At 41.5% G+C, this 142,223-nt stretch overlaps 9 protein-coding genes and 1 long non-coding RNA gene across 16 annotated transcripts in view; 3 read left to right on the top strand and 7 right to left on the bottom strand.

The window, feature by feature from the left end:
* txn2 (thioredoxin 2) overlaps positions 1-753 on the bottom strand; it is an 8,495-nt gene extending 7,742 nt beyond the window's left edge. Inside the window, exons 1-3 of the mRNA XM_042394185.1 lie at positions 668-753; positions 473-477; positions 260-378 (exon numbers count right to left, since the gene is read on the bottom strand). Coding sequence (XP_042250119.1) covers positions 260-378; positions 473-477; positions 668-738 — 195 coding nt within the window. The 5' untranslated portion in view covers positions 739-753. The remainder of the gene's footprint in view (positions 1-259; positions 379-472; positions 478-667) is intronic.
* An 11,965-nt stretch (positions 754-12,718) lies between these two features.
* Positions 12,719-20,802, top strand: si:ch211-106h11.3 (CCN family member 1). The gene is made up of 5 exons (XM_042393085.1): positions 12,719-12,959; positions 14,834-15,047; positions 15,667-16,104; positions 16,593-16,771; positions 18,270-20,802. Exons 1-5 carry the CDS (start codon positions 12,909-12,911, stop codon positions 18,573-18,575), a joined length of 1,188 nt encoding a protein of 395 aa, XP_042249019.1. The 5' UTR covers positions 12,719-12,908; the 3' UTR covers positions 18,576-20,802.
* Positions 20,803-21,415: 613 nt separating this feature from the next.
* ddx39ab (DEAD (Asp-Glu-Ala-Asp) box polypeptide 39Ab) lies at positions 21,416-27,472 on the bottom strand. 2 transcript variants are annotated; one of them, XM_042393082.1, is made up of 10 exons: positions 27,367-27,472; positions 26,011-26,227; positions 25,379-25,506; positions 24,492-24,768; positions 24,081-24,199; positions 23,858-23,989; positions 23,502-23,611; positions 23,162-23,306; positions 22,581-22,728; positions 21,416-22,152 (listed from the first exon to the last, which is right to left on the bottom strand). In XM_042393082.1, exons 2-10 carry the CDS (start codon positions 26,216-26,218, stop codon positions 22,136-22,138), a joined length of 1,284 nt encoding a protein of 427 aa, XP_042249016.1. In that variant the 5' UTR covers positions 26,219-26,227; positions 27,367-27,472; the 3' UTR covers positions 21,416-22,135. The 2 variants fall into 2 exon arrangements, with proteins under 2 accessions (XP_042249016.1, XP_042249017.1); XM_042393083.1 differs by lacking the exons at positions 26,011-26,227; positions 27,367-27,472 and adding an exon at positions 25,836-25,840.
* Positions 27,473-28,174: 702 nt separating this feature from the next.
* Positions 28,175-34,221, bottom strand: si:ch211-106h11.1 (volume-regulated anion channel subunit LRRC8D). Its single transcript, XM_042393468.1, has 7 exons — positions 34,141-34,221; positions 33,157-33,534; positions 32,187-32,530; positions 31,940-32,093; positions 31,492-31,742; positions 29,837-30,214; positions 28,175-29,692 (listed from the first exon to the last, which is right to left on the bottom strand). The coding sequence occupies exons 2-7, from the start codon at positions 33,505-33,507 to the stop codon at positions 28,576-28,578; spliced, it is 2,595 nt and encodes an 864-aa protein (XP_042249402.1). The 5' UTR covers positions 33,508-33,534; positions 34,141-34,221; the 3' UTR covers positions 28,175-28,575.
* Positions 34,222-45,605: 11,384 nt separating this feature from the next.
* Positions 45,606-48,942, top strand: LOC121884696 (zinc finger protein Gfi-1b-like). Its single transcript, XM_042393654.1, has 6 exons — positions 45,606-45,673; positions 46,506-46,774; positions 47,079-47,248; positions 48,162-48,296; positions 48,411-48,576; positions 48,661-48,942. The coding sequence occupies exons 2-6, from the start codon at positions 46,519-46,521 to the stop codon at positions 48,855-48,857; spliced, it is 924 nt and encodes a 307-aa protein (XP_042249588.1). The 5' UTR covers positions 45,606-45,673; positions 46,506-46,518; the 3' UTR covers positions 48,858-48,942.
* Positions 48,943-50,087: 1,145 nt separating this feature from the next.
* Positions 50,088-61,863, bottom strand: engl (endoglin, like). 2 transcript variants are annotated; one of them, XM_042391679.1, is made up of 17 exons: positions 61,475-61,863; positions 60,184-60,304; positions 59,648-59,817; positions 58,819-58,956; positions 58,360-58,534; positions 57,820-57,991; positions 57,510-57,654; positions 56,840-57,032; positions 56,468-56,637; positions 55,876-56,031; positions 55,091-55,183; positions 54,761-54,940; positions 54,062-54,586; positions 53,319-53,463; positions 53,144-53,245; positions 51,622-51,736; positions 50,088-50,611 (listed from the first exon to the last, which is right to left on the bottom strand). In XM_042391679.1, the coding sequence occupies exons 2-16, from the start codon at positions 60,251-60,253 to the stop codon at positions 51,624-51,626; spliced, it is 2,547 nt and encodes an 848-aa protein (XP_042247613.1). In that variant the 5' UTR covers positions 60,254-60,304; positions 61,475-61,863; the 3' UTR covers positions 50,088-50,611; positions 51,622-51,623. The 2 variants fall into 2 exon arrangements, with proteins under 2 accessions (XP_042247613.1, XP_042247612.1); XM_042391678.1 differs by having other exon boundaries at positions 54,761-55,006; positions 61,475-61,862.
* On the top strand, positions 52,273-54,687 carry LOC121883428. The gene is made up of 3 exons (XR_006092219.1): positions 52,273-52,365; positions 53,158-53,276; positions 54,455-54,687. It is a non-coding gene; the product is annotated as an uncharacterized LOC121883428 (long non-coding RNA).
* Positions 61,864-64,319: 2,456 nt separating the features above from the next.
* pkn1b (protein kinase N1b) lies at positions 64,320-98,624 on the bottom strand. Of its 5 annotated transcripts, none has more exons than XM_042393680.1 (23): positions 98,162-98,624; positions 85,326-85,388; positions 78,959-79,259; positions 77,561-77,706; positions 77,238-77,358; positions 75,764-75,909; positions 74,882-75,095; positions 74,503-74,697; positions 74,153-74,262; positions 72,951-73,094; positions 72,534-72,609; positions 71,533-71,674; positions 71,184-71,271; positions 70,079-70,170; positions 69,584-69,656; positions 68,165-68,256; positions 67,853-68,029; positions 67,608-67,670; positions 67,439-67,515; positions 67,110-67,252; positions 65,854-65,961; positions 65,606-65,686; positions 64,320-65,506 (listed from the first exon to the last, which is right to left on the bottom strand). In XM_042393680.1, exons 2-23 carry the CDS (start codon positions 85,326-85,328, stop codon positions 65,303-65,305), a joined length of 2,796 nt encoding a protein of 931 aa, XP_042249614.1. In that variant the 5' UTR covers positions 85,329-85,388; positions 98,162-98,624; the 3' UTR covers positions 64,320-65,302. The 5 variants fall into 5 exon arrangements, with proteins under 5 accessions (XP_042249614.1, XP_042249615.1, XP_042249613.1 ...); XM_042393681.1 differs by having other exon boundaries at positions 85,326-85,385; XM_042393679.1 differs by lacking the exon at positions 85,326-85,388.
* Positions 98,625-102,006: 3,382 nt separating this feature from the next.
* Positions 102,007-106,293, bottom strand: LOC121883867 (putative uncharacterized protein DDB_G0271606). Its single transcript, XM_042392328.1, has 2 exons — positions 105,250-106,293; positions 102,007-102,108 (listed from the first exon to the last, which is right to left on the bottom strand). Exon 1 carries the CDS (start codon positions 106,291-106,293, stop codon positions 105,280-105,282), a length of 1,014 nt encoding a protein of 337 aa, XP_042248262.1. The 3' UTR covers positions 102,007-102,108; positions 105,250-105,279.
* Positions 106,294-108,502: 2,209 nt separating this feature from the next.
* Positions 108,503-137,633, bottom strand: wu:fb95e10 (cell surface glycoprotein 1). The gene is made up of 6 exons (XM_042392631.1): positions 137,349-137,633; positions 122,107-122,802; positions 121,438-121,516; positions 113,050-113,270; positions 109,632-112,820; positions 108,503-108,954 (listed from the first exon to the last, which is right to left on the bottom strand). Exons 2-6 carry the CDS (start codon positions 122,708-122,710, stop codon positions 108,941-108,943), a joined length of 4,107 nt encoding a protein of 1,368 aa, XP_042248565.1. The 5' UTR covers positions 122,711-122,802; positions 137,349-137,633; the 3' UTR covers positions 108,503-108,940.
* Positions 137,634-142,223: the final 4,590 nt, after the last annotated feature.

Genomic DNA, 142,223 nt, shown 5'->3' with positions numbered 1-142,223 from the left:
CATTCCCCGCCGGCTTGGTCGGAGGTGTTGTCAGTCTCTTGTGTTGGCAGCTCGTTTCGTCCATTAACCTACGTTACGTATGACTTTGCCCTCTTCGTCCTCCTCCTCCTCCTCCTCCTCCTAACCTTACCAACGCCGCCTCCTCTCGCCGTGAAACACACAAACTGTCAAGCCGGAGCCCACAGTCCGGCGACACATTCACATATGATACATACATTACAGATAAATTAACACAATACCAGACATTTTCAGTGTTTACCTTGCCGTTAAGCTGTAGTTGCACTTGGCCTCGCGGACCAACGAAGTGCTTCCGCTGTAGCGCCGCAGATGATAAGCTGCTTTTTATCCAGGCTGCTGTACTGTGAGCAGCCCCATCGCCTGGCAGAGTAGAGAAGCACATGGCGGTTTGTTAAAGAGATAGTTCGTATTTTTTTAAGCGGGGTTGTAATTATGAGGTACTTCAATGTATTACCTGCACTAGATTTGGGTCGGCAGCCCCCAATTTGGAGAAGCAGACAGGAGTAACTGCATGTAAGCTAAGCAATGTACTACTGTGGACGGGGACAGCAGCAAAATGTATTTTAGCCACCTAAATAAAGGCTCACCTAAAAAAACAACAACATCAGTTTAAGGTTACGCTATATTTAGAGTATTTTCATCGCTTTACCTTGCCGTCACACAGCCCTTTTCTTTGGCACTACATTTTCTCAACCGTAGAACTTCCATATTCCTACGCATGGCGCGCACTGTGCAGCTGATCTGATCCTCTCCTCTCAAAAACATGTTTTTCTTCTTGTTCCCTCAGCTTCACTGTGCAGAATGATGTACCAGAAAGCTTTTTTTTCACATTCATCTGCTGAAAGTGGAAAGTTCCTCTGAGCTCATTGAAAATCTGATTTTTGAAGGGGTGGGCTTGCGAGCATGATTTGTGACATCTAAAATAGTTTGGAAGCCAGTCCTGGTCCAATATTCAACTTGGCTTCAACCTTCCATTACACAAACACTGAGAATAGACTTTACAGTGAATTAGGAGACATCTTGTGTCCAGCAGATAAACTTCTGAAATGAAATATATTTCCATATTCAGAGATTCTGGAATTTTTAATGAGGGGGAAGAAGTAGGTGTAATGTTAAGGATTTTAACAAGACGTTCTTGTTTGTTTGTTTTTTGTGTGTGGAAAAACCATGTTGGACACAAAATATTATTCAAAGTAGAGTATTTCATATACATCTTAAAATGTCACTTTAAAGGATAGGTTCATTATGCCTCAAATCTGTCTTAAAATAACAGTCAAGTGCCCAAATGAACATTGACACAGGTTTAACTTGCTGTAATCATTCCTTCTCTTCATATTGACCAGTAGAAGATCCCCTTTATTAGGTTCAAATAAACTTTTACATACATTTTTGCACAGATGGAAGACTGGATTTTTTCCCCCATCACTTATACTGAAAGTGAATTAGGATGGAATCTCTTAATGAGCAAGAAAAATGATTACAGCAAGAAAAACATGTGTCAGTGTTCATTTGGGCACCTGACTGTTGTTTTAGGACAGACTTGAAAAACTGTGAACCTGTCCTTTAACTTTAAATTCATCCTTGAAAACAATTTGGACATGTAGTATTGTCAGTGGTGGAAAGTAGCTAAGCACATTTACTCAAGTACTGTACTTAAGTTCAGTTTTGAGGTACCTCATTTGTAGTATTTTACTTGAGTATTTCCATTTTATGCTACTTTATACTTCCACTGCACTACATTTCAGAGGAAAACTGTACCTTTTATGCCGCTACATTTAGCCTATTTGACAGCTGTAGTTACTTCTCAGATTAAGATTTTACATTAAAAAAAAAACAAAAAACAAATGTGATAAGTGGCCATCAGCCTTTTTGGCTTGTGACCCTTTACAAAAAGAACTGGGTCTGATTGGGGATGCTTCCACCAAAGAGACAGCAATGGACTATTTTGGATTGGAATAGCATAAATGAAAATCTAAGCAGGAACTTCCCATTTAATATCATGTGTCTTCAAGTAATGATGACCCATGTAATTTTTAACACTTTTTTTTTTAGTTATGATGTTAGACATTCAGTTAAATGTCAAATCAGTTGGACTTTACATGGGTTCCCTTTGCCCATGTGCCACCAATGATTTCAGTGTAACTCATAGTGGAGTGTTGATTGAATAATGAGGGAGATGCCGAATGACTGCAAAATAAAGTGCAGCTTGTGTCCACACAGATTGTGATCTTTGTTATTTGACTCAGGGGTATGTGGCATTGGTCCATACTGTCCCTATGAAAATAAACATTAAATAAATAAGATATTTTATGAATATATTTTGATAGTTCATGCAGTTAAAGCAATAGTTTGACATTTTGGTAAATACGCTTATTTGCTTTCTTGCTGAGAGTTAGATGAGAAGCTCCTCTCATGTCTGTACAGTAAATATGAAGCTACCTGCAATAGCCAGTTAGCTTAGCATAAGGACTTGAAAAAGGGAGAAAAACCTAGCCTGGCTATATCTGGACATAACAAAATCTGCCTTCTAGCACCTCAAAAGCTCACTTATTAACATGTTATGTCACGTTTGTTTAATCTGTACAAAAAACGAAATGCATGTAACAACAGTAGGCTATTTACAGATTGTACAAAGAAGATACTGTATAGGCCAAGAAATAGTCTGGCACATAGTTGCTTATATAACCACCAGTTTCTGTTTTTAGACTTCAGTTTTTGTATAGATTAAACAAATGAGATAGATTAATTAGTGAGTTTTAGAGGTGCTGGTAGGCAGATTTTGTAACCTTTGTACCAAGCCAGGCCAACTGTTTCTTTTTTATGCTAAACTAAGCTAGGTTTTGTTTATGCCATCATTCATATGCACAATAAATTAGTTGAGAGTGGATCCAATCTTCTTCAGTAAATGAATAACATCTGCTCTCTCCTCACTATTAGTTCATGATTTATTGAGATGGAATAGCATGGTCGATGCACTGTGCCTTTCATGTCCAAGAGGGCATCAGGATAAAAGAGAGAGAAGGTGGGTGGGTGGGTTGTTTGGAATAGAGATGGGTGTCATCCAAGGCTCAAAGTCAGATAGACTGAAATACACGCTGGACAAGGAGGATCACGGATGGAAAAGTTCCATGTTCCAAGTTGTTGTGGTAAACCATGTCTAGGACCAGATGAAGAACAAAGGAGAACAGAGAAAACGCTGTGGTTCTTTGACTTACCTGTACATTTCTACAAAGAGGCATGGACATTTGCCCTGACCACCACCAAACATCCTTTTGTAAGGTTAGAGTCAGTCTCCTTTTGTGTTGTATGGCTGATACATACACAAAGATTCTAGTTTCTACTCTCTAGTTTCCATTTGGGCATTTTTATCATTTCTTAGAGAAGTAAAGTTGTAAAGAAGATTGCTTTGGTGACTTCAGTGCATCCTCCCTTTGGACTCTTGTGAATCTGTGGACAGAAATGATTTTGAATGGGGAGAGTGAGCCATCTATTCCTCTACAGGAGGAAATCTGAGTGGCAGCTGTGAAGCACATCCCAAATAATAGGATGGATAAAAGCACTCAGGGGAAAGTTGGAGTTTTGAGACATCCTCCCAGTCTTCGACCTCCACCGCTGTTTCGCAGCATCGGACCACCCGGGCTTTCTGCCAGCCTGCCCCCACACCGACGACTCCGTTCTATATTCTGCAGGTCCAGAGCTGTGCTGCCTGCAAACACACACACTATTGAAGCCTCGGATACACACACCTTTACGGACATACAGACAGGCGACCATGCTCGTACGATTATGTGTCCACTGGGTTGCAGTGATGTACACTCAGAAAGTATTCAGTCCAGCACTGTGTTGACTGCTCTGCAGCCTGAAGTGGACTCATATTTACACAGGAGAGCTGTGTTTAAGTCAAGTGTTTTTGCAGACTCATGGTCTCTACTCTCAGCAAGCCGTCAGGCACAAAGCAGACAGCAGGACAGACAGCTGTTTTCTCACCTCTGTCCATCGCAGAGAGTCACTGGCAGAAACAAAGGCAGACAGGGCAGATTGGTGACTCCACTTCAGACATCAGAGGATGCTGTGATCACAGAACGGCAGCAGCAGAAGAGGAGAAGGAGGAGCTATAAGGTGGACTGTGCAGGCAAACAGAAATATTTAGTGCCATCACTCACTGAGAAAGAAGAAGATGTGAGGCTCTGCGAGTGGTTGCAAAGTCTGGGCATTGCAGATAACAAGGAGAAGCACTCCATCACTACAAACAACCAGCAGCGGCTATTTGTATCTAGGTGCAGCAGGGGGGTGACGGGCCACAGAGAGCCAGACACAGCGGCAAGCCACAGGAGAGACAGACGCCCCCATTTCCTACCTCCCATCTGTCAGTCAGAGACCCTCCTACATGTGCCCCTCCTGCTTCCCAAAAACTCCCCCCCACCCTCACCTTGTACTTACCCAAATGCCCCCATCCGCTCCCTACCTGTACCACCGTTGCAGCCACTCACGTCAAGGAGGAAGTGAGATGCTGTCGACCAGCCAAAGAAGGAAGACCACTGACTTCCTCAGGTCTAGAGGTTCTGGCTGTGTTTCAGATTTATGTTATGTTCTGTTTTCTCTGGCTCTCATTTCGAAGATAAAACATCTGTTATCTAATACATTCATTCATTCCATCTTGATTGTTCCCTTGTACATGCATTTAATCTACTTTTAATTACATTAAACAAGAAATGTACAGTCTAATGCCATCAGGTGCAGTATCTGTGCAACACACTGTGCAGCTTTTAAGAGTAGTTGCTCAATCTATTTGCATTATTATATCAATTGTTCATATTTTGTAGTCCTAGAGTATACATAGAGGAAGGCAAATAGCACAAACACCTTGTATTATTATCATGTTGCATGAAATTACTTAACAAGACCCACTTGTTATTTCAGTGTTTAGAGATGTTTATTTGAGTCACTTGGTTGTGTTTGTCCTACCCTGTTTTTTCATGTCATGTCCTCATTTCTCCAGCAGAGGGAGCTGTCCAGTGAGCAGACAGGAGGTGTGTGTGTGGGGGGTGCTTATTAGACTGTGGCCGTTGGGGCCTGAACAGAGCAGTACTCTGTGTCCTGGCTGAGGTGGGATCTGTGTGTCAGGACCAGAACACACAAGCCTCAGTCCCTCTTACCGCTCGCCCCTCCTGCACATGTTTACCCTCGAACGCAGCCCAAACTGTTTGTGAGTGGGGCTCTTTTTTTAAGGCAGCTCACCCCCCAGCCCTCTTTCCGCCAAATAAACATTGCACCGGAAATTGCAGGGATATCTGGGATTTTTGAGGGGTCCCAGTGGAAAGGAGGAGAGGGCTAGAACAAGGGTGCTCTCTGTGACACCTTGGAGTTGAGGGGAGGGCAAAGGCGCAGGAGAGAGAGGGGAGGGGGTCCAGGGAGGAGGGCGTGACCTTCCCTTGGGTGGTTGGCGGGGTGGGCAGCATCAGTAAGATGCATATCCACTGACGAACAGGTACAGGTGACCCAGTTTCCTTTGACCCCATCAGGAGCGCCGGGACCCGGAGTGCGTGCTAAGGCCGACCTCGCTCGTCACCGAAAGAACTGACCTGGCCTAAAGGTCAAGAGGAAGTGATACTCTGTGACGCAGAGCAAACTGTACTGCGTGTCTCCTAACAGATAACGACTTCTCAGGATTGCTGTAACTGTTGCACCTGATCACTCTCCTCTTGTGGCCTTTAATTCTCTCTGCTCTGCATCCTTACTTGTTTCCTGGCTGCACAAGCCTGCAGTTGGGAATACAACAGCCATTGATGAAGCTGAGGTTTCATAACAGCCCCTGACAAAGCACACATGAATGGAAGGGTGTGTGTTCATTGCGTACACAGAACGCTCCCTCCCCGCCTTTGTGTGTGAGTTTTGTCCCAGCTCACTCCCTATAAAGCCCAACGTCTTTATTCGATAATAACAGCATACCCGGTGGAAAAGCACACAGCATAAAGCCTGTTGTTGGGCAGATTGTGCCAAGAAGATGATTACAGTTGATGACCTTGTATTTATTTCAATTAGTGTGAAACTGTATCCTCAGTGATTTTTTAGTCTCCTCACGTTCTTCTGCTGGTCTGTCATCTTTTTTTAAATGTTGTGATTCCTCTCTTTCTGTCTGCGCTTACCCCTGGCCTGTAATTGACATATTCTGACTGTCTGTTCCTTATGTACACCATGTCTTGATTATAGTCAATTAGACTAAATGCAATATACATATGTATACCAGAAAACAAGGAATACAAATAGAAGTTCAAATGAATGCCTCTCTCTTCTTTCATTAAGGGTTTGAGGGTATGAATGTTTTAAAACACAGAGTTATAGGCTGTATTTACATGAACGTGAATATGTGGCCACATGACAGTGCAAATTTGTGGGCATGAAATAAAGCAAATGTGTATCAGCATCGGTATGTGTTGACTGAAATGTGTTTCGAGGGATGCATGTGTGTAGATGTAGACACATGCCTAGGATGACACACCTGACAGCTGTATGAGTGTGTGTGTGTGTGTGTGTATGCCCTCCCTGTCTCCTCTTCCCAGCTCCAGTCTTATGCCGATCTATGTCTGAGTGTTTGGGAAGTCAACAGTAGAGTTCCTGTTCTTGGTTTAAAAATAACTTTGGGACTTAAATTCCTTGCCCCCCTCCTCTCATCCTTCCTTACCGGCACTCTCCTAAACTCTCTCTATTTGCTTGTTTTTCTTTCCCCTTTCTTCTCTGTTTTGGAACAGGCTGCATAGCTGTCCATGCTGCACACACACACACACACACACACACACACACACACACACACACACACACGCTAAGATAATGACAATGATAAATTATATATGAGTGATAACAGAACAAATTTATTACTATCCACAACTTTTTTATTGCTTTTTTAAAATAAAAAACCCCCACATTTTTATTGCAATTTTCAGAAAGAACAGTTGTCAAGGCACAAGCCCAGACAACAATAAAACATACAGTACAGTATAATATTGCAATGTGTCAGTGAACTCACTCCTTGATCCTAGAGATGAACATGGTAGATAAAAAAAAACAACATAAACATATTAATAACAATAACAGTGGTTTAAAAAAACCCCCATAGGATACAGCAGAAAAAGGAAGGTAAAAAATAAGCAGCCATGCTAGCGGCTCTGTGAGGCTGCACTTGGTATTTAACTCAAAGCACCACTATACCTAAAGTCAGCATGCTAACATGCTCACATGTGACAATGCTAACATGTTGATATTAAGCTGATATAATATTTATCATGCTCACCAACTTAGTATAGCATGTTAGCATCCTTACATCTGCTATTCAGTATTAATAACAAAGTAGCACTAAATACAAAGAACAGCTAAGGGCGATGGGAGCGTTATTAGTTTTGCAGGTATTTGATCATGAACCAAAATACTGGACACATTAAAAGTTTGACCTGATAATGGTGTTAGTAAAACAGCACAGCCTAAACTACAGTCAAAAAGTCATCCAATTCCATTATGGTAATAATAAAAAAAAGCTTCAGATTTTTCAAAACTTATCAAGCTTATTTTTTGTAAAAAAAAAGTGTACTATATTTCTTCTGAAGCAAGACAACAAGTCATCCCATGAACTACATTGTTTGGCTTCCAACAATTAAATATTCCAACAATTAAATATTGATTAAAGAACTTTTACTTCTTGAGGTCACCGAGCCCTCAGGATAAACATTTAAAGGACAAAGTTTGGGGCTAAGAGGAACCAAATCTACCGATAACTGAAAAATCTTCTCCCAAAAGCAAATTATCTTTGGACACTCCCACTGGCAGTGAAAGACAGACCCCATGTGCAATGTATCTATAATGCATAAGTTTGAAATGTTAGGGTTAAGATAATGCACCATGTTTGGAGTAATACACTGCTGGATACTGCTTATCCACTTAAACTGTAATAATGTCAAATTCACTGTTTGACTTTAGGCCAATGAACAAGCCTCTGACCATTCTTCCTGTTATAGGTTCTCTTGCAAATCATTTCTCTGAGCCTGCAGGATATTGTTCGAGGACTCTTGTATACTTTAAGGGACTGTCCAAAAATTATTGGGGTGGTGAAAGGAGCTGTACCTTATGTTTCACTTTGTAAAAAGTAATGCCCTGCTCAGGGTTATTACGGTCATGTTTTCTTTTAACCCTCTTCATAGAAATAAGATGCAACACCCTCCCCTCAAAATGGTACAACTTGTATAATCCTGTACCCCAATTTAAACATTATTATCTTATCATATTATATTTTAATGGAATGTTAACTGTGTGCCACCTATGTACACCCTACTCTACCTTCAGCCAAAAGAAAAAAAACTTGCGATGCCCTCACACTTTTTTGACCCCCTCACCAGTTCCTTATAACTTTTGTACGGTCCCTTACATAGTGTTTACATATAAATACACCTGTTCCCTTGCATTTAAGGAGTCCAGAGTGATATTTTCTCACGTGGACAGAGGAGGAAGCTTCAGGCTGTAACATTACTTTGGCATAATAAAGCTTTGAAGCTGAAGATGTGTTAAAAAAATTTGTTAGTAGTCCATGTGCAGCTTTAACTTCCTCAAATGACATAAATCCAGTCTCATTAAAGATCAGACACCTTGGCCAAATGGATCCTGTATCCGCTGTACCTGGCCAAAAATCAAAAATCTTAATATTTATGTGTGTTTAGAGGCTGTACCATATAAAGAGTAAGAGTTGTGTCCCCATCTGAGAGGAGTGTCGCGGCAGGTGTGGCAGGGGCTCTCCTGAACAAACACCCCACACCTGTCTTCCTCTCCCCCTCCTCTCTGCTTCCCTCATGTATAAACACACTGTTTTTCAAAGCTTTCCTTACGGTAAGACCACCACTTTTCTGCTTGGCTCACGATGTTGTGCTCCTTGTGGTGAACAACTGGATGTGAAAAGTGAGCCGCTTTTGTTCCACTGACCTCACACTGCTATCATGTTCTTCCTCTTGTCTCATTGCCTAATACAGTATTTCCCTGGCTCCATGCATGTACCTTAAATCACTCTCTCTTTCCTTTTTTACTCCCAGTCTATCATCTCTGTCTTCTTTTGAATTTCCACTGGCTTGTTTTTGAACTTTTCGATCTGTTTCTCACCTGCTATTGCTCACCTTTTCCCCCTCTCTCTCCTCTATCATTCCTTTGACTTTTTAATAGGAGTGACAGGGAGGTTTTCCAGTGAACTCTTAAAGCAGACTTGTGTCACTTTAACCATTACGAGTTGACGCTCACTGTCAGCTTAGAATGTAAAGGTCAGCACACAGGGCAAAAGTTCCCAGTGGCAGTGTCTAGTATCCCCAAGAGCAAATGAATGCCTCTACTTTGGTGTGTTGGAAATTCTGCATGTTTGTTTATTATGTCTAGGATGGAAGCCACTCAGACCAAAGGGGAAAGGAATCACTCTTTGATGAGTAAATGGAACTTTAATATGAATACAACAAATACATTTTTCTCCCTCTGTGTGTGTGTGTGTGTGTGTGTGTGTGTGTGTGTCGTGAGAGGGTGGGTGCGCACACACACACACACACACGCACACACACACACACACACACACACGCACGCACACGCACACACACACACACACACACACACAGAGAGCTTCAGCGAATCCAGTGGTTTTTCTTCCTTCATTTTCTCCATACGTGCTGGGCTTGTTTACGCGGGCCTGTTACATCACCCCACTGACAGAGAGAGATGGATTGTGTGGGAAGAGGATGGAGGTTTGGTGAATACATAATTTTGCTCTCTGTGTAGGCCTCTGTGTGTGTGTATCTGTGGGTGTATGAGCACATACTGTATGTTTATGATGGTGTGTATTAAAGGACCAGTGTGTAAGATTTAATGGCATCTAGCGGAACGGACTTGGCAGAATTGGAATATAATATTCATAAGTATGTTTTAATTAGTGTATAATCACCTGGAAATGAGAACTGTTGCGTTTTCGTTACCTTAGAATGAGCCCTTTATATCTACATAGGGAGCACGTCCACTGTTGCACCGCCATGTTTCTACAGTAGCCCAGAACGGACAAACCAAACACTGGCTCTGGAGAAGGCCTTTCACATTTTTCGCAGGTTTTCAGACACCATAGGTTTTCCTACACACTTGGAAGGGGGAGGCAGAGGGGTATTCAGTTCATTGTAATGTGTAACCTCACTGCTAGATGCCACTAGATCTGACACACTGGTCCTTTAACCCCAGTTTGTGCCTTTTATGTATTATCATTACGTTTGAGTCACAGCATCCACTTTTCTCAAAAATAAACACCAGGTAATTTTTGAGAAACCCAGAAGGTCATCTAAAACCTCTCTGTGCTGTTCTGAAGGTATTTTCAAAATCCTAAAAGACTCTCTGAACAATCTGAATGAAAAAATGTTCTGCCTTCTACACCATAAAACATATTTTCTACTTGTTTCTCAAGTCACTGTATTTCCTATCTACCTGGAAAATTACTCTCTTTGTACAACACAAGAAAGTATCAATGCTTTATTTTGTCTGAAAATATGATTTTTTTTGGTTCATTTTATACAAACTGAGCAGAGACATATGTCTTTTTTTTGTATTTTTGACTTTGTTTGCAGTAGGAAACAGTCGCAACAAGGGACACAGGTCAAAAATCTTTCTTTTATTGTGCAGACTAAATACTTTTTCATCCAGATGGTTATAAGAGTCTTCGAGGATTCTGGAAATAGTGTTGTTAAATGACATTCTGTAAAAGTTTTTAATTTTAAGCAAGTTTAACTTGAAAAAATATTTTGCAGGTGCATTGAAAATGTGAATTAAATAAGCTAAACTTTAATAATTTGTTCAAAGTCATCTCAAGAGTTGTTAAAATGTAAAAACTTAATTAAATTTTATTGAACTTGAGAAAACAAATTGAACAAACTCAGAACATTAAGTTCATTCAACAAATCACGTTAACACGTAACAGTAAGATTTGCCTTTTTAATTTACATTCTCAATTAATTGTCAATTGCCACAAAGGTCTTGGAGATACATTTATCACCAGTTAGTACAGAGACAACTTGTTACACTGCTTCTAGTACTCCTGTTTATTGGAGGTGGGTGGGGGGAGAGGATGAATGGACACTGTGCAACATGGTTAGCATTGTTTTACTATCATTACTATCAGAAGAAACAACCAGGACTCAGCTCAATATGTATTATGCACAGTGTTTTAAACCCCAAAACAATGCTTACTGGGGAGTCTGACAATATGCTAACTGTGTTTCTTTAAAAACTTAATTTGATATATTTAGTGAACTCAACTCATCATTTCAAGTCACAAGTTCTGAAGTAGAAATTGAAAACTGTATGATTTTTAATTTTACAGAGTGGGGTTTCAATGATTGCCAAGTATCTATTTTTTAGGAAAATCAAATGCTGAGCTCTGTGACTTGAATGTAATGGTAAAAACATGAGAGGCACAAACTGGTGCTTGCGGAGTGAACTGCTGATATGCAAAAGTTTAGTGTGCTCGCAATATGCAATTGTGTGCATGTTTGTGTAGCACAATCCTGCTGAACGCATCACTCTACATGTGACCATTTGGTAAGTGCAGGGGGTGATTTATAGAGGATGAAGGGGGATGATATCTTCCCTGTTGGCACAAACGACTGCAGGCATCCCTCTGCTTAATGATACATTTTATGGAAACTGCAAGGGAAAACAACAATTTAGCCACCCACAATCCCTCTCAGTGAATTTCAACAAGCAGCCCACTGCGTCACTGGTGAACAGTTTAATGTACTGGTGTGCCTGCGAGTGCATAGATGTGGAATATATATTTAACCCTCTCACATAAAGTATCAGTGTGTATCACTGCGGTGTTAGCCACCAGCTCGGGTACTGTATATGACTGGTTTCCTGTATGCATGTCTGCGGGGATGACAGGAAGATTACCCGGGCAGTCCCCACCTCCGTTCTGCACTCTTCAATAAAAACCCTAAACCAAATGAACTAAATTCTTGTCTGTTTACATGGGTAACTGTATGTGAGTGTGTGTGTGTGTGTGTGTTTTAGAGAGAGAGAGAGAGTGGGAGGTGGCCTGGGAACCTCTGAGTAGGTAAAAGGGATGTGGGGGCTAAAGACAGGATATGGAGGAAGGAAAGGAGAATGATGAATTGCACGGGAGATTATCATAATCATTTTCAACATCACTATCACTCAATCATGTAGTTGTACCCAGCTCCACTCTGCTCTCCTTGTGCATGTACTTTATCTCTGCAACTCTTGTCTGAAAGTGTTTTTATAAAGTGCGGGAAGGAAATTCCTAGCTGTTTTCCATGGCTGCCCCCAGTATTAATGTAGCTCAGACTAGCAGCTGAGTATATTTATTTTACTTTTCACAAAGCAGCAGCCGGACAGAGGTATGCGTGTGAAAAGGACTTTAAAGCATCAAAAATATTATTTTCGCTCAAACATAAATAAATAAACACCCAAAAGCCAGGTCCTCTTTGGAATGTAGTAATTCTGAATTTTTATGAATGACTGCATTCATGCTTGGCCCCGCCCCCCACCTGAACCTCAGCTCTCCGTGTTGGAGCTTCACGCCCCGCCCTCCGCGCGCCCTGTTGGGATACCTTGGCCTCGCGCCTGCGTCCTAATTGGTTAAAGGAGGTCCGGGGTGGGCGTGGCTGCCATAAAAAGCAGGGGGCACATATAAAAACAAGCCTCAAACTTTGATCGATGAAAATTTACAAGTGATGGAAGACATTTGAGGATCATTGTGCTAGACGGATTTAATCTTTGTGGACAAAACCCATTGTTCCTGAGGATTTATTTTTCTGAGATATAAATCACTATTTTTTTTTAAAACAATTTATCTTCCTCTATGTGAACTAGCTGGCAGCATGGGGATACTGCTATTATTTGCTGTCCTGCAAGTGGTGACAGTCGGTTTGGTGAGTGTATGAAGTTTATTTTGCTTCATGTAAACACTGAGGAATAAAGACTCACGTGCCTGTACTGTAAGTGCGACTCCAGCAGATTTGAGCTGCTGTCGTCTGGTAACATTAATATGTAGCTCAGTCTTCCATCCATCTTATTGCTGTCTGATGAAATCAGCTCCTCGCCAGTTCATAACAATGTGGCCACTATACACTTACCTTCTGCCTTCATCACTCAATGTTTTATTGTATTGTATGTGCGGAGAATCTGCCCTAACATGTGCTGGTTCCCAAAGTCGGGTTTTGGGACCACCTGAGGACCTCGAGGAGTGTTTCAGGGGGTCCTAAGTAAAATAAAGGAAAATTAAGGATAAAAGTGATTTAAACTTTCACACACTCTATTTTCTCTGGTGTAAGAAGTATTCTAATTTTTAAGTAAAAGTAGCAATACTGCAATATAAAAACACTTCAATGGCACTTAGCACGTAAGTATTATTAGCAATAAGTGTCAAAAGTAAAAGAAGTCAGTGTTATACATTACATATATTTTTTATTATTGGATTATTAGTACTGATGTATTAACGTGTAATTAGCATTTTACTGTTGTAGTTCATCAAAGTGGAGCAATTTTAGCTATTTTAAATACTGTTGGGTAGTTTAATCAATAACATCATGTTTTAGCATCTCATCATGTATTTTGTATGTTAAATCTAAATCTGCAAAGTATCTAAAACTGTCAAATAAATGTAATGGAGTAAAAAGTACAATATTTCCCCCTGAACTGCAGTATAGTAGCATGAAATGGAAATACTCAGGTAAAGTAGCTCAAATTTGTACTTAAGTACTTGAGTAAATTTACTTAGTTACATTCCACTGCTGCCTATTTCTACCTCCCTATTCACAGCTTAGACACTCATTTCAATCTAAATAAAAAGATGCAACAACAAAAATATGTCCAGGTGGCGCCCACTTGGAACAAACTTGTGTTTATTAGGTCTGTCAGGTTTTGGGAAACTTTTTGACAATTCACCCTTTTACCAACGATGTCCACATGACACTACAGTAATATTACCCTACAGTTATACCAATGGGGATAAAAATACTCTTCAGGTCAATATGAACTGACTGCTGACTATAAATATCTACAGGAATATTTTGTGATGTTCTGTCAGGGGATGTTTCAAGTGCTGCGCTATATCCAACTATAATGCTAAAAATGGAAAGTTATTGTCACTGAATTGTGTAATGTCACACCCAGCCTTCATACCCACCTGAGACCCCCAACAGTAGGTGAAATCAGAGAGGGAGAATTGCTCCGTGGTTGTATTTAATCTGCAGTGGCACACTGGGACCTGGCCTGGGTTGAGAGAGTGGCAGAGTCAGGAAGGGATCCCTTTGGGTGATCTGACTGTGGACAGTTAGACAGTTCCCTGTGATCTCAATACCTGCTGGGAATTGTTGGAGTGGCTCTGCTGTATGTGTGTGTGTGTGTGTGTGTATGTATGTGTAGAAAGAGTGGGGGGGGGTGGGTGGGAGGGATGAGAAACAAAAGATGTAGGAGCAGGGAGGTGGGGTTTTTTTGGGGGTCAGAGAACGTCTCTTTCATCCCTGCTTGCCCGGCGAATGCCAAGCGGAAGGCGACAGAGGGTTACAGATATCCCTGTGGGGCTTGGGACAGTGCTGGGTATTCAGCGAATGTTAAAGCCACACACACTTTGAGGAATTTCTGTGATCTGTGTAACATGAGTCAAACTATTGTCCTGCTTGGTTCCAATGTGACTCCTCCTCACACGGAAACTGTACTGTATGAATTTTTTTTTTCTCATATTCAGGTTAGTGCACACTAAGCAGTCTCAGCCATGACTGTACTGTATGTCCCCCACCTGTAGGTGACTGCAGGCTGTCCAGTGGTATGCGAGTGCCCGGCAGGTCCCCCATCCTGTCCCCCAGGGGTCAGTTCAGTCCCGGATGGCTGCGGCTGCTGCAAGGTGTGCGCCGCCCAGCTCAACCAGGACTGTCACGAAGGGCGGCCCTGCGACCACCATAAAGGCCTGGAGTGCAACTATGGCAATGATGTCGGCCGTACCCATGGCATCTGCAGGGGTATGTACTGTAGCGGAGGAGCAGTGGGGAGGCCGAAAGAGAGCAGGGGACAGACTGGGTACAGAGTTTGGGGTTTAGCTCGGGGTTGAGTGAGGGAATGTGTAACTTCAGGGTGGGGAATTAGGCTTCCGAGCCAAACGGCTGGAGTTTCTCTTTGATAGGGGCTTGAGGTTTGAAGCCTGTGCCACGTTTCAAAAACAGAGCACCTTCAGGAGCTGCGACTGAAAACTGGCCAAGTCCAGGATTTATATAAGTAGTTCAGTGTGTACACAAACAGCCCCATGAAACACACAAACATGCACGCACACACAGAGGTATTTTTATATGTGTGTTTATTTGGGGGTGTTTCTATATAAAGGGGGGTATCCGGGGTGTTGTATGGGGAGTCCCACTGAGGGAGCGAAGGGGAAGGACTGTAAACAAGTCAAAATTCCCTTCTGGTCTAAGAATAGAGCTTGCTTCATAAATCTGGAGATAGTGTTTCAGTCCCTCTCTCTTCTTATGCAGATTAAAGGTGCATTTACATATGAGCCTCTTCTTGTTTATTCGTTCTTCTTGATGCTTCAGAGTTTCCTTTAGATCAATATTTTAACTAACTTGTGTTCTTCCTTCCCCTCAGCGAAGGCAGAAGGCCGCTCCTGCGAATACAACGGAAGGATTTATCAAAATGGCGAGAATTTCCGTGCTGGTTGCAAGCACCAGTGCACCTGCATCGATGGAGCGGTGGGCTGCGTGCCCCTATGCCCCAGCCATGTGCCCCTGGCTTCCCCTTCCTGTCCCACCCCACAGCTGGTCAAGGTGCCAGGCCAGTGCTGCCTCAGCATCGACTGCCACAAGGGAACCACCGTTGTGCCCCCAGCGCACCGGCGACCCCAACCTCCAGCTTACCCGCCTTATCCCTTCATTCCGTACCCGGCCTACCCTTACCCAAAGCCATATCCAAAACCTTACCGGAAGCTGTACCCCTACAAACCCAAAAAGGAGGACACCCTGGGCAACGAGCTGGTGGAGGTGGGGCGCAAGTGGGACAAGCCACGTGGACACAAGCACCTGGCGGGTAAGAGAAGGTGCCACGATGTCGCCTCAGAGTGCCGTCTGTTTCCTCTACGCAGTAAAGCATCATGTTTACGTTTTAGCCATTTTAGCCCCCTGACACACAAACGGCCCCACTGTGAGCCTTTCCCTCTGCATCTGCACTTGTGTGTGTGTGTGTGTGTGTCAGCATTTATGTGAGGCTTGTTTTCCACTGGCTCCTTGCACACCAGAGGTGCTCTCCCTCGTACACACAGCTCTCACACAGCACATACCTCTGTCACCCAGCTTTCCCCTCTCTGTAATCACCCTCTCTATGCGTCAGTGTTGCCTGTTCAGTGAATGAGGCTAGTGTGCTTTGCATCTCTCGGTGCCTCTCCTTTTCCCTCTCTCTCCCACTGGCCCTTTCCCCCCTAATTTTACTTTTGCTAAACTCTTTCTCCGACTCTCCATGTTTTGCACGATCCGTTGTTGTTCTCCCTCACACGTCCTCTCTTTCGTTCTCTCTCTTAGCGTGGAGGCAGGTGGGAGATCAGTGTGTGGTTCAGACCACCTCCTGGTCCCAGTGTTCTCGGAGCTGCGGGATGGGCGTTTCCTCTCGTGTTACCAATGACAATGCCCGGTGTAAGCTGATCAAGGAGACGCGTCTGTGCAACATTCGGCCCTGCAGCTCCATGTCTATCCCTGTCAAGGTGAGGAATGTGTTTGTGGTGCTTTTAAGATTCTCATAAAGGGGATAAAAGCAGAGCTTCCTCTAATGGCCCACAACCATGCAGTCCAGCCACCATGCTAAATAGATTTAGGAAAGGATTGCTCTCCAGGGGTCAGATTGGTATTAATATCATGGCATGTATACAGCGCCCTGCCCCAGAATCGTTCTGTAGCTGGAACCCTTTCCATCTATTCATGGTTCTGTTGCTGTGTGGGCAACATCCCCAGCAGGATGAAGACAAAGCTGGGGTTAGTAACTTGGGCTGAGTTAACATAAAAACATACATGTAGTGTGTATTTTGAAGGCTGATCCCATGTTTTAAATCAAATATTAAAGCACCTATGCAGCTGTTAACAAAAAATATAACACCACTTTTCAATATGATGATAATATTTGGGCATTAGTGAGTAGTTTAAAATAGTAATACTGCAAATCTAATCTGGTTGTGAGTCTTCTCTGATTTTTCACTGACTCCCGGGGGAACCTCAAAAAGTAACAACAAACAACTGCATCATTTTATCAGATTTGTTTTCATCCCATAATTATAATTAGCTTGGTAAAAATGTATCTTGTTTCTACCCATGCAGACCATGTGTCTACATGGTACCAATTTTGCCCTATTTTGCAATTTAAATTTCATTGTAAGAATATTGGTCGGCCCTCAAATCTTTCATACTCCTAAAAATAAAACATGAAATATCCAAATAGTTAAAAGAAGCCTTTTAATGTCTGGTCAGAATCTCTGAGGTGGGGCTGTACTGAGGGGGTTTTGACTCATGACCTCGCTATTTCTAAATTAATTAATTTCTAAATTGAATTGTTGAAAATCATGTCAGCTGTCCTTTATACGTAACACAACAGAAATACATTTACACAGGCTTCAATCCCAGAACTTTTCAGAGATGTGACAGTGAAACAAACTCCCTCCTCAATTTGTCTGCGGGGGTTGTGGGTTTTGGAGCACTCCCACACTGAACCTGCGACACTGTGGCTGTCAGCTGCACTCAGTGGCTCTTTGCTGTGTGATTTAAAGAGCACTCGATTCACCCACTCTGTTGCTCTCTCGCATTTCAAACACAACACCCTCAGGAACATTCTGCCTTCCGCCATCAGCCACTCATGAGGCTGATGGGTTGTTATGCACCTGTTTCACTGTGCTTTCCTAGTGTTTGCAGAGCTGTTGTGGGTGTTAATGTGCATCAGTGTCAATCCTTAACTATTGTTGTCATGCTCCTCTCTCCGGCACTCATCTGTTACTCTGACTTTTATTTTGTTTTTCCCTGTCTCTGTACTCAACTGCATTAACTCTGTTTTTCATGTCTCTGTGCCTGGATAATGAGTTATTTCACGTTGCTGTGATCCTAAAAAGCTTTCACAGGAAAGCAGCGTTCAGCCTGCTCTACATCTCTGCTTAGTGTGTAGCATCGAGGCCGCCAAAGAAAAGATTTTTATTTTCTCTCGTCTTTCTCCCTCCACAGAAAGGAAGGAAGTGCTCTCGTACCCATAAGGCCCCTGAGCCACACCGTCTGTCCTACGCTGGCTGCAGGAGCACTCGCCTGTACAGGCCCAACTATTGTGGTGTGTGTAGGGATGGCCGCTGCTGCTCACCCCGTCGCACACGCACCGCCAGCGTGACCTTCGCCTGCCCTGATGGCGAACGCTTCAACAGGTCCGTGATGTTCATCCAGTCCTGCAAGTGCAGTGACGAGTGCAACCACCTCAATGAGGCCGCCATGCCTCCGCAGCGATGGCTCTACGGAGACACACACAAGTTCATCGACTAGTGGTATCATCCCCCCAAACTACATTCCTTCACAAAAAAAAGACTTTTCCTTCCCCCCCTAGCAATCCCCATTATAGAATAGCTGTCCGTAGTGTATCTATGAGTAGACGCAAGCGAGGTGCACACGTCAAAACATCTTTTTTGGAAAATGATTTGGGGAGGAATGGGGAGAAGAAGAATGAATCAGTTGGGCGCATCTCCAACTTGGAAAGAGCAAAGTGACCAGCCCCTGCTTTAGAGTAGATAAAAAGTTGATTCTGGACCGGCCAGACTTCTTCAGACTGCGACAAAATCTTTATGGAAAACGTGGATTTTATCAGCCACCATGTTGCTGCCACGCACCAAATGTCCCTTGAACTCTGAGACTTTCGTTGGGGATGATGGAGCAAAAGCTGCCACACATAAGCCTAACTGTTGGTGACTTCTTTTACTGAGCAACATGTCTGACTAGCTTATAGACAGCTGGTCTGATGTTTCTTTGGAGCCAGATATCAAACCAGTCTGTGCACTCCGATATCTGAGTATTAATAAACCAAATGAAGACTCATGGAGAGGACTTGACAGAAAAGACTGGGATGGTGATAGCAGAAGATGGAGGAGCATCTCAGATGCTCTGAGCTCGTGTCTTTTTATGGTATTTATTCATTGGTATTTATTGTTGAGAAAGACATGATGACAAAGTGGCCTGCCACCAGGGAAGGCGGCGCTGCTATGTTTGGAGCATCAGCGTGGCTGAACGGGGATCTGAGAGGGACAAAACAGCTGAGAGCTGTCAGCCATGGGAGGGAGAGGAGAGCTCCCACAGATCTGGGGCTTGACCCCAGGGTCACATCAGAGGTCACCTTGGTCAGAAAGCCATATCTAATGATGGATGATGAAGGCTACAGAAGAAGAGGCGGTATGTACTGGAAAAAGTCAGAGTTGAACCTGATGGGTTGAGGCTTTGTACGCATTAGTGGGGAATATGTCAAAGGTTGTTTACACAGCTGGACTCATCCCCTGCGTTGCCTCCACAAGAAACTGAGACATTTAGCAAGCACCAGAAGAACAAGCCTGGGATTCTGGCGTCAAGAAGTCGACCGCCTAATTCTGTGCAAATTACGATCCTGACTCTGAGGGGCAGTGAGAGAAAATCAGCCACTTACTGCTATGCTATAAAAATAAAATTTGAAAACTGCGTGTACTGAGGCAAACATGTAATTTGTGACTGGCGGGTGGAACCGCTCTGCTGCCCAATCTGGCCTGTAATCGAGCAGCAAACCGATGCAGGCAAGCTCACTGAAACAAAACAATAACTCATGCTTCTTCGTGTTAAAGTAGTGTCTATTTCTGAAAAATGCTGTGGAAGGCTGTGTTGTCGGTAGACATCACTGTCAGGGACAGAGAAGAGCTTTATGGCCCTGCAGAGGACGGGGCCAAGGCTGCCAGAGGTCAACAAGAACCTGTTTCCAAGGACAGGTTTGAAGGAGGGGAGGACCCTTAAGAATCCAAGCATCGTACTTAACCGGGACGTGGGTTTACGTTCATGCACCTTACGACAGCTGTCAATCATGACCTAATCTTTTATCTCATGCCAATGTAATACAGAGGGATGAAGAAGTCATTTCAAACTGATTTTCATCTTAACCAAATAAATATTTTACACTGGTGATTCTGAATTATTGAAGCACCAATTTATTATTTCAAAGTTTGTTTTTCTGTTGTGCCATAAAATAGTGGCTTAGATGCTTTTGCAGTTTTCTATGAAACTGCAAAATATTTGCATTTTCTACCATCTCTTGGCTACAATAGGCTTTCTTAGTTAAGAGATTCTGCTGCCTCGAAACCTTACAACCGTGTTAGGAGGTTTTAAACTTTACAGGTGAAAATTGTTTGATAAATGTTTGCCATGTTGCCATTGCTATTTGGCTATGTAGATGCTGTGGTTTTGGTACTGTTTGTCTAGTTTTGTTAAAAGGACACTATAGAGCAGCTATGTACAGATGCGTTGTTACCTTCTTTTGTAGTTGTATCTGCTGTATAAGGGCCAATCCTTTTACTGAGTTATACTGAAGTAGTCCATGTATAGTTTAGCACTGAACGAGGCAAGGTTCAGATCCTTTATGAGCAGTAAGTGCCAATTTGAAAGCATGATGATTGTATGTCTAAAAGTGTACATTAACACCATCTGTAATAATAAAGTCGTGCTTTTTAATAGTATATTTAAAAAAAAAAAAAAAAAAGGAATTCACAAAGATGTTAAAACCAATTTAACATGTTTTTCCACAACTACTTCTATTAAAAACCGGTTGGCCAACACACATTTGATTAGGGTTTGGATGAGTTTGTCATTTTAAAGTTTTGAATAAAGACATTTTCACTCCTACACTTGGTGTTGAGCACTTATCAAAGTGATTATTTCCTTATCATGTAGATAAATGACCCAATCTTAAGTCCACAGACATGCTAGCAGCCTTGTAAAACTGTACTTTGGCACAGCAGTGCTTGAACTAAATGTTATCAGCATGTTCACAAGCCATTTATCAGGTATAAGGTTTTGTCATTGTCACCATCTGAGTTTAGCGTGTTAACATGCTAATATTCACAAATTAGCACTACACAAAGTACAGCTGAGGCTGATGGCAATGTCACCAGTTTTGCAGCTATTTGGTCATAAACCAAAGTACTGGACTAATTAAAGTTTTTACACAATGATAGTGCTAGATGTAAAGTCAGGGGATCACACACAAACACATTAGAAACTTGTTCTCTGGGAGCCATGAAGGTCTGTATATTAATTTCATGGCAATTCATCCAATGGTTGGTTGCTTGAAGTGCAATATTCATTGACTTTTCCATACAAAGTTTTTGCTCATTTAATGGACACACATACAATTAATGTCATGTTTTTGTGTAGTTGTGTTTTACTTCAAAAACAAGATACCAACAGATACATGTTAAGCATCAATTATTTTATACAATGCGCTGATGACATACTTGTATCAAAACTTGCAAATTCACTACTAGGACTCTACTTGGTGACGTCATTTATTGGAGGCATTCAATTGGAAATTCAAACAAAGAGCTGCCATGTGATCTAAAATCCTGTCTTTACTTAAATGTCACTACATGACTACTTGATTACTTTGTAAAGATCAACTCTTCTGCATTGGGGGAAAAACAAAAACACAAAAACGTCCTATACAAAAACTAGTTTGAACATTTAAAAAAGGCTAAAAATCACTTTTACATGTTCCTCAGAACTACGTCTCTGAACGTTTCCCTGAAGCTCTGCTGGAGACTGAAATCAATGAAAATGGGGTAGAGACAATAGCCTCACAAGAGATCACAATAGTGAAATGGCATTTTATAAAAAGTTTTAATTTCATTGAGCAAAAACAGACAGTAAAAGACAAATTAAAATCAACCATAATACCCCCCGTCCCCAAAACTGACAATAAAAATAAATGTTTGGTGAACAAAGGGAACGAGCAGAGCTTTCAAATTAACAGTGAAGTACGTCTATTTCCAACTATAAGACACAAGATCCATGGAAAGAAGACTTCTGCTTGGCTGGAGTACTCATCTGGACTGCTCAACTAGAGGGGGACAGAGGAGGAGAGACATGAGTCCATGTAAAAGATCACGATGAGCAACAGCTGAGCATACCAACTTATCACCAGCAGGTTAAACATGTAAGGGGGCAGTTTCCATTTGTCAAGAGCTGCACAGTTACATAGCAGCACCAACTGTTGTCTTGAGTTGCCAAAATGACCGTATGGGTTTATTACACCAGCTGATTATCTTGTATGGTAATCCAGAACTGGCAAGATGTCACTGGCTTCAAGGGCCCAGCAAAACACAAAACAACAACAATTAAGATAATATGTTGTTTTGATAGTAAAGTGCTTTGAATCCATTTAAAGCCGCAAATTACAATCATTCCAACAGGTCAGCCCATCAGGCTAACTTTATTAAGATCTTCAAGCAACACTACATTTCAACAGGCATTTGGAAATAGACTTACTGTAAGAGGAGATGTCAATCTCATCTGGCAGCTCAGCCACATTGACCTCAAAGCGGTCTTGCACGTCGTTCAGAATCTTGGCATCGGTCTCGTCAGACACAAAGGTTATAGCCAGGCCTTTGGTCCCAAACCTACCAGCACGGGCAACCTGACCAGGGCAGAGAAGGCATGAGTGAGTGAAATCTAAAAACACATGTACTAACATTTAATATAGTACACAATGACCAGCGTGCCACCATACTTCTTTAAACCAATAAGCCTTTTTCACAGTAGACATCTCAACTTGTAATTGTAGGAAAAGCACAGCTGTTGCTAATACCACTAATGATGGACTCTGTTGTATTCAAGCGTCCCAGTAACTTATGACAGTGTGACAGTGAGCCAGCATGCACAATACCAGGACCCTGAAAATGAAGCAGCTAAATGGAATCCAGTCACCATTAACCTCATTAACACCTGTGCAGTGGTTTCCTAATGTGACATGTCAAAATATCTGCTGTGAAAAAGGACTATATCCCAGGACAGTCATATATTAAAAGAGAAAAACTAGAGCAGTCATCCCCCTCCTCTGTAGTTCTCACCCTGTGCAAATAGGTGTCAGAATCTTCTGGCATGTCGTAGTTGAAGACGATATTGACTCGCTCAATGTCCATCCCTCGGCCAAAGAGGTTGGTGGCCACCAAGATCCGCCTTTGGAAGTCCTTGAATTGCTGATAGCGAGACAGTCTGGGGGGGAGAGCCAGAGAGAGGATTATCAACACAGCTGCTGTGGTCATTACTGAACTGCATTCCCTTTGAAGGCAATGATGTGTTGAGTTAACTGATAAAACCTCAAGCTCCATAAACATACTTCAGAGCTCAATAGAGCATATTCTATGAGAGTAGGTATGCAAGAGGAAGATGTCTGTATGTGAGGTTTACCTCTCCTCCTGAGCCATTCCCCTGTGGATGGCAATGGCAGGGAAATTTTGTTCCACCAGAAGCTGGGACAGAGCGATGCAGCGCTGAACTGACTTGACAAAGATCACCACCTAGAGGCAAAGCAAAGACATTAAAATACAGCTGCAGAGGCAGTATGGGCCAGCAACCTCAAGCTCTTCTGAAGGGAGTCCTTCAGATCGCAAATTAGAAGTTTCTAATTACAGTTTTAAATAATTTGAACGTCTTAAACAGATCGACATTAAGTTAGATGACAGACACCAAAAACTGCAAATAATTCAACATACCACGTCCAACAGGGACAGTAATAACACCATGAAATAGCTCCATCAGTTTACCTGGTTGAACTCCAACACGTCAAGCAGGTCAAAGAGCTTGCGGTTCTTCTCGCTGTCCTTCAGCTTGCAGTAGTACTGTTGCAGGCCGTGGAGTGTGAGTTTGGTCTCGTCGTCCACAAATACTTCCATGGGCTGTACAGGGGATGACAGAGGGTTAGCCAGGCAGTTTCTAGTTAGAGTAGAAAGAATTTAAAGCAACAAAACAATTTAATTGTTCACTTACATCCTGCATGAATTTGCGGCAGACTGGTCGGATCTCTTTACTCAATGTTGCGCTGAACATCATGACCTGCTTCTCATGAGGTGTGATCCTGAAGATGTCCTGTACGTCACGTCTCATGTCTGTCACACAACAAGAGTTCAGAGACAGAAAAGGTCAGCAAAAAAGATGTTTCCTTCCTTTCCTTAACTAAATTTTTCGTCCAGGTACTGGAAATGCCAAGTTTCCTTACTTTTCTATATAGCTAAAAATATTAGTCAATTAATCAGTTCTATTTAGTTGCAGAGGTACAAATAACTATTGATAGATTCATTTTATATATGTTGTTTGGAGGATAGAAGCCTTCACCAAATACATCAAAGTATGTTAGAATTAAAACTGAGGAGAAAAGTCAGCTAACACATGACAACACACCTAGCTGCTCCAACATTTTGTCACACTCATCCAGGACAAAATGCTTGACGTTCTTCAGAGTGAGGGTCTTGTTCCGAATGAGAGCGAGGATGCGGCCCGGCGTTCCGACGACGATGTGAGGGCAGTTCTTCTTCAAGACTTCCTCGTCCTTCTTGATAGCCAGGCCACCGAAGAACACTGCTGCTTTTACCGTGGGCATGTACTTGGAGAAACGCTCGTACTCTTTACTGATCTGGAAGGCCAGCTCTCGTGTGTGGCACATGACTAATACAGACACCTGTGGAGCAGACAAATGCAACGTGGAGTCAGACACTTTAGATTTCAACAATTTATTGCATCTTGATATGGTTTGAAGTAGCCAAAACACTACATTTTGATCCAACTGCAAGAAATGCATGCAGGCACAAAATAATGCAAGCTGCAGGTTGTAAGCAATATACTGAAACTTCCAAAGGTTTGTGTACCTCTACATAAATAATACAGTATTGTGTAGTTTGCAATTTGTTGTAATTATTTTAATGAACAGCAATTATAACATGACTATTATTTGTGAAGGCCACTCGCATTTCATCACTGTTTACAAGATGCTTTTACTAAACAGTTAAATTAGTGGTAAATTACCCACCTTGAGCCTAATTTAACTTTTGTCGAAGCTTTTAATCGCCATCATTTATCTTGCTAGTGAGGTTGAATGCCTAAAATATACTTACTTCCTTCCTTTAACTTAGCCTAACCCTTTATTTTATATGCAACTTAGTATGGAAAGAACTTGGGCTTGTCCTTGATTGTAAGCCCAAGACCATCAGACAGCTCAATTTTTGTTTAATTTCTGACAATGCTTACTCAATTCAATGCATAGACCTTGTGTGTCGAGTTTATGTACTAACCTGTCCATCAACAGGTTCAATCTGTTGCAGTGTGGCCAGCACAAACACAGCTGTCTTGCCCATACCAGATTTGGCTTGGCAAAGGATGTCCATGCCCAGGATGGCTTGTGGGATGCACTCATGCTGGACTGAATTAAAAGAAAACAAAAAACACAAAGATTCAAGCAAGTGCATTCATGTTATTGGCAGTAGAGCAATTATTTGAAGCTATTGTTCAGAGCATGTGGAATGTGACAGTCAGGCTAGTATTTAACAGGACACGCAAAACCAGTCCACCTCCTGCCACACTGTTACTGTGTCTCACTGCAGTGGCTATGTCTTCTAAAGTGAGACAGAGTATGCACTTATAGCTCTGTCTTCTTAACTCAATCTGGCATACACGTTAAAAAAAAAAAGAAACACAGATGGAACAAGTAGAATTCCTATATCCAGTGTCTAAGAGTAAGCATATTAAGACCTTCAGACTGCTGCAGTGATATGAATTGCCCAAGTTGGCTGCTAAGTTGTGTAGAAGAAGGACACAGTATTTATTAACATATTCAACCTAATAAAATTATCCAGAAACTACCCTACTGTTTGCCATATGTAGCGCATGTACAGTCAACCAGTGAGGAAAACCAAACGGCTCTCACCTTCAGACGGATGCTCGAAACCACAGTCGATGATGGCACGGAGCAGCTCTGGTTTAAGCAGAAAATCTCTGAAGCCAGAGCTGTGGATGGAAACGTAGGAACCCTTCACCTCCTTCTTGCCTGCGGGGGCTGCGCTCTCAGGGGCTCCTTGAGGCTCCTCATCTTCTTCATAATCGAGCAGCTCATTATCAACGTCGTTCTCGGCCATTGTGTCTGTCTAGAAGAGAGGAAACACAAAGTTAGGTTATCCATTTGTTTCTGTGTCTTTGAAAGGCTCATCATGGCAGCAATCCCCCCTTACTAGTCAGAGTTCCGAGTTTAAAGACAGACTTTTATTTTATTATTTATTACATTGTCCATCACATCTGTTGTATTTCAGATTGATATTTTGCGTATGTGCTGCTGTTATCAAATGTATATACCTTGTGTAGATTATTCAGGTATCAATATATATCATATATATTGGTTGTTGTAACATTTTAATTTCCTTTTGGTATCTATCTATCGTATGTATTTATGTCTGGGGGCCTTTTAACTAAGCCCACCTGTTGTTGCCACTCTTTGTGCCAGGTCTCACCACACGTTTTCAGTACGTTTAGATACCGTGTTAGTGCAAAAATGAGAAGGGCTCCATGTTATCATATCAAGATGGATTCGAGATTTGACTTCATATAAAGTGTTACTTGCGCTGATATAAAGCCTACACTGTACATTCACAGTGCTGTGTGCTCTCCACAACCCCATTATAAACTGTGAGGCCAGTGGGAGCGAAAGACCGGCGAATTTAGCATAAATCGAAAGCGCACATATTACATAGACTCAAAATAGAAGTCAGTACATTGTAAACAAAAAGTAACACATACAATATCATAGACATAACATAGATTAAACCTATACTTGGAGCTTAGTCGGCACTGTCGGATTAATTATTCACGTTAGCTTCAGAGCCGTTTACTACACTGGAAAGCCATTGTGTTGCATAACCATTGCTAACGTGGCAAGCTAACCTGCTATTCCGCTAACAAACCAGCCGAATTATGCGAATAAAACAAACAGATAACATATACATAATTAGAAAGAATGGGTTAAGGACGGGGAAATCACAAGGGTACTCATTTAGTGAGTATTATCAGAAGGTTTGTTGCGTTGTCTAGGCTATCTAACGTTAATGCTATGCTACAAAACGCTAGCTAGCTCAATAGCTCCCTCAAGCAAACAATGAAGGATGCTAGTTCATTCTATGGCGGCTACTTTATAACTTTGGCACTATAAATAACAATTACGACTACCTAGACGCAAATCAAAGTCTTAAAAACTCTCTCAATCTTAAAACTCAAATTGATATTGTATTCTTACCGTTTCGGTGTTAGCTACGAGTCCAATAGATCAACACCGCATGGAGAGGCCTCAGTTGGTTTACGAGTAGCCGGAAGTCCCGCCTCCGTTGAAATGCGCTCACGTCATTGGTAGATTTGGAGGACCAAAGGCCAAGAGGGCCAGTGATTGGACAAAAGGTATGCCGCAGTCCACCGCAGTTCAAAGACGCGGGATACATCAGTGTGAGACTCTTTGTATGGAAGCCCATGAAGGACAAGAAAAAAAGAATACATAAATAATTAAATGTGCACAGGAATTAAAAGATAAATGTTTCCCCCCCCAAAAAAATCAAATAATTGGACACACTTTAATGATACTCCATATTCTTGCAACCTGTACCAATATTATTCCATTTGAAGCGATCTTTTCAGCTCAGATGGACAAGCCTTTCTTTCTTTTTTTTATTCTATAAATTTATAAAATTTTATACTTTATACAACTTTATTTATAAAATCTGGTACCCATCCTTGGACTGCATGGGCAAAGACTGGTTTCCACGCTGAGGGATGTAGCCTGTAAAAAGGACTTGTATATGTAGAAACCAATGTATCTAGTGTATGTTACTGGCAAAAAAGGTACCTATACACTGTTCATATGTTTAGAGACAACTTGGTAATGTAACTGTGACAAGAAGAATGACAAACAGCTACTTACTTAAACTTATTTGAATTAATTATTTTATTAGTGTTGTTTTTATTTTATACACAGTTTCTTCCTTCTTTCGAATAAATTTATTTTCTTCTTCAGCCGTGCAAGAAATATTACCTTTATAAATATTTTGTCCACTTCCTGTTACATACATTGCAGTGAACAGAATTATATCCCCATATCTGTTATTCAACTGTGTTTTAGCCCATTCAGTTCAAATAATTTATATGTTGTTATATGAATTGATATGCATTTGGTTTGTACATTCTTACCTTTTGACAAGCCACTGATTGACACTGATTTAAATGTGGTAAGAAAATCAATGTGCAGTATGTTTATTATGTGGTCTAAAATGTAAATGCAACAATACTCTTATGGTTGTTAAAGAGTCACATTAAAAGTACAAACAGTAAAACTACATTCTTAAAGAATAGCCAAAAGCATAACTCCTATTAAAAATAGAAACATTAAAATATCAGTATTATCAGTAAATAATGGTATTAGTGTAGGATACTGCTAGCAGCCAGAGGGTCATTAGTCTTATATCTGTGATTCCAGAGCAGAGGAGAAGCTCCATTGTGTTGGCGAGAAGTATGGGAAACTGTCTGACTCTGGCCGGGAATGCCCCTCTGTGTGGGAGGGGGGGCAAGAATGGCTCAGAAAGTCCCTCACCTGGGGAGGCAAAGACAGAAACAGCCAGTCTTCCACCAGAAGACCACCTCCATGCAGCCCTGAGCAGCAGCCCAATTCAGCAGGCAGTTCCTCCAGACTGTTACTGCGCAAGTCCAACTTGCACAGCTGACTTAAAGCTGCAATCCCTCTTGGTAATGAACTTAGAGAGTTGTGAGCCACATTTAGGATGCGCAGCTCTGAACAGCTACTGAATAGTTCAGGGGGCAGACTCTCTAGTCTGTTCCCACTGAGGTCCAGCTCTGTAAGCAGCTGCAGTGCCTTTACCTCAGCAGGCAGCTCCTCTAGCAGGTTGCCAGCAAGCAGGAGCCTACGAAGGCGGCGAAGAGTGAAGAGCGCTGGGGTAAGGTTCTGGATCTGGTTGTTGGACAGGTCTAGCAGCTCCAGGCCTCGAAGCACACCAACACTGGCTGGCAGTGCCAGAACACGGTTATAAGCAAGTCTGAGGCAAGAAAGACGTCGCAGATGAGCCAAACTGAGCAGTTCCTCCAGAGTTCTCAGGTTATTATGCTGCAGGTCAAGTGTCCGCAGGTTGGTCAGAGCCAGCAAGGCAGAGGGCAATCGCTCTAGCTGGCAGTCCTGCAGCTGCAGCTCTGTCAGGTCGAACATCCGCTTCAGGCCTGTCATTACAAGCAGCCTGGTGCCTTCATTGTAGATCTCCAGCCTCACCAAGCTGTTGGCCACCTCACACAGCTCCCCGGGGATTCGCTGTAACATTCCTCGAATCACCAGCACACGGAGGTGACGTAATTGGCGGAGGCTCCCCAGTGCCCAGCTGCGACCCACCCCACCTTCACTGCTTAGGCGACCAGAGAGGTGGAGCTCATGCAGGTTGCGGAGGGAGAGGACCCAGCTGGGGATCTCTGACGCCTGAGTGAAGGTGAGGTGGAGTACTTCTAGACGTTCTTGGAGGACTCCAAGTGCACTAGGATCCACAGCTGCTGTACAGTGGTAGAGATGGAGCTCCCTGTTGTAGGAATAACCAATTAAAAGACTAATTATATTTTGTTTTTTTATTATAACAAAATATCTAGGAACTGGAAATAACATTTAATTCAATGGGCATTTTTTAAAATGTGTAAAAGTCTGGCTTCACCACTGTACAACTCACCTGAGTGAGGTCATGTTGGATACCTGCACAGTAAACCTGGCATCTGTGATGAGCTCAAGTTTGAGGACCTGAAGTTGGCTGAGGGTGAAGAGGGCTGGAGGAAGGCGTGGGAGGGCCACCAGCTGCAGTCTGGAGCAGCCTTTTGCGTCCACACTAGTCATAGCACGCAGCTTCTCCTCCCCCCAGCGCCTCTCCAAGCTTTCCTCCAGCAGCCTGCTCTCACTGACAGGGGACAAAAAAACAGACAGACGCCGGGCCAGCAAAGGGTCATACTGGTCTAACATATGTAAAAGAAAGGCCAGGTCATTTCTAAGGTCAGGGACATCTCTCAGGGAGCACAACTCCTTCAGTGAGTGGAAGGAATACTGCCGTAGAGAGCTAAAGAGGGCACAGACCAAAAAAACAGAATGAGAAATATATCACACAGAATATATTGCAGCCCAGAACACAGAATTACACTCTAATCCTATTATAAGACCTTTGGCATGCTCAACCTCATGGGCATTATTCTGTTTAAAGGCCCTTAAAACAATAACAGCCTGTCTAGTCAAGAAATCTCAACTAATTATTAACCAACCTTTTCACATTTAGACTAGTTTATCTTGTTTAAACAACCAGATAAAATTATACACCCATAAGCCTATTCAACCCTATAACACTTGTATGTGCACATTCCCTCTCTCTTACTGTACATTTTGTATGTTTCTAGCCCATTGTTTACACTTAACGTCACTGCCGACAAGTTTCAAAAGCTCAACATTCACTTCAGTAAAGTATGAAACTCAATGTCAAGGAGTTGAAACTTATTTGAGATTAGTAATCCATGGAACATAATGATTTTGTTATGTTATGGATATGGAGTAGTATGTAGTATGGAATGGAAACCAAAGGTAGGAAAACAAATTGTAATTGTAATGTAAGGTATTCATGAGGTTTGTGGTAAATGGGCTAAAATATTGGTATGGTTCTTAGATAACAATTAAAGCTGCATTAATTGATATTTTTGGCCATATTAACAAACTCAATAAAGTTTATATGGTGAACATCTTAGCAAACAATTACTACACAAAAATTAATTTATTTGTCCAGCTGACACAGAGCAACATTGGCATTTGTTTGAAGTCGTGTTTCTTGCCACTCTAGAAATGTAAGTCCAGTATTCACTCTCCTTTTAGCTCTCCACTAACTCCTGAAAGAAATATCTGGCTCATTAGGTGCTAAATGCTCCACTTTTACCAGTTGGTTGCTAAATTGGTCTTTCTGCTGTTGGGTTCTGAGCAGGTAGTGTGCAGTGGGTTTGTCAGGACTTTCTTGCTGAAAATGGCTGGAAATGATGTTGATATGAGCGGAGACACTGAATTAAAATAGCAAAGTTGCAGGCCGTAAAACTAACACAATGAGCTGAAAAATGCTAAAAAAAAACTCCATATAGCTGAGGGGAATGGCAGAATCAGGTGATAAATCTCTGTGAGTTCGTCACTACAAGCAATACCTTTCACATTACACATGGTCATTTTTTCCATTGTTGACATAAAAATATTAAGTGGTGCGGTTTTAAAGTTTATATCAAGATACACTGTTTTTAATGCATTGTCACAGCACCAACACATTTATCCTGCTCATTATACACAAATGCACTCTTTGTGAGTCCTGACCTGTGCAAAATCCAACTGAGGGTGTATAAGTTGAGCATGCCATACAGCCCCAGTAAGGTCAAGTAGGCCACCAGCAGTTTGCGTAGAAGGGAGGAGAGCACATGGATACACTCAAAGGTAGTGTAGCCCACCAGGGCCTGCTCCTCAGGGTAACAGGTGTGGGTGAAGGAGAAGGAGCTGAGAAGAGGTATGGTGTAACTCACAATCAGCGTTACCATCAGCAATTTGAAAATCGTCTGAGCCAAGTAGACCTGCATAGATGAAAGAGGGCATGATGAATAATTTGACAACGTTCGATAAAAAAAAAATCCCTGTAATGTCACATCATAACACATTTTCATCTTTGAATAAGAAAATGTGAAAAGGAAAGGTCTCATCAATTAACCTAACAAACAAAGTAGATGATTTGATATATACAGCACATCTTTGGGGCTAGAGGATCTCTAACCTTATAGATGACAGCTGAGCTTTCGCAGTGAGATCGAAATTTCCTGACCCTTTCGAACAGTGCCCTGGCCTGTTCTCCATCACTTTTATCCAAACTGATTCCCTGCCTGGGACTGTCAACCATGAGTGAGGGCTTGGGAGAAGGGAAGTGCACCCTGGAGCCGAGGGATGTAGATGACATAGTGGAGTTACAGGAGAGTGTGGAAGGGCACGGGGAGGGAGGGGCGGCAGAGGATGTACTATCTGACCTCTTTAAAAGCGGGCTGTCCGTGCCCGAGTCTATGCTTGAACATCTTGTGCGGGTCACTGGTGATGAGGATGAAGTTGAAGAGGTAGGAGGTTGAGGTGGGTGCCTCTCCTCCATCACCTCCTTCTCTTGGATGTTTTCCTGCTGGGCAGCATGGGACAGGGCCTGAGATGTCCAGGGTGACTCACTGCACTTTGCCAAGATTGCCAGGAAGTGCTCTATGCGGGCAGAGGTGTGGGGAAAATGGAGCCAGAAGGAGCCGCTGGCTACCAGCACTAGAGACTGCAGCAAGGCTATGTAGGGAAAGAAGCGGGAGCACAAAGGCAAAGCCTCATGGTAGCACACCTAGAAAGACAGACAGATGGATAGACACTTAAAACTGCAATCACAGATTTTTTGTTCACTTGGGGGCAGTGAAATAAGCTACAAACACAACATTGTGGTGAATGTATTAGCGAAAAGTTGCCTTTTTATACATGCTGCAAAAATTACAACATTATCATTCATTTGGAGTCATGCTTCTGGCCACCCAGCAAATGTCAGTCCAATATTCAGTCTACTTTTAATGCGGTTTTTGGTCTCCACCAAATCCTGGGAAAAATATTTGTTTTCTTAGCTGCTAAATCCTCCACTATATTCACCAGCTAGTTGCTAACTGTCTGTTATTTGGTGCTGTGTAGAGCTTTTTTGCCGAAAACATTTGCCTGCTGCAGCCAAAAACAATGCTAACTATAGAGCTATGAGAGTGAGTCAAACTAGAAAAGTTGAAGGCCGTAAAACCAAAACAGCGAGCTGAAAGTCGCTCCATAAAGCTGAGGGGAACTGCAGGGTCAGGTGGTTTAATATGAGCGAATACCTGATTTAAGAGATTTGACAGACAATATTATTATATTATTATTATATATAATTTTATTGGTTTCACCTGTTCTGTTGCATCATTTAAGAAGCAAGTTAAGCTAGTATTACAGTACCTGGCTAATGTAAACATACTGCTGGTAGACCAGGTGCGTGCGTCGACCCCGAGCTGTAGAATGAAGATTTGGGCTGATGTTGCGTGGAATTTGCGTTGGGGGCTTTGAAGATGGAATCAGTGCCACATCACTGCTAGTTGAGGACCTGTGATCACTAGTATTTGCAGTGACAAGAGGATCCAAGGGAATGCACACCACTCGGTCCCTGGACAGCTGCTCAGTACAGGCCAGAACAGATGCCATCAGCATCAGGACCACCAAGTAGTCCATGAAGACCTCCCACCATGGCTTCAACAATTTAGACCTGCTTTGATGCTGGTTCAGAGGCGCCAGCTCCGACAGGGAAAACATGGCGACCTCTGGGTCATACAGGGATGACTGCAAAAGTAATTGTGAGATGGTGAAGAAAGGTTTAGGCTACACACATAAACTAATGTTGTGACAGTAGAGGGTCAACAATGGAAGAAATATTTGATTTGCTGACCAAATACTGGTAGGTGCCATGTCACAATTACAATTTGTAACCCTATTTAAATATTATGGAGTTTCCACTTGTGGTAAGAGCTATCAAAATATGTGACCTATGGAGTCACCAGTTTTAAACAGAAATCAAATTACAGTATAACCACAGCCTGATCCAGGAAGATCCTGATCAGGTCACAGAATAAGAGGTAGCTGGTAAAGAATAAATAACAGTTTCAAGTGGACTAGAAAAGCTTGGTGTTTTAATAGAAATTCAATAAATTATGTAATTTAAAATCTTAACATTACAAGATGAAGCTTTAAATAAGTCCATTTCAGCCTTTAAAGATCTTTTGATCAATGGTTGCACGTTACTAGTAAACCAATTCAAAATAGTACAAACACCATCTGACAAAATGTCCATTGTAGGCAACATCTACTTAGTCTACTTCTTGGCAAAAGAACATGTTCAGCACTTAACAATTAAGTAATTTTTACAGCCAACGATCAACTTTCACCTACCTGGGTAAATAAGTTGTTTTCCTGTTTTCTCTGTTTCTCTTCTGATCAGCTCACAGCCGCCTTACAGAAACTTCATTCCGGTGCTGTCCGGTTCTGCCGTGAAAAACTCTTGAAACTTACAACAAACTCCTCCTCAGCTGGCCGACACACAGCTTTTCAACGGTTGCCATGGCAGCAGAGGATGTGTGGTTGAAAAATCTAATTCAGCACTAGAAGCCCGTTCATGACCCACCGGGGGCATGCCTGCACCCTTTAACTCCTTCAGAACTAACTTACTCTGAGCAAAACATCAGAGGAAATCACAAGAAAAAAGTATTATCAGAAAAATGTACTTAGATATCAATAGTAGATATACTTGCTATTCATTCAGAATGATCCTTTTAAGAATTTCAATGTTGCAGCTGCTTGAGGTGGAGCTTATTTTACTTTCTTTGTTTACTGCTGGGTAGTTTAATCTATAACATGGTATCATATTTTATAAGATGATCATGGGTTTTGTGTGTAAAATCCTAATATGGATTAACATAAATACTAACTACAGTAAATAGTAAATGAAATGGAGCAAAAAATACACAAGTGCCTTCTGAAATGTGGTTACATAAAAGTATAAAGTAGCATAAAATGGAAACTCTTAACCTCAAGTAAAGTACCTTGAAGTTGTAAATAAGTTCTACAGTTCATTAGTAAATGTATTTTCCTCCACTCAGTCAGTCACACTCCATGATCTGCTAGCTGAAGGTGTCTAGCATTTTTTCACGTTTAAAATCAACTTCTATCAGTTACTTGGATAAAAGACTTTAAACCAACATTAACAGATTTTTGATATTTGCTGCTTAATTTAGTTTGGATCCCATTGCTCTCACCTCTTTCCTGTACAAGCTACACCACTATTGGGTACCCTACAGAGAGAAACTACAACACTGTATCCAGCAATATCCAGCAGGGGCTGCTGAAGTTACTGTGCTGTGAGTTACACAGCTGCACTTGACACCGGAGGCCTACTCCAGTTGATGTTGCAGCTCTCATCGCAGGCCTGCATTGTTTAAACCCAGACACGTTATCTGTTAATGTTGTTTGTTATAGACTGATGTTTGCTACTGTAGAGAAACCAGATTTGTTTTCTACAGAAGGTACTGACTCTGATGGCCAAGGAAAGTTCTTGCGTGTGTGTGTGTGTGTGTGTGTGTGTGTATATATACACACAGGAGGGTCATATAAGTATACATGTAACTCAGTGTGTTGTTTCTTTGTATTCGGGCCAAGAAGAATCTGGAGCAAAGGCGCAAACTGACACTGTACCACAACGTGATCTACTATACACAGCTGGTTCACTGTGTCTGCAAGTGTGAAAATGAATGTATGTGTTTGTGATTGAGTGGGTTGGGGGGTGACAAACGGTATGTGTGAGTGAGATTCTCATTTACTGATGCCACAGCGAAAAATCACCAGATAAAGTGTGAAGGTGTAGTTGAGGGACACCTACAGAGCAGTATTTAACACCAGATAAACAGCTTCAGAAAACAGCACAGTGTGTTAGTGACAGCCTGACTGTATTCAGTGTTGTTTGTTGTGAGGCTGTTTGTGTGTCTCTGAATCTTTAAGTGTGTGCGTATGAAATCATTCACATGGCTTCCAAGTGTCCTGATTAGACCAGTGTAGCCTTTTGTCCTCATTTCCCTGTTAACATCTAACCAAAGGGAGGCATACTGTACATAGTATTATACCTACGCTCAAATGAAGTAGAATTATTTTAATCTTCATTGCATATCTGTGCACATCTCACCATCTTTACTACTAACCTGATAGGATAATTTGTCATTTAATGATAATACTGATAAGTGTTAAACTTAGTTTTTTACTCCTGTTCGATAACCATAGTCATGTGTGTGCATGTTTACACCATTATGTATGAAACATTTTTTTAGGTGTAAAAAGTCAAGTCAAACTGTTATGTAACTCACTCAATCTCACTCTTTTATCTCCACAAGGGGGAGCTGCTTGGCATCATCAGACCACATGCCATCTGGCGCCACCCACTGGAAAGAAATGTAACTATAATGGTCCAGTGAAGTAGCCAGAGGTCTCAAATGCACAACTCAGGCTTCGTTCACATCACAGGCCTTAATGCTTAATTCAGATTTTTAGTCAGATCTGATCTTTTTGTGTTGATAGTTCACATTCATGTATGTAAGTCACATGTATCCAAAAACTGTTGAGGTCCTAAACTGTCACACATGTGTACAAGAATAACAATGATAATGTCATCTGTGCAAAAGTCAAATCATAAAAGTGGATGACATGGCTGTGGTAGTGTACATGTCCAGGAATATATGTTGTGGAGAAGCTTGTCTGTAAATGTCCAACAAATTTGAAACTTCATCATCTCTCTGTTGACCCCCATCATTGTTGTTGCTCTCTTCCATGTTTATTTTTACAGGACTGTGGGGCTCTGACACTGAGTGATGACTACAGGCAATATGCACGGAGAGGTGAGACATTATATAAACCGCATGAATTCTGATCTGACAATTCTGACAGCAGTCACATAGCCAGAGATCAGATATGAATCAGATCTAGGACCACATATACAAGTGGCCCAGATCTGATGTGAAAAAAATTGATTGATTTGGTTTGTTCACACTTCCGTGAAAAAAATTGTGCCACTTTTAGCATGTGATGTGAACATCGCCTCAGAGACAGGCAAAGTGAGGTTTGCTGTGTTAATGGTTCAATTTGTTTGTTAAAAAAGAGGTTTGTATTTTAATCATCTTATTTATCTTGTTACAATACTTACTTGCTATATGTATGTTGAAAGTTAACAAACCGAGTGGGCATCCTTGTCCTTTTACTGGTGTTTTGTACAATGCAACTACCGGGATGTAAGCATGGAAACAGTGGCCATGGAAATACAAAGCCTATTGTGCAAGTCTATTAATTGACAATCTGGCAGGGAACTGAAGGGGACAGGGTTATATACTGGGGAGTTAATTGTGAGCAGGTATGCAGGTGTGTGTGGAGGGTTAGGCCCTGAAATATTAGGGTTAGGAAACATGATGATGTTCAAAAATAAGTTTTGACCTTGGAAACGGCAGTTGAGAAAACAACATTTAGTCCATTTAATTTTGTAATCTTTAAGAGCACATTTATGTCCACCATCTTATGCGAAACTAACTTTGGTTTTTGTATCTGTTTCTGGGAAATATGTCTTTAAAATTAGACAGCGGGGCTGTGGTGTGGTAAGCTAAACATTACAAGGGGCAGATATCCTATCAACACCCTTTCAGAGTTCTGCTGCAAAAAGGCCTGCGGCTTCACACCTCGTCACTTACTATACACACACACACACACAAACACCCCCCCCACACACACACTCACATTCACACAGCCATGCCCTTCAGCAGGCATGTTATGGGTGGGGTTGTGTTATGTGACAAGGTTCACACGTCCATGCCTTGAAAAAACATCACAAGATTGCTAAAGACCTCAGCACAACAAATAGTTACAATATTCAAACCTGCAATAACTGATTTTTTGGCCACTTGGGGGCAGTGTAAACAAGTTGTGAAAACAACATCGAGCTTTTATGGTGAACTTGTTAAAGTTACACATCTAGCACCTACAAAGCAACTTTATCATTAATTTGGAGTCATGCTTCTGGCCACCTGGCAAATGTCAGTCCAATGTTCACTCTCTTTTAGCTGTGTTTTTGTTCTCTACCAACTCCTCGGGGATGATGTAGCTGATAAATGCTCGACTATGTTCACCAGCTAGTTGCTAACTGTGTCTATCTGCTATGAGAGGGGTGAGAGTAAACTAAAACAGGTTTTTTGGGGGGCTTAGTTAGTTTTGCTTTGCGTTTAGTTGTAGTTAGTGTCCATCTTGTTTACCCTTTGTGTGTTATTTGATTGGACCAAGTCACTCTATATATGTTCCCTCATGTGTCATTGTGTTAGGTGTGTTTGTTCAGTTAACACCTTATTTAGTTGTTACATTGAGTATTATTGTATTTTGTTGACCTCTTTCATAGGCCTAGTTATCAAATTCTTGGTTAATAATGTTTTCGCATTTTTTTATGTAAATCTACAACTCCTGTATCCTCATTGCCTCACTGCTTGGTCCCTAACATCCTACCACAAAGATGTTGAGGTAAATTGCAGAGTTAGTTGTTCATGGTAAAAAGTAATCTATACTGAATGTGTTTTGAATCTTGTACAAACACTGTTTCCAGATATTGCTGACTTTGATGATCCTTTGACTCCACTGGGGCCACTATGATGTCGGTATTTTTGGTTTTTGGTGAAATGTCTCAACAAATATTGGATATATTCCATGAAATTTGGTACAGACATTCATTTTCCCCACGAAATAAATTGTAATAACTATGGTAATGACTTTGCATCCTGGTCCATCATCGCGCACATGAAAATCTTTATTTTTTAAATTTTTACTACCTTTTCTTTACCTTGCATTATGACCAAATACCAACAAAACTAATGACATTCAGCTTCAGCTGTACTTTGTGTTTTGTGCTGATTGGCAAATGTTAGCTAACATGCTAAAGTAAGATGGTGAACATGTTAAACATACTAAACATGCCTACTAAACAAGCATGTTAGCATTATCACTTTGACCATGTTAGCATGCTGATATTAGCATTTAGTTCAAAACACTGCTGTGCCTTACAGCCTCACAGACCTGCTATCATGGCAGTAAAGTGTAAAAGTACTATTTATTATTATAGTTATTCTAAATGAGGGCATCTGTCTTGACATCAAGGTGAATATTGAAGGCTCCAACGATTACAGTATGTAATTAAATACCAGTATATATTTATGTACTCATTTGATTTGTGGTTATGTAGGCTTTCTGTATGTATACCACCACCAGTTTTGAAGATGTACATGAATGGGTACTTTCAGGCACTGGCTGCCTTGGGTACCATGTCATCTTGCAGTTCTCACACCCCCTTACCTTGCTGTAACCCTGCATTGTCAGAGTGATACAAATTTCATCAGAGAGTTAGCTGCATGTGTGGGAGTGGGGATGCCCACTTGCTGACTGAATTTTAGAAGTTGTCATCATCAATATCACACCATCACCATCATTTACATTATTCTCCTTACATGGTGATGTGACAGTTGTAGTTGAGCATATTTATGCAACAAATGTATTTTCATAGACACCATGGGAAAAGCGCTTAAGCACATCAACAAAATGCTTTGCTTCAGTTACTTCTTTGATGGAAAACCACAATTTGGTTTTAATCTGAATCTGTGATGTTTTCAATCTGACAGCAATTGATTGAAAGGAGTAGGAGGATGTGATAAGCCGTAACATAGAAAGAAAAATACCTCAGCAAAATATTTGTTTCCTGTTCAGTGGGAGGCTCAGGGCTGCTTGAGAGTGTTGCAGGTTTACTTTTGTACATGACCCTGTGACATAGTGTGATATTAAGAGAGACAATCCACTGTTCCTATGGTTATAGTAAATATACAATATACAATATATGTTTATACATCCTTTATATTATATATAGGATCACACACACACACACACACACACACACACACACACACAAATATACATGTTATTCAATTTTGCCATCACCACTTCCTCTGTTTTGTTATACATTGTTTACTTTTCTTAAATCTAATTATTACTAAATTAAGCACGCATTTAGCATATCTATTTCCATACAGAATAGTAACATTAACATTAAATGTCAAAACCTCTGTAAGCTCACTTCTGATTTCCTGTCCCTCATCTAAAAAGGAAAAGAAACCCCTGTACTGTCCGTATCTTTCATTCTACTGCTGCCAACCAAAGTGAGAGAAAGTTGAAAAGGTTTGAGGAAATGAGTGTCAGTGGGTGGGTGGGGGTGAACTAGTGAACAGAAAGATAGAGAAGCTGTTGGCCGTGAGAAAGTGGCACAGTGCTTCTTTCGTCAAATCCCCTGACTGAAACCACTGTAGGCCACCAGCCGCAGCAGCTACACAGATAAACACCAAAAAGCTGAGACTGTGACCTGACCCTGAGACTATCCTGAGAATGTAGTGTTTCTCTTTCTGTACTCATTTTGGATGACAACTCATTTGATGTAATGATGTCATTTAATATATTTCAAAACTCCTCATAGTCACAGGCACATTGAGAAAGTACATGGATAGGTACTTAATAAGATTCTCATACAAACATCAGTCACCTAGATGTTACATATATGACATCTCATATTTGTTGTGGAGTTTTTAGGACCGTCTAAATGTAATTTTATATAAAACATTTTAACACATTGTACACCACTATTGTGCTTCTACATTGTGATGGTATCTATATACACATGTGCATATGCTATCTCAGTTGCTGCCATGTTAAAACCACTTTACATAGAGATCTGTGATGAGTTATATGAGGATGGACGAAAATCTTGCACAGCTTTTCTTAAATTTTCTCTCTGTTACAGTTTTTATTTTGAATCATGCTTTTACTTTTCTACTTTACCTGGCAATATCTTCTTGCATTACTAGTCAGTTCAACATGGACTTAAAGAGTAAATATATCTTGATGTGTAAAATTTGTGGAGTGCCCCTTGAAAGAGCTAGGGTCATTAAACACCTGTGTAGTCTATTGTTAGCAAAAATCTTTTATTTGAAAGTCAACTGTTAATTGCTGTTTTGATAACTGATATAAAACTGAAACTGAAAATATTTTTGGTGGATTTCTTAAAAATTTTAAAACCAAAGGGAAATATTCTCAGTTAGAATTAGCGTGGGTGCATGAGTATTTTCAACATATCCGGTAAACTGTATCACACATGTATCACATTCCTCCTACATACTTACCATACAATAGTAAGATACATAACATTGTAAATGAACATCAAAAACAATGCAATAGGAAAATGAACTTTTGACTAGATTTGTACTCTCTTCTTCCCTCCCTCCTCCCCAAGGTTCAGGTTCCTAGAAAGGCAGTTTTCTACCACCACCATGGGAACAAGAAGTCCATGAACCCCCCAAAACACATGAGACATAAACCCACTGAACCCACCAGCCCATCTCAGCTCCCTGCATTCCTCTCGTCTGCTTTCGCTGACAGCCCCTGGGAGAAGGTTGCAAGCCCCCCACCACATCAACCACAGTGCTCTGACATGCCTCTCTTCATGCACATCAAGGCAAAACTCAGCTCCATCATATGCTGTTCGCACCAGGAGTCAAATGAGATGTGTGCAGAAATACAGCCACATTGAGAGATGCTTTGGTCTCAGTTCATATACAGCCCTTGATGACTTGATTTCAATCTGAGGTCATATTATTCAGACCTGAATGTTTTAATGGTTTCAGCAGAGAAGCATTTGATTAATAGATCTTTCTCATGAGTGAGGAAAACTGTTTTTTTTCAGTGTTTCTTGACACTATGGTGCTATTGCTTTGTCAAAAAATGGTAGCTTTATTAATCAAATAAAGGGTTGTATGGATTTCTGTATTTGATGATGTTGTGTTGCTGCTTTACAGTGTCTGTAACTGGGTAGATAAAATATTTTAAGTAGAAATTCCCTTTTTTAATTTTGATTTTTCCATTAGAGTAGTGTAACTATGTATTATTAATGTAGGATATTTACTTTTATGGCTGCAATCACTCCAGTCAGGGACGGTGTCAGTTTATTCCAGCTAGAGAGGTTGTCTTGTGTGATTTTCAGCAATACTGTGAAATTCAAAGGAAGTATATCTAGATTATATAAGATGTATGAATTTGTACTTTTTCTAAGTGATTTTGATAGGAATAGTCTGAACCGTACCATCCAAACAAGGCTCATATGTTTAAAAACTGGTAGTATTTCAGATTTTGACCAATGGAGAGCAACCAAAGATACAGCCCAAGTTATATACTGCAGCAGATCACAGCCCTGACTAAGCAAACTTTGGGGTTTGTTAGCTAAAGGAGTATGTCATCTGCATATAGACTCATATAGACCCAACCAGATATGTCTTTTTCCTGATTAATGGAGCCTGCAAGTGCTATGGAATGTGTTCCTCAGCCTTGGCACTGATTCTACAAGTCTCTGAACTCTACTGGAAGCATGCACACTATTCTTCCAAAAGATATTCCCTCATTTGGTGTTTAGATGATGGTGGTGGAGAGTGCTGTCTAACACGTCAGTCCAAAATCTCCCATAGGTGTTCAATTGGGTTGAGATATTGTGACAGCGAAGGCCATAACATATGATTCACATCATTTTCATACTCAAAAAACCATTCAGTGACCCCTCGTGCCCTGTGAAGTGGGGTATTGTCATCCTGGAAGAGACCACTCCTATCAGGATAGAAATGTTTCATCATAGGATAAAGGTGATCACTCAGAACAACTTTGTATTGATTTGCAGTGACACTTCCCTCTTAGGGGACAAGTGGACCCAAACCGTGCCAGCAAAATGCCCCCCAAAGCATAACAGAGCCACTGGATCCCCTCACTGTAGTGGTCAAGCATTCAGACCTGTAATGGTTTTTCCTTTAATTTGTCACCCATCTGTATCTGTTATAAAGAAAATTAACAACAGATATAGGTTTGCATTGTGTGTGTATGATTCAGTGAGCTGTGAGTTTTGTTGATTTCTGAAAAGGTTTTTGTTTCTATTTTTATCTGTGTCTTCAATTTGAGTGATTAATGTGTTCACTTTGTTCTGCTTTGGTTAATGTTCTTGTTTTTGTTAACTGCCTTGAAGTATGAGTAACTTTTTATGGTTGTTTTCCAAGTCCAAGTTCAAGTATCTTATTTGTCATTGTATAAAACAACGAAACAACAGAGCTTCTCCCTGAGCCACGTAGTGCAAAATATAAGATAAAAGATGTAATCAAATAGAATAGAATAGAATAAAATAGATACTAAGAATGAAATAGATATTAAATAGATAGTCAACACTTATTTACACAATAAAATTGTATAAAATAGTTATCAGGAATAAAATAAACATAAAAATAGTCAGCACATATTTACACACACAGTAATCAGTAATATTTTCCGTGCAAATTCTTCAGGTGCAAAGTAATGCATGTGGTGTTAACATGATTCAGAGTTCAGAGTTCTTGTCTGGGGTTGTGTAGGGAAGTAGTGGGTGGGAGATGGATTGAAACAGGACGGAACGGTACCAGAGGGGTGTGGGCTGGAAAGTTTTGTTTAGCGGCCTGACTACTTGTGGGAAAAAACTGTTCATCATTCTGGTAGTCCTTGCTTGGATAGACCTGTATCTTCTTCCTAAGGGCAGTACATCAAATAAGAGATGAGCTGGATGTGATTGGTCTCTGATGATGCTGTGAGATTGGCGAAGGCTGTAGATGGTGGTGATGTCTTGTTTTCTGATGGGTTCAGTGCAGCTGGACTTTATCTCTTTTTCTGGTTTTTATATTTCTTTATTTTCCCGGTTCTATTTTGGGATGAAATGTTTATAATTCTTCTGGTGTTGGACACAATATCTTATAATATATGTAATATATAATATAATATCTAATTAACTTATTCCGTTCTGATCACAAATTTGGCGTTAGGACACAAACGGTTTGGTTTATTTATTGAAACTGTAGATTTGAGTCTGATTCATACTGTGTATACACCCACTGAGCACTGTGTTAGGAACATCTGTGCAATCTAATGCTATCCAATACAAAAGCTCTGCCATAAATTCTGCTTTTACAAAGCTTATACATTTTCAGTATGTGTTGACAAAAAGGGGATATTTCTGTTTATCATAGCAGTCATACTGGGTGGTGGTGGTGTAGTGGTTTCTAATAGCGTTTCTAATATTTAGTCAACCACATTAACATACATGAGGAGGGCAAAATATTAGGAGCACTTTTCAATAACACATATATAGATCATTTGTAACTGGTGATGAAAATTAAAAATGGTACAGTATATATTTGTAAATAGATTAGGGGCTGCTAAAACACTTACTACTGATATAAATTATATTTGTGATGACCATTTAACAAATCATTTACAAATAATGACCTAATCTAAGAAATAATTTACTGATCATTTGTAAAGATTTAAAAGCACACTAGAATGAGTGATTCCAACTGTAAATAGTTTTGAACTATCCAAAATTACCCAAGTCAAATATTACTTATTGGTTGACAGTTTTAGTGTCCCTGTCTGCTTTCTTTCTGTATTGTTTTGTGAACCTGCAGTGTTGAAAATGCAGTATAAGGCAAAACACCATGCAAACAAGATGCTGCACACAGTGGTTTACATATGGGTATTTATTTTACTGCAGTTTAGTAATCAGTGTTGGTTGATTAGGATGGGAGCACTGTAATTTCCATGCTTTTATGGATGAATGAATTGAACCTTTGAATTGGCTTGTTTTCTGTTGGACAGATAGATGCTGGCTAGAATAGTTTGCTGCAGCTAATGCTGTAAATGTGGTAAATGTGTTCAGGGGGAGGATGCTTCATGTCTTGTTAGGAAGAAGAAGCAGGAACTTTGCAAGTGGTATTCACAAGTCACACAACTAGGATGACTCAGTAGGTCTTTACGGTATTGTACGATTTAACACTTTTTTCTTTTGGCTTGAGTGTTCAAGTTTACACTCTGCTCATGGTAGATCATAGCATACTTCACACTTCTCAATATTTGCAAATATTTGGAAGTTAATGTGTAGTAAATGTAAATGTTTTCAGCACATATATGATTATGCATTCATAGTTTGTAATGGATATTTCTAACAATTTATAACAGATTAACAACAGTAATTAACAAATGTATATAAATGTTGTGTTAACATTAGTATATCATTTATTAGGGCGTATATTGATTGTTATTGTGATACCTGAAAAGTGTTATGGTATCTAAATGATGATCTTCCTTCCTGAGGAAAAGGTTAGTAAGTTAGGCTGTAATTCAGTGATTACAAAAAAAAAAAAATCTCCCCTTGCTCACAGATGGAAGTGTGTGGGATGGCTGGGTACCACAAGACCACATACACATGAACAGACAGGTGGAAGTGGAGGGTAAGGGCATTTTAGTGCTAAAGGTTCACATGTTCACATGAGAATGATGAGATATTCAAACTTTCCAAAGGATGCTCAATCTATTTATGAGTCCACCCACAGTAACAGTCATAATAGTGGGGAATCCATCCAGTGAGCATATTGGTGTCACAGTAAACAAGATTACACATTCATGTGCAGTCGAACAAACTTTTCACACACAGATAGTGTCATGTTATTACAGACACGCTTGTCAAGATGTGGCATCAACAATCGAGAGTGTAATAGAAAAGAGTAAGATATGCTCAAAGTTACTCTTTTTAAAAGTAATACTTTTTGATTATTTTGTAATTTTGTAGATCACTCCAATGGACTTTTGTTGGCGTTTTTTTTCTTCTTATGCCTCCTGCCCCACAATCCTCTGCAGCCTTTCAAAATCAAATCAAATCTCTTTGTGTCATCAGTTGATGGGTGTTACAAAGAGAAAAGAGGACGTTACCAACAGTGAAGACACAACAAACTCCCTCAACCTTCAACTGCGCAATACAGAGGTAAGATCAACAATTCTGCTGGAATCTCATTGTTATGGTGTCAAGGTTATATCTCATATATATTATCATTTATGTTTCAATAGCTCATGTACTTACATAACAACATAACAAAGTCAACCTACTGGCACTTTTCTACTTCCTCTGTGCAACAGTCAGCTAGTGAAAGATATTATTTTACAGAATTATGTAATCAGGAGGTTACTAAATAAATGATCTTTATCACAGTGGCTGATAAAAAAATCTACATGAAGGGTTATGGAAAAAATATGAAACAAGCTGCGCAATATTAGTCAGCCGTAATTTTCTCGAGTTGTCTCTTACTTTTTCTTTCGGGCTTTCCCGAAAGATAATAATGTTAAAATAACCTATTTTCAAAGCAGTTTCAAGCAGTTATTTGTAAAATATCTCGTGTCTAGAAATATGAAGCCACTCACAACATAGTCAACTTGATACATTGAGCACTTAAATACTCTTGTTAAATTCTGGTAATCTGAACATCAAATTCTTAAATTTAAAATCATTCTGCTGTCATTCTAAATGTCAAAATAGAGGGTATTATCATTAAAATGGAGGTATAAAAAGTGGTAGTACAGTGTCAGTTTAGAAGTTATCTGACAACATCACAGCAGGGTTATCCTCAGTGAGAGCCCTGGCACTTTTTGCAGGTGGCAGGCTGTATTTGTTAAGGAAACCTCAAGCTTTGGCATTGTAACTGAACATGCACCAACAGGTGCGCGACATCTGAGTGTGTGCAGCTCTAAAAGTGACATGAAAGATCTGACTTTTCAGTCTCCTGTGGGTCTTTATTCTGCATCATTTTTACCTCCCTCAGTCACCCTTCTGCCATGCCACGATCGTTCCTCGTCAAGTCTAAAAGGACTCATCTGCTTGGCCAATCTAAGGACTCCTTTAGACAACACTCCAAGTCCCAAACAGATGCTGACCAGCCTGTTACGCAGGGCAGGACGGAGCCTGAAGATGCTGTGCAGCCTTTGACCGCCACATTTGGAGTCAAAGACTTTCTGGCTGAAGCCCACTCACTGTGGGATAGCTTGGCAGTTCGGTCTCACAGTGCCCCCACAGATCATCCTTGGGCTTCAGGTACCCAACACTTTCTTTGTTTTTGTGACACTGAAATAGTTTTTAGAGTATACAGGATGTGTTTTTGGATGGCAACACTGTTAATTAAGGTGAATATTGTTGATCTCACTGATTTTGTCATAAAGTGGAAGATGATTACAAGAGGAGGCTCTGCATTATTTGAGACAGTGTTCAGGATTCAGTTTTGTGCACTTAGTGTACTCAGAACAAGCAAGTATCCTACAAAAAGCTAGAAATTACTCAGTAATTCTCCGTAAACTAAAGACATTCCCACCATCCTTATCCTTTCATTTTCTAACAAAAGCCACTGTGGAGAACAGAGACGCTCCTCTACAGGCCTCGCCTTGGTCGACAGACAGATACCAGGCATCTGAAAGAGAGAGGGAACTGGAGAGACTGGTCTTCATATTACTCAACCACACATCGCACACTGACCTCAAATCCCCCGTCAGCCAGTGCCCGCTTTGTGAAAAGGTAGGAGGCCTCTGGATTTTGAGATTTCCATGTGACCCTTATGCTCTCTGTTCTTATCAGTCGTTGTAATGAAAGTGTGAATAAAAGTACTTGCAAGGCAACAGGTCAGAGAGGAAAGCAGCAGTGGTTTACTGTGTGAAATAAAATCTGTGAGATCAGTCTGTGCTGTACAGAAGGAGTAGGATTGCAATTTTTCTTGCAACTGGGGGGATATTGTGAACAACAAAGAAATCTAAAATAAATCGCTGTTTATGGGTAGAAAAATTTGCTAGTTATTACATTCATTTGTATGCATTTAACAAAAATTGAGATAACCAGGTTGGTAAAAAATATATATTTGTGATGTATCTTCACAGATTATGATTTTGTTAATGTTATTCAAGCAAATGTCTTTCTATTGACACTATGCCTTGCCTAAAACCTTTTTTCAAGAATGTTTCCACTCAAATACCTGACTTACAGGTTTAATTAAAAGATAAAATGAATTAAACTGCCCCCTCTCTCTTCACTAGAACCTTATTCATACCAGATTTCTGAGGCTGATACTGACATTGATATTTGGATTGTTTTAAAAACGCTATAACTACATATCAGCCAATATTCATTTAACACTTAACATCCCTTAAATCTAGTTATTAAAGGACTGTGACTACAATGTGTTGAAAAATAGTAATCTTAGGTGATATAATAATAGTTATGTAAAAATAAAAACTGTTGAAAACTAAACTTGTGGATAAACTATGTAATGGTATCACTGTTCATAAAAAACCTCAAATGTACATATGTTGTCTTTGTTACTTATCAGCTGACACATATACCGATAATAAGCTAAAATCGGCTGATTTATATCAGTCCATCTCTGCTGTTATGTCATCCTTCTCTTTTTCTCTTGCTGACACTCTGTCTCCCTCAGTCTCTTTCAGAAGTCTTAATATCAAGAGGTGGTCTGCTGCCTCATATTTACAACACCCTCTCTGTCCCATTGACAAGATCATCCACAGTCACAGACATGCCCAGTATGCCCTTTGGTTTCAGAGCAAGAGCTAAGGTACAGTGCACAATGAGAAAATATTTACAAGAGAAATAACTTTAGCATTTTCAGTGCAAACACATGACTCTGTCTGCTATTTGACCATGTGTGCATGTGTTCTTACACATCCAGGAGCGTAGCTTTGGCTGCAAGGTGTGCGGAAAGGTGTTCAAGCGCTCGTCCACCCTGTCCACTCACCTCCTCATCCACTCAGACACGCGGCCTTACCCGTGCCAGTACTGCGGCAAACGATTCCACCAGAAGTCAGACATGAAGAAACACACCTTCATACACACAGGTGAGTGAGCACTGCAACAGGAAATGAACTATACTCTTGAAAATGCTCCCACTCATACTCTGCACTCTTTTGGTGTCCCCTCAGGTGAGAAACCACACGTGTGCAAGGTGTGCGGTAAAGGATTTAGCCAAAGCTCCAACCTCATTACCCACAGCCGAAAGCACAACAGCTTCAGGCCGTTCAGCTGCCCCCGCTGTCAGCACAGCTTCCAGCACAGGCTTGACCTGCAGCGCCACCAAGAGACTCAGTGTGTCTATGGAAACATGTACGCTAAAAACTGAGTCCAGGAAGTGATGAAGTCATATCAAAACTGGGTGAAATGGCACTTGTAAATAATTCTCATTCAGTCATTCACATGCATCATTAAAAGTGGAAGATTTATGTCAATAAAAGTTAGTTGATTTGTGTAGAAAGCATTATTTCATCCTCTTGGTTTGTGTTTTTTTTTTAGTTTGAAAAGCCTTGTTGTTAGTTTTGTGTGTTAAGCAGGAACTTAGGCAGCATCCAAACACACTGCCTATGACCTCTAAAACATGATGATGATCTTTCAGGAAATTCACCACCAAAACGTATTCACAAATAATAATGGGGTTATTTTTCCAAGATGTGCTGCTGGGCCACAGTGTTCTTGGAGTAACATCATCCAATCACATTGTGTAATTTTCTGAAACTACTTTCCTCCAAAAGTTGTGCATGCGTGTGTGTGTGTGTGTATGTGTGTGTGTGATTGTCCCATTAGTGAATGAAGTGGGCATCTGCTCCCTACAGAGATGACTGATGATGATCCATTCACATGATGCACTTCAACATCTGCATGTAATAGGAGGTTTATGTTTAAAATATTTTCTAAAAATAGAGTTAAAAAAGAAGTGAATGTTCAGTACTGTTTCTACAAGACAATTAAAGATACTCTGATTTAAAGCCGCACTAATCAAAATCTTTTTATCAACAATGGATCGAATAACTACATGTAATGTAAAAAGGGTCGCTTGTCCTTAGAGTCCTGAGCTCTATGTAGTGTTTTAGCATCATTTCACACAATGTAGAGGTTTTGTGGCCAACAACTTTACTGCTTTGGTTCACCGCTCTCATCAACCAGCAGTCTCCAGCTGCAGCCGGCAGCTATTTTTAAAGAAAACGCTTTGGTAAACCCAAAGTACACAACCTGCTCACAGACAAAACACAGCGGCGCATTTATTTCCCTCAGAAGTTGATAGAAACCAAACTAGAGCTAGAAGGAGAGTGAATATTGGACTTACATTCATCAGGTGGCCAGAAACACAACTCTAAATAATTTTGCTCTGTATCTGCTGGATAAATTACGTTTGCCACTTTGTTGTATTTACAGTGCTCCACTTCCCCCAAGTGGCCCAAAAATCTATTATTACTGCTTTAAACATAAAAATAAACACATTTTACAGCACTGTATGTTTGACTTACTCACAACACATTGACCTCCTTTTCTTATTTGGGTTGCGTGTGATTTGAGAGTGAAAAAAGGGAAGTCAAAATGGATTTTAGCTCATTTAATACATCTTAATTATTTGCCACATGAACACAAAAGAATTCACATACAGTACAAGATGTAGTTTTGATATCCAGCTGATATTCACAGTTACAAAATTTCAATTCATCTTTGACCTTGTGCTCCTTTTCTAAAGGCGAGGAGGATGTGGTTTTTGTTTGAGTCACTGCAACCAAGTTTAGATCCTGTTGAGTCCAGATAAAGGCATCTGCATGTGATGATTTGCTGTCAGTTTTGAAATGACTTGATGTAGAATGGCTTGCAGCATTGAACAAACAATGTTTCACTTTGAATCAAACATCTGATTTTTTCACAATGCTGCGATGAGTGCTACTGTATTCACATGGTTTCAGCCCTCTCGCATCTCGGCTGCACAGTGATGAGCGACACTCACTACTGAACTGCACAAACACGGCTCAGTACACACACAGGCAGCTGTGCTCTCTCACAAACAACTTGTTTGAACTTCTGTCCCAGTTCTCCTTTTCTCAGATTTTGCAGGAGGAAATCCTGAGAAAGAGATAAAAGAATAAAACTGTTCAGACCTATCTGGCATATCAGAGTTACAATCTGCAGGTGCTCGCCTAATGCTGACATATTTTCTGGAATTGTCAGTACTTTTAGCCACTAAAGTTTATTTTAAATACACAGCTTTGACATTATAGGTTCACTCATGATTAAGTAACAGCTGGAGTAAACTGTTCACTTCTATTCTGTAAGCCTATGAACATGTGTTTAGATTGAACAAAGGGGATAGTGACAGATACTTATGATTTACTGACAATGATAAAAATGACAGTAGCTTCACATTAATTTGTCTGTGTAGTATGCTACAGTGTATTTTAAAGTATTTTATTGAATCATTTTGCTGGAAGAACCAGCAGAATTTGCAACTAAATATTAAAGCTGAAGAGGAAGGAAAATTAATACATAATACTAAAACAAATACATAAAATACATAAAATTATTTTATACATAAGTAACATTATAATAACAAATACACAGTTATGCCACATAAATATAGGTATGTTATATAAATGATGGTAAATGATTTGTGTTGATAACATGTCTCTCTATCACCTTTTTCGCATTTTTTCACAGATTTTGATGCAACATAAGGCAAATGTCAGAGTTAAAAAGAGGCCAAATTGATGAAACTGATTAATTCGACAAACTATCATCAACACAGAAACAGGTTAAAAAGAAAACCACAGTATAGCATCAGAATTATAGCTTCAACTTAAAGTGTGCATTGTGAGTATTACAAATATCAAATTTGTCTGAAATCCAGTCAGAGGTCTTTGACGATATATTCTCCCTCACATAGGTGCACAAAGAGTAGTCTCAAAACACCCAAAGTCATAATGCTCTCTTTGGCATCAACAGTCACATAAAACCCCCCTGATATTTTAACGGAAATCCAAAGTGCACATCAACATGAGTACACCCAAAGTGGAAACAGGTGAATAAGTAGCACATTTAGTCATCCTCCTTAAATGACCTTCCTCATCAGGTCTTACCTCTACAGCGAGCTGGTGGACTGATTAGACGGTGAAGGTGGATTCCAGATGCTGTGGCCTCCATGAGTCTGGTCTGTTAAATGACCTTCTCCTCCAAGTGATGCTGGGCGTGCCCCTTCAAATAATACATATATATTTATAATCACATTATAGTGCCTACAAAAGGCTATCATCATCTGTGATCATAACTGGTGGTTTCTGTGACATTTTCATTCTGCCTGTCATGTATTTTGCCTTGGATTTACTGTTGAAACAACACTTTCTGATTAAAGGGATGTTCCTGGCACAGAATTCACTTCTGGGAATTTGTAATTATTTTTTACTAGAGCGGTGTCCACCCCGAGAGTGAGTCAAATTCATTTATGTGCTTGCAAACTGAAAGTGTCCTGATCCTCTCAGTATCAAAGTTTGCGTAATCTTGAGGATCATTCTTAATGCTGCTCCTCCCCACTTGAGGAACTTTGTTAAACTCAGCTCAGAAAAAATGGTTGAGGGTCGGGGATTTGGGGATAATTATGTTTGTATACTCTTATTGACTACCATGGTATTTTGTTCTCTTTTAATGTATAATTTTCTTTCTATTTATTTACCTGCCCAGGTACTACAGGTGGAAAATAGCAATTTGCTAAAACCTGGTACATTACATCTCTCCTTGTTTTATATAAGGTTAATCTACTTTGTACATTATCCCTTGTTCAAATAAGGAAATTCAAAATTCAAAAGGACAGGATGTCTTTGAGAGAAGTAAGAAACTCTACTTCCATGTCTTGTCACTGTCAACCTCTCCAAAATATGATTTGTAGCCTAGCTTAAAACAAAGAAATGTTTTCACAATTATACCCCAAATCCTAAAAAACAATATTATCTTTTGAAACTAAAATGTTATGTGACTAGTAAGATTATTTGACTTTATAAATATCTAAACAGTTCTTTCTTAGAAATAGTAAATAATCCAATCTAAAAGTTAACAGCCACGTTAGCGGCTCTGTGAGGTTGTACTATGGAACAGCAATGCTTTGAGCTAAATGCTAACATCAGCATGCTAACATGCTCAAAATGGCAATGCTAATATGCTGAATATTAGCAGCATATTATAATATGCTGCTAATATGTTAAAAGTTGGAGAACGTGGTATAATGTTCACCACGTTCTCCATCTTAGTTTTGACTGTTAGCTTGCTAACGTTTGCTAATTAGCCCTAAACACAAAGTAAAGCTAATGTTGATGGGAATGACAGTTTTGCAAGCATTTGGTCATTAACCAAAGTATCTGACAAATGTAAATGTTGACCTGATGGCTCTAGATAGAAAACTAAAGGATGACCAAAGTTATTAGGATTCATAAGTATCAAAAAGTGTTAATAGTGTCACTATTGTGTTACATTAATCAGTGATCAACAGTAGTGAAACAGATATTTATCGGTATGGTCATGATATTTTAATTTGTCAAGTTTGTATTTTTAAGATGATTATATATTTGACACCCTAACTTTACTGTGACAGAAGGAAGCTGATCTCATTACCTGTATAATTGTAGATGCACCACAGCCCCCCCATCAAGCCAACACCCATCACAAAGGCTGCAAAGACAATTCCCATCACTGGTCCTGTCTGCACCACAGAGCCTAGAGACAGCGTTCATGAGGGATTGTGATGGTAGGTTAAACACTGAAAAATGATGAAATAAATGATACTCACTGCTATGCTCTTGATTTGGACTGGACAGTGGAGACACGCTCAGTCTCTTGGTTCTTTGTCCCATGGGGGGCCTCAGTGATTTGGGTGCCAGTGAACTAATACGCTGGGTGACCACCATGGGCCTGGACAGGTTTCTGATCTCACACTGAGATGGGAATACAGGAGTAGGCCTGTACTTTAGTTAAGCTATTACCACCTTGCAGTACTATAATACATGATAGTGTTACAAAGCACATATTATGATCTAAAGACAGAGGACAGGATAAATTAAAGGTTTACTGGTAAGTTTGCACAAATTTGCCCTTCAACCACAAATTCTGTAACCTTTGCACACTGCTGAGCACATTTTTTGTTTTTTTCAATAGATTTCTTACCCCTCAGTCTGTAACCCATTACAGCGAACATTTTGCTGTATTAACCAAAGTTGCTTTAAATGTAGCCAGTGGAGTTTCTCACCAAAACATTGTGTGTATCCTTGAGGCCAAATAACCTGCTAAGTGTATTTTCTACCTCATAAAACATTTGCAGAGCTGATTTTTGCAAGAAAAGGTTACATCCATGTTAGCATGCTAGCAGTTTCTTGTTGCTTGCCTTTGTTGGCACATTACTGCCACCGACTGTCAAACAGTGCATGAGATACTAACAAACAGGGACCCATTTTTTAAAATTGTTGTTGTTGGTGGATACTTGGAACTGCATTTGTCTTGTGAAACGTAGCCGCAGTGTAATAATTGTTTCTGTACCTGATGTCTGGGTGACCTGGATACGAGTGGAGGGATACGTAAGCCACCCTGACAGTCATTCTGTACGGCTTCTGTCATGAGCTCCCCTCTTGTGGAGTCAGAGTTACAAAGGCGAAGGCTGCAGTGGAGGAACTGCATGGAGTCATTATAAATGGGCCGCAGGATGAAACTAAATCTCAAGGACTGCATCTCCTCCTCCACTCCCATACTTGTGCTACTCTTTTTCGTTCTTGCTGGTGCTTCTCTCCCTCTACCCATTTTGCGGCGACGTGAGACACTTTCATCTTTGTCATCAATCTCCTTGTCTTTTCCCTCTCTCTCTTCCTTTTCCTCCTCCAGTTCATCATCAACCTCAGCCTCTTCCTCCTCTCCCCCTTTTGTTTTTACATCTAGGGTCAGTGAGGGGTCTGAGGAACAGCCGTCCCTGATGACAGTCCAGAAAGGAGACTTTTTTGGGTCTGACAGGGGGGAGACCACACATGACTTCACCTCCACAACATCTGTAAAGGGCCCTTTTGCAGAAATCTGTAGAATTGAGAACGAAACAGTGATGACGAAGACAAATTGTACTTACATTTTTGGACAAGATGTTGTAAATGAACAGAATTAAATGATGCACCATGTCAGTTTTCACTCTATTTCATCAACAATGATTTCAAATAAGCACAGAAAAAAATGACAGACAAGACACACACAGACCTCAAAGTAGACACGGTGGTTTGCAGTGATGACACAAGGGCCAATCCGCTTCTGATCGTAGCTGTCAGTAACGAAAAGTTTCAAAATGAGAACAGGCCCAGTTCTGTGTTTGGGTGTCAGGGTGTGGCTCAGTCCTGGATCCGGCCCCGGACCTTCGGGTGCCCAAGGGACCAGCCCTGTCTGAGGAGTGTTTACATTGTCATTATCATCAGAAGCAGGGCTGGAGACTGCAGCCAAACAGCTGAACTAAAAAGAGAAAGAGGAGATTACGCATTAAAAATACTGAAAGAATAATGGAGAACATTTTGACCAAAATGAAAACAGACACACAGATATCTCATGTATGCCGAGTGGAGTTTTTGTCTTTTTGTCTGTGCCATTGAGTGCCGGGATGGTCCGAGGCTTGTCTCTCCATAATAACACCTGGTCAGACAGGAGGGAGAAGATGGAAACAAGGTTGTTATAGTCAACAAGATAGATATATGTTTTGGATTTTTTTTTTTACATTTTTCATTGTGTTACAACACATACGCCTCTGTTGTTTGTCTCCTTTTTTCCACTATTCTGAAGTCAGCATGCATAATCCTTCCTTCCAATTTCCTGCCTCTGAACTGAGACTTTCTCTCTCTTAATTTGCCTTTGTGCAGCTTCCCAATTTTAGGCGTTGTTTTGGTCACTATGACCTAGGTCATGAATCTCACCGGGACAACTTCCACTAACCATGTTTTCAAGTGTCCATTATGCACAGCGTGTTTTTGTTTTCACTGCTCCCAGAGAGACTTTGACCTTATTTAGATTTCAGATGTTTTTCCCTCTTTTCTCTTAAGGCATCACTCATTCTCTCCCTCTCAAACAAACTAACTAATTTTCTCTGCCTCTGCTTCTGTCAGATTTTGTGAATTATATCAACAATTATGGCAGAAACCTTAAAAATCCCCCAGAACTCAATCAAAATTGAATGAAAAAAAAGGATAAAGATAACATGGACTATTTTGAAAATGTACGTTGTTATATGAGCAATTAACAAATTATTATCTATTTAATTAATTTAAAATTACACAGACACAACATATTTCTATATTTTAATCCCATTCTGTCCAAATTTCTTATCTCACCTTGTTTTTGTACTGCACCCCTTTGGGATGTCCCAAGAGCAGTCCCTCAGTCCCACAGGAAATGACTGGGAACACCAACAGGAAATGGCTCCCATTGGACTGAGCCTGGCACGTTGGGTCTCGCAGAGTCACGGCAGCCACTGGGACAGACAAGCTCTGAGGAAGAGAACTGGTTTGAGACAGTGCAACTTCCAAATTGAATCATTTCTCTCTATAACTAGAAGAATGAACACATCACAATAACTACTAATGCTAGAAATAACTGTTTAAAAACTAAAAATGGGCAGATACAGCAGGCTGCGTATCAAAATAATGCTATTTCAGCACATGAAATCACACTGACGCCTTGAATTTAGCAAAGAGGATATTGTATTTCTGTGAACACACTAATTAAAACATACTTATGAATATTACATTCCATTTCTGCCAAGTCTGTTCCGCTAGATGCGACTAAATTCTACACACTGCAGCATTAAGTTGCAGTAGCTAGTAGTATGCACTGAATGTACAGTACGTGTTGTATTTCTTTCGTGCGTCTGACTTTGTAAGTTGCTCACATATAAGACCACATCTAATACTGAGGTATAAAGACCTGCAGGATGTGTCGGTCCACGGTCATACTGAGGCGTCCGTCATCACACTGCACTGTGAAACTCTCTCGGCCTCCTCCTACTCTGGCTCTACTGTTCAGCCACTCTCTCAGCCTGCGCTCCTCAGCCCAGTTAGGCCTCCCAACCAGAGGATTCATCATTGCAAACATGTCTGAAGAGACATTAAATACTCCTTTATTCAACACATACATGCATTGATGAAAATACTCTGCTTTCAATTCTCATTCTCCAGAAGACCAAAGAACATTTACAGAGGGGAATTTAAAAATAACAAGGGTGGGTTATAAAGTTAAATGGAAATGTTCAGTTCACTCACACAGTGATGGAAACAAGAGACACACAGGGGTCCTGACCTGTCCCGCCCCCAGCCAGCTGGATCACAAAGCGATTGGCCAGGTCAGCCTCAGTGTATGAGGTCACCTTGGTGTAGCCGCTCTCACTGGCCCAGACAAGAAGGTCAGGTATGGTGGACAGGTCGTAGTTCAGTGTACTGGAAAGGCTCAGGTCAGGCTCAGGTGGGTAGGGTGGGGATACACTGTTGGAGGACTATGAAGAGAAGGAGAAGACACATAATGTACATAGACATAAATACATAATCAAAATACAATCAAGTAAGAGACATAAATTAAATCACAGACATAAAATAAATTCTACATTTTTCTCATTGTCAACAAAAACCAATGATGTGTTAATAAATCTCTCATCCCTTTCTGACTTCCCTACCTTCCCTCCTGACAGATATATTTTCATTTTTAGAAAAGGCTCAGTAAAACAGCTGGAAACTGTGCTTTTCAGCAACTTTAATTAAAACAGGAGTGTACAACATAGCTGTGTGGCACAGATGAATAAGATATATCACCAATATTTGATAGTAGGATCAATTCATTATTGGTTTTGGTTGTTTCATGGGATTTATATAGAATAATACCAGCCTTATCCTTTCAGGGCAATTTGCTGCATCTTTAAAAACAACTCTCAAGCAGACATATAAATCACATGACATATTAAAATACAAATCCTTACATGAACAGAGACATGACCCCGGACACCGTGAGCAATAATGGCCCAGTTGACTGGCACCGAGCTGCTGAGAATCAACACAACCTTCTGTGTCTTCCAACTGGCTATCGGGGGCACAAGAGAGACTATCACCTCCACCTGCAGAGAGCTGGACGAAACAGAGAGAGAGAACAAGGTTTGCATGTTTCAGTGAATCCTATATCAGGTCATAACTTATCTTTGTGTCTGAAACTTATCATAGTGTCTGAAACTTATCTTAGTGTCTGAAAAATAAGAATCAGTCTATGCTGTAGCTGAAGCTGCATGTTCTCACCCACAGAGCCCTGAGCCCGCTGAATGGAGCTTGATCACATGGACTTCAGGGCTGATCCCACCTGCATCCGCGTGGGCGCAGCCCTGCACTTCCTGTGGCTGCAGGTCAGAGGTCATGTAGTTGTTAGAGAGGAACATGGACTGCAGCTGGCACACAGCGGGCAGGGTTGGATCTGAAATATGGAGACAAGAGTGTCATTTGAAAGGGAAGTTAGATCCTCAGATCTCAGCCTAATGTTCTGGTGAGAACACAGAGGGGAGATGAGAGATAAGTTGTATGACCTGAATTCTAAGCGTACGGAGAGTACCAATCTAGTACACAGATGTTTAGGTTAAACATGTTACCCACAATGAAGGATATTATTTCAGTGTCAGTTTTATTTTCACAGTTATTTTTTTACTTTTTGCTTTTTTACTATTAATATGCTGATAAGATGAGAGCTGTAAGAAATTGTCTCTTAAAATGATACACGTTTAAGCTGTTTTGTAAAGCTTATATTCAAATAATTGATAATATGACAGTGGTTTCTCGGTGGCTCACCCTCTCCCAGTCGGACATAGACTCGATTGCCATGCGTTGTGTGTGTCAGAGAGGACAGGTTGCCGTGGTGTTTCAGAGCCCAGCGGTGCAGCGCACGTGGTCGGAAAGGTAGTGAATGTACGGGTTGTACAAGCAGACGCAGAGAGTGGGACTCTACACTGGAGTTACCGGACACCTTAAGGATAAGGGCAAATTAGAAAAATTGTGGGGAAAGAAATGTAGTCATATCATACAGATGGAATGAGCAGATTTTGAATGTCATGAAAACAAAACAAAACAAAGAAAAAAAACACTTTTTGTCTGTGCTGCTTGATATAGCTGTATCAGTTTATGTTGTTTCTGTCTTACAGAAACACACAAAGCTGGATCCAAACATTTCTTTGTCCAGGTTGTAAATGTATTCCACAATATAACATCCCAAAGACAGCATTTTACACTGAACCGCACACTCTGACTGACCTGCACCAGTACTGGGAGGTCGGGGGACAGTCTCTCTGCCTCCAGCCACCAGTTGACTGGGAGCTTGGAGCTGAGCAGCAAGTGGAGGGCTCTGAGAGGTGAAGGGGACAGAGACAAGGGCTTCAGCAACACCGTCACCTGTAGACAGAAGAGGAAAGGAATGCCATGTAGTTGTAGCTGTAAAACCAGCACTATGCCATTGTGAAATTCTAATTTCATGTTTGTTTAGTAAGAATAACAGCAGAGAGGATGTATTTTAGTTTTGTTATGTTCCCTTGTATGGAGTCCCGAAACTGACAAAATGTGTTAATCGATTATATTGTTAGTTAAATAATTTAAATGTAGTGTTAATTTATTTTGCCTTTCTATTTATCTTTTACAAGCTCAAACATTTCTTTATGACCCCCTAGTTGTCCTTTTTTCAGCAATCTGAAAAGATTGGTGCTCACTGTGTTTAGTCATTGGTGATTTCACTTAAGCTAGCTAACCACAGTCCTCTCATTGCTCCACCGATTGTTACACACACACAAAAACCCTGGACATACACGGACATACATCTCATTATCATATCATCATCACATTTTGAATTGTCTGAACATTTTACTGCATTTTGTCAGTTTTGGGGCTCTGTACTCTTATTTTACTCTGTACTCTGTACTTTGAAAGTTTAAAACACATGCTTAGAAACATTTAAAATTTAATATTTAGATGATCATGAAGTGTGACAAACTTTGAGACACTATTCATTCTGTTCCTCAAAAGTCTGTGATATTCCTTTCTATGTTGATCACTTTTGAAACTTGAAACTTGAAACTTTTTGAAATGTTACCTTGTTGTTGGGGCTGTTTGTTACTCTCCCCACTGCAATGACATGAGTCTCCTTGTTGCCACTTTCTCTGGCAGCACAGCCCAGACCAACCTCAAACCTCTCCAGCAGACCCTGAACAGGGTGTAGCGCCTCCACTGGTGCCACGGAGCATTGCAACTCTTCACTTTGAGCTGAGGGGGAAGAGCAGATGCATGACTATAAAATGTGAAAAAAAATGAAACCTAAAATAATGGCACAGGGAGGTAATCAGTGTTCCTTGATGTCAAAGAACAAATAACATGAGTTATGAAAGAGGTCAGTTGTTAAATCCCTGTCTGAGGCAACTGGAAAGTTTCCCAGAAGAAATCCGATTTCTCCCACAAAACTATGTAGACTAACAATTTTCACTTTCATTCTGACAGTTCAGTTAAAAATCTCTGACTTGTGGGTGCTTGAGCAGAGAAGATATAACATTTGATTCTGTAACAATACAATCATCATTTTAAAAATAAATGGGTGCAGTGTTGACAAGTCCAGCTGAGTCCTGATGTTCTTACCTGCCATTGTCCTCCAGAGCAGAAGGAGACAGAAAACAGTCCATCCAATCCCTGGCAGTGAAGGCATCATGAAAGTTTCAACACTACACTGATTTAATGTGTTGGCCCCTCTTGCAACTTCCTAGTGAACAAAAACATGATGATGCATCATTCATCATTAGAGCTGCAACGAGTAATAGATAATTTAGTTGAGCGATAGAAAATATGTAACAATTGTGATAATCTATTGTTTTTAGTCCTTTTTCAAGCAAAAACAGCAAATATTCTCTGGGTCCAGCCTCTCAAATATGAGGATTTGAGAATAATCATTTATCATATATGATTATAAAACTGAATACATTGGTTTATATATATATATATATATATATATATATATATATATATATATATATATAGATGACAGATGAAACCAGCAAGTTCAACACACTACTTAGAGCTGTGGGAAAGTATAATGTGCATTTTTCCAATATCTTCTAACATTTCTGCCCATTTTTGTCAGGAAAAGAAAAAAAATTAAGTTAGTCATGATAAAAGCAAATACTCATGTCAAAATTTTGACCAAATGAAAATGAGATAGTACGTCAAAATCATGAAACACAGTCAAAATCTTGAATCTTAATAAGTCAAATTCGCAAATTTGTGAGATTGAAAAGTGAAACTTTTGAGATAAGTCAGAATTTTCAGTTAGTGTGTCAAAATTTTGTCTTACTGTCAAAATTCATCGTTTTTGATTTTAGCATGACTAACTTTTTATCTGCTTTCTTCTTTTATTGGCAAGAATAGGTTTCCATAGCTTGGCAATTTATCTTCATGCAGTTTCTGTCTTGTTTTTAGCAAATGTATGTCTGTTTGTCAAAATTAAAGACAAGAAAAAAAGTACCCACTCTGCTGTGAGCCTCCTGAGAATCCACAGAAGCTCACGTGAGCAACAAGCAATAAATCAAACAGCAGCATACTAAATCTGAGATCTGGTGTCACCCAAGACGAAGGAAAATCATGTTAAATATGCAGAACAGCACAAGTCGATGACACCTACTTAAACAAACAATCTTAAAACATATTTAGATGATGCATAAGGTGACAAAACGTGATTTTCCAACATTAAAAAAAATCTAAAGAAAATTTCTCATGCTTAGATCATATTAATATATCTGTATTATTCCTTAAATGATTTAGCAGCGAGCCTGTGTTATATTTATCATGTCTAAAGTTCATTTCAGGTTACTTAAAACTCTTTCTCCTCACCAAACATTTTATGAACTAAACACGTCCAAGCAAAAGTTGAACTCACCTGCGGCGCTACACGGAGGGACAGGCGGTCTGCTGATCCAGCTGTTGCTTCAGGCTCCACTGGAAGGGCTGGATTCACAACTCAACACACGCCTCCCTCATTTCCTAAACACACAACCACGCAGTCACACACACCCTCCACATCTTGAAGCAGGCAAAAAATACTCAACTCTCAGCTGCGTGTCGCATCTTTTATCCAGCTGAGGTGCGACTTGTGAGAAATATTTCTCATGGGAAATTCATTTTACAACCGTGTGGGCCTGGGGGGGGGGAGAAGTTGTTGTAAAGACACAATTAAAGGGGCAATGGGAGGGACTGCGGGATGGTGTGACAGAGTGGAGAGAGAGATGGCGAGGAGAAGAATAAAAGGCTCTGAAAACGTCTCCAATCGTAGAAGGCAACAGGAAGGAGGGTTGGAGGGAGAGAAGGAGGGAAGAGGAGGAGGAGGGTGGACCTCAGGAGTTTGACTGGCAGGTGAAATGTTTGGGAGATGCAAGGAGGTGAGAAAACAGGGGCAGCACACACACTTATTATGTCTTCTCTGACTCTCTGAGACATTCATGACAGGGATCATAATTTCCATATTCCTGCCTTTGAGTTTAGATGTTGCATTTTTTTCATTTTAGTTGAAAATGCAGCAGACATTCTCCTTTCGGTCTACAAAGTCTTTCATTTCCAAAATAAAACAGCACTATGAGAAATACATTAGGACAGTGCTTGGTTTTTTTTTTTTTTTTTTTTTTTGTATCATCTATTTATATGAAAACCCATTTAAGTCACATTTGTATGTGTCTGGATGGGGGGCCTTTTCAAATCATGCTCTTTTTATTTTTCTAAAACTTTCTATAAGTTGACAAAACAGTGTAGTGTAGAGTTTGACAAACATCAGCATTTAGCAGGCAGAGAGGGTCTAATGCTATCAAGTTGCATTGTGGGATGTGTAGGATCAGCGTTTTTGGAGCTCTACCTATACTACAGACTAAAAGTCAGGATATCGTGGCCTTTTTTGCTTTGATTTGATGATTATTTTTAAAATCTGTCTCTCCTAAGTCCCTCAACTTTATGTTAGTGCCATACTAAATCACTGGAGTGCCCCTTTAATATTCATTTGTCGCTCACACAAGAGATATTCCAGTGTAGTTTTGGTTGCTGTACATGGGTGCATGAGTGTACACTGAATTAAATAATAATAGTTATCATTATGTGCTCAAGTTCAAAATATAAAAAATAAACAATGCTTTCAGATGATTTTCAGTAATGTTACGCACGCGTGTGTGTGTGTGTGTGTGTGTGTGTGTGTGTGTGTGTGTTGGGCTCCTTTCATGTGTCCAATTTCATTCCCATTAATAATAACAGGAATGTTTTAATGATGAACATTTCAGGATACATTCATAATAACAGCTGCGCCCCTGCTTCATGTTCATTCACAAGTACCATCTAACTACCAAACCATTGTTACACTGAGATGGAAAATATTTTACAAAACCGCTGCAAAGCTAGCAGGACATTTTTGGTCCTCATATTGCATTTAATCATTTTGTCTGAGCAATCCATCTGAGCATTTTTGAGTTCAGACAACTGATGTTGACATCAGCCAGTGCGGCTTAAAGGCTGAATTCACGGTCTGTGTGACCCTTAGACAACATTACATGAACAGCTGTCTGCTTTTCTCTCAGTTACTGATGAAACTTTATCATCTATATATGTCTTCAGTCAAAACTCAAATAGCATCTAAGGAACATTTGGTTTCCAGGGTTTGAACTTCTAGACATACATATCTGCTGTAAACACCTGTCACCATAATATTTCATGGAAAACTACATTTTTCCAACAGTTCTTCACATCTTCCTCCCTGAACATCAATAAGACACAATAACACATTATATTAGCCTCTGGTTGGAAGAAAAATCTTTTCTTCTTCTCTGAGCTGCTCTGTGAGAAGATGCTGTTCTCTTGTCCTCTGACACAATGGTTGTCCTCATTGCTGATCTATTCTTGAATTCAATGATGTCTCTGACATTTTGCGCTGAGCTCCGACCCAGAAATTGCCACAAGAAGCTGCTAATGGTTGCAAAAGCACGAGATCAGAGCAGAATCCCATCATCATGTAACATAAACGCCGGGATCTCAATTTTCACATATTGTACTTGCATATAAATCTACTACCTGTACTCCAATTTTCTGAAACCATATTTATATAATTGTGCACACAGACTAAAAAACATTTTTAAAATGAAGAAAACTGCCTGCTGAATATATATTCTAATTGTGTTGCCACATAAATACAAACAAGATCTACAGCGTGCTGGTGCCTCTTGAGACTTACTGTAGCCACAGCAGTGCTTTGTGCTAAATGCTAACATCAGCATATGTATTGTACAAGTTTTGGCCAAATTTTAACCTGATGATGGTGCTAGCATGGCTAATAAGTACAATGAGAAACTGCAGAGAGGATTTGGAGTCATAGCGAGTCTATAATTTCGTCATCCTGTCAGTCTATGCTGTATTTCTGTAATTTTGCTTTCTTGATCTATTCTGTACACAACATCTATTGCATGTGTGTTCGTCCTGGGAGAGGGATCCTTCCTCTGTTGCTCTTCCATTTGTTTCTTCCATTTGTTCCCCATTAAAGTTTTTTTTGAGAGTTTTTCCTTATTCAAATGGAGGGTCTGAGGACAGAGGGTGTTGTATTGCTGTAAAGATTTGAAAGCCCCCTGAGGCAAATTTGTTATTTGTGATATTGGGATAAACAAATAAAAACTGACTTTACTTGACTTTTCCACAGACACTACTGATCACTTCATGGGAAAAACAAAGTGCCAATGAATCATCAATGCTTCTGTGTTTCATTAACATCTTTACTGAGTCACAGTTCCAACACATTTCACCAGCAAATGACAGAGGAGAAAACACAGATGGGGGGAAAAAAACAAACTATAAATCACAAAAAAGAACAAAATCCTTAAAAGACTTTCGTCATTGAAAAATGATTGTAGTTAAAAATCTGTGTGGTACCTAAAGACAGTGGGAAGAGAAGACGATGAAGGCAAGGCATTTTTATTTATAGACGAAGAGGTGTGCTATGTAAGACCGAGCACAGACACACAAACAGCACCTGACTCCCTCCCTCTCTGTTAAGCCCCCCTTCCTGCTCTGCCTTTCTTTGACACAATCAACAGGCAGCAGCTATGCTCAAACATGAGCCGAATTTTCTCTTTCCTCTGGCTCCCCCGAGTGTTCATGTAGAGGCGGTGCATGATTTGCAGCTGACGTGGATACATTCACAGGGACACCGTACACAGCGAAACACACACTTAGCAGCAACAAACAGCAGAGATAAAGGGACAAGAGACTGGAGCAAGAGCAGGAAGAAAAGAGACAAACTGCTTCCTGTCAGAGTAATCAGTTTTCACCCTTTGACTCTGCGATTCTTAGGCTCTCTGAGCACTTCAGTGCAATCGCTGACTCTTTTATATGCCTCACTCTGTTGCCAGGCAGAACACACAGCAGGATCCATCATCTCATTTTACATTTGTTACATAATCTGGATTATCTTCCGTTATCATCACAACTTCCTCCTCCTCCTCCCCTCCTCCTTTAAAAACCACTCCAGATAGTCTAGAGGTCAGCAGATCTGTGACACTGCGTATGTGTGCGGCATGCGATCAGATTCTACTGATCCCTGATCACACATGCTCGGCCCAGCCAGTCCTTCATCCCATCTCAGACACGCAGAGTTCCTGAGGTCAGCTGTCACTTCTCGGCCTCCGTTCAGAGTCTGTGGCTGGCAGTGGGCAGCTAATAATCTTTTGACCCCTGACCCCAGGCCCTAGCAGAGGTCAGAGACGTAGTCAAAATCCTTGAAGTAGTCCTGTTCCTTGCGGGAGAGGGTGCGGCGCTCGCGTGGCGGAGTCAGGGCGGGAGGCTCGGCTGTGAACTCCACGTCAAAGTTGCTGACGTCTTCTTTTCCTCCGATGCTCGGGACGAACGGTGGAGGGGACTTCCTCTGGAGGAGTGCCTCCCAGTCCACACCCTAAACCACATTTACATTCAGTTTAGAAGTAGAATGAAGTTCCCTTATCAGCATCATTACAAACAACCTCCAGCAGGAATAATGAGAAAAGAAACTCACTCTGAAGAAAGGTTGTTTTTTCACATCTTCAGCATCCTTTTCTCCAGAGCCCAGACGTCTTTCAGGATTCCTTCTCAACAACTACGGACCAACCGAAAAACAACAAAAAGTCAAAAAGTGATAAATGGGTAGTCATATATAAAGCTTACATCTACATGTTTCTAACTTTTCGAGCAAAAAGGCAAAATAAAAAATAGAATAGAGTTTGAGTTAGTCAGGAAGTGCCACAGGAGAATTATCAGTCTCACCCGTCTCATGATGCCGATAGCCTCGGTGGAGAGGAAGCGCGGGTAGCGTACTTCATCGTTCACTATGCTGTCGAAAACCTCCTCCTCATCGTCACCTGGGAACGGAGACTGAAAGAAACAGATGTGCATTATTTTTCATTGCATTACATGTTAGACCCACCCGATACAGGCTGAAAACCCACCTTTTCAGACGACACCGCTGCTAGATGTGACGGTATCTACTGAGGTTGATTGCAATTATTGTAATTTTGGACAGAAGTGTATGTAACGTAATGTATAATGTTGAATTCATTTTCCACAATGTTTGGTTTGACTGCCTCAAAACCTTCTATTACTCATCATCACCTTCGTCTCTCTCTTATGACTGAAGTGAATTTTGAAGGTGAAAAACTAGTGATCATAGTTTTCACTTCAGTCTAATCATGAAACCAGCTGATTTTATGCATTCAATTAGACAAATAGATATGGACAAATACTGTATGTACATGTACCAATATTAAACCTGTAATAACTGTTTGTTTATTTGCCACTTGGGGGCAGAAACAAATTGTAAACACAACACTGTCATATTATCAGCTTTTTCATTGGGATGGTGAACTGGTGAGCAAACAGCTGAAAAGAATGCTACGAGAGCAGTGGGAGTGAAACCAAAACCAAAGAAATGAGCTGAGAGATGCTACAGGTAATCATGTGACTTATTGTTAATGTTCAAATATTGATTATAGCCAGCATGAAAGCACTATTTTAAAATATCGCACATCTTTTGAATGTTAACTGATAGAATTACTGTAAACAAATGAGACAAGACGACTATACATCTGTATTATTAGTGCCAGTGTTTCTGTAATTATTATAATTTCTTTATTATTTCCCATAAAGCCCATTCTAAAGACAATGCTGTCCATCTCCCCTTCCCAAACATTCTTCTACATCCTCGTTTTCTTTCTCTCTTAACAGCATTAGATAAACATGGTGAGTGGATTTTCTTTCCATCAGCCCCTCAATCCACTTTTCACTCTAAAAACTTTGGGCTCCATGTCTCTTACTGTGGGTCAATAGTTCCTGTTTTAAGCCAGAAAGCAACTTCCCTTAGTGCCTTAAATTAGCCTGGGTATTGTCTGAAATCTGAGCATGCAGAGGCTGCCATTGTGGCGATTATCTTGTCAGTAACAACACTTATGTCTCAAGACACAGATTAAAATGCGTTTTAGCATCTTTGATAGATATAGTAATTCAAAAAAAGTGTGTATTCTCACCTCTCCGACCAACATCTCATAGATGAGCACTCCGAGCCCCCACCAGTCGACTGCTCTGGTGTATGATGTGTCCGTCAGCACCTCCGGGGCCAGAAACTCAGGGGTCCCACAGAACGTACTGGTCCGGTCCCCAAAACCCATCCCTTAGTAAGAGAAGATAAGAGAGAAAAACTTGATTTGAGGCGCGAAGACAGAATTATGGGAGTGGGAGTGAGGAGAAACATTTAATTGATTAAGAAGTAAATTGTACAACGTAAGAAAAGTCCATTTTCCTTTATGTATGAAACTTTTCCTCATTAGGTGTTGTAGAGTGCCAGTATGTCACTCACCTTCTTTACAGAGCCCAAAGTCTGCTATCTTTACAAAACCGTCAGTATCGAGCAGCAGGTTGTCCAATTTCAGATCCCTGAGAAACAAAAGGAAAGGCATTTAAAGCAAATAATGAGTATGTATCCTCTTGTATGTGCTGTTTGTGGAGGGAAAAGACAAGAGACTCACCGATACACAATCTTCTGGTCATGAAGGAACTGCAGACCCAAAACCACACAAGCTGAGTAGAACCTTTGGGACAGATGAATGGACAGAGAGACAGAGAGATTTGAACATACACACTGCTACATATTCATGCTTCATACATTAATGCATTTGAGATATTGTGGACAGACACACAGAGCATAGAGCTTTCCATGTAGGCACAAACTTCATGTTTCTTGTCTTTAACACACACACACAGTAGAACTCACACAGCGCGTGGCTCAGAAAAGACGTCGGCATGTATGTGCATCATGAGGTCTCCTCCTGCTGTGTACTCCATGACAAAACACACATGTTCTGGCGTCTGGAAACATGCAAACAGGTTGACCAGGAAGGGGTGGTGGGAGCCGTTGACGGTCTCAAAGATCCGCTTCTCACACATCAGACTGGAGGCAGACAGATAGGGTGCGTATGAGACAGTAATTACTGTGCAAGGTGTAATTATGAGGTGAATGAGCTTCTGTCGTGCAGCAGAGACTTTGGTTAAGGTCACCGGGTGCTGTGTCGTGAGATAAAATTACCTTTCCACTTCATCCCGCGCGACTATGTCTCCCTTCTTCAGGGCTTTGATGGCATACAGGGTGCCTGTCCTTTTGTACTCAGAAAGCAATACCTGAAGAGTCCAACAAAAGCTTCATTAATATTAATAAGGCTGACAAAATTCTATATTTTAGAATTATTATCAACAAATCTCATGAGAAAACCAAAACCAAAACAATGTGTTAGTCCATCTCTCAATAATTTTCCACTTCCCTAGCTTGTTTGTGACACAACCCCATTTGTTCCGACTAAAACCCATTAGTTCCTCCTCTTTAAAAACAGCTCACAGATACATAGTTTCATTAAAGGCTTAGTAATTCACTAAAACAGCTGGGCACTGTAGTTTTTTAGCAAACTCAAACTGAAGTAAACAGTGAATTTGTCAGGGACCACTTTCAACTGCAGATTAACAGACATTTCATGCACTAGTATGTATTTACAGCAGTACGACAATGTCTATGGTATTGAGTAAAAATGAAGTACAGTGTGTGTGTTCATGGCAATAAAAGAACACATGGCACAAATGATTGTCAGGCTTTGGCTGGACAGATACTGTTCATACTTGTTTGTAGGATCAATTCATTGTTGGTTTTTGTCTTTTCATTGGATTTGTTTAAATAGAAAACAGAACTGAAAACAGATTATTAGATGCAAACATGAATTTTAACAACTGGGCATTTCCACTGTGTCAGTTGGCAAGGTATTATATAATAGAGGAAAGGAGTGTTCAGCAATATGAGACTACATAATGTAATAAAGTCATTTCCACAAAATAAAATTTAATCATTATCATGCATTAATTGTTTTTCTGGTCACTTGAGGGCAGAGCACATCCAGCAGATACAAACTAACATTAACATTTATTTGGAGTCATGTTTCTGGCCGCCAAGTGAATGTAAATCCAATATAAGCTCTGTTTTGGTCTCCACCAACTCCTGAGGGAAATATCTGGCTCTTTAGCTGCTAAATGCTCCACTATATTCACCAGTTAGTCACTAACTTTGTCTGTCTGCTGCTTGATGCTGACCAGTGAGTTTATCTGAGCATTTTCACTGAAAAAACTGCCTGCCGCTGCTGGAGACGATGGAAGCAGACTGAATCAAAACAGAAACTCTATGGGCTGTAAAACCAAAACAATGAGCTAAAAGACACTAAAATGCTCCATAGGGCAGAGGGGAACTGTAAAGTCAGGTGATGATTCTCTGTGGGTTTATCACTACTAGCAACACATTATACGTTGTCATTTGTACTAGTGTTAATATAAATATATTGATTGATGCAGCTTTAAATATTTTGAAAAATATTAAACTAGAAAAATAAGAGGTCAGATATCAAAACAGGAAGACATTAAATATTAGAACATAGGGGTTTTGTTCATTTTACAAAGATAAACAAAGTACCTTCCCAAAGTGCCCCCTGCCGAGAACTGCTATCAGCTTGAAGTCCTGCAGGCACAGAGGGCCTCTGCTGGGTCTGACAGAGAGATTAGAGGCAGATTATAGGCAGTGCATGCAACACAACATAACGTGACGTCATCTTCATACTTAAATCTGCCTCATACACTCAACAACACTGGAAAAACACGTACCCGACATGCCAAACTTTATAGCATCCATACAGTATTGTGCTATGAAAACTGCTCAGTGTGTGACTCTTTGTATTTCTCATTCAAGGGCGACATATGCTGTAATCCACATTAATGATGACTTGGCTTTACTGCTGGGTGTTAAAAAAAGAGGTTACAACACAGCACCATATTGTGTGTGGGGGTGTGTTTTTGGTGTCAAGCTGTGTTGGCCATATTGTAAAAAGATATGCTCAGGTAGGGCTTGTATCTGTGTGTGTGTATGTGTGTGTGTGTGAGAGAGAGAGAGAGGTTTTGTGTGTTTCTGCACCTGCGTAAAGAGTTCTGGGACAGCGTTCTGGTTGGCTGCTCATGAACAGCTACATCCGGCGTAGACGGGGGCTCAATCACTGGTGTCTGTTCCTGTGAAACGCCACAGAGACAAAGCAGGAGAAGAAGAAGAAGAAGAAAAAGAGGAGGGGAGTGAGAACATAAGTAGAATGATGACATGTAGCGGTAGGGAATAGCATGAAAAGAGAGAGAAATGGGGACAAAATGATTGCTAACATCTGTAACGACCTTCAGTCAACACAGACAAACAGACCGACAGTCATTGCCCCGTTGCCAGATCCCCTGCTGGCCGACAGCCTCGCCCCTACCCTCTTCCTGTCCTCTCCACTCCTTCTTCACTGCTAATTAGTCCTCTAAAAAACATCAGAGTAATTAATCCCATAATACTTCAATCCTGTTGAACATACCATCTGCCACAGGCCCTCTCCCCCTCTAACTATCTCTGTACTCGTCTAATTCTTTGTCTGTCTGCCACTCTGCTCTCTAAAATTCAAATTTGCTTCATTGGCATGACCATAAAGAAGCACAGTATTGCCAAAGCATGTTGCACAAAGCCCATAATGTTACTGTTATGATTGAAAGAGTAAGACAAAAAAGTAAAATATATATATATATGTAAGCATATAAATAAATACATATTTCTTCTTCCATCTCCTTTCTCTCTCTCTCTACAGTAATTCCTCTCTTCATAGTTTTCTTCTTGCTCCCCTCTCGCACACATTATGGCCCTGTGCAGATTGTGTTTTTCACACTGAGAAACTAACACGGATTCGGCCTTGATCAAATTAAAGCTCCCCTCCATCCAATTTAGTCTCATTAAAGCTGTCTCCCTGAGTTTGCAGTTCTCCATTTCTCTAATTATTCATCCTCTCCTTTCTCCGGCCCCTGCTATGCCCATATTAGATTTCACTGCAGCACACAGTGCAGCGGCCTATGACTGGAGCACTGTTTCCAAGCCAAAGGCTGCAGGTAGAAGTGAGCAAAATAGTAACATGATAGTGTAAAGATGCCCGTCGTTCCCCTGTCTGAAAATCCTCTGTCTGGTTCCCTTCCTCTTTGGCCCTCTCTCTCTCTCACTCACTCACCGGAGTCGGTGCATCCACCACATCTCTCCTGATCTCAGCTTTGGTGGGAGTGTCGCCGTCCAGATTCAGCTTTTCCACTGAGATTTCTCTGCAACGAATGAACATGCACACACACACACACACACACACACACACACACACACACACACACACACACACACACAAATGAAAATGAAATGAAATTAAATGGCTAATATAAGAAAAATTAGAATCAATCACTTTTGGCACCAAACTTGAGCAAGTGTGTTACAGTGGTTCAATGCTGTTCTCAGTGCTTTAGAGGAGACTTTTCAGGACCAATTGTTATGATTTAAAAAATAATTTTGCTTCAGGCACACTGGTTACATACCCGGGGCTGTGTGTGAGTGTGTTGCTTGAGAAACTGGGTGTGTAAGCAGGTGTGTTGCCTCCAGTGGGGATGGCGTTCCTCAGCAGGCGGACCCAGGTAGCAATGTCCACGTTCATCTGACGAGCACGCAGGAAGGCTTTGCCTGAAACAAACACAGTGGAATACAACTGGATCAATGAAAAGGGAAAACAATAATACAGTGGGTACTGCCGCTATGTCTCTTTTCTATCTGTACTGAGGAAAAAGAAATAAAGGTTATAAATGAATAAATGGTTGCTGGTAAGACATTGTCCAGAATTGTCTTTATCCTTTAAACAAAGTGATGCAACACTCCTCAGAATGGGTAAAACCGCTGTGGAAAAAAATAATTTCCTCTTTTAGGATATTGTTCAATTATTGGAGACTCACAGGCTGGAAATGACTCAGAATATCAAACAAAGATTAGAGGAAAAAAAGATGACTTTTGCCTGACCTCAAGGTTGGGACAGCTCATCTATATAATACTAGTGTTTTTGCTTTGTTTTTTACAGAACATTCATTTGGCAGAGGCATTTCTGGAGTAAATTGGGTTACAGTGTCCCACTCAAGGACACGTTGACATGAGGACACAAGGCGGCTGGTATTGAACCACCAACAAAACCCTGTTCTATCACTGCAGCCACACATTTATGAACATGTTTATGAATTTTTTTTTGTCGACTGAAGTGTTGCTACTTCTAACAAGTAGATGGTGTAGCAGAGCATCTATGTGAAAGCCAAGTGATTTGATTTAAAAATTGAGTCATTTTTGAATACAATCCATTCACTTTCAACAGTTTCTAAGGTTTTCTCAAATCCACCAATTCAAGTGAATTGAATGAGAGCAGAAGGAGGCCTGCTGACACTCAGGGCTCTTGGCTTTCACTGAAGTCACATTTTATATTGTGAAGTTTTTATTTCTTAAAAGTGAAGGCATCCTCCATGTTTCAGTTCAGAGGCTGTGTGCGTACACTTGAACATACCGTGCTGTTTAGAGAAGACTTTCTTCTGCCTCTGGAGTCTTCGGCCTCTCTCTATTATTGGGTTGAAGAAAGTCACCTGAAACAAAAACAGTGTGTTAAAGCAACAAACTGCAGCTGCAGTAAGTGTATATCTAAGATAAAAAAAGACCTACTGGGTCTTTGTCGTATCTGTGTGTGTCAGTTTGTCTGCACACAAATATCGACGCCAAGCAGCTGCGTAGGCTGATATTTATTAGATTTTATATGCACCAGGCTGTGAATGACTATCAAGCAACACTACAACAAATATAATAAAAATGTCACATGCCATATTTATATGGCTGATAAATGCAGGTCGTGTTATATGACCTGTCTCTGTGTGTGTGTGTGTGTGTGTGTGTGTGTGTGTGTGTGTGTGTGTGTGTGTGTGTCCTGTACCTCAGCCAGCAGCAGCCCCTGTGGCTCCAGTTCCAGCTGAACTCGGTGTCTTTGGTTGTCCAGGAACTCTTCCAGCTTCAGGTACTTCAGAGCGCACAGGGAGCGGTAATCTCTCCAGTACACCGCTATCTCCATCTCCCTGGACTAATCATAAAAAAATAACACACAAAGGATGTAAATATGAAGAATGATTGATCTCTGGTCACTATTTTTCTAGATTTGAAAACTCTAAGTTTGCAATTTGGTTTCAGGATTACAGTTCCAGACACAGACTCTAAGCTAGAAGACCCTCTTGTTGTTATAGCTACTGTATATCGAGGGCGTATTATTGTCAGTTTTTACTTTACCTTTTTACCTTAAAAAAATATGAATTTAGTCAATAACCATTTGTGACTCAAGCAGCACAGAGTTAAAAGTTATAATCCTCATGAAATCAACCCTCATTTTTATACTGTTTATTCTGCAGTTTTTCAGCAATGGTCATTCAATGTATTTACATCCTGTAATTACTTCTCTATATACTGTGGGTATAGAGAGGTTTACAGTAGTTTCTGATTGTTAGTGACGGGGTCCGCCATTTCTGCGTGGGATTCAAACTGCCTGTTACTGTGTGTATTTTATTTCACTGATATCAGCCTTACTGTTCACCCTCATATAGCTGCATCAGAGCTGTATTAAGTTACTGCTAATGCAAAGTAAACACTACTGCTGCTGCTTCACATTAAACTGACAAAACACATGGTGGATTGTATTGTGAAGCAGTCACAGGAAACACAATGCATTTGTTACTGGTTAGCGCTGACAGTGATCGTTCATCAATAAATAGTCTACAAGATAAGACAAAGGTTATTTTCTGCATTTTTTGACAGTGGATCGGTTTTAAATATTGCAGGGACTAACGGAACAAGAACGAGCCGGAAACGTACATGCTCTGTGTGAAGCATGACATTAGATCGCTCATAACATGATGGAAAAAGGTAGCTTCTCAAAGAGTGTTGGCTGCCCCCAGGATTCTGGGAACTGTAGTATTAAACTGCACTCACTGCTACCAAAAGTAACCACAGGTGTTGCTAAATCAACCCGGACTGAAATCTTAAGATCACAACTTCAGCCATTTCCCATATTTTTACACATTTGCAGGGCCTATGGTGCATAATCCTTTGCAAAACGTAATGTAACATGCTGAGTGTGCTGTGTCTTACTCTCTCCAGCTCCACAGTGAAGCTCTGGTCCCAGGCCTGCTCTCCAACTGTTCTCCAAACTGTCTGACCCATCACCGTGTTCTCCAGCTTCAGCACCGCACTCACTTCAGCTGTTATACACACAAACACAGAGGCATTGCTTTTTCCAGTAAACACACTATTTTCAATTTTACCATGAAAGAGAGATGGATGAGGGAGAGGAAACAGGGATTTTTAAAAATCCTATAGACAGTTGAGATCTGAATTGCCCAAAAGGGTTCAACTTAATATCAAGAATGTGCTCCTTTATGCTTAAAGGTTCATGTTAGGTGAATAAAACTTTTGTTCAAAATAAGAAGGGAAGCACTTACAGGAGAGCTCATCGTTCTTGCCGGGGATCTTAAGGCTCATGCTGCTGCTGCTGCGGCTGTAGAGGCCACTCAATTTGAAGGAGGAGCGTCCGTCTCCTGTAGAGTAAGAGGGAAGAACCATTGGGGTCCCTCTGTTTCGCCCTGGGACAACCTCCAGCAGGCCCACACAGCCCAGAAGACGCACCTCAAGAGTACCTGGAGAGAGACAAAAAAGTCATTATTTAAAATTAACTTGATTTATAAAGATCAGTGCTTGAAAATTGTCCCCTTTGAAAAGATAAAACAAACTAGAAATCAAAACCAAATATCTAATTTAATTCAATATTCTAGGTAATAAAACGACTGTGATCAAAACAGAGACTGTGTCTTCTATGTCTACCTGTGAGTGGCGACGGTTTGCTCAGAGTGCTGTACTGGTTATGGACGTAGGGTGTGCTGTGGCGGGAGCTGAAAGCCGAGGAGGATGCCAACACCAGCTCCTCTTTGATGAGGCAGACCTTGGGATGATCCTCGGGGAGCTCCAGCAGCCTCTGCTCCAGAGAGCACTTGAGCAGGTCCAGACGTTGGGATGACTCGCTCAGACCACACTGTGCCTGCAGATCACAGAGTGCAACATTTCACAGGACTGTCAGAGTTCACAAGCTTCTTTGCACCAGTCTCATCCCCAAACAGCCAAGTGGAGACAGAAGATCATTATAGATAGTATTTCTCCTGGGTGTTTTTTTTATTTATTCTTCCATATAAAATGTATTTATCTTGGTGGTATGTTGTTGCAGAACCAATACTAACAGTGACAATAAAAATATAATCCAGAATAATCCAGAAAAAATGAATGATGTGTGGTATGTAAATATGTACACACTTTAACATATAAATAGATTGTTAAAGTGGGAACAATGGGGAAAAATAATGAAAAACATCTATGTTTTTTTACTTACACACCAAGAATTGATGGCTTCTGAATTGATAACTTAAAGGAAGTTGTACGTGTTTGGAAATATAATTATTTGTTTTCTTGCTAAGAGTTAGAAGAGATTTATCATTTTCATGTCTGAATAAATATAAAGCTACAGCCAGCAGCTTATGGTATCATTATCAAAATGTAAATAATATAACATTAGAAATTGATGAAAGAAAGTATGTAATTTATGTACTTCAATCACACATAACATTTTACAAGCATTTATCAGAGCACAGCTGGTACTACACTGGAACAGGTGATGATGTTTTAATCCAAGTCATCTCCTCTCTGTTCTCTCACCTCAGCTATGGCCTTTTTGTCTTGGACCTTTCCTGCACCCAGCAGTCGCAGCATGTTCTTGGCGCCCTCAGCCATGGCGTGCTCCACGCGGTAGTGATGCCACAGCTCCTCCACACGCAGCTCCACCCCACACATGTCAGGCTTACCTAGGACACAGTGTCAGGTTTAGTAAACAACATATGAACAACAGGGGTGCACAGCAACATGCAGAGATGACATAAGTTACATATATGTGACTGTGTGGCACAGTAAGAGATTTCATTTTAACTGTCAAGTGTTTATTACATGTTTTTTTGTTGAGAGGAAAATTAACTGGGTAGAATACAAATAAACTCTTTTTTACAGGAGTGTGTGTGTGAGAGTCCTGTGCAGGGGAATACCAGGGGAAGTGCTACTAGCTCAAATATTTACTCTTAAACCTGCAATAACTGATTTTACGGCCACTTGGGATAACGAAAATAAGCTGTAAGCACGACACTGACATATTAACATATGTTGAGTTGATAGAAAGAACGTGTTAGCAATCAGTTTCCTGTTTACACATCCAGCAACATTAGCCTCTATTTGTAGCCTTGTTTTTTAGCCACCTGATAATATCAAGTTCAATATTCACTCTCCTTTTAGCTCCAAAGATAGCGTACAATGTGTGAAGTGTACAGTGGGTTTTTATTAGAACTTTTTTGTTTATTTGTTTATTTTAGGTTAGCATTTGTAACATATTGTACCAGAGTTAGCTTAAAGAAACTCAAACAGCTGCAAATGACATGGGTGAGAGCAGTGAGAGTGAACTAAACTGCTGAAAGATGCTAAAATGCTCTGTACTACCAACATCTTAATATACAAGTATTCATACAATCCATTTCTAAAGTTAAAAATTTGATTATAGCTGCTTTAAAGCACATAATAGCTAAAGGAGCATGTGGAGGAAAATAAAGGCAAACGGGGAGAAAACAGACTCCCATTAGAGACATGAATGTGCCTTAATCAGTCAGTTTTTTGTCCTTTCCAGGATCACTGTTGCTCTTTCAGTGGCTCTGAGCTTTGTTTTTTCTTCCCTGCTTATTCTCTCTTTCATCTCTGACTCCTTCCTTCCGTCCACTTCACTCTGTCGTCATCTCTGACTCAGTCCTTTCATTCTCACTCACTTCCTGGCTCCCCGCATCTGTCCTGCCTCTTCTCTAACCTCTGCTAAATGAGGCATGGCTTTTAGTTGTTGGGCAACATCAAGGGGATGCAGGAACATCAATAAGGCTCTAACCTGAGAGAGTGAGAGGGCTGTAATGGACAATGTGTGTGTATGTGTGTGTGTGTTCAACTGGAAGACTGTACACTGTGAAGTTCTGAAGCTAGAATTGATCCATTACCACCCGCATCATAAAATATGCAGTGTTTATAAGTCGAAAGACTGATAGGTGGGATGAAAAGGAATTGAAAGATGAGTGGGGATAAAAAATAAAATCATGATGAACAGTACATTGGTGGTCCTCAGACTGCTCTGTGGCCTGCATGGCCTTTCGGATCTGCATGCGGATGATGTCGATCTTGGTCTTGCTGTCCTGCAGCATCTGCTGAGCCGTCTGGAGAAGCTTCTTGTCCTGTGGAAGGACATAAAAATAAGAGGAGATCAGGAAGAGAGTTTAAAGGAACACAGACTGAAGAAAACCTGTTTAGAATATTTGCAAACATATGGTGTAACGTTGCCTCTCTTTTCAACCAAAAAAAGTGAAATAAATTTCAGTACAGAATCTGCAATGCATAGTGAAGTGAATGGAGTAAATCAGAGTTTCAGTTAAATACCTTGGTAGATCCATTGGCATAGATGGGAATCATGTTCTCTGCCCCCTGCTTGACCTTCAGCTCAATGTTTAGCTGTCGCTCCAAAGCTGCTATCCGGTGCTGATTGGGAGACGGCCGATTGAGTGACCCCGGAGACTTGGGGTCATCTAGGCAAGAAAAGTGGTTGGATGGTAAGAAGTCAGGTTACTCAGTATCCCAAAAATAATGTTTCAATCAGCTGATTCAATGTCATCATTGTCATCTGGCAGCACAAAGTTAAAGACCAAACCAGGGATTTTACATGTTTTAGCCTATTAACTACTATTCTTGTCTACTGCCAAAGCATACAATAGGTGTTAAGATTGATTTCCTGCCTTTAAGGAAGCCAATGGTTTGACTTTATGCCACTTGCTTGAGATATGTAACCCATCACAGTGAACATTTCATCCAATTTTTAACCATCCTTCCTCGTGGCCTGTTTGTTGGTCGGTCCACTACTTTGATCCAGTCTGAAATATCTCAACAACTACATTGGCATTTGTGGTTTTGCATGACATGTCTAAACAACAAGATGGATTTCCATGAAATTTGGTACAGACATTTATGTTCCCTGGAGGATGAATTGTAACAACTTTGGTGATCCCCTGACTTTTCATCCATCATCATCAGGTCAAAATTTATTCAATTAGTCCAATACATTGGGGTATATTCAAATACTTGCAAAACTAATGACAATCCCATCAGCCTCAGCTGTACTTTGTGTTCAGGGCTAATGTACAAATGTTAGCATGCTAACACGCTAAACTAAGATGGTGAAAATGGTTAACATTATACCTACTAAATATCAGCATGTTAGCATCATCACTGTGCGCATGTTAGCATGCTGTTGTTAGCATTCAGCTCAAAACACCAGTGTGTGTTAGTACAGTCTCACAGAGCTGCTAGCATGGTGCTGTTACTCTTGTTTAAGTTGAATAAAGTCTCAGATGGAGATGTGCATACAAGAATGAACACATCAGTTGAGAGTTTCAAGACAGTCCCTGCTCATAAAAGCAAGTCATAAATAAGTTAGTGTGCCTATAGGTTCACTTGGAAAGATGAATTTTCTAAAGCAGGTTTTCAGCCTGCATGTTCTCCAGTGAACTGAAACCAACTTCTGCCTACAAGGTAGAAAGTCAACTAAAAACATTTTATATTATATATATATACTTTGGAAACAGTCATCACTGATGTATAGCATGTGATAAGATAAAACAGGCAAAACTCATTTTTTTAGAATAAACTATAAATAGATAACCTAATACTGGAAACATGTATGTAATGACAAAAGTTTTTTAACTATGTTGTAACTGCATTAAAAAGAACAACTGGCATATCCCACAGAGGCACAGAACCACGTCTCAATGGCAGATACTGTACCTTTGTTGTCATCGTGGCCCTTGACCACAATGTGTGCGTCCAGCTCCTGCAGCTGAGAGTGGAGGTACTCCAGCTTACGCTTGGAACTACGAAGCTGTGACTCCACCTGCTGTGCGTTCCTCTTGTCAGTGGTGGCCCTGCGTAGATTCTCTGCACCCTCCTTGATCTTCAGCTCCTTGCGGATCTCCCTGCGGATCCTCTCACGTTGCTCGTCCAGGCGCTGCTGCACACTGGAGTCTGAGAAGTCGGAGTTCTGGTCCAGACCGAGCAGCTCGAGCACTGACAGCCCACCTGGATCACTCTGAGGAAGGAGAGAAGGAGGAGGGTGAGATGATTAAAGAGAAGGCACAAAAGGAGAATGAGGTGTTGGCAGAATATAAAAGTGAATCGAAGGAGATATTTTGAAAGAATATAGTACACATTTAAAAAAAGGAAAAGCAAACTACATTTAGCATACTGCATGTGGAAATTATTCAATTTTGACTGAAAGAGAAACAGATTCAAAGGTTGACATCTCTATCTGAGACGTGTTGAGCTGAGGTTATAACAGACCAAGCTGGAAATAGTCACCCTGCACCGTTCTGACTAAGTGAAGCACTGCGGGAAGGAAGGAAAAGAAAACCTCAACATGTGAAACCTGCCATGCTGAGACTGAGACCTGCATCGAAGCAGAGGCAGCTCTTAAGTGCGTAGACAGCTGAGTGCTCACATCAGCTCTCCTACTGATCAACACTAACCAGATTGCAGCAGATTAGAACAGCATTAATACAGACTAAAATCAATCAGGGTCTCGCCTGCTTCTGGATGGGTCAGAGTCACAAGTAAACATACACATGAACTGTGTACATGTATAAAAATGTAGCATGGATATGCAGAGACATGCAAACATTTGCATGCAGTGTTTGCCATTTTTTTCCCAAAACACCTCTCTGTCAAGGAGCAGCTCAGTTTGAACTAACTTCATCTAGATTTTGTGTCTCCGCTTCTCCAAAAGTTGTGATTTCTGCTGTCGAAGATCACCTGCAGTTTAAAGTAACAAATATAACTCAGAAAATGATTCCATTAATAGAAAGTGAAGAGAAAACACAAATAAAGTACTGATTATGGAATATGTAAAAATGAATGGTTCAACTACAGTGTTTTCATTGTAGATTGTATATTGGACTGAAATTCAAATGATTTTTTTTTCAGAAATCAGTATATATCCTTGATGTTTGTTTGACTTGTGTACTCATTTGGTCAAATCTGTAATTACCAAAAAGAAGAAATGTAAGTTTTATTCATTTTTCTGTAGTGATAGTGCTCCCTATATTAGTGTTCTCCAGAGGACGTCAATTTTTGGTTCCAACTGATTGACAATGATGAAAAATAGTAATGAAATATAACTTAGCCGTTACCCCATCTGTGATTGCAGTGCTCCGGAGTTATGTTAGTTACTCTGCAGTTTGTTTGAATTACATTACATATTACTGAGGTTACAGGGCTACTTGCTGCTGTGAGTTTTGACAGTCTGGTCATCATAAAACAGAGACAGCCAATGCTAGCTAGACCCCCTCCAACTTTGTATAATGTGGGACAAACACAGCACTGAGTGGGCAGGAGCTGCTGCTGACTCAGCAGGTGTTGCTGTAACATGAACGAAAACAAATGTCTAGTGGGAACCAGTGTTAAGGAGAGCTAGCTTGCTAGTTTGCTAGCTTCCACTTGATGAGTGGAATAAAAAAATGAACAGCACAATGGGTCCTGCCAGATGTTAAATGTTGTGAAAGGACATTATGGTACATGACCAAGACTGTGTGGGCTGGTTGAAAAAGTGGGGCAACATGTCTTGTATGAATGCTCTAAGGCTATACAGGGCTATGAGATGCTAACCACAGAAGTTAACAGTCCATGTTCCAGCAATGCTGGCCCTTAAATGTCAGTAAACCGCCTGCCGGGGGAGGCTCGAGGCTTAGACACAGTTTCCACAAATATGACCAAAAACCATTTTATGCTCTTGTGCACAGTAACCACAGTCTTATTATAGTTTATATCACCTTACGAAAATTGAGGACAATTCAAATTTTGGTTTGTAAAATCCAATTTTCATGTGTGTTAAACATGAATTGATTCCTTAATTGAAAAAATAATACAAACTCCAAAAAATGAGTGCCAAAATAGCTCTTGGCCATGAGAGTGTCCTGATATCAGTGCATAAACTACACACAAGACAAGATTAGGTGAACACCTTTTCAATCCCGACAACAACACCATACTTAAGGCCTAAAAATACTGGAGGCAAGTCAACACATCTCTGACAACAATCTGAACAAACTGAGCTTTACAAAAGTAATATGCAGTGTGTTGCATTTAACAATTGTTCATGTTTTTGTTAGACAATTCCAAATATTCTTCATAAACCTACTAAAAAGGCCTTTAAAGCCTAGAGATGCATTAATTTAATGTTATGACATTAGATCTCATCAAATCACACACACACACACACACACACACACACACACACTGGGACACAGAGGACTGTCCCCTCCCCTCTGCCAGAGTATAATGACGGGGTGCTCAGGGCCTTTCACTGCACCATGCAGCCAGCTATCCAGCTTAGCAGATCTGATTACAACTTCTTAGGTCTCTGTGTCCATCCAGCTACATGCAGGCTGGGGCTACAGCCCTGCATCATTAAAACCATAATCCATCTGCAACACAATACAGTACAACAGTCTGGCACGATCCAAGCAGCCAACCAAACCGCATGGCCGAGTGCTTGCAGGATTTTAACTGTGATAATGCAACGTTAGGGTCATTGCACAACTCTGAAGCAACATAAATGAAAATGTTTCACAAACTAGTAGTGCAACAAGATAATAAAGATAAATAACACTGCAGATGTATGTTTTATGTCAGCTTGGTCAATAAGAGGAACAACATCTGCCATCTTAACTTTGTAAAGATGTAAACAGACTGAGTCACCGACATCACTGACAAGCACACAGATATGAACAAACATTTATATACAATCTTCTTGATGTGGTGGTCCTGAGAAGTTCTCAGTGCAAGCAACAGCAGGGGTCACAGCCACAGCAGAAGAGAAAGAAAAGGCAGTAGCACACCATGAACGACAGGAAGGGAGAGTTTGTGCTGTGACGCACTCCTGTTCAACACAATACAACTTAATCCCTGGTGTTTTACAACAAAGAACCTCTGGAGCGAAGTGTAAGACAGCTCACACAGCGGGGCGAAATCACAGCGGCAGAAAGGAATGAAAACTCACAAGTGATTCACTGTCAGATAGATGTTTTTACAGGAAGTGAACGAGGAAGCTGACAGAAAAGAGAAGGGATGTAACAATGGTTGGAAGGAAAGCGATGAGAAGGCGGCCATGTTGAGGCCTGCAGTGACAAGAGTTGCCTACCGAAGGCTCCGTGTCACTTTGCTCGGTGTGTACCGGGGAATCAATGGGTTGATCCCCTGACCAGTCCTCCAGTGCGTCCTCGCTGGCCATGTTTGGCCTCTGGCTTTGCTCCAGGCCCCCTCCCTCCCCTCTGTCCCCTGCCCACACTCACACACACACACACTATCACACAAACTCAGCACTGACAGCAGCGCCACTCAGGCAACACTGAGTGCTATTCCTGCCTCCTCAAAATCCAGGATGTCCTTCCCGCCAGGAATCAAAAGCCAGTCTAAATCCGGAGCGAGTGAACGAGGCGGAGGAGAGGAAGAGAGAACAGCACAGACCGAGCCCCACCTCGCTGCTTCCTGTTCTGCTCTTTGCCAGATAGAGACTGAGGCGTCATGCACTTTGTACAGACACACACACACACACACATTCGGGTTGGTTTTGTAAGTGAGAGAGCTCACAGTGACTCTGCTTCCTGCTACTGGGTCTCCGAAGCTGAGAGACAGGCTGTTGTGATAGTCTGTGGTCATATTAAATGGACTATCAGACCGTGAATATCTTTGTGTCTGTACGTAGGAAGTGTGTGTACAGAACAGTATGTATGTTAGTTACATGCAGGTCTGTTCAAGTGCATATATGGAAATGCAGAGACAGACGGAGTGTGATGAATTGATAAAATAAACCACACTGAACAAAGGGGTCGAAGGGCAAAACATACTATAGAATGGAACTTGACATTTAAATGAACAGGGTTGTTTTTGTAGAAGCCAACCAGCCATGAACACCAAATCAGGAATCACAAAAATCTTTACAAAACGAGGAAGGGACTCGCTGCTTTTCAACAAGAAATGCAAAACACGAAGCGGCCGTGCATTGAGTTCTGTTATGTCCTCTTCATATAACACCACGCCATATGGAGATGAACTGCACACAGAGAGGAATAGACGCAAGTCCCACCGAGTTTCTGGAAGCTCGCACACAATCTAAATTCACAGGAAATCCGGCTGACTCGTCACCTCAGAGAGATGACTGAGCAGCGGGTACATGGCGGCAGGGCCGACTTATGACGGACCCTTGGTTTCATCACTGACTTCTGTCCTCTTCCTGTCAGTGAGAAATACTCAGGGTCACGGGATTATCTGACTCAGACACTCAGCAGTGTGGGGTCACTGACCCTCTGAGCCCTCACTGGGTGGCAGATGGCCCTCTCTCTGGCTCCCTATCTCTATCTGTTGCACCACACACGCTTACACAAAAAAAGGATGCACACTTATAGAGGGTGAGGGAAACATGCAGTGTGGCGTTCAAAGAGGCACCAAAGTACATCTAGTTCTTCTTATTCTCCTATGTTGCCATAGGGGAATAGGAAGTGAAATAACATGACCTTAAGCCAACATATGCAACACACAGGCCATTTTGATGAGTGTGATTTTGATAAAAGACAAAAATGTTCTGTGTCCCATATGTGTAAGCAGGTAGTAAAATATTTCCTTACCGAGCAGCTCTGACTCTCAATGTTTTCTTCGTGATGGGGACTGGTGGCTGCACTGATAGCAGCCCCCATGCATCCATACTGTCTCTCACCTTTATGAATATGGTTGAGCTGTCATTATTAACTCCACCGTGATGAAACTGAATACCTCAAACCAAAACACGAGCTGCTGCGATGCCTTTGGCATCAAACTGTCCTGATCTTTGTTTCTGGTAAACAGATGTAGTTGCTAAAACTGTGTTGACCACAGTATAAGGAACTAAGATCAGTTTTTACAAACAGCCCTTAAAGTTACAGTCACCTGGTTATGGACATATATGGTAGGTGTGTTGTTATGTGTGTGTACAAAAATGAACCAAAGTTGGCTATAGAGGAGGACGTGGGGCGGGAATCATGTGAGATTCTGTGGAATATGTATAACTTAGTTATAGAATATGCTTGAACATGTTTGATATGGAAGAAAACAGACTGATTGGAAAGATATTTATTTACAAAATAATTTATGTTAGAAACAAAGATCTGTATGTGCTCAGCTGAGATCTTTTATTTTACCAGTTAATGTTTAGACTGTATGTCAATCTGAAAAAGGAAAACGGATTTGTTCAATATGCCATCTCAATATTATAGAAAATTAGTTCCATTCCCATACTTTATTTAGTAATCTGTTCATTTATCATGTTACACAAATAACAGAGTACAAGTTTCAGTTGAGTAGTTTGTGATTTACAATATTATTTTTTGTTGAAGGACTTCAGTCCTGCTGTGATGTGCTTCTTTTTTGAGAGTGTTTTGCGAAATTAAGGCAGATCGTCTGCTTAATTAGTGATAGTGACAACAGGTGTACATCATCAGGTGCCCTAAGCAGTGAGTCACTAGGCTCTGTCAAGCTGATATAGGAAGGATAAAACTGTTCTGTAGTAAATTACATTCTCCACATCCCTTTTAAAGTTTTCCAGTGCCAAACAACATCTTCTGCTGGGGCTTATGGCATTTCTCTTTGTTCTTTTGCTATATGGTGTACAATTTATTTGAAACTCAGTACATACGTACATGTTAATTGAAGTCATATGGTATATATATAAGGTTATAACTGGTGTTTTTATTTTTTATTTTGTATATGCGTTACCCAGATGATGATTTGTTACGTAGCTGATGTTTGATTTACTGTGGTGTCTTGTAACCTCATGTGGGATGAGCAAAATTTTTGGCATGGCACAGAAATAAAAACAAACTAACTTAAACTAAATTTAGCCATATACTGTGACGTTAAATGACTTATGTGAGTTTTGTAAAGGATTGAAATGACTTTAGGAAGGGCCAGCTGTGGCTTCATATCTCACATAGACCAGAGAAACAAGTGATTACAAAATATATGAACAATCTGAAATGTTGACCTACAGTCTATGGCACATTCAGTCATAGCTCCCAGTCTTATTTTCATATTTGTCTCGGTATGTTTGTGTGAAACCATGCAGCCATACCATCTTTCACAGGGATGTTTTCTTCTGTTTGCAGGCCGTCTGTTTTCAGGTGGTGGCATGCTGCTGGAGAATGAAAAAAAACAACATTTTTTCTGTCTGTCATCACGTCTTTATTGCTTTTCTCTCTGCGACCATTCTTCCCCTTCCTTTATTTTCCTTTCTTTACACCATAAACCTTTTTCATCTTGCTCCCGCTTTCCTATTTTTCTTCATCTTATTGCCAATCTATCATGCGTCTCCTCTGTCACGCTGTTTGGTTAGCGGACCTCTGCCGCTGCCGGTGGGTGACAGAAAGCCATCCCTTTGATTAAATTTTAATGACCCGTCAGCTCATCTTGGCTCGGCTGTGTCTATAAACAGAGATTAAGTCCATTTTGTTGGAGTAGAGGCAGTGGGTGAAATGCTCCAGTTGTCAGCCCTAACTCTGTATTACTCATTCATTCACTTACTCACAAACACCCTCAATATGCTGCAATATTAACAATGGGGCCTAGGAGCAGACTTTCAACCTAATTGTTATAATGTAGTGTTGCCAAAAAAGAAAAATAAATAAATAAATGTACCCTAAGCTTAATATTGCATGGAGAGATGTTTTTGTAGGGGAACGAGGGATTGGGATTTCCAGGAAGTGACTGGTGATGAAAATATGTTTATTATGGGAGATGTGGATTACACAGCATAACACAAGGTCATTGCGTGAGCTTTAGTGTGTGTGTGGATGAGGGCCTTTTTTGCAATGTGTGGCCTTGATGCTGCAGCAAGTGTCACACGCTGTTGGAAACTGCAGAGATAAACGTGATCTGTGGACTGTGGTTGTTCAAGAAAGTGATAACCATAGGTGAGCAGAAGGCAACTGTAGTTTATTAAGAAAGGCAGAGGAAAAAGGAAACGTGACTTTTGTGGTCCAAACTGACTGCTGGTTACAACGTGAAAAGATGAGCAAAGACATAGAGGGAAACAGGAAAAGAGAGAGTGTACACTTAAGAGGTCAGATATCTCTTAATAGTGCCATTCATCACTTAAATGTAGTTTGTGTGTGTGTGTGTGTGTGTGTGTGTGTGTGTGTGTGTGTGTGGCAGGCAAGTCACACACTGAAGCACTACATATGAAAGAAAGAGTGAGACAGACAGAATTCGGGAGAGAAAACACAAGTTTAAATTCTCCTCACATCCTGATGTCTGCACACAGCCTCTTTTAGCTGGCAGTGGATGAGATTTGGGTTAAGAGGGGGTGGGTGGAGGGGTGTCTGGAGGTTGGGGGTGGAGGGGTGAACAGTGAATTCCAATTAATCTCTCTAAACACAAACACACGCACACACACTCCTGTCTGTATGCCTCTGCACAGCAGATAAAATAAAGTGATATAGATCGAATTAAAACATAAATAATACACTCTGACACGCAAAAAGGCACGAACACACACACACACACACACACACACACACAGGACTAATGTACTTTAACTGGTCGGTAATGAATAAAACAGCACTGTAAGGCAATGTCAGCTGGATGTTGAGAGTACTAACAGGAGGAAATGTTGCTCCTCATTATGTCAGCACAGCAGATCAGAGGGAAGCCTGCGTACGGCCGACTGTAGAGTTAACTTCAGGGCACTGTTATTACTCAGAGTAGACTCCTATGTGGGTAAGTGGGGCAATTTTATTGTAGAGCAGCAGAATAAAAGTATGTTATTGATCTTCTCATCTAACTCTTGGCAAGAAAGGGAATAAATGTATTTCCCAAAATGTCTAAGTACTGCTTTAAAGAGGCACATCATGGATCTTCAAAATCAAGAGGTTTACTTGTCACAAGGATTAAATGCTATGTTTGGACATTATACTACTATACTACGACTGGTGATCTGCTTAGTGATTATACATGTTTGACAGAAAGACTGCATTGAGTTTGAAAGATGTGGGAATTCAACAGGCAGGGAGGGTTTAACAAAAAAAAATGCTATAGAGTTGCATTATGGGAAGTCTAGGATCAAGCAGTCAGGATAGTGGAAAGCAGGATATCCTCGCCCCCTGCTGCATCAAGTTTTGCAATTGCATAAGATTCCTCTCTTAGATCTGTCTCTCGCAAGTCCTCCAACTTTATGGACCTGCAATATTAATAGGCTGCAGCGCACCTTTAGGACCAGGAAAACACTAATTAAACAAAATCATGCAAAATCACCACAACAACACTCCCAGCTAATATCTAGTAGTGTATTATGATTTCAACTCTGGCCCTGTGTGAATGAGTTAACAGTTTACAGAATGTACCTTGGACTGTATGTGTTGCCTGTTAATCCGTAAAATCCCTCATATTCCAGGGGAAATTCTGCCCGCCAAATCTCCTTTTGCCGTTTTACAGATCTAGACGGTTGTATGTATATCTGCTGTACTACCAGTGCTTGATGAAGACATCACGTGCATGGGGGGGAGACTCACAGTCTGGGTAAACACAAGAAAGACTGTGCTGATGGTTAGGTGAGAAAGTGCATCTTGTGTGTTCGAGTGCACATCTGTCTGCCTCTGTGTCTGAGCCAGTGTGTGTGTGCGTGTGTGCGTGTATTTGTGTGTGTTCCAGCAGTGTCCGCTCCACAGCTGGGGAGGAGCAGATCAGCATGAATGGCATCTTTGTGAAAGGGTTGATCTTCTCAAGAGACTTCAGTAAACACTTATGTGTTTGTGTTCCCGGCTTTGTCCATTGTGAACCCGGCTGCAACAAACAGTCGCTCTGTTCAGGCTCCTGAGCAATAAACCCCCCAATGAGAAAAGCTCTACAGTCCACATACTTAATCTGCTTCTGTCATGCATGTAGCAGAAGCTTGAGAAAAAATGTGACAGATGAAGGACACTGAAACAATCCAAAAATACAATTTTATAGAGCAGAAACAAATAGTTTCTCATTGTATCTTCTCAAGCACACAATGAAGCTAGTAAATTCAGACTTCATACAGATTTGTACTCTTTACTCTGTATGCACTGACCGTCACCATCTTAACTTAGCATATTAACATTGTAACATTTGCTAATTGGCACTGAACACAAAGAACAGCAGAGGACAATGAGAATCGCATTATTTGCAGGTATTTAGTCATAAACATTTAACTGATGGTGGCACCAGAAAAAAGTCAGAGGATCATCAAAGTTATTACAATTCACCCAGGGAGGGAGATGGATTTCTGTCCCACATTTTGTAGCAATCCATTCAATAAACAGACACGTTTAACTAAAAACCACAAATGTCATGGTGCTAGAGGATAAGTCAGGGGATCACCAAAGCCAGTAGGATACATCCTCTAGGCAGCATGAATGTCTGTACAAGCTTTCATGGCAATTCATGTCATAGTATTTAATATTTTCTGCAGCCACCACAGGCTCCATATTATCCTACACTTTCTCCCTACAGCGACATGAGCTGATGGTCAAGATGGTGTCTGACTGTGAGCCATGCTGCTGCTAGATTCCCTTACTTTTTTTCAGTCTATAGGTAAATACACACACACACACACACACAGTGCTACAATAGCACCAGGTAATTTCACTGTCATTGTACTTTATATGATTACATGTGACAAATAAACTTGATTGATTGATTGATTGATTGGTGAAGGGGAGTAATGTTCCAGCGGGGTGGTTAGAAGAAAGAGCAAGACAAAAGGTGTTGCAAAATGCACTAAACACAGATCTTCCTGTGTTGTGTTTCTGCATGGATGTTCCATAATTCAGCATCTTACAGCCCTGAAACATGAATGAGTTACAACTGCTACAGGATTTGATCCATTACTATCTCCCCCACTCCCTGGGACAAATCCAAATTCAGATGTTGCGTAAATGATGCACGGATGTCCATAGGAGATTTTACCAGCAAACCAAACACATGCATCTAAATCTGTGATTATTACGATTTCCTCCCACTGTGGCTATCGTTCTCCTCAAAAAAAATGTTTTTTTTTTGCAGGGATGGCGCATAATTAAAAGTAATTGCACCAGAGTTAGCTAGCAGCTAATTTACATCTGTTGTCCCTGGGCAGGTAGACAAAAATCAACCACAGAACAACAGATACACGACATAAAACAGCACAATACATTAAAGTCCATCAATGTGAGATAATAAATAGACTCAGTATGAAAAATACAATAAATTGGTGGTGACACTTTTGTGCTGACTTTAGCCAAAGCTTGAGGCTGGTTTTAAATGCTACAAAGCTTCCTGATTCTCTACTGTTTCTGGGTATGGAATTCCAGTTTCCCACTACTACTACTACCAAGAACGCAGATTAACCAATGGCTGTCTTTCTGAACCGCGTTACCCAGTCAGCCCTAGTAGATGCTGTAGTCCTTCTGGCACTGCCACTGCAGAGATAGGCCAGGCATCCTCTAGGAGGAGGGGGAGTGAGATTATGAATGATTTTAAACATCAGACATGCATCAGAGTAAAATAAGAAGACAAGGAAATGAGGAAATTACATTTTCTAATCTGGCAAATAACAGGTCATCTGACATGCTTCATTCTACTTGCAATATGCTCCCAAGTCACCTACAGCAGGTCAGCAGGGGACACAGGCAGCAGAAAGAGCCCGGCTATGTAATGGAATGGTTGAGCAGGCACGATGGTAATGGACACGGAAAGCAGATTAAAAATGATTATGGCAGAAGAGAGAGGGGGATAAGAGGTCCATTCTATAATGCAGATGATTATCCCTCTTTACCGATGCCGTTGATTACGGTAGCATGGCACTCATAAACACCAGACAAGAGAAAAATACACAAGCAGCAAAAACATTTACAGATCTGTGTTACTTCAATTATAGTATACTGGCTAATGAAAACAAGACCCTGTTAGTAAAGACAATGTGCTTTAAGGTCACAGTAGTCCACAGACAGCAGTGCCTCATCTGCACATACTGCACAAATATTTAGTTTTTTCTTGTCTGTGGCTCTTAGCTTATTCCCTCCTATTTAAGACCTACATCTTTAAAAACAGGTCATAAATATTTTTTAAAAGAAAAGCCTCAGCAATTTCTTAAAACAGCTGGGCTCTGTAATTTTTAGCAAACACTCCTCAAGCATGAGTAATTTGTGCATTTGTTGGGGTCTATTTACATCTGTAGATTGCTAGTGCAAGACTAAACTAAATAAACTGTAGTGTGTGTTCATGGTAATGAAGGAACATGTCACCCATCACAACAATGTGGCACATTGATGTGTTTTAAATAGTTTGTAGTCATGGATTTATGGATGGAAATGTCAGTCTGTCAGTTGGTCCGCTACTTGGGTCCAGACTGAAGGGTGAATCCCAGTGACTTTGGAGAGTTCCTGACCTTTGGATTGGCTTGTAATTTGGTACAGACTTCCACATTTCTCTCAGGATGAATTCTAGCAACTTTAGTGATCCCTTAACTTTTCAACAAGCCATCATCAGGTCAAAATTTCAATTTGTTCAATACTTCAATTTAGGGCCAAAACCTGCAAAACTACAAAAATGACATTCCCATGAGCCTCAGTTGTACTTTGTGTTTAGTGCTTATTACTAAATGGTAGCGTGCCGACACAAACACTTCCCAAATCTCAACTCTGTATTGTGCGGACTTGCGCGTCAAGCAAGTTGATTGGTTGCTTCAACTCCTGTAGTGAGGCAGGTTTGAAACAGGATGAAAATAGACATAAGTGTAATACAGAAGCATAATTCCAGCTTTAGTCTTGTTGGACAACAATGGAGCTCTATGGCACAGATGAATAAGTTATATCAGGGTTTGGCTACACAGACAATACTCATAAGAACCATTTAATTGTTGGTTTTTAATGGGATTTGTTGACATAAAGAAACATACTTATCCATTAATGAGAAAGGAATTGTACCTTTAGGACGTTAAAATAAGAAGCTACAGTACAATGAGCCCAAAATTAGAGCCATGAGGAGGTAGTTGTTCTATGTATTCTAGTTTTGTGAGTCAGCGGCAACAGGAAGAAAAAGATCAAGATAGTATTCATAAAACTGCTAGACTGCCCATGACAAATCCCAAGGCACCAACTTCAAAGATGACACGCTCTGCAGTCAGTCAATTGGTGCCTCAGTACCAAAACTACCAGCCACACATCTCTATAGAAGTTTCTCTTTTTTCTGTGGACTTTCTCTGGACTTTCCCTCTTTAGACGCTGCATCCTATTCATAAAAGGCTATTTATACTCCTCCAGTTACAACTCTCGTTTTCTCCTGTGCATTGTTGATGGTGGGTAAAAAAAGCCAAACTCACAATGGCACCTGGCTGGTATTTGTGCCTCAGTATCCCACTGTTCCAGCAATTCAGCCTCAGAAACTTAAATAACAACAATGGCCGCAGTTTTGGGTTACATTTTGAAGGGTAGGCTTGTTGTTGGGCTACCCTTCTACTACCACCTCTGTACCTCTCAAACAGGTAATAATAGCTGTTTTTTCTTTCCCGTCTGTCTCACTTTTACGGCCTCTGGGCTGACAGAACAGACAGGCCACTGTTGAGGGTGGCATCTCGGCCGAGTGCGCTACTGCTCCCATGAAGTCTAAGGTCTGTGCTCCTCTTAAACCCAACACCACTCTTGCAGCACAACACACAGGCTATTACATGACCTCAGCATGGTGGTGGGATAACTCATCTCAAATGCCTCAGGTGTAACCACAATCAGGTCACACAGCCTAGGTTCCTCTCATTCTCTCTACTTCAGTTTCTACTCAAACAGAATGTGTCAGCCTTACTGGTTTCTACTTTGTACCTAATTGATGCTACGCAAGGTTAAAACATTTGGCGCCCAGCTGCCAAGTGCTGCCATCTCTGAGAAGGCAGCTTCTCAGAGATGGCCCTCTCGGTCACATCAGAAAGTGGCACAGTGAAATGAATCAGCACGTTTTCGCAGATGCTGGTTCTATAAGCTGTGTGACATATTGACTACTTGCATGACTACTGTAGTTGGTGAACTACTACAGGTGCACTACTGCTGACATGCTGGGAACATGTTAGTGCTAGTCAGTCACAATAGCTCCCCAAGCTTCTTTCAAATTTCTCTGAACTGTGCCGTTTAATCCCTCCTGGCATTTTGTTCACAGGATTCTACATCATTTTATTCAATAAACAGTTTTATTGAAGAGTGAAAAAGCTGCAAGTCTGCAAAATGTCACCATTTTAAATGCAACTTTTAAGATCAAACCTTCATGTTGATGCTAGAGTATAAGAAATTGGCTCAGTATTATTCCATTTACTGCTGGGTGATATCAACATATCATATATTGTATGAGGCTTTTTTATTGCTTGTCATTAATCATTAATTTATTGATTAATTCATTTGTTTATTTTATTGACCGACCCCGGTTTTGTAAAAGGTTTCAAAATAATACAATTTTACTTCCTTAATATCATAATATTGCTTCAATGTAGTATTCTCCTGTCCTTAAGGCTGCATTACAATAAATGAATACTATTTCCATATTTTTATGGTTTGACTGTTCTGGCTTCGTGTCACTGAACTGTTTCCATTGATCATCATAACTACACTATTATATTTTAATAGGTTCAAAGTTCATGGAGGGGGGAGTCTTTAAAAGTGCCCAGGAGGAAAATGGAAAATTGAACTTCATCTGCTGATGAAGATCATGTTATATGATCAAAAAAAATCCAAAATAGCAACTTTACCCTGAGATTGTTTTCTCCATTTTAAATGATGTTATGTTTAATATCGATTTTAAAGTTTTATATCAAATGTTCAAAAGCACTGATAGCCACACCCAAAATATCACCACATTATTGAAATCACTAAATCAAAAATATCACATTTGATTTCGTCATTAGCTGCACTTGTACTATTACTTTGATTCAATCAATCTTGTTTTTCCCTTTTACCTTGAAATGTTCTTTCACAGACAAACACAGACCAAACAACACAGTCTGAGCTATTTCATAAGCACCACTGAGCCTCAGTGCCCACTGGCATTACAAAACTACTTCAGCAACCAATCAATGCTCTGTTCTCAGACCAACACATGGCTCCTAAACGTCTCCCTTCCTTTGTGACCTTTCTATTCCCCAGTAACACTGAGAGAACTATCATTTCCAGTTTGAATTGACAATAATTCTCTCTCAATGTAATGCCATTTCTCAAACCTGACCTTCTTTGCAACACATTCTTTAATCCTGTAATACCACAATCCTTTAAAGCCCTACAACGCACTAAAACACTCGCACAACCAGCTTAAACACAAGTAACCAGTACTCTGTAACTAGCAGTTAGTCTATCTTTCACCAGTCCACCCCTGTAGTCTTTATTTTCTTCCTTCTCTTGGCTTGGTATGATAACTAATCCCCTGAAAGCCTAATGGGTGAGTGCCATGCAGCAACAACAGCTGGTGTTCAGACTGGTCAGCTGAATGGAAATGGGCCTGGTGATGGGTCAGGGGGAGCAGCCATTAGACTGACATGAAAACACAGGACTTATGGATACTAGCTTGAAGGGATACTTTGAATTTTTGGGGTTTTTTAAATCTACATTCCTCCCTAATTGGGACTGCTTGGCTACACCCTAATGAGTGAGTTTGTGGCCAGAAGCACCACTTGGTCTAATTAATGAATGCCATTAAAATGTCCCATCAATGCATTGAAGCTGTAATGCAACAGTTATCTGCTTGTCTGCTGGTACGTCTGGGGGAGAGACAGATTTCTGCAGACACGGTGTAATCCTGGATTCACGGGGGAGCGACTGGATGTTGGGGGTGTTGTTTATGTGTGTGTGTGTGTGTGTTTGTAAGTATGAGCCTGTGTGGGTGACTGCTACCCTCCTAGGAGGTCAGAGACACATGAAGTCCACAGCCTCCTAATCCTATTATTCATAGCAGTGGCAGCTGGAGACACATTATCGCCAGCGTGCTGCAAGACATCACTGTGTATTATAACACATGTGAGACCATCGATGGAGTCTGGGCCAGGAGCGCTTCAGTGTGAGTGTGCTCTAAAGTTTTCAGATGCCATTAAAGAAATGGACTGAGTTGCTTCCACTCTCTTGGATGATCAATAAAGAGGTAATGTGGTCAGAGTTGCCTTTGCTCCTCGCTGCTGAGGGAAGAGGCAGCAGCTCCCCTGACCTGCACAACTCTTACAGATAATAACTGCAGGAAACCAAAGGAAATAAACAATTCATGAGAGGGCGGCCGCAGAGTGTATGGCTTCCACAAAGTGTATGTTATGTTATCGGCTCGGTGCAGAGCTCACATCCTCAGCAGGAGGCTTGATTTACATTCCTTAAAGCCATGTGAAGGAGAAGGAGGGCCAAAAGATGAACAGGCTGCAAATCGATGAATGCAGGAGCAACCGACAAGATAGAGTTGGCAGAAAAGCGCTAACAGTTAAGATACATTTTACACTGACTGCCTCATTCTGTGCATATAAGGATAATGTGTTTTTAAGGAAGACAGAGACGACAGAGTCATTTCAGTTGTTTTTCTCAGTGAGCCAAGCAGTCGTGACCTCCGATAGGATAAGTATCAGCCACAGTGCAGCCTTGATGAGGTATTCAGGAGAAATAAAGGGAAGCGAGCGATCAAGCGAGCTCAATCACCACACCGCTGTGCCTCAGTCTACTCTGACAGGTTCAGCCCATCATCATTACCAACATGCCCCCTTGATCTCAATCAGCCATCATTCACTGGCCTGAAGTAATGATGACTGAATCCTTTTTTATCTTCAGAGAAGGAGGCTGAATAGATCAGACCGAGCAGAAACTGCTCACCTGCAGCTCAGGCTATCATCAAGGTGTTAGAGATTCAGTCATGAGGCTGTAAACATGTTTAAATGTGTCTTCTCTGGTGAAAAACGCTCACATGGTTGCAGCCTAATTAATGTTCACACCCTGCATCTACAACCTGAAAATGAGAAGAGCAGGGTAATATAAGAAATGTTCATTAAATTTATCTGACACATTCAATTAAGAGCTGTAGCCTGCTGCGCTTCACAAACTACTTACTCCAAATATTAAAGTGCCTGATTCAGAACTATGAAGTTGATCAGGTTAAAATGTTGACTTGATATGAATCAGAGTTTAACTAGAAGATTTTTAATTTGAGGTGATCAGGTAAATCATTTCTATAGAGAAGAGTTACCACCCTGTTGAACTACAAAAACACACAGTCCACTCACTCACGTTCGTACAGTGGTGTTACAGAGTGATGTGTCTTTACTCACAATCAATCTTTGGCTGAATCTTTGGTAAACTCCTTCATGGGTTGAGGCTGAAACAGTCTCTGTGTTTCCATTCTATACTACATGCTAATTACAGTATACAGTATTGTATACTGAGTCAATCAAACTGCAACTTCAGTATGCCAACAACAATTAAATTAATAAAAGCACAGCAAAATGTTGTTTTTTTCTTCAAAAATTCAATTGTTTCTAATGTGTTCCTGGTGCTTTTTCACCATCATCCTCTATTACTCTCAGTTTGTCCAGCTGTGAGTACATCCTCCATTTCCTTTATGCATTGCATTGTGGGAGAGTAGTGTCCATTAACAGCACACTTAAAAAATCAAGGGCTTCTATTCTGCATACCGACTGTTTTGCAATACACTTAATTGTGTCACATTCAAAACCTGCTTAGAATCAGGATTTGGGACACAGCTCTAGTATCTGTGACAAACCAGTTGGTGCAATGCAGGACTTGATGGTGCACTATGGCCCATATTAACTGTTGCTGTTGACCCTCATGCAGTGCAGCTTTCCAAGAAACAATGAAGGCCCCTTCCCTGTTCAGGGAAAAGCAATGTCAAGAGAGAAGCCAGTTTTCACTCACAACAAATGATTCAGCCGTGTCAGAGCGTCAGATGGATTGTGAAAAGATGCAGTACAAGGGATTTCTAGGGAAATTGGGAAATACGTTTCTCTTTTTTTCACTTTGTTATTTTTAAATCTTTGCATTCGTTGCTTACTGGCCACAGGAATTACTTGAGTGACGCTGAACCCACACAGACTTCCTGCTGTGTGTCAGCATGAGTAGATAGATAGTGGTTTGTGATTATACTATCATTACATGCTTTCACACAACAATCACGTACAACACAGTGAACTTATTTAATCTGTGTGGATAAAGTGTTTAAAAATCTACAGAATAAAAAATTACATCAAGTGCACATGCTCTGTGCAGCAGTTTAGCCTTGTGACAGTGATGTGCAGCCTGCCTGCCGAGCTGAGCTGAACCAGCACTTCTTTAATTTTTAACATTTCCTTCCACTGTGTCCTGAGCTGGACTGACACCAGGGTAACTGCAACCTAACCCCTCTAAATTACACCTGTGGCTCTGACACCATAACGTCCTCCATGACTCAACTCTGCTGCGACCGGAGGGCAACTACTGTGTCACAAATGGGAAATCATTTAATTTAATTTAGGAAATCGAATGTGCAGCATGGCTGTAATGGAAGATAAACCAAACTGAATTAAGTTTACCAAACATTTTATCTATTAAATTGAGTTTATCCAATTTTGTCTCGGAAACTAAAACATTGCAAAGGTCAAACAAATACTGAAAATACGTTCTTCTGTCCTAAAAATATCACCGAGCTCGTGTCGGCTGTTTGTGTGTATGTTCGTCACTGACTGGAGGTCACAGCAGGGACATTTAGAGGAGCAGTCTGCTTTTACTTTAACATGATTCTACTTTACACTTTCCAATTCATAATAAATTTAAAAAAGAAACAATAGGCTATTATACAGTTTTATTAACTTATATCCAATTACTACATTTATTTAAATGAGACTTTATTTAAAATCTAATTTGACCTTGTGTTTGGGTGTAGGGGAAGTGGCTGGGGCCTGCAGCCATGTCTATTAAAACACACTGCACAGCAACAATTAATAAACTATCATAATGGATGTAGCTGTAGAAGCTGCTGCAACCAGCCAGCAGGTGTGAAGGCTGAATTTTAAGAAGATTTGGGCTTTAATGTTGTTTGGTTTGCTCGTTATGGGAAGCAGAGCAGCAACGATTAGTTGTGACAACAAATTAATCTTCAGCTACTTTGATAATCTATTATTTTTTCAAACAAAAACCAACCATGCATTCTCTGGTTCAAGCTCCTCCGCTGTCAAGACTTACTGAGTGACTGATGATGAAAACTGTTAGTTGCAGTTGTAACGGGGAGTACTTAGCCTGTAAAAACAGTTGTATAATGTTTTTGTGACTTTGTAATGAGCTTCTGAGAAAATAACCCTGATGATGTCATGAGGGTTACTTAGCTTGGGCTTTTGCTACATTCATGTCACGTGGGAGATTCCATAATTGTCAGTCTCTGACTTACAAACTTATGTTCACATAAGTCATAATTTCTAAGTTGAAATTATGATTAAAAAGATTTATTTTTCTCAAAGCTCTGATATTATCCAACTGTGAAACTAATGAGAACAGAAGTGCATTAGCAGGCACGGAGTGTCAAATGAAAGACGCTATTGAGTTGCATAATAGGAACTGTAGGATTTAGCATTTTTGGAGCTTGACCCACATAGGGATGAAAAGTCAAGATAACTTAACCTCTACTGTTTCAATTTTAACAATTCTTTCCAAAACTGTCTCGTTGGAAATTTAAGGAAGTGCAATAATAAATGGCTGGAATGCCCCTTTAAAGAACAGACTCTCTCATCAGAACAAGAGGATGGGTATTTCCATCACAGACTTCCTCCAGTCGTACAGAAACCAACGAGTTATTCTTTTTTAAAAAATCTGCAAATGTTTTCCTCGTTTACATGTACATGTTTATGTGTTTTGAGGTCTAATATGCACAACAACACAGCAGCGTTAACGCAGTGGATGATGAAAAAGCAAAAGTTGAGAAACTCACCTGTAGCTCGTTGTTATTGGCCATCATGTGCTGCCAATTAGACGGCGACGCCAGGTGACTTCTATGAATGTCTGTCTCACTTTGCAGCCCTCAGATCATTATAGAAATTACAATAGAAGTTGGTTAAATGGTTGAAAACAAGCAGAACCGCGTTTGATGTCCTGTAATTTTTCAAAAAAGAGCTCTTAATAGTCCAGATGAAGGCGCAGTTTGAACGCAACATGCAGGAAGAGCAGATGAACAAAATGACACGATAGAGGACCAGGTGAGCAGAGAGGAGAGGAGGAGACCATCACCTCCTCTTGGACTCTGATCTGCATCACGCAGTGCAGTGTGTCCTGTAGTCTGAGAGGGTTTCTTTATCTGTCATCCTCAGTGAGGAAACACTGTGAGGATTCACCACCACACACTGCTCGGCTTGTTAGGGGAATCTGAGGCCATCACCCCCGCTGAGGTGCGCTCCTGATCGGCTCTGCGGACAGCTGAGTGCCGGTGAGTGATGCTGGTGGGGAGGAGGAAGAACAAATGTGAAAACATGTCAAGAATACAAAACACGACTTCCGGTTCAGCCAGCCCCAGCCTTCAAAATAAAACTAGCATGTCAAGGCATGTTTGTTTTATATTGAGTTAGTCTGTTTAGTTATTGTATATAATTGTTTTCTGTACCTACATCATTGTTTTTTTATTTATTTTGTGATTTAAGTGGCTGTAATACTGAAGTTTCCCTTTGGTACTCAATCAATCAATCAATCAATCAATCAATCAATCAATCAGTCTGTCTGTGTCTGTATCTATCAATAAAATGGAATACAAAATAAAAAAAACAATGCATTTTATGATTATTGTGCCAGTAGAAACTTACTGGCACATAAAGGCCCATAATGAGCAGTTTGACAAGTTACTCACTGTAGTAATGAGGCACAAACACCAGTTTTGGCTCCAAAAACATCATTTGCTCAGAAAAAGCTCCAGAAAACACGAAAACAAAGAAATAATTCATTGAGCAAACCTTTGTAGCTACATCACACAGAATCTCTGAGATGATGGATGAGTCATGAAAACATTCAGGCTTGCAAAGTCACTGATATCATGATATGCTGAAGGCATTAACATTACAACAAATTACTTCTGGCTAACATAATCACAAAAACATGTGGTAAATTGAAGCCCATTTTAATATACAATGTACATATAAAGAGTTTTACATTTAAAAATGTATAAATTATTTTTAATTATCATTGTAGTAAGTAATTATCACTATAGTAAGCTCTGTCAATTATTTTGACAGAGCTTACTAATGTGTCAGTGTACCATGGGGACAGGATTATGTCAAATAGACAGTGTGGCCCTCTTGCCACACACAGCAGCAGACCCAGTGGAAAAATGAATGTAATAACAACAGGAATTACAAATGGGAAACACTTTTTGATAATGACGAGTGGAATCATTAGGTCAACTTTACTACATGCAAACTTAAAACATATCTTATTAAAGTCAGCTTTAATCTATGTGTTGTATCTGAGGTGTAGACCTACTCTGAAATTAAATGTAGCTTTCTTTGTGCAGATTATATTGTGGCTCTACAGTCTTTAAAGAGCAATTAAAAGCCAACATTTTTCAAAAAACTTCTTTGAACATTGTTAAAGGAATCTTGCCCTGATTTGCTTATTAACAACTGAAAAATCCTTTTCTTGAGTGAGTTACGTGCTTTTATGTTGAAACCAGGCTGCTGCTTCCTGTGCTGTTGTCTGTCTGCAGGCAGCTTGACGTGGATCTCTGCTGCAGCTCAGCGCCCTCCTGCTTCCACCTGAGACCTGTTGATCACGTTTGGGCATTACAGTGTATTATTGGCCTTGAGAAAGCTAACAAAGCTAGCAGATATGTTAGCTCCACTGTTATTGATATAGGGCCCACTTGTATATAACTGTACAGCTTTTTTGTGTATGTATTAAAGAATTTAGGCTCTTGAATCCCAGGATGTAAGATCAAAGTCCTTCTAAGGAATACAATTTCTGTCAATATGAAGATGAGCATGGCCAGATTAACCTTCTTGGATTCCCCTTTTTACCTTTTGTCACTATTCCATCTCCCGGAGGTGTTGTGTTCAGGGGCACTTCAGCAGGGTGAAATCCTCCCTCTCACTACTGCTGTCATAACATTTACTGTATTTATCAGACTCTTGCATTTGTTCTCTTCTGCAGTGTCAAATGGCTCCCATCTGCTGTAAGAAAATCACCACAGAGAAGAAACCCAAGCAGCCTGCACTGCACATTACTACAGCAGATGGATGAATGAAAGACTTATTTTCACTACAGGAATTCACCATGCAGATGGGTGCAGCAACAGTATCATCACTGTATCACTGAAATCTCTCACAGACATAAGGGAGCAACGCCCCAAAACATATGCAGGGAGAGCAAATGTATTAACTCACTCTCATTCATTCATTCATTGAATACACTCTCAATGAAATGGGTAGACTGCAAAAATAAGACTTAGCTCTGAATTTGCCTGTGATCTCTCTCCTGCACATTTGGACAGACCCTTTAAAACTTCAATCAAATTTATCAAATTCGATGTTTTTGTGATTTTCTAATGTTGTATTATTAACTAAACTATAACCAACTATTAACTAAATGTCCCTTAGTTAATAGTTAGTTACTTTATTGGACAAAAAAGTATTAAACTGAATTCAGCTGAGACTCCTGGGATCCTGGATTCATTGACCTCTGACCCCATAAGCTAAATATTACACCTCCTCTGAACAGGAGATGCTGTCAAATCAAACATTTCTGAGAAGGCTTTCATGGACTGTGTGTCCACAACAAACATCTAAGTTCTTTTAGTGTCCTCATAAGCTACAAGTTAACCATAATGCCTTATTTTTGATTTATTACATTGTTACTGTTGTGTCAATGCACAAGCAGCATTTTACTGTTGTAGCTGGTTGAGGTGGAGCTTGTTTGAATTATTTTATATAGAGTTAGTCCAGTTGTTCCCAAACTGGAGGTCTGGCCCCTCCAGGTGGTCACAGTATAAATCTGAGGGTCATGAGTTGATTAATGGGGAGTTAAGAGAGCGTGTTCTTTAATCTTTGCTTTTTTGGGAAATGTTATATAATTTTACCTTTTTTTGTGAAATAGAAACCATTTGAGAAGTTTAGAGGGGAAATGTCTCTTTGATGAAACTGCTAACAAGTCACAGACATCTGAAACATGACAAAGGCCCCCAACTAAACACTGCTTTTTTAAATAAAGGTTCACAAACCAAAGTATTGGGCCTCACTGGTTTAATCTTAAACACTGCATTGTGTTTTATAAGTTATCACATGCTTTGTGTGAATATTACACAGATAATAATCTGAAAAGTATCCGGTAAACATAGCTGTCAGATAAATGTTGTCCAATATTTCACTCTGAAAAGTAATGGAGTTGAAGTGAAATAGCATAAAATGAAAATACTATATCAAGATTGTACTTTACATCCACATTTAAGTAAATGTATTTAGTTACTTTTCACCACTAGTTAATACAGACAGAGCACAAATATGATATTGTTGGATTCCCCTGGTAGATGGTTGTTGTTGCCACCTGGTGTTCACTACATTATCTTTATCATTACAGTACTATTGTCTGTATGTATGTCAATAGTTCTGACAGTAGAATAACAATTACTACTATTTCCAATGTAATAATCACTGTTCTGTAAAATGCTTCATAAATATTGTTTACACACCAATAACTAGACTGTACAATGTCTCTGGGGTGCTGCCTCTCATTTCCTTCATATTTTCACATGTAAAGTGATCATTAAAAGTCTGACATAAGCACCACTGCACACGTATGAACACCAGCTTTCAAGCAATTTTATTTAATATTCAGAGCAGTGATTTTTCACATTTCGTACTGAAAATGATTCGGCCAATGACACAACACCACAGAACGTTTCTGCAACACAAAAGAAGATGATGACAAACATTCACAAAACAAATATTAACATATTAAGAATGTAAACACTTATATTGTATGTGAATTGTATTATATGAAATTTAAGTTACACAAAAAAATATCAATAAAAAGGAACTTGAGGCACTGTAGACTATATTATCAAAACAATACAGGAGCACATATAGGTCTGCATGCATTATTATAGTTAGTTGTGCTTACTCTTATATAAGACTATAATTCTTAATAAAAACTCTTAAATATGATAAGTACCAATATATAGCAGCATACAGCAGCAGCGGCCATGTTTACACACACACAAACATAATTTGATAGAACATGCACAGTGTAACTGCGGTATAAATTGTTAAGTGATTTAGAAAACTATATTCTGTACATGCTGCTTTCAAATGTCATAAATTCATGTAACTCTTCAGAATCATATAAAATTGTGCATTTTACTGATAGTAGCATAGTAGCAATTGTACATAAAAGTGAAGTATATTAGATCTGAATACAAAACACAGATCTAAGGATTTATTTTAAAATGTAGGTTAGTGTCTCACTCATGCAGCCAACAGGTGGCGGTGTTGTGTTTTTATTTTCTGTGGTCTCAGACTGACCTCACCTACCTTGTACAGACACAAAGAGAAACACACAGGTGCTTTTTCTCTACACGCAGGACCTTTAAAATCACAGTTTATAAGATATGTTGATAAGTTATGATCACCTGATTTGTCATAAATATCAAACATGTTTCTAATATATTGCACAGATCACAAAGCTATAAGAACAGAGCAAAATATATGGACAATGTGTAGAAACTCATAACAGGCTTATGTTAAAGTGAATACATATTAAATATAAATTGTGGACTGAGTGTTGGTAGTTGAGTACCCCCTGCCCCCCCTGTACCCTCCCATCCCCACATCCCCTCCAGAGTGGTGCATTGTCTCATCTCAGACATCCTCCTTTCTCTCCCACCATGACATCATTGGTAACCTCGGAGACTCCCTGAATACTGGGCGACCCAGGAAATGAGGTTACAACTTTGGAATGCCAGAGGGAAGACAACAACTACACCCCTGCCCCCCAACCCCCGTCGACCACCACCAGCACCCTCACCCCCATCAGTCCAGCACCCTCCCAGCCTTCCCACCCTCCTCCCCTCCCCTCGCACGCAGAACAAGGAGGGCCTTCTTCTCTCTCACGCCCCCCTCTTCCTCCATGACTGACAGCTCTATTAAGTCCATGAAATCCCGGCTGTCCAGTGAAGTCACAGTAACATTTACTGACCAGAGAACAGTGAATGTCGTGAAAGCTTTTTCACCCAAATAATCCTATTTGACACACACAATGGGGTTGTTTCAGGGTTTCTTTGTTTAACACTTCACTATGAGGAATTTGGGTTCACAAACATGTAAAACTATTAACAGTATTACCACTTACCTCTATAAATACTTTGCCCCACACAATAATTAGAAGAAAAAATCAAGTGCAATTTGTCATAGCTCAATCCCTCGTTTGAGAGGTAACCAAAATTTGGTCTCAGTATCTGGTTGTGACACATACAAAAGAGACTATACAGTGGAGCGCTGCCCCCCACGCAACACATGACAACAGTGTTTCTAAAGCAGTTACAGTGCATTTCAGAGTAAGACAGCCGAGGAGTGCTACAGTATTAAGTGCTTCTGGTAAGGAAACATGCTTTAATGTGAGGCTACAGTATGTGATATGCATGTCTGGGTAACAGTAATTAATGACACGGTGCATCTACAAAGTCTTCTAAAAATAAATAAGGAAGATCTGAAATCAGTTGAAAGTAAAGTTTGTGTGGTCATATGATAATAAATAATCTGATGTGCTCTCAACTCCTTGAAATCCCTGTGTGGCTTCAGATATGACTGCATTGTGTGATATGTTTTAAAATAGTTTGGCTTTTTAAATATAAATATGAATCTGTCACTAAATTTCAGTCTTACGGTGTATTGCATATTTATGATTATAGGAGTAGTTCAACATTTTGGAAGATACTCTTATTCACTTTCTGACGGAGAGTTAGATGAGACGATGAGACAATCTCATTCTTGTGTTTGTCTCTTTAACATGAAGCTACTGCCAGCAGCCAGTTAGCTTAGCTTAGCATAAAGACTGGGAACAGGGGGAAACAGCTAGCCTGGCTCTGTCCAAAGGTTAAAAATCTGCCTACCAGCACCTCTAAAGCTCACAAACGAACAGGTTACATCTCATTGTGTGGAAGTGGTAACCTTCTGGGGTATCCACTGGTTGCCTGGCTACCATGAAAGAGTCCACCACATAAACCTCTATAAAGCAGCAAATGGTCAATTTACACATTTTCTTTGTATGGATTCAACAAAAGGACCATGTATTAACTAGAGAGCTTTTGCAGTGGTGGTTGGTGGAATTTGGTCAACTTTGGTCAAAGCTAGCTAGCTGTTTCCCTGTTTCCAGTCTTTACAGCGTTGCCAGATGGGAAATGTTAAAGTATTGTACCAGAGGCTTAAAATGATCGTATTTTGAGGAAAATTATCAAATGTAAGTCATAACCATGACAACAAATAGGCGTATATATGTAATTTCAGAAAACAAGGTCTGCTGCATGGATGTATTACAAGAACTGGTTCTGGCGCGACACTGGAAGGCAGCAATCGACGCAACTTGTGGGATGTAGCACGTACAGGTTACCCTGTGCTAATACTAAGTGTCACAAAATGATCAAATTGTCAGACATTATGGGACTTTTGGCATTATTGATTGTACATCGTACAGAGGGCAAAGTTATTGTACAAATACCATAATTATCATACATCCAGCAACGCTGGGTCTTTATGCTAAACTAAGCTAACCAGCTGACAAATATGAAATGATTGGTGCTAGATTGGATCAGCCTGACGGATGATTTCTAAAACTCTTGCAAGATTTGTGCACGTTCTGTTTCTTCATTGTGCACATAACCCTAACCTTAACCCTAACCATGCTCACAAGAGTTTGTCCCTCTGGCTGATCCAACCTAGCATTTACCATATGGAACTGGAATCAATCTTCTCATTTAACTGTCCGCCAGAAAGGGAATAAGCGTATTTCTCTAAGTATCTGTAAGTATTTGTTCACTGGTTGATCGACCTGATCGGTAGATCTGTTGATTCGTTGTCTTCAGTGCTGGGTCTCCACCTCCACCACAGTCCAGTCTCCAGGAGGGGAGCTGCCCCGGCTGTCTGGGGAGTAGCTGCTGACGGAGGTGACTGTAGCAGCAGGAGGGCTGAACTGGGGCAGCATGTTGGGCCACATGCTACTCTCCAAGGGGCTTAAGGTGCCCCCTGTCCCCACAGGGAGGAGGAGGAGAGGAGGGCAGCCTCCATCTCCAGACAACATCAGGGTCTGATTGATGAGCTGCTGCACCATGTCCACCTTCTTGTTCCACTCCAGGTCCTGAGGAGGCACTGGACGCAGCTGCCTCTGGAAATCCTGTGTCACACTCGGGGAAGATGGCACCCTCCTCCCTAGAACCTGTGTGTTCCTGTTCTGCTCTCCTCTGGCCTCTTCCTCCTCATCACTGGTTTCCATGGCTTCATAGATGGTGCAGAGCCCTGAGGATGGCGAGAGCATGACTCCGGTTGGGCTCCTCCTCAACTGCTGCTGCTGTTGGATCTGTTTTTGCTGCATCCGGTACTGCTGCTCCAGCTCGAGCTGCCACTGCATAACCTGCCTGCGCTGCCGGTGCTCCTGCTGCTGCTGCTGCAGCTGCAGCTGGAGGAGCTCCCTCCGCTGCTTCTCCAGCTGCTTCTGCTGCTCCAGCCTTAGCCGTTCCTCCTCCAGCCACTGCCTCTTCTGCCTCTCCTGTTCTTGACGGTGCTGCATCTCTCTCAGCTTTTCCTGGTGTTGCTCCAGCCTTCTCAACTGTTCTCCACCTGTGCGACTGTCAGTGTTGGTCTCTATCAAAGGTGGAGGGGGTGCGATCTTGGCAAAATGTGCTGCAAGTGTAGGGTCAATTGGCCTCCTGTTGCCTGGGACCAATGCCAGATAGTGGCCATTGGCTATAGGAACAGTGGTGGTGTGGTTCTGGTTCTGGTTGTCTTCCTGTAAGTGTGTTTGCAGCTTCTGATCTTCATCCATTTCATCTCTCTTCTCGTCTCCTGTGACACAGTCAAGATCACTTGGTGCATCCATTAGAGATGCATGCATCAAACAGAACGGGTGGCACAACAAGGGGGCCAGGAAGAAGAGGGTTCGGGAGAGATGTGACAAGAGGGCGAAGGTGTAACGCAAAAAGAAAAGGGGTTCTAAAAGAAAGTGACATCCATGACACAGGAATAGTATACATTGTATCTACAAATAAATAAGAGAAATACCAGGAAACAGGAACACATCATAAGGTGCTGTTATGGTTTCCTCTCTAAAGTTGCATAAATAGGAATTTCTGTCCTGTAATATTATATTTTCCTTTGATTGCTTTAATAGTGTGTAAATAGCTACCAAATCTGATGCTTCATCCTCTTGGAATAATCTATAACACTGTTGAATCTTGATACTAAATGTAGAGATATTAAATTGAATTGCATTTATTTTACTGTGATTTCTTTCATTTGATGTTTTTGCATATTTTAATGTATTGCTTTGTTTTTAAAAACCTGAAAACACTTGAAAAAGAGGTCTCTTGTTCCTCTACACAGCTTTCTGGGTGTTAATAAGAGCATGACCTTGTATCACTGGGATGCATAATGCTTGAAAATGGGCAGAAGGATGATTGCCAAATAGTTTTGGTGTCCATGTGCAATTTACAGCACATACAGTCGTAGCATCCGAGACTGTGCGTAAATAAAAAGACAAAAGATTTTTAGCCCCAAGTAAGATGTGAAAGTCATTAATATCTGCAAGACATTTATGCCTTAGACATGATATTGCGCCAAACATGACTGCATCAGAGTGATAGCAAATTTCATGAAAGCCAAGAGATATTAATTGTTTTGACTGCATTCTCATCTTCATGCTAGTTATGCATTAGAGCAGTTATATACACGCAGTACCATACAGACAACAAGTATTTGAAATGACGAAGGAACAAGTGAAGGATAAAACCGACAAAAACGTCACAAATATTGAAGGTAATGTATGGTATGTGAAAAATGTCACAGTTCTTTACAGCTGTTTGATTAACTCGTCTCGTGTCATGCATAATTATTAAACCATATTATGCTAAAGGCCGCTGATGTATCTGTAACCGAAAGCAATGGTGTCCCCAAAACACAAACATGAAACAGGGTTCACATAGTCTCATGATTAATATTTAGGAACAACCAAAGCTGCAATTTAAGAGAGGTTTCAGGTAGATAGGCAAAAGGGGTGTGCGTGATTTTGATACAAGGGTCTTGAGTGTTTCCATGTCAGGGTTTTGATGAGAAGGAGCGGGCAGGTCAGAGGAAAAAGGCATGAACAGGGACAAAGTGTTCGGTCTTCTTGAGCTTCAGTATTCAGATGCATTCATTTGGCTTGTATAAAGAGGGAATGTTCCAGTACATCTGTGTGTCTTGTTTGTGATTGTGCTGAATATGTGGGTTGAACATTCAGGAGGATGGACACAGATATGAGCAGATTTCACCTGTTTGAGTGTTAAAAGCACTCGTAGAAACCTTCAAGAAGACAGAAAGGTGTGTGGTGCAACTCCTGCCTAATTACTGTTAAAGGTGCCCTGTAGAGTTTTTGACCACTAGTAGCACTATGGAGCAATGTTTTCACCAGTGGGTGCCTGTTTTCTTTTTGCGCAAGCGCACAGACGATGGATATACATTCTTGTCACTGATTTTATGTTATTCCTCGGATTGAAATGTATAATTGACAGCAAAGGCAAAGATAAAGACTGCAAGATAGAAAACATGAATGTAAACAATGCAGTCCTTTAAATGTCAAAAAAATATCTTTGCAAATGTTTTGAGGTAGGAGATATATTTGAACATGTTTGTTAGACTTCAAGGATACACACGGTGCATTCTGGTGAAAAACACTGAATGTTAAGTTGTTTATAGGAAAACTCCACGGGGTACCTTTAAGTGAGCGCCACCTGCCAAGGATGTGTTCTGAATGTGATGCCGTGTCGTAGTGTTGAATCTGAAAATGTCATGAAGGTATAAGCATGCTGGAGAACAGGGCACTGGGACACCATTTGGATTACCGCTTTGATTTGAGCAAAATTCCATTTTAGATACAACACCATTGTACAATGTTGCATCACTTCCTGTTTACCAGTCATTCACATGGTGAGGAACAGGTGGCACCATGGGAAATAAGTTGTGTAAACACAGAAATACACAGCGACTCGAACACAAGGACAGTAAGTTCAAGCATGCTGGATCCAGAGGGAAAATAAGAAACAGGAACAAAATGCCTTGCAATGATGTTTTAATGGAATTTTGACAGATAACCTAGTGTGAACCATTCATTTATGAACATGTCTAGTGTAGAATTGTTTCAAATTCATCAGGTAGTACACAGTCTTGTTAGTTAAACATGCAATATACTGCTGAAATAGTAAACCAAACGCCCACTATGAAACGTTTGAGCGAGTGTAAAGCTCAACTGTGGTAGCGATGTAGGACAATGCAGGGTCTCATCACAAATAAAAGGCTAGTTGTTAGTCTCTTCTGGAACACAAATGATCAGCTAACTGAGGCTTGAAAGCTTAGCCACTTAAAACCAAATGCCTGAAACACATACTGTACGTGACTGCACGTTACATACCTTAACAACCTATGCAAAGAGCGTAGAACCTCTTGAAGCACACATTAAAAACTTCACCAACTGCAATCTAATACTCCCATACCTACCTCAACAAATCTGTAAGGGCAAAACAGCCGTGTTAATATCTAGCCTTTATTTTGATAGCTAAAAGTCTTGAAACAAGAACACAAACTTTTAAGAAGGAGCATGTGACTATCGCTATGGTGCTGTTGAACATGGAGCGTGTGTACACAAGGTAGGGAGGACCAGGTTTCAACAGAAAAACAAACAAAAAATAAAACAACAAATAAGCAAATACAAAACAAAAAAAATCATTGACATTTGATCGGTAAAAACAGTAGGATAAATACACAATGAGTCCATTTCATTCCATCTGTGGTTTTTTTTTTTTTGTTCTTTTTCGGTTTAAAAGCTCAGTCACATTGGACCAATCAGTCAATACCCCATCAGGGGCTACAGAATATGCAGTGTTACTTAAAAAGAACATTCTACTAGAAAATGGTAGTAGCTATTGTACATAAAGGAGTTTAAGCCGTACACTCAAAACCATGACCATAACAGTATGAAAGAGGGAGGCTTCATTTAAAAATTGCTACAGTCATTTTTTTCCATCTCCTTTGTTCATTTTTTAAAATCTTTTCCTACAATCTTGCTCTCCTTTTTTTCTTCTAAGCCATCTAACCCAACTGGAGAGAAAACGAACAACAGGTAAAGGGGGAAGGTTGCGGGGAAAAGGTGCATTCCAGGGGTAATAGGAGGGACTTATACATTACCTGCCAGAAAACTATCAGTCTTATCACATATGGTAGAGTAGTAGGGTGGCTGGCTGTCGCCGGACTCTCCAGATTCCTGGGCCCCAAGGTGGTGACTGGGCTCCAAAGGATCAACCTCCTCCAGTTGGTCTGCTGCAAACCTTCCCCCCAGCATGTAGTGGTGGTCATCTAGACTGGGCTGCTTGTCTCCCGGCAGGCCCAAAGGCATCAGGTCCACGGGTCTACCCAGCAGGTCCTCTGCCCGGGCAGCGGCAGCAGCTGATGGCAGGGTCAACTCCTTGATGAGGGAGGGGTCCTTGGCCTCCTCTGGCAGCTGTTCCTCGTTCTCCAGGGAGAAGATTCCTGGACTCTTTCCGCAGCTCTCGGCCATGGAGTGCGCATTGGAGTTGGATGTGGTGCAGTCAAAGCCATATGATGCCACAGAGTTGGCTGACTGAGGGGTGGCCCCACCTCCGTCCTCTTCACCCTCTCCAGCTGGTGTGTCTCCCGCCTCCTCATCCTCATCAAGAGCAGGCAAGTTGCAGGTGGGAGTAGGGCTTTCAAATCCAGCACTCTCATCCATCATCATCGGTGCATCAGGGTCGTTTATCTGCATCTCACCCTCTGTGTCACTGGCCTCGTCTCCGGAGGTGGAGGGGGAAGATGGGGCGGACGCTGGAGCAGTTGGAGGTCCTGTTCCTAGGACCTCATCAGCTGGGAGAGTCTCAGCCTCTTCCTCTTCTCCATCGCCTTTCTCCAAGTGAATACCCAGGTCCTGCTCCATGTCAGGCTGGACTGAAGCCGGTACTGGTGTCTGCTGTTTGTCAGAATGGGATTCCACCCCAGAGCTGCTGTCATAGTCACGGAGCTCCTCTGGTGTGCTTGTCTCGCTACTGCTGTGGGCAACCAGAGCTGTGCCACTCAGAGTGCTGGACTGGGACATGCCTACAGCTGAAGGAGCAAGTAGTGCGTGAGCTTCCTCAGGGGCCGAGCCCTTCATCTGCTCGTGGGCTGACGGATGCTGCTGGGGCTCTTGATCTGACTGAGGAGCCAGGGAAGGGGCGCTGCTGTCCCAACATGGCTGGGCAGGAGACTGGGTTGGAGTTTCAGATTCAGCTGCGCCATGGTCAGAGATGGGGCTGGGGGAGGACATGGTGACCAGTGAGGCTGGCTGAGCCCAGGTATCAGAGAAGGGGTTGGTCTGGCCCCAGGAAGAGGCAGGGGGGACGCAAGGCGGAGGACCAGAGCGATTGAGGTTGTCTAAACGCTCCTCCTCATTGAAGTCATCTTCATCTACATTTCCACAGCTCTCTGTCACTCCTTCACTGTGCATCTCTACATCTTCATCCTCCTCTTCTTCATCATGTTCCTGCTGCTGGAACACCTTGTGATGCTCCTCTACTCTCTCCGAACTCAAGTCCATATCATCCACTCGCTCGTCTTCATCATCGTCTTCCTCTTCCTCATTGGCCAGGGTTTCTACGTTGGGAGAACCCATGATATTACCATCTCCCTCAGAGCCACGGAAGCTTGAGTCAACCAGAGCGTCTGAGCTTTGGGTGCCTTCCAGTATTGCAGTGTGTTGGGTGCTGCTGAGGTCAGAAACCCCCTGCTGCTGACTGCTGGTGCAGCTGCTCACATCCTCAGAGTCCATTCCAGACAGCAAGTCGTCACCGTGCCAGCCTGCTGAGCCACCGAAGGTGGAGGACCGGACTTGGAACTCCTCAGAGGGCTGAGACGTGCTCATGTCAGTGACAATGGATGAAGGCTGATGGCCGAGTCTCCTCTGTTCCTCGTCTTCATCTTCCTCATCCTCATCGACATCCTCATTGATCTCTTCATCAGCCTTTTCCACAGCCTCCTCCTTTTCATGAGGGGAGAACATGTCCCTGGAGGTGAAATCATCCATGGGTGAAGTACCCAACAAGTGAGGCTGTGCAATCATATTGAAGGCCTCTGCGGATGGAGCTTTGGGGCTAGGCATAAACAAGTTCTCTTTCTCATCTTCCTCCTCCTCCTCTTCCTCCTCCCTTGTCTCCTGTGCCTCAACCTGTTCTTTATTCTCCTTTCCCTCTTCTGTCTGGAAGCTCAGCATACTGACTGGGCTCTGGGGAGCAATGTCAGACGAAGCTAGGGGCTGGTTCCTGTCCCAGGGATCAGACTGGAAATGCATGTCAAGCAGAGAAGAGGCATTCTGTGGCTCTCTGACAGGAGAGACGGGGCCAGGTGGGGAACAGGGAGGAGACATGACAGTAGTTCCCAAGGAAGGCCCTGAGTCGTTGGCAGACTCATCAAATTTGTAAAGGTCCAGCTGAACATTGGAAAGGGGCTCATGGACTGCCCCAGCTCCCAGTTCTGGCTCTTCTGATGGCTGAAACAGTGGTTCTGCGGGGGGCACAGGAGATGTTTCGCGTACAAGTTCTGGTGTTGGTTCTCGCACGGGTTCTGGTGTTGGTTCTCTAATGAGTTCGGGTGTTGGTTCTCGTACGGGTTCTGGTGTTGGTTCTCTGATGGGTTCTGGTGTTGGTTCTCTAATGGGTTCGGGTGTTGGTTCTCGTACGGGCTCTGGTGTTGGTACTCGAATGGGTTCGGGTGTTGGTTCTCGCACGGGTTCTGGTGTTGGTTCACGTATGGGTTCGGGTGTTGGTTCTTGCAGTGACTCTGACACAGGTGCAGGTACTGGTTCTGGTGTGGGGTGTTCTGGAGTTTTTTCTTGCACTGTTAGAAGAGTTGGTTCGGTCTGGCTGGACATTGGTTCTGCTGCAGCAGATGGTTCCACAGCTGCTTCTACAGGAGGTTCTGGCTCATCTGGCCTGGCAATGGTGGCTGCTGCAGTAGCAATAGCTGCAGCGGCAGCTACAGCAGCAGCAATTTCCTTTTGAGGTTCAGCAAGTGTTGCAGCTTTGGGGCCACGTTTAACAGGAGTAGGGGTGCTGCTGCCCACAGTTTTCTTGGGGCTGGAGTTCTTGGTTGCAGCCGTTTTGGAGACAGGAGTCTTGGAAACATCCTTGGAAGGTGTGGGTTTACTCTCTTTGGAGCGGTTGGGTGTCTTTGTGTCTGCAGCCTTAGTAGCAGTAGGCTTTTTGGCTGTGACATCTGATTTTGAAGCTGATTTGGGGGTCTCTGGCTTTGCGGACTTCATTGTAGAGGATGGGCGGGTAAGAGGAGACTCAGGCTTTTTGGCAGCTGTGGTGGCCGGTTTGGTAACATCTAGAAAGAAAAAACACAACAAAAAGAAAGGTTAAACAATGTTATAATGAAAATAAATTACAGTATATTACAATGCACACAAAATCTAAAAAGTCAATATTTGAGCTTCCTCTAGTGATTTGACAGGTAGGACTGGCAGGTCAAACAAGTTTAATTAAGAAAAAGAAAAAACCTAAAATATGCTTACTTGTGCATCTCTTCTTCCTTTTTTAATTTTTTTTATTTTTACCTTTTTTGACAGGAGTGGTGTTTCTGGATGTTTGTGATGCTGGAGCTTTGCCACCAGAGGGGGTAGTGGAGGTTGGTTTGGAGGCAGCAGGCCTGGCAGTGGTGGAGGTTTTAGGGGTGGCAGGTTTGGCTGTAGCTGTGGAGCTCTTGGTTGCTGTGCTGGTGGGTGGCCGGGTTGAGCCTGTGGCAGGACGGGATGTTGCTGCTGTGCCAGTTGCAGGCCTGGAAAAAAAACATGACAAAGAAGAAGGTTGAGAAATACTGAGAGGTAATACAGCACAGAGATCTGGGGCAACAATAGAGACCACGTGTCCGTTGGTACAGAACCTGCCAGATAAATATGCATATGTTCTCTCTAGATCATGAATATCTGCTGGTCTCCTCTAGACTTAAGATTGCAATCATACAACACCCCCTGAGACAGACATATTTCTTGTTTATTGTTCATTTGGAGCCCTATGGGTCCACATTCAAAGAAAATAAATATAATCAACTATTTTTGCACTTACACCACACACAGGAAACAATATAGTTACAACATCACCATTGCATTGCAACAAGAACAGCAGATCAAAACCACACAGATAAAAAACATTAAAACAGTCATTTAAATGGGTAGGCAGGGACAATAATAATTTCAGTTTATTTAAACATCCATGCTGCAAAGACATAAAACATTTTGCAGACTTGTCTACAAGAATAACCTCTTCAGTCATTGCTTAAAAACTTTTTTGTTGATTCTTTAAAGCATAGCAAACTGTTCCAGTGAGATATGGCTCTATCTTAGATCAATAAAATAGGCATTTTCCTATTTACAGGAAACAAAGATTAATTGAAGATGACTCAAGCATCAGCTGGAGACAAACATCAGGCCTCTCCCTGACCATGTGCCTCAGAAAGGAGAAAGTCTTTGATGTCTCACTCATTAGTCACTTCTATTGCCAGAGGAAAACCTAAGAAACAACGCAAATACAAGCAAGACTGCTTGCAAGACTAAAACAATACAATGACATGTAGGCCTTCCCCCTCATAAGGCATAAGGAGAGGGCAGACCATTCTTAATGGGTCCACAATTAGTGTTGACCTGAATAGCCTTTCACAGATGTGGCACCAGCCCAAATCCAATGAGTATGTGTCAACAGGTTCATGCAAGGAACCCACCAATAAAGACTACCTTCTCAAAAACAAATGGGCAGACTGGCATCTGTCATTTTAGAGGACTATGTTCCACTTTGCATTTACTAAATAATAATTCGAGACCCCTACCTCCTCTCCTCCCAAACCCAACTTTGATCTCTTTAGTGTATAAGGTTCAACTGCATCTGAAACAATGGTAACAACAGGCCCAGGGCCAGCTCACCCCTCTACAACCCCATGACAAACTCCCCTGAGGGACTACAAAGTGGAGCAGCTTGGGAGGTGAGTCACAATGCACCCAAGAGAGGCTTCCCAACTCTGGTCCACCGTGTCCCTGATCTCTTGTCTATAGCCTATCCCCATGAGGGAATGACACTTGGGGCAGTATGCATCAGCGTGCCTGTCGCTGAGGCTCGCTTCTATGCCAGGTCTGAACGAAGTAACCTACATCTAGTAGTCCTGACAAGGCTATGGTGTGCAATCTTCTGGGCCCATGCTACACTAACTGCCTGTTTCTAAATAAAGAATTGAGTTAGTACTGGCAGAAAGAGACCAGGCAACGGGAGGGAGAGTGAAGATGGCTGGGACCCTGTTAATCTTTAATACTGAAAGGAGAACAAAAATAACTTCTCTACTTCCCCCAGCTGGAACCATGGGCTGTGTTAAAAGCACACTCATTGTGTACGGGCAACGAAGTAGTTCGTGCCACTCACAACCTGGCAAATGTAATGGAATAAGGTTTAGTCACATGAAATAAGATTAAAGCCCAGGAGTGATGGGTGGCAACAAAACAGGGGTGTGGTCACATCAGATGTTCAAAGAAGCTTTTACAGTTGATCCACCTCTATATAATTGAATTTGGGGTAGTGAAAGGTGTGTTACTGATACTGATATTGTTGGACCATATCAGTACAATATAAAACCCTTCTGGCTACTCAAAACCACTAATGGACTAATCTGCGATTAAATGACTTAACATATTTGGAGCAGACTGTGTTCACGGAAAAATCAAGAGTTGAAAGGTTGAGAAATGCTGTCAAGGATAAAGTAAATGTGCTAGTGAGTGTTCTTGTAGGAAAACAAAGCCTCTCATAAATACACAGATAGAGATACAGCGATGAAAATGATTATTAGCTTCCACAGTGATGAAATGTAGGCCAAAGTTGCACTAAATCCTTGGCTGAACTGCAGTTCTGGCTAAGGAAAAAAAAAACATTTTTCACAGTAAATCAATGACTAGAATCAGACAGTTCAATCTTGAGCAAATACTGTAGATTTCATCTAAAATGTCTTCTCAGTAACATCCTCTACCTCTGTGTTCCAAGCACTGTGTCCTAAGCTGAAAATGGGAAACTGTGACTAAGATGTTAAGATTTTAATCCTAAAATTGTTCCATGGTGAACAAGATGTTAAAAGGTGAATTAAGAATACATTTTTGGAAAAACATATTCAAGTATGCGCTGCCTGAATTAGAGGATGACAGATAATAAAAGAATTACAGGGAAAGGAGAATGGAGAGAATTAAAAGATAGAGACTGGCATTAGAGATGAAGTATACGCAGAGGGGATATTCAGAGAGAGCATTCACAATAATCTGTCTGATAAAAGGAATATGGATAATCCAAAAGGGCAGGACTGCTTTATAGAGCACTGGAAATGAACCAGGCCACTAAGAAAAGAAAGAAGCATGAGGGAGTTGGAGATCAGGCGAGAGAGAGAGAGAGAGAGAGGAGGGGGAGAAGAATATTCATCCGATTACACATTATCTTATATCAGTGTCTTCTTCTGCTTATCAAAGAAGGCAGTCTGCACAGTTGAAAAACGATTACAGTATTTACAGTCCTACAACTTATAATGAGGACTAGTGTGTATGGAGATTAGAAGTTATTTGGCCATGGTGACAATGCCTGGATACAGTGATGCGTCGAGTCTTGAATTATTTTAAGCTTTCATTCATTCTGTAAATAAGATCACTGTCAGTTGAATGACAGAGAAGACTGTGAGGCGTATTGTAGTCTTTAAATTATGCTACTTGGCTACATTTAACTCAATGGGCAGCTTGTATGAAAGGGGGAAAAAAGGCTGCGTTTATTGTCCACATTTAACCAGAGGCCTTGCTGAGAGAAACAACACTACAAATCGGGGGTTAAAGCGAATGCTACACAGAAAGCCCAGAAATGCAGTGGAGCTGAAAAATCAGATGACTGACAGTTGCTACAGGCGCACCGAGGCACACGGCAAAAAACTTAAAGTTCGTCTGAGGATCAGTGATAACACTTTAGCATGATTGCAGCTACACGTTTCCTCAATCATTAGAGCTGAGAAAGGATCGGTGTGTGTAGAAACATGGTTGCCTGCTGGTGCTGCTTTGTTTCGATACAAGAAGAGTTAGGCTATGATTTAAATAATGAGATGCACCATCAAAGGGGCAAATGAGTAAGCAGGAGCTAAGCAAGCATGCAGGCAGGCAGGCAGGCAGGCAGGCAGACATCTTCCCTGCAGCAAAGGCGACAAACTGTGGTGGAAGGACCTCCCTCCTCTCAAGACAAGCAGCAAATTAAAGATGGTGCTCTGTTAATTACTGTAAGCACCAGAAATACGGAGGCAGGATCTTCAACCTGGTTAAAGAGGCCTCAGACACTTCAGGAAGGATGCAGTCAAAACAGCATAAAATATGAGTATTTACAGAACTCTGAAAAAGGGAAAAGATGAGAATGTCAGCAGCAGACCCATCCTGTATTAGATGATTTTATTTAATCTATATTAATCACAACTCAGTATCAGATTCTAATTTTAAATGTTTTAAAATAGTACGCTATTGTGGTAGAGAGAAAACAACACTTTCAACAAAGCCCTTTGTCCGGCATCTATCACGATCTATCTGCCACTTGTCTGCAGCATGAGTAAAAACACCCACGAACACACCCTCACACACTTAAACCTTTGTCTCACACTCAGACAAAAATACGCCTCCTTCTGTCCCTCTTTCCTTCCCTCCCTCCCACTTATTTCCACTAGATCCATTTGGTAATTGGTTCTGCGGCTGCACCCGTATAAAATCACGGCAGCGGAAGACTGCATCACGGAGTCATCGGCCACACCCATAGCAGGACGGAAGATTTACAACCTGCGCAACATGTCGTCTGCTTCATGGTGTAGCGTAGAACAGCGTCTGGGGCAAAGACCCTGACTACTGTTCACCACACACACACACACACACACACACACACACACACACAAACACACACACACACACACACACACCAGTGTTGGACCATTACATCAGCAGCAATTGGTTAGATCATGAGGAGGGTTGAATTCAATCCGCGGCAATAAAAATTTATCATCCCTATGGGACCATCAATGAGAAAAACAGAATGACTAATGTGAGAACATGGGTGGCTGAGTGGATGGCAGGGAAACGACAGCAAAAATGGAAAACCATCTGATGGTCCAACACTGAACTCATCCCATTTCCTCCTCTGATTTTGTAAATAAGGACAAGCTGAATACCCTTGCTCTGTCCTCTGATCTACAACGGGGCAACATTTCTCTCTGTTTCACGCAGAGATACCCTCTGGTCCTCGCTTCTTTTCTCCACCTCTGCCTCTCTCTCTCACACACACACACACACACACACACTCATGCACACAACTCACACTCTCTGCATGCACAGCCCTCACACTCTGTATGTATAAACTGGCAGCAGTGATGGGAGCTCAGCGGGGACACATGACTTATTCAGCCGTGTAGCTTCTATACTCCACTGCCACCATTTTTGTTTTACTTCACCCTGCCGCATCCGCAGACAGCAGGGCAGGAGAAAGCAGCTCTGCGGCACGTGCGCGTGTACCACGTGTTCAGCGAGCCAGCATGTATGCCTCCCTTCCCCCCCCCTTTACCTCCACTTGAGTAATATACCGGCAAATGAACACATGCTCTGCATCCTAATTACATGCTGTTCCTATCACGCAGGCGTCCATGAACAGCACATAGTGTATGTACGCACTCTAAAGCACTTTCGCAGTGTGTTGTACTGTCCTGTTGGGCAGTCTGCATGCGGCATACCGGTCTCCAATTATCAATGCATAACTGGACACCAATCACCTTCGCAGCTGCCCAAGTGAGCCAAATATTGGTACATATTCATGCACACAGGCTGACGCATAAACTATAAGCATACATCCCAGCATGCATAGACACCATGTTCAAACAGCCCATAATGATTTGTACTTTCTCCATTTGCACGCTAATCAGGATCAAATATTTCTTGTCACAAGCGGCATGCTGTTGGCAATCAGCTTCAAACAGCAGGTGCACACAGACACACACACACAAATACACGCACACATTCTACACACATGCACACTAACATTTTTACCACAGTCGTTATACACACTTCACTTCATAGTCATGACCTGCGGTGCATAAACAATGTATTACAACTATATTGCCTCCACACCCTCACTGACCCTCATCGTTGCTGTTTTTATTGACAGGTGCACTGTGAAGGGAGCTAGCTTCTGATGGTAAAATGTTATAACCATCAGATTCATCTACACAGAAAATAACATCTTTCTCACAACTAAAAGTGTACAACCACACAGTTTTTTTCAGACCAGTGAGAAGTGTGTTTTCAAACCAGGTTTGCTGTGCATAATGTCACTAAAAAACTGCCACACTAAGAAGGACGATAAAGAGCCTCTTGCAGCTACAACTAAAAAAAACCTAATTTAATTTAGTTAAAACCTTTGGCTCAACCGGAGGGAACAAAATACTTGAGTGAGTGGCCTTAAATTAGATTGATGTCACTTAGTGAACCTGCATTTGCTCTGCACTTGTATTTGTCTGATAAGTGGAACCTGCTGCAGATGGATTTAAATCAATTGAGTCTCAGTCTAACATGTAAATTGAGAGACCCACCGCGGGTGTGTGCATGTGTGCGTGACAGTGACAGAGGGAAGCAGGGTGTGTCTGATGGAGCAATTAATGTTTCTATCGGGCTCTCCACCACTCTGCTGATAGCAGGCTTAAATTAAGGATTGAGTGAAGTAGGAAAAAAGGGGCAAAATTTAATTAAAGAAGAAATTTATGGCCCTGTCAAAGCACATCACGTATACAAATGCTGACGTGTACGCACACACACTTAGTAAAATAAGCCCACAGGGGTGCATGGTGCTGTCAGAGGATCCTATTGTCAGTAATGGTTATACCTCTCTCATGGGGATTCATATATTGGTTTACTGCAGGTGACTCCTTCTCTGGGCTACACATCCAGTGTATGTAACATGTTTTACTGACTCATACGCTAACAACACACTAAATAAATGATAATCTGATCTTAAACAGATTAAAGCTAGGTTTCAGGTCTGTCTTTTGATCAATTCGGCCATGTTTCTTAGCTCATTGCTTTTTTTTATCATGTTGAAAATGTGGACTAAAGCCAGCTAGATGCAGTGCAGCTCCATACAGGTGTTCATTGAACACATAACAATGGGACAATGACATATGCAGGCATCACATCACTCTTAAGACTTTTTAATGAGATGTTTGCACATGTACTATTGTATAAAGCTGTAATCTGAGTGTAATCTCCACAGTGCAAATGCTATCTGTGGTAGGTGGATGGGGGAGGGTATGTAAGGGAAACACCTTGCTGTAAGGTGGAAAAAATGGCTTGTTGGTGTATTGGCAGTGACTAAAATCATACTTGTGATAGCATCTCTTGGCTTTTGTGTTATGTGTGTATATTCCACACCTCAGTCATATAAGTAATGTCTTCTGTCTCGTTCCTCTCCTTCCGATTTTGATATTTGAAAGTTTAAAAAATCTGATAAATATATATCGACAGATTATTATTATTTTTTTACATAAAAACATTTTGTGATAAGGGTCCCTTGAATTTTGTTATTAAAGAATTGTGATTGAGGAATGTACTGTAGTGAGCAGGACATCTTGCAGTTTAAAAATGAACCTGTTTCTAAATTACCTCGAACCTGTCTTTGGCATCTCTGTACTGCTATTTCTTGTTACTTATTGGCAGATATATGTTCTGATACCGATACATCTGCTATAAAGTAATACTAGCCTAGCTCTAATATGAAAGGAGTGGTTGCTTCCTTAACAGCAGTGCCCTTTCTGTAAATACACCACTATAACCACTGAGTGTTTCCCATGGTCTGAAGAAGGTCCCTGACTCAAAGTTTATCAATTAAATATGAAATCTGCTGTAAAGAAACTGTGGAAACCTTCCTTTTTAAGTGTTTCTTACTGAACAATGTGTCTATACACAGACATACCAACAGGATTACATAGCACATCATACCAAACCTCATGGTAGCATAACAGTAAGGCAAAAAGACGGCACTGCCTCAGCAAACAAACAAACAAGAATTAGAGTCAGAGAGATAAGCTCCTGTTCAAAGAACAGTCAGACTCCCACAGGCTCTATCAGACAAAGGCCTCCTTCAGCCTCCTCTCGCTCCTGACTCCTGGTCTAACGCCAAGTCACCTCAGGACCCAACACCATGCAGGCAGTGTGATTCAGGCGAGGAACACATGTTGACCAGATTGCACACAACTTTACGCTGGCTTACAAAGATGAAAACAAGCGCTCATTCTAACGAAACAAAAACATTAAGAGCATTCTCTTGTTCTTGGTTAATACTTCTCTAAATCCCACTCCTTCCCAAAACTTGTTTTATTAATCATGTTGTATAATGCTTGCTCGGGAGAAACCCTGCGAGGCATTCCTCTTAGGCTTGTTCTGACATTGGGTGGCTGCTGGCCTACTTATACCCGGCCCCTCCAAGCCTCTATGTGGGGGATCATTGTCCCTCATTCCTCCGGGGTGTTTTTTCTTAAACAGGATCCTCTTTGAACCTGTAGCCAAGTGAAGCCTTTTGAACCAACTGCTTCTCACTTGGCACTGAGGAGCTTTATAATGCTCAACTCATTCTTCCTAATTCCTATCTATTTGGTAATTTATTTGGATTTACCGCTGTTCTAGAGCCAATTTGCTGATTTGCTAGCAAATCATTGGAAAGGCCTTTACTGTACTGAATCCACTTAGAGCATTTTTGCCAGGAGAATGTTTGAGGAGAGGACCGATTACAGACAGCTGCCTCTGCTATCTACAGACACACAGAAAATCTCTTTTGGACACACGTGTGTTCGCAGACAGATATACACTTCAGTACTCCACTCCACGGCACGGGTGAGGATTCAGTTCTACACAAAATGTCACACCTACCTGGTTGTCTTGGAAACAGGGGGCTTGGGTGAGGCAGTAGAGCTGGGCTTGGTGGGAGTTGCAGAGGCAGGTTTGGAGGCTAGAGGAGAAGAGAAGAGAGGAAAGGAGAGGAGGGGAGAGGAGGGGAGAGGAAAGAGGAGGAGAGGAGAGGAGAGAGGAGAAGAGAGGAAAAGAGAGAAGAGAGGGTAGGAGATGAGAGGAGGAGAGAGGAGACAAGAAGAGAGGAGAAGAGAGGAGAAGGAGGAGAGGAGAGGAGAAGAGAGGAAAAGAGAAGGAGAAGAGAAGAGAGGATAGGAAAGGAGAAGAGGAGAGGAAAGTTGAATTATGTATACAAATATACAGTATTATATGCTATACAGTAACATATTTCACAGATATAGGTCACTCTTTCAGACAGTAGTCATAAGAATCTAGGGCAAATGTATTTCTAGTTTAGCAGCAGTCACTCTGGCATGTCTAATATGTGTGCTGAATCCGTCTTATGTGCATCTATCCGCATGTCATCCCATTACTCTCACTAGAGTTAGAGCTGCGAAAAAAAAAATCACAGTAGACTTACTTACTGTGAACGTGTTTGTCCCCATCAGCCTACGTTCTGAATTATACCTTCTGTATACTTCTATAACTATTTCACACAGCGTTTTGTTTCGTGATGACATTTTCACCAACCTGGGGGCTTTTTAGCAGCTGCAGTGCTGGTTTTGACATCATTAGCTGTAGTTGTCTTCTTGGTTGCTGTGGTCGTTGACTTTGCACCATTGGTGGCAGTGGAAGCTTTCTTCTCACCCACTTTGGCGGCGGTCCTGGAGGCTGGGGCTCCAGCTGTCCCTGTTGGTTTTTTGGAGGGCGCTGAGGTCGTGGTGCTCTTTTTGTCCGCAGCAGGTGTGGTCTTCTTAGCCACTCCGTTGGTCTGGGGCTTGGACACGCCGTTTGAGAGGCGACTCTGGGATGTGTTGGGCCGTGAGCCAGATGTGGTCTTGGTTGAGGTGGCGGTTCCAGGTTTTGTCTTGGCCGTGGCCTTGTTGGTAGTCTTGGCTTTGGCGTCTTCTGAGGTCTTGTTGCTGGTCTTGGCAGCTGGGGTCTCCTTGGCCTGTTCTGGCTGGGGTTCCACCTGGTCCATCTCTGCTGCAGGCTGCTGTGCCATCTCCTCCTCCGCTGGGCTGCCTGCCTGGTTGGGCTCCTGTCCCGCGCCTGGTGCTGCCTCGTTTACTGGATTGGATTCCAATGTTTCCATTGGGTCCAGTGCTGCCGTGGCAACCCCATCCGGCTTCATCTCCCCTTGAATGCTAGTGGTCTGTCTGGTTGACTTAAATCTCACAGGACGGCCACAGGTCTAGAGGCTTTCTGGAGACAGCAGGATCTGGTCTGGTGAGAGACAGGATCACATACATACAGTCCAACAGTTAGTCAAAAGCAAGACCAGACATGAAAAGCAGTTTGCTGTCTCTCCTATCAGGAGAAAGAGCTCCAGGAATGTTGTTATCCCTGGGAATCAGATAAAGCAATGGCTTGTATCTTCTAACAGCTTCAGCATCACACACAAATATTTTTATACAAGCGTCCAAGAGTTAGCAGGAAAATTCACTGTCAGGCATATATGGAACAGGATGTGCCAAAATACTGTATATGAGATTGAACTGCTGCAAGAGAGGGCTGAAAGCATATATAGGACAATGTAACACATAGAGAAAGACATTAAACACATGCCCATGTGAAAATACATCACAGCTTTATGAGTTGTGCTGGGAGGGAAACCTACACAACTACATCAACACATTTTATGGTGAGTTGAATGTGTGCAATGTCTCAGGGGTCACAGAGGGAGGGGCTGCAGAGGACATGTCTACTGCAGAAACAACACATTCTACAAATAGCCTTCATTAATTTCAATGCCAACTGCACTGCAGTGGCAAATGATCCCCCCTCTGTGACACTAAAAAGCTCAGTGACACACTTGGCCGGCGTAGCTGCTATGGGTTGGCTTATTTTTTTTTTTTTTCCCTAAGAACAAAATTGCATCAGAACCACTAGTGTGGAAGACTAGTTTTCTAGGATAGTACACTTAAGGGAGTGCAAAAAGCAAGCAAATTGTATGCACACTCGTATGTAAAGGTCACTGGCAATATCGCGTAGACATGCAACTTTATCTGGAGAAAGGCTAACAAAGCCTGCTTCACACTTGGTGAAGAGTAGGGTCGGGTGGGAAAAAGGCTTGGAAGGATGTGCTAAGTGGGTCAAGGCCTGTACAATAAACCCAAAGATAGGGATACAGTTTGACTCATGCGCCACAAACAGAGGAATGAGCAACTGAGGACAAGAAGTGGGATGTGAAGCATATGAGGGCTGATAAAGGGCAACCATCTGTAATATGAGCTGTCATACATAGTCTGCATCAATGTTAGACAACTGTCTCTTATTTTGTTTCCTCAGCTATTTTAAAATGGAATGCGCAGGGGGAAAGGATTGATTTTTTACATGTTTGACATCGGTGGTTTGGTTAGAGAGGCAAAGAGGGAAGTGAGGGGGGGGGGAAGGGTAGCAGGAAACTGGCTCGTCAAAGTTTACAAACAGAGCGAGAAGCTGACTGTGCAGGAGGCTAAGTGGTGAGACAAACTCTGAGGCGACGCAGAGGCCAGCCCAGAGGAAGAGGCTCGGCCTGCGGAGCATGGGAACAGAAAGAGGAGGTGGGAGAGAAAAGAGACAGGGGGGAAAAAAACAAGACGTAAAATGAGCTCACTATGGGCTGATGTTTGCTGGTCCAACTCTAAAATCCAGACATCACTCGTCATCCTAGTTTCCACTGACCCAAACTTGTACGCGCACACTCACTGTCCTATTTCTGGAAGAGGACAGACATCATCTTTATGCTGCTCGCTTCCTGAAAACAATGCCTGCACACTCTTCTTCATCTTTCTTTTCCCCTCTTCGGTCATCCTTTACTCATGCTCTCAACTAAATCTCATATGTCAAAAGGCTTTCTTTCATGGCGCTGAGCTTCCCTTTCTCCAAGCCATTTTCCCCTCCTCGATTTCTTTCCTCCCCCCCACCCCCCCTCCACCACTAACCGCTCTTCTTCCATCCCTCTGTTCTCTGTTTGCCTTTGCACAGATGGCCAGAGCAGCTGAGCAGGGCCAGAGGGGGAGAGAGAGAGAGAGAGGGAGAGAGAGAGAGAGAGAGAGAGAGAGGGAGAGACTGAGAAAAAAATATCCCTGTATCTCAAACAACACATATGAACACATACACACCGCTAGTGCAACAGGACGCCACCCAAAACAACCGAAGAGGCCGGGAGGGAGATGACGGGTAGCTGTGAGAGGCCATTGGTGCCACACCCTTCAGTCACAAGAGACTTTTAAATGCCAGTGAGGCAGCAAAATGTGGACAGTTGGTATAATTATATTTACTAACCACAACCAGTCATAGTTGTTTGGAAGAACAACGGGGTGGGCATTGGGAAAAGAAAAAGTAAGATGCAAAGTGAGAGTTTTGCTTTAAGTCCTGCACAGTTTTAATTTTTGTGTCAGAACAACCTGTAGCTCAGCCTGCCTTCCATTTATCCTCTGCACTCGTATTTCACTTAAAGCAATAATTCAATACCTTGGGAATTACTCTGAGAGAATTAATACATGTTTGTATAGTGAATATGCAGCTAGAGCCAGCAGCCAGTTAGCTTAACTTAGCATAAAGAGTGGAAACGAGGAAGCAGCTAGCCCAGCTTTGTCTTAAAGTAACAAAATCCACAGTCTACCAGCTGCTGTAAGCTCACTGATTAACACATTACCGTATATCTCATATGTTTAATGTGAAAACAACAATTTGTGTCTTACAGTGGGTTATATGGCTGACTATTTTGTAGCCAGGACTTATTACACAGGTGCTTGTGGATGGGTTTAGTTACCTTTGGCCAGAACCAGGCTCGCTGTTTCCCTCTGTTTCTAGTTTTTATGCTAAGCTGAGCTAAATAGCTCCTGGCTCCAGCCACAGATTTAGTGTACAAACAACAAGAGTGGTATCAATCTTTTCATCTAACTCCCATCAGGAAAGCAAATAAAACTATTTCCCAAAATGTTGAGCTACTGCTTTAACCTCCAGGCCTCTGAAGAAACAAAAAAATAAATATTTAGTCTTGTGTCTCAAACTCCTACGGGCCAAGAACAGATCATAGTGGCTGTTAGTTTGTTTTCAATAAGGTTTCACACAGGATGTGTGGGCTAACAGCTACGCTTGATATGTTGTTTTTGTGATAACTATATATATCCAAAACAAACTCCACCCACTTGATACTCCAAAATCTCTAATACAATCACACCACTGTTTGACTGAGACCCGGTATAACTGTGACCTCCTTCGACCAAGCAGTGAACCAGAAAATAAGACTGTGTCCAATCGCCATCCCCTCTTCTCTATTTCAGATTTGTGTTTGGCTCCTGCTCTTCCCACAGTAGACTACAGCATCTGGCCAGGCTGTTCATTTCACTACTCCTCTCCAAAGTAGCCCACACTGCTGGTGTGTATGAGTGTGTATGTTTGTGTGAGAGAGAGAGAAAGAGAGAGTGATAAATCCCGATCGCACGACCGCAGCCAGAGGGACATTTCTCTTTCTCCTGCAAGTCTTCAGACAGCTGTGAGATTGCGCTCCTCTCTTTGGCTCTTTTGCTCGCTAACTCGGCCCTACGTCATTAGGACCATCAGTCAGCAGTAAGCATAAACAGGCCAGAAAGCAGAGCAGGAACATTACTTTTTTTTTTCATCTCTATTCTCCGCAGAAACCGAAGATCCGAGCCACATCCAGACACTTTCTCTATTTCAGAAGCCAAATAAACTGAAATGACGGTTTAAAATTCATGTCTACTTTGCTTGCTGCCAAAGTGAATTTCAAACTCTGACATTAACCCCTTAACACTCCAGTGACCCAGTACTTTACTCTTTTTTCAACATCTCTTTACAATTTATAAGCTACAGTGTGTATTTTTTCTACATGTAAGGCTTTGGACTGACTTATAATTGTTTCTTAAATGCACACTAACCTTCAAAGTGTTGCAACAACTTTATATTACCTTGAACTTCATCCATAATTACCACAGCACTCCCACCTGAAACATCTTCAACCCACTAATGTTATTACAGGTTTTCCTTAATATTCTCTTTCAAACTGACTGAGTTACCTGTTGCTACGAGGGCACACGCTTTGTGATTATAAATGAGCCTACTGTGTAAAATGGTAATACTGCTGAATATTTGATTCTATTTATCTATGGATGAGTTTTTTTCTGAGAAATCCTCCCTGCTTCACATTCAAACAAATGCATATATTTGGACCATGGAGCTTGGTGGCACAACTCTAGGTTTCTCTGTTAAAACCTGAGCAGCAACTGTAGATTAAATATTTTGCTGATTCATTAACACCTCCACAACAGCTGCTGAAGAGGGTTACGATGGGATTATGTTACATTACATAATGTTACGTAGCTGTTACTCAAGCACCATCATAATTATTCCCGATGGATGAGGGGGAATCAATACAGTCTTCAGTCCATGTCTTCCACTTGTGCTCTACCAATCTGATATGAATAAATCTAATATTTCTGTCAGAATAAAGCAGGGTTATGACATTTAGCTCACCTAATCTTTAAGTACAATTCACCCTAACATCCAACTCCAGGAACCAAGCGAAACCCCAGATCGACTCTAGGAAATCCTCTCTAATACCATCTTGGGTACTGCCTAGGCTGTAACACACAAGCTGGCATGTTCAACCCATACGGGACAGAATGTATTCAATGACCTGAGACATAATAGCTTGTGTAGTTAGCGCACATTTCCAGCAGCAGATCCCAGACAGATGGCTGTGTCGGCTACATTACCTCCATTTCAAAATATGTTTAATTTCAGACACGGTGCGCTGTGTGAAATGTTTAGAGCGTAAAAGGGTTTTAACCTGAAGAGAACTTCTGGTTAATCTACCCTCAGGAAAGGCAGTCGGAGAGCATCTATTGACTGCGCGTTATCCTGACGTCCTGTGGCCTGAACACAGAGGCGCGAGCACACATACTTCCTGGGTTGTTGTCCTTTGTAATCAGCTAAAAACAATAGCTGGAGACATAAACAGAGTTGTGTGGAAGTGAAGTGGAAGTCCCATGCTGGCACCCTCCTCTAGGTAGATTTTTCACTAAACTTGCAATTTCTTCCTCTGTGCTATGAATGTTGACTTTGCAAAAATGTGTTTGTTGGCCTTCACAATGTGTCCAAATCATGTGGCTCCGGTTTCCAAGCAGCATCCCACTCCAAATTCCCTGCAAGCCTCAATGATGAGCTACACAGTAACTGGGAACAAAGGAAACCCACACGGATACTAAACCATACAAAGAGCAAAGGCAGTGGTCAGAGCACAGGATCAGACCAGTGAGGGATTCCTTCATGCCTCATTCTAACCCTCCACACACACATTGTTTACATTCTCTGTATGATAATTAATCAGTCATACGTGTTATCCGATCATGTTTAAAGCTCATCTACTGTTCATTACTGACATTTTACTTCCTTATGAATGTTGAGATTCTAACAAAGAAGTCCTGACAAAAGATTTCTGAGCGTTTTCTATCAGGGATAATAGGACAATGTAGATCTAGATCAATGTAGAAAGGTACTTTCATAGACTAGCTTTTAAGGCTGCAACTAACAATTATTTTCATTATCAATTAATCTATTGATTATTTTCTCGAATAATTGATTCATTGTTTGGTCTATAAAATGGTGGAAAGTGTCCATCACAATTTTCTTTTTGTCCAGCCAACATCCTAAAACCCCAAAATATTCAGTCTACTATCATGTATGACAACAAAAAGCAGCAAAACATCACAGTTAAGAAGCTGGAAACAATGAATGTTTGGCTTTTTATTTAGAAAGAATTACTTAAACATTAAATGATTAATTGATATCAACATACTTGCAAATTAATTTTCTGATGACCTAATCATTAGTTGTTTCAGCTTTACTAGCTTTACTGTAACAACCTTTCCTCTTACTAGTTTTAATCCCCTTGTTTTAACCTTTTTCTTAAAGTCATCTATCTTGTTATTAATGTGTTTACATAGTGTATGTGTATATAGTATGTACTGTATACTATATGTGTATTTGTGTGTCCATTGCATTTAAGGTGCACTTTCTTTGTTTTTATTTGCTTCAAGGCATTTTGTAAGGTTAGCTTTTAGGCAAAATGCTGTATTTTGTTTTTTTTGTTGTCATCATTACATTTAATAGGCCTCAGGCAGTAAGTTAATGATGGGCAAGCCGGCTCTGCAAGGTGAGATCATCCTCCCAGGCATCATCCCTTCCTAATACCCACACTGGGACAAACCAAACGTGTGTGCGCTCACACTTGTGTGTGTATCCCCGGCACACTACGGTGCTTAGACCAGTACTGTCAATAACTGGAAGGCATCCAGCTCTGCTGAGAGATCTAAGATTTTCTGACTGTCTAGACACAAACATGCTGTTCCTGAATAATCAGGTCATCAGCATATATAAACAGTAAACTAGTACTTTGACCCTCTTTTTGCACCGAGTACAATCTACTACTGTGTGTGTGTGTGTGTGTGTGTGCACATGCAGGGGGGGTGCGTGTGTAACAAGCCTGTTTTGAATACAGCTTGAGGTTACATTTAAAGAACCGCTCAGAGGAAAATACAGCATTTCTGAATAATAAAAAAGATGAATCAGTGCAAGGGACAACTGTGCTTCATTATGCTGCAGTGTGGCTTACTGAACTAAATGTTAAGTTAATGTCAAATCTTCTCTTGGGCTGTGGTGTGTTCACGTCTAATTACTACCACTGTCGGTTAGAGTCAAGAGACTCTTCGCCTTCTCTGCACAAAGGCCTAAATCAAAGTGCCCCCGCTCCATCCCTCACTTTAGCCAACCAACCGTCCAAGGGCATGTACGAATTGCGGTGGTAGAAAGTCAGCTCTGCTTACACAGTACACAACTGTGTACACACACATATGCATTCTGTGAGCCTTCTTCTATCCCCGGGGCCTACTTTAAATAGTAGTCAAAGAGAGGGATTGTGGGGGAAGGAAGCAGCGGCGATGGTGGTGGTGGGGGTGGGGTAGGGGAGACGGCAGAAAAGATGCAAAAGAAAGTGAGCTTTTGTGGCCGACGTAACCCTCTGCTGATGCTCATCACATCAACTCGTGCAAGCTTGATAGAATAACTCGAGACATAAATAATGCCTCCGTAAGAGGACGGGAGGTTTGAGTGAAGACGCCGGCGGTGAGGGGAGAGAGAGAGAGGATGTTATTGGGTCTGGTTTTTGAGGGCGTTTTTAACGAGCATTCGGTGGCCTCTGACCCTGTAATTGACGTGCTTTTATCTCTGTGAGCAGCAAACACAAGATACTGAGCTGCAGTGTTTGCTCTTTGACGCCGCTAATTAAGCGTCCTCCTTCCTCTGACACAGCCAGGGTTGGGGTTTACAAAGCATATCTCCTCATGCAAAGTCACAACTGTCAAAGCAGGAAAATGCAAACTGTTTTTGCTTGAATAGCTCAATTTTTCATTCTTTTCATACAGAGAATAAAACAAAGTGTGCCCACTGTGATGAGCGGTGATGGCTAAATTGTCTTTCCTTTGCTGACTGACTATCAATTAAGCCATAAAAAATGTTCTCTGGCGCTCCTCACATAAACATTCATGTCATAATAGTCTGTAACAAGTTCATAAAGTACTTATTTAGAAAGCTATTCATAAAAAACATGTCTTAATATTCATATTCTTTTCAAATATGTCAAATTGTATATCATGAATATTAAAAATACACTTATTTTGCACATCAGTCTAAACTTTTAATTCTACCTTCCTTGTTTTTTTTTAATGTAAAATGATATAACAGTTCTAAACTTGTCTCTGACGGTGCAGAACTCTGCAGCTCTGCTTCAATAATTTACTGCCCTATTGCTGATGGCACAAATGCTCATGAGCAAGTGAGCTGATGCAATTGGCCTCAGATTTGACGCAGTTTTTACTTGTGACTGTGACCAAAAATGATAAAAAATAAGGTTGAATGTGTATATGTTTTCATGTATTTGTGAATGTGTGTGTGTGTGTGTGTGTGTGTGTGTGTGTGTGTGTCACTCCTCCTCTTTGCAAGGGGGAGAATCTGACATTCTCCCCCTTGCAAAGAGTGGGGGGAATGTCAGATTCAAGACGCCACACACTGGCATGGGGCCTGAGATTGTCTATTCAACCTACTCTAAATCACAACAGTAGTCTCAGTCAACTCTCCACCTCATTTACTGATACTTAAACCCCATGGGGTTTTCAAAAATCTAGTTCTGGTGCCTTAAATGTCAGTATTTGCTACTTTTTTTTTTGTAAATTTCTGGGTTTTGAACTGCTGATCGAACGAAACAAAAAAAGATATTTGAAAAAAAGACAACAGATGAACATGGCATCTTGAGCTCAAGGAAAAAGGAGATAGACATTTTTCACAATTTTCAAACATTTAATAGACAAAAATAATGAATAATTAACCAAGTACAACCGAATACAAGGGACTAGAAAGGAGAGAGGTCCGTCTTTACCTCTCAGAGAAGTGGATCGAAAGTAAAGATGTGCTACAACCGGCAGGATGTTTCACTTGCTCTCAGCCAAATCTTGGCAGAACCCCAGCGACACACTAACAGCTGCAACAGTTACCGTTAGTGATAAACATAAAATGTACAAACAGGTAGAAGCTGCAGAAAGAAGACATTTTCACAGCTGATGAGGCCATTTGTATGAAACTGTAAAATGTCAAATAAATCCAATCCCATCTGTGCAGTAGGTTTTCTCATTAGGACTCTGTCATCATTATAAGGGAGTTATGTAAAAGCAGTGGCAGGGTCACAAGCCAGTACCGCTTTCATCCGCCATTGCTGCAACCTGAAGTCTCTGAGAGAGCCATCCATGAAACGAGAGGCTGATCATTATCAAAAACATTCCTGATGAGGATGTGCGTAGGGGTGGAGGGAGAGCAGTATGGTTTTTGTGTGGGAGTTGGACAGTGGGGGGTTTGAAGGCACATAACACCCAGTTGGGGGGATACTGGAGCTGACGCAATTTGATGCTAATCACAGCTCACACATTCCCCAAACACCCTCGACCTGAGGTCAGGAAACCGCCTCTGTCCTGCACACAAATAAACTCCAAACAAAGCCTGCTGCTCCCCATGGCATTCCCCACAGCCAGTGGGAGGGCTGAGAGAGCGGGGAGAGAGAGAGAGAGAGAGAGAGCGAGGACGCAGCCAAGAGTGACAGAAGGTAAGTTTCCATCTGAAAAGTTGTGAGCGAACGTTTAAAAATCTGGCAGGTTTCCATCTCGGACGAATGTGATATTTTAGCGTTTTTCTAACATTTCCGATCTTACGTGCAAATTCGAAATAAACAACAACAGGTGGATGGAAACATACCGTAAGTAATCCAGACCTACCTCTCGCTGACAGCAGGGCCACAACAAACATGCACACCCTGCTGATTGTCAGGTGAACTCCTTAACGGTGTCCAGTACAGTCATTCCCACCAATTGATTTCCTACTAGTCCAGTGGTTTAATGCTGGGATGCTCAATTAGACAGAACTGAACCAGAACAAAGGCCCCGCTGAGAGGAAGGAACAAGTCTTTTTCTGTCTCCTTGTTTACTTGGATGCCGGCGTGTGTGTGTGTGAGAGAGAGAGAGAGAGAGAGAGAGAGAGCAGCAGATTGTGTGACAGACACCTGGATCACAGAAACATGTGATCAGGAAGGCTGGCACTAATCCTAACTCTTTGGAGCTTCACACTAAGATTTTACAATGTCCTCAGATGCCGTAACAGAGACGAGGGGGACATTCGTCGTGTGAGTGATTACGAGATTATATAAAAGTGTTCGTTAAGGAAGTTTCAACAAACTCATTAGTAAAATAAATCAGCAAAACAGCGAGTGTGACTGCCACAAACGGTATGGAATGCCTATACCCGCCGTGGTTTAGCGCTGTACATTTTGTGCGTTCACACCACCCCTCCTCCTTTCAACAAACACCACACACACACACACACACACACAAACACTCGAACCCTGTCCTTCCCATGGTGCGCCCAGGCTCGGAGAGACTTGGCCCCCTGGGGACGGGCAGATTAACACATGACAGAGCTTGTTAACCCTGGACAAAGAGAGATGCTAATCTTGTACAGTCGGCCTCGACTGTCCTCAAACAGTGCACAGACAGTTATAGGGACAGAGAGAGAGAGAGATAGAGAGGGAGGGACAGAGAGAAGCTCAAGAAAGACAAGAAAGAACAAGGGCGGGATACGCAGCGGTAACAGAGGCCTCAGTATGTCCCAGAAACTAGACAATACTGTTGGGAGGCAGGGCTAGAGGGTCCATCAGCCCCGAAACAATAAGAGTAGAGATGAGCCCGACTACAAACAAGGCCCCAACGGCGTGGGCCCTGCTACAGCCTGGCTGAGCTCCGCTGCCTGCAGGGACGACCAGCGGGGCGGCGCACAGCTCGACTGTGTGGATATTGATCACACAGGAGAAAGTGGGGAGTCGGGCTACCAGCTCCACAGATGGGCAGGACAGAGAAAGAGACAGAGACAGAAAGAGGAAGTGCATTAGTGAGACAGCCGTTCCTCTGATGCTGTTAACCCTTTCCCCTGGGAGATAAGAGAGATAGCACTGACAAGGTTTTAGGACAGAAGTATAAAAAAAAGGTGGGAGGAGGGAGTAAAAAAGGATGGAGGCAAAGAGAAAGAAGGACCGAGGAGACAGAGGACCCAACATAGAGACAACAGACAAACTAAGGCTAATTTGTAACTTGAAGAGCTGCTGGATCATCTCCATAATGGGCCGTCTGCCCGCAAACAAGCTCCTCTCTGGGGGTAAATGAGATCAGGCCGGCCCAGGACCAGCTGGTGGTTTGGATCAATGACACCAAATAGAGCAGATATAGAGACAGAGGAAGAGGGTAGGACCAAGGCATCTGGACGGGATAGCAGGAACACACCCGAGAGGCTTCGGCGCTCTCTCTCGAGATTTTACACGGACACGCGCACGCAAAGTACAAGTGGAACGACTGTGTCCATAAGAGGATTATGTCCTCCTGTTTGAAGTGGAACATGGCACGTTCCAGATGGAATCTGATCCCTCACAGGAAGGCAGACAGTTTGGATGGTTGACCAGCCCAGCACCTACTAACTGCAGCTTTCTAAGAACTAAACCACACATCTGGCATCAAAACACCACGACATCTGCCTACAAACTGCCAGAAACTCCTCTTGTGCCATGTCCACAACAACCATCAAGGCACACAGTTAGCACGTCGCGTGACTGACTGTATACTTACGGCAACAAACAAATACACTGAGACATGCTATTACCAGATTTGAATGTCATGAGGAGGAATGGATATGACAGAGGAATAAATTGGCCCCTATAGCTGCCTATGGTAAAGAGAATCTATCATTCTGTCAGCACCAGTGTCTGTCATACATGCCTATCATTCCACACATGGCTATGGTGAGGGCAGGCAGGGTAGCCTCTGATGTAATCTCGACCACATCAGCCACTGGGCCAGAGCGGCAAATGTATAGCGATGCCAATGTAAAGGCTGACCCATTGACACCGATATCTGTGAGCCACAGGTGGCAGAGCAAACCTTTACTCTGCTTCCATTCCTGGAACCATTTTTGGCCATATTTTCACTTTTTCCATGGCGTCATTGCACCAAACAATCAGACATGGTTAACACACTGTGCCATAAAAAAATTTTGGTCTTGAGGCCTAGCAACAGGGCTGTGAACCACGTCCATTATCCATCCTCCCACCAGAGGAATTCAGAGCGTCCAAACACAGCAAATTACTGCAGCTGCTGGCAAATACTGCCTCAAAACTGCGCCGCCAGTTGCCAAATGCATGCCCTGACAACTGTGACACCACAACCAAGGCTGCTATCTTGACTGGCGCACAGGCGACAGAAAAGTTTATCTGTGCTTTATCTGCACAGCACAAATTTACTGTAGTGCCTGCGGCGGTTTCCTCAAGCCCCGATCATTCAGAAAACAGAGAAGGAAATTCAGCCAAACATACAGTTTCTGTTGGTGATTTGATAATCTCAAAACAAGAAACTATTGTGCTGGGCTAAAAACAGGGCTACAGATGATGATGGTAATTTTTAATGACGCTAAGAAGTGCAAGGGTCACAGGTTCAGGCTGAAAAAAGCCTGATGACCAGAGGCACAGGCTTGCCCTTGTCACAATCGAGAAGTTCAGAGCTGTGGGGGTTAATTCTGAGTCACACAGCCACCCAACACCAGTCCTGAGGCTAAGGGCAGGCTGACACACAGGGCTATTAATGCAACAATCGTCTCCCCTCTCAGGACCGTGGCATGGGTCGAGAGGCCAGCTGGGAGCAAAATAGGTCATTAAAATTTAAATTGCCCTAAAATACGAGCTCATGAAAGTCATTCTATGTGAAAATATTCATTTTTTGTCAACTGGGTTTTCATAGGATAATCTCAACAGAAGAGTGATGATGCATTTAAAATGTGTCTGAGTTATTATATGATTCTCTTGTGTAACTGTAACTAATAATTGTCATCATTATCAATTAACTAAATGAATAAATCATTAATAACATAAAATATTACCAAACTGATGTCGTTAACACAAAGTGTCAATTTTAAATGATAATGAAAGAAAAACAAGCAATCTGCATTTGTGAACCTGTAAGATATTATTACTATTAATACCATTAATTACAATTTGATTGATTAATCATTGTTAGAATTAGGACAGATAAACAGTTTATCAAGCCATTCATCAATTAATTTAAACACCATTTCAGTGCTGGTACTATATTTTAGAGGTGCAACAATTTTGATAATCAACTCATCGTTTCAGGCATTTTTCAAGCAAAATTTGTTGGTTTTCGTTTCTTAAATGTGACGGGCTTTTAACCCTGCTTTTTGACATTTAATAGACTAAACAAGAAAATAATCAGCATATTAATCAAGAATTAAAATATTCATTAGTTGCTGCCCTACTATAGTTTTAATTGTACACATTTCCATGTCTGCATATGGAGGATTGTAATCAAACACAGGCAACGCGCTCTCATTCTTATTGCCATGAGTAGCTGTAGACAATCACACCCTGGATTCTAGCTCTACCAATAGAGCGCATCTGCTAATGACAGAGTGAGAAAAACACACCGACAACAATGAACAAAAGACACAACTAGAGTCCACTCTATAACAGAAAGAAGCTTCTTATATTATTTTTTTTTACAATGACATAAATCGTCTTTATTTATTCAAGTACAGTTTCTGACAAATCCTCTCCACACACGGAATAACTCTGGCAGTAATCCCCATCCTCCAGTCCAACTAATAATCTTTTTAAAACCATCTGAAATAACTTAATAAAAACAGAGTGTGGGTTTTAATGTCAGCTAAATTTAATTTCACATGATTGCATTAGGCTGTGGTCTATGTGCCTGCCTGCCTGTCTGTCCTCCATTTCCCTGCCTTATCCACCAACACTGTGAGTCAGCCATTCTCTCATCCGTGCACCAGAGGGGGGGAGGGTGGGGGAGCGGACTAGCTGATGGCTTAGCCCACCTCTGACTTAAGAGTCCTGGAGTGTCTCCAAAGCCTGCGTGGCCGAGCCTTAAAAGTTCTCATATTAGTCGCCCTGGGATGCCATTTACTCAGGATGACATCAATACCTCATGGTCGATCACCACACATTATTGACCTGACCGTGCCCGCTGTGGCCACAAAGCTCGAGACAATTTATGTCTCTGTCTGCACCACCTCGGGAGATGAGAATAAAGTTGTGGGCTGAGGATAAAGATTTTCAATGCGTGCATGTTTGTAGTTTATTAAATGCTCTTGGCCAGGCTTTGAGAGCTGGCAGCATTTTCTCTTCCCCCATTGTTCTACAGAGGGGAGTGTAATCTGTCTTGTTGCACTCACTCACAGAAAAGAGTCAGCGAGGGAGCAGCGATGGGCCCCTGCAGCCTTAACTCTCACATCACAATAGCTGATCACTTTTTGGGGGGTGACATTAATCACCTCTGATTACATGCCAGTTTGAGTCTGTGCACAGACCCACTCAGAGACATTTCAGCTTTACACTCTCCCTCCAGGGTCTGTGGGGATGATTGCTTTTAACGCGTCACAAAAGCCCCTATGTTCTTCTGTTTTAGCTGAAATTAAAACTGAATAGGCATCTGCAAAATTATTACTGCTAAATTCAACCCCCCCCTCTACCCCTCCCAACCCCTCCACCCCGAGGGCTAGTGAAACATTTCTCAGCACTCACACCACTTCAAGCCCATCACAGAACAATGGGCATCCGCGGTGGAGGATGGACAAGGAGGGGAGACGAGGGGGGGAAAAAAAAAAGTTTAGCGAGGGAAAAGACCGACAAAACGACAAGAGAGTGAGGGACACAATTCTGTAAATGAAAAAAGAGCAGACATTAAAAGTATATATCTTTTTTAGGTTAGCCTAACAGGTCTGAAGCGCACTCCCAGCTGCCATGCAGCCTGCCACCGCCCCATCAGCCCCTTTTCCACAGCAGTCAAAGTGAATCTTAAACACAGCGGCTCATCGACATAAAGACAAAACCGTTTGGACATTTTCAACTGCATATTTAACAAAAATATTCATTCACACAACATAATTCCGATGCACTGTTTGGTGTTAATAATGTAGTATCACATGTAATAACCCGGTAAGTACAACTAAGCTAGCGTCAGTCTGTAACTGACAACAGACATAACGTTCATTTTTAAGAGTCGGTTCTGATGAACGTTAATTAGCCAAACATGAAAGCTAGTTACAAACTGACGTTAGCTTGCGAGCTAATGCTAAAACAATCTCGCCCTTACCAGTCAGTGCGGAAAAATCCTCTCCAGCTACGCCCAGTGCTAGCCAGCACACCCCGTCTGAATCCTCGAATAAGAAGAAAAAAAGAAAGTGAGGATGAGGATAGAAATGAAACCGGGGAGCAACGGAAGAAAATCACCGGAGAGTGAGTCGAGCCGAGCCCACAGACAAGAAACTTCTGGGTCTCAAGCGCCGTTTTTCACAAGTGATGCGCGTTCACTGAAAGGAAGAAAGGAGGAGAATGACGCTTCAGTCCACACACACACACACACACACACACATACACACATACACACATGTACACACACACACACACACACACACACACACGCTGGTAGACCGGTGAACGGATGGATGGACAGGCGGAGGAGAGGAGAGGGCTGCCGCTGCCTTTAAGTGCTGTTGGAAGTGTCGGAATAATGAAAGGTCTGCACATGACGGACTCAACCAACAGCGAAGACACGTTAAAGGTTATTTTTTTAAACCTTTCTAATGGTCAACCTACCAACATGTAGCCTACAAAAGCAGGGCCCTACAGACAAGGTGAAGTTACCAACCGGGCATCTGATCAGACCAAAAAGCCCCAGGTTCACTGTGTGTCATTTGAAGAGTTGACACTATTAGTTAATTAACCAATTAATGAACAGAAAAATAAACCTGCAAAAATGTGATTAGCCATCTTGATTTAAAGGTCACATATTATGCAAAATGCACTTTTTCATGTCTTTTTAACATAAATATGTGTCCCCTGTGTGTCTAGAGACCCCCAAACTATGAGAAAAGACCATTCTCTCTCTTTTTCTCGTGCTCTATCTCTCAGAAATGTGTGTGCAAAAACACAGTTTAAATTTGGCTCCTTTTATGACGTCCTAAAGGGATCTGTTGAGCATAGACCTCCCCCTCCAGGCTGATGGTCACTGCCGACTGAAACCAACTGAGTCAAATTTTGAACTGAATCAAAGTTCTGTTGGTTGCTGCAAGAACCAACACAACTGTCTTTATGTGCTTGGCAACGTTGTGTAACTTTGATTAGCACCCTGCAGCTAACTTGCTCACACCATAAAGCCAAAGTGGCCTGCCGGTGGCAATGTGTTTAAAGTTAAGCCGAGGCTAATACATCCATTCTGATCCACTATACACTTAGTGTTTCTGTAATACTACTATTATTGACGCTACTGGAGCTCCATTGCAGTTCCAGTATGAATATGAATACTGTCAACAGCCCTCGGTATCTCCTGTTGCGGTCGTATAATCTTGCATTGTATCACAGCCGGAAAGCCACAACCAATTCCCGAGTGGGGCGTGGGGCGCAGCAGCTCATTTGCATCTAACAGCCCATCCAGAACAGGACTGAAACAGAGGGGTATAGAGGCATGCTAGAATGCAGTGGTATTTTCAGCAAAAACATCAAAGACATGTTTTGGGGATCTCAGAGACCTATATTAACCTGTTGAAAAGGAGGATAATATGTCACCTTTAAATGAACTCTAGGGGAAACAATTAGCCTGGCTCTATCCAAAAGTAGTGTTAACAAAATCCACCTACCAGCACCACTGAAGCTCACTCTTTGGGATCAGTAACTTCCTGGAGTCTAAGCTGGCTGCTTGGCAACTGGTCCCAGCCAAGAAATAGTCCGGCATGTAATCCTGTAAAACTGCAAATAGTTGTTTTTACATCGGTTTTTGTACAGATTAAATGAACAAGATATAAGATATTAATTAGTGAGCTTTAGAAGTGCTGGTATGCACCAGACATCACCAGGGTCAGGGTTTCTAAAACTTCAGAAAGTGCCTCTAAAGACACAGAAGACATTATAAAACTGCTTTTACAGGCAGAGTAGTAGCCTACTAAACATGATTAGTAAACAGACCTTAATGTACAAAATCAGTGGAGTGTCCCTTTAATTACACATTTGTTTTTGATTGCGCACCACTAAAGAACATTAAGGCAGGTGCTGCATTATCTGAGGGCCTTCTCTTGTAGATTGGCTGATATGTACTTGTGTAAAGATCTAATTTTAAGAACTAAAATTAATTATTTCAGTTGCTATTTTGTTGAAATGATGCATATCCACAAATACTTGGTAAAGTAACACAAAAACAAACCTGGGGCCAGGTAGCATTCCTAGACACGAATGGTGTAGCTAGTGTTTGGGGCTCAAGGCGAAATATAATTAAGATGCCATTTGTTTACTACAGTAATGCACAGAACAGGAGGACGGGAGGGTCCACATGTACTAGGACACCTAAATGTCATGTAGCAGTTATTATCAGTTACACCTGTTTGACAGTCAAAATAGACATGTCTTGTGTGGAATCGTGATCTGCCCTTCCTAGTCAGTCGTGGGTCGGACAAGATTGAAAAGTAAATCAAAATAAATTCCAACAGAGTGAATGACAACAAAAGAAATGTTGTTAGTCCAATCAAATGGGCATACACTGCCATAATTTGCATAATGTTAAATCAGGTTGTGTCCTTCCCCCATCTATTTACCGCTCAGCACTAAAGGTCAATAAATGAAGGGTGGAAAGGCTTATTATGTCTGTTAACTCCAACCATGTCCTCGCATCGCTTTCCCATAACTGTAAATTTGTTTCATTCCAGAATCAGTAAACCATGTCAGGAGGTTTTTCAACAACTTCCAACCTCAGAAATAGGAGCTTACTACTAGTCCTTGAAGGCAGCATTTACCACGACAGCACGCCATGCTGAAATTGAAAGGGATGAATAGCGAATAGCAGGGGGACTCTGCTTTCTCTGAGCACAGCCAATCACCTCCCAGGCTGGGGGATTATTCAAATTAGAGATGATGTCACCTCTTGCAAGTCACCCTACTCTCTTGCCCGAGTTCCTCCCGGTTGTCTGTTGCCCTCCCTCTAGGCCCCTACACCCCTTTTTCTCTCCTCTTCAAACCCTTTTCTTCCTTTCTCCATGCCCGACTGCACATACACACACACACACACACACACACACACACACACACACACACACACACATACACACACACACATATCCTTTAACGGTGCTGCTGCCCCACATGCATCAAGTTGCCTGCATTGTCCCCTCTCAATGTTACTATGCAGTAGCATCAAGAACTTGTAATCTGTTTACACATTTCAGACCTGTTGATAGTGAAATTGTAATTAAAAATGATTTTGATTTGATTGCTTCCATTCTGGCCTTATTCATTTCCAAATAAGGGAGTGATCCTGCTACTAATATGTACATACAACTGTTTCTTTGTCTTGAGAGTCAAATTTCCTGCGAACAACAAACCTTGAAGGCTGTTTAAAGTAAATTCAGCTTAACGTGTGCACCTGCCTGAGAGTTTACACAGCTGAAATTGCAAGAAATTCATTGAAAAGGGTTAGCTCACTATAGCAAAAAAGAGAGCAAAAAAAAAGAGCAAGGAGCAGCAGATACAGTATACAAGCCTTTTGGTTAAGATGTGTTTTTTCTCTCAGTCACAATTAGACACCGAAGGGCGTTGTTTCATGGCTTACAAGCTTTTGTTTCTGTGTGCCATACCCCATCACTAGAACGGGGCTTTTCATCAGAGACAGTCTGGGTGGGCATGCCGCCTGTCTGACTGTCTGTCTGCTGCGCTGCTGCTCAGCTCCCAGCAGCCGCCTGCTCTGTCTACATGAGCCAGGCTTTTGTGTACTGCTCTGTTCTGGATGGGCTTCTTTTTATGTCGAGCCCGTGGTGCACTCTTCTCTTTCCAAGTGCTGGAGAGGGGAGATTTGGCTCCGCAATACCCGTCTGAGCTCTACAGACAAACACTACACATGCACCTGATTGCATAAAAACATGTAATTTCTTGCTTTCTCTCTTATTTCTTCTGTCAGATTTCCATAAGAAGTTTTGTTTGTTTCCTCCCTGACTCTGCCCATCAGCTTGGAGGGCTGCACCTCCCATCAATTAGTAAGTTTCTCCTTTATATTGCTCCGCATTATCTGCTTGTTTTGCTGTTGACTCATAATTGAAGGTCAAGTCATACCCTCCGATTATCTGCAGGATTAATTGCCTGGACAAATGACCTTTTCAATAGTCAAACTGTATGGACTTGAAAATGGCATCCACATACTGTAGCTTTATGTGTGGACTTCATTGTGTGAACATGTGATCATACAGTATGCATGCAGGTGTGTGTGCAAGTAAATGAAGGACATGGAAGGAGACCAGAAAGAGGGTGGGGACTCCGGGGGGTTCGATGCCTGCTGGCTTGATGCTGATGGACGTATTGGCATGGGCCACCAGGCGCAACAAAGAGAGGAAGGTGTTTTTTTTCACACAGGCAGTGGTGTGCGGCAGCGGAGACAGGAAGGGGTAGGGCTGTGTACCCCGCTGCACAGTTCCCGTGTTATTTATCTCATTGTTTTTTCCCCCCGGCCCACAGTCCAGCTGGGGCAGAGCGGCACAAAAGGTTCTGGCGCTCAGTCAAGCCCCAAAACCTGGCCTCTAGTCAGGGGTCTGCTACCTTTGACAAACTCTTACACAACACACAAGTTAGCTATTTAATTATCAGCAGATACAGCCATGCTCCCATTGTGTTTCATGTATTGCAGCAGCGTTTGCAGTCAGACACACAGATTGTACAGAGGTCTGAATCTACTGCTAGTCAGCCAAGCCACACAAGAAAGCAGCTGGCACTGAGTGAGGAGGCAGGGAGACACACCCATCACATCAGACATAGCCGCCATCTTTTTGTAGAGATATTCACAAATCAAACCTCTTTTAACATAAGTGGCCTCAAAATGTATCTTAGCTATTAGCACACGTAACACTTCACACTAATAACCCAAGTATCATTATGTTAAAAATGGGGTGTGCGTGAAGGAATACCAGGCAGATACAGGTTAGCACAAGCCGGTGCA

Source organism: Thunnus maccoyii, chromosome 18 (genome assembly GCF_910596095.1).
Source record: "Thunnus maccoyii chromosome 18, fThuMac1.1, whole genome shotgun sequence".
In the NCBI taxonomy this organism is placed as follows: domain Eukaryota; kingdom Metazoa; phylum Chordata; class Actinopteri; order Scombriformes; family Scombridae; genus Thunnus; species Thunnus maccoyii.
The sequence above is the reverse complement of the archived record's forward strand: the minus strand, read 5'-3'. Positions and strand labels throughout refer to the sequence as shown.

What these genes read in the sequence shown, in the direction of transcription:
- LOC121883867 (XM_042392328.1), bottom strand. Translation starts at nt 106,293, where the DNA reads ATGGATGCACCAAGTGATCTTGACTGTGTCACAGGAGACGAGAAGAGA.
- si:ch211-106h11.3 (XM_042393085.1), top strand. Translation starts at nt 12,909, where the DNA reads ATGGGGATACTGCTATTATTTGCTGTCCTGCAAGTGGTGACAGTCGGT. An exon ending in TACCCATGGCATCTGCAGGG is followed by an intron (nt 15,048 to 15,666) that starts GTATGTACTGTA and finishes CCTTCCCCTCAG; the next exon opens with CGAAGGCAGAAGGCCGCTCC. An exon ending in CCATGTCTATCCCTGTCAAG is followed by an intron (nt 16,772 to 18,269) that starts GTGAGGAATGTG and finishes CTCCCTCCACAG; the next exon opens with AAAGGAAGGAAGTGCTCTCG.
- engl (XM_042391678.1), bottom strand. Translation starts at nt 60,253, where the DNA reads ATGATGCCTTCACTGCCAGGGATTGGATGGACTGTTTTCTGTCTCCTT. An exon ending in GGGTGCAGTACAAAAACAAG is followed by an intron (nt 55,184 to 55,875) that starts GTGAGATAAGAA and finishes CTGTCTGACCAG; the next exon opens with GTGTTATTATGGAGAGACAA. An exon ending in CCAGGTCACCCAGACATCAG is followed by an intron (nt 53,464 to 54,061) that starts GTACAGAAACAA and finishes TTCCCATCTCAG; the next exon opens with TGTGAGATCAGAAACCTGTC.
- si:ch211-106h11.1 (XM_042393468.1), bottom strand. Translation starts at nt 33,507, where the DNA reads ATGTTTTCCCTGTCGGAGCTGGCGCCTCTGAACCAGCATCAAAGCAGG. An exon ending in AGTATGTTTACATTAGCCAG is followed by an intron (nt 32,531 to 33,156) that starts GTACTGTAATAC and finishes CTGTCTTTCTAG; the next exon opens with GTGTGCTACCATGAGGCTTT. An exon ending in GCTCAGCTGTCATCTATAAG is followed by an intron (nt 31,743 to 31,939) that starts GTTAGAGATCCT and finishes TCATCTATGCAG; the next exon opens with GTCTACTTGGCTCAGACGAT.
- wu:fb95e10 (XM_042392631.1), bottom strand. Translation starts at nt 122,710, where the DNA reads ATGAAGCCGGATGGGGTTGCCACGGCAGCACTGGACCCAATGGAAACA. An exon ending in CCTGTTTCCAAGACAACCAG is followed by an intron (nt 113,271 to 121,437) that starts GTAGGTGTGACA and finishes TTTTTTTTCCAG; the next exon opens with GCCTGCAACTGGCACAGCAG. An exon ending in CACCACTCCTGTCAAAAAAG is followed by an intron (nt 112,821 to 113,049) that starts GTAAAAATAAAA and finishes TTTTCTTTCTAG; the next exon opens with ATGTTACCAAACCGGCCACC.
- LOC121884696 (XM_042393654.1), top strand. Translation starts at nt 46,519, where the DNA reads ATGCCACGATCGTTCCTCGTCAAGTCTAAAAGGACTCATCTGCTTGGC. An exon ending in AGTGCCCGCTTTGTGAAAAG is followed by an intron (nt 47,249 to 48,161) that starts GTAGGAGGCCTC and finishes TGTCTCCCTCAG; the next exon opens with TCTCTTTCAGAAGTCTTAAT. An exon ending in GTTTCAGAGCAAGAGCTAAG is followed by an intron (nt 48,297 to 48,410) that starts GTACAGTGCACA and finishes TTACACATCCAG; the next exon opens with GAGCGTAGCTTTGGCTGCAA.
- ddx39ab (XM_042393082.1), bottom strand. Translation starts at nt 26,218, where the DNA reads ATGGCCGAGAACGACGTTGATAATGAGCTGCTCGATTATGAAGAAGAT. An exon ending in TTTCGAGCATCCGTCTGAAG is followed by an intron (nt 25,507 to 26,010) that starts GTGAGAGCCGTT and finishes CTTTTAATTCAG; the next exon opens with TCCAGCATGAGTGCATCCCA. An exon ending in ACGTGTTGGAGTTCAACCAG is followed by an intron (nt 23,612 to 23,857) that starts GTAAACTGATGG and finishes CTTTGCCTCTAG; the next exon opens with GTGGTGATCTTTGTCAAGTC.
- pkn1b (XM_042393677.1), bottom strand. Translation starts at nt 82,454, where the DNA reads ATGGCCAGCGAGGACGCACTGGAGGACTGGTCAGGGGATCAACCCATT. An exon ending in GCAGTCTGAGGACCACCAAT is followed by an intron (nt 75,910 to 77,237) that starts GTACTGTTCATC and finishes ACTGTGTCCTAG; the next exon opens with GTAAGCCTGACATGTGTGGG. An exon ending in ACACTCACACACAGCCCCGG is followed by an intron (nt 71,272 to 71,532) that starts GTATGTAACCAG and finishes CATTCGTTGCAG; the next exon opens with AGAAATCTCAGTGGAAAAGC.